This window comes from Triplophysa rosa, linkage group LG16, assembly GCF_024868665.1.
Source record: "Triplophysa rosa linkage group LG16, Trosa_1v2, whole genome shotgun sequence".
Taxonomy (NCBI): domain Eukaryota; kingdom Metazoa; phylum Chordata; class Actinopteri; order Cypriniformes; family Nemacheilidae; genus Triplophysa; species Triplophysa rosa.
The window spans coordinates 15626966-15771144 of record NC_079905.1 but is presented as its reverse complement, the minus strand read 5'-3'; the positions used below and the strand labels follow the sequence as shown (position 1 = coordinate 15771144).

Sequence of the window (144179 nt, the reverse complement as noted above, 5' to 3'; positions counted from 1 at the left end):
GCACCCCTCGCAAAAAAGGTTAAGATAGCCAAAGAGCGTTAAACCTAACAGGGGTCACACCAACCCGCCATCCGTTGGTGGGACGCCTGATGAAAACTCCCCCTGACAGCCGCATCAATAATCCAAACATCCAACGCCCTGCCTTCACTCCCGATCTGCTCAAACTCTCCCCTGCACCGCAGCCGAGGAGAGAGAGGCGAAACTACTATAAAAAATAAACAACAAATCCCAAAGGGCAGACTGCAATAAATGTCAGTCCGCATCAAGACGAGCAAGTCTGTGGAGCGAGCAATCGGCGTCGAAGCCCAGAAACGTCACGGTGGGGACAGGCTTCTCTCTCCCAGCCCTCGTCTGGGACTAACCTCAATAAGGGAAGACAGCCTGGCCGCACGTTCTTACACGGCGCCGTGTGACCCGTTCATGATCTGTTGCATGGATCGACCTATGCCAGTTCGTGAAGGATTAGTTGACTAGCCTGAATTAGCTTCACGGCACTCACAGTGCAACATGTCGGTATGAATGCAGTTGGACTCATAAACCTATCATAGTCTTGTATAGCCAGACCTTTGACAAACAGCATAAGGTCTGTCCACATTGCATCTTATTCAATTAAGAATCACAGTCTTAGACGAGGCGAGATTGTAAGATTGACCAATCCGATGTCACGGATATTCGTAGCTATTTTGAGGATGCTAATTTGTACGAATTCATTCAAGGTAACTCATACAAAAAGGTACGGTTAGTACCTAACCCCACGAAAGCAAATCATACTAAAACGTACAATATTGTATGAATTCGTACAAATTAGCCAATTTGTGAAATAGTTACGGATTGCTGTGAGATTGTGTCGGATTGACCTTTAAAGTGACTAATCTCAGTTTGTTTTGTTTGTTTAACATGTCGTTTATTGTTGGGTTTGTCAGACGTATATTAAACGTCATGAAAATAGTGACATTGCAGTCCCTGTAAACAATTCCTTGCAGTAAATAACATAGCAAGAGAGCACTTAATTTGATCAATTTTGGATTTACTTTGGAAATTCAAAGTTGTCGAAGTCTTTGTATGTTTTTTTTTTTAGTCAGACTGATAACAAACCTGTGCCTGTTGCGTATAGCCATACAGTCAGATAAGAACATGGTGAATATAAAGTGTGTTCGTGTACAGTATACATGAGACGGTCAGCGACTGGACAGTGGGCGTGCCATCTGTGACTGAGACGTCCCCCATCATGATAAATTCATTCCATTGGTGTCAGTAAAAATGAATCAGCAATGCCCTTAAGAAGTATGCCCTCCTTATCATTATGTTTGTCCATTTACTTTAATAGCTCTTTAATTTGGTAGATGCTTGGAGGAACAAGATTACAGATTGCTGTAATGATTCCACAGGCAAACATAAAACCGAAGCAGTCGAACGTAAATTGAAGCACGATGTCCCTCACCCTACAGCACTGATTCATATCTGTCACACCGGACTGTTTTGTTCCGAACGCCGTTTCAGTTATACTAATTGCAGCTCAATAGAATGAATCTTACATTATGAGGCAGAGAGAAAGAGTCAGAGTCGGGGTGTGCATGCATTGAAAACACATTTGCGGCTAATGGAAGACTAGCGGGCCCGCACGCTCTGTCGCTGAGAATGATGTCCGTTGTCATGGTAGCAACATCTCGCTTGTTTCCGTGGGAACAGCGATCCAAATCCTCCCTGACTGAATCCTGTCGATGCCCGACTTCACCGCAGGCGAGGAGAAGAGCTGGAGAGACCGACAGCGTAGAGCAAGTACAAAATGGTGAAAAGACAATGGTACCCTCCAGGTCTGCGAGTGACCTGGAAAAAGCCCGTCCTGGGTTTATACCTTTTGCTTTATTGATGCATTTTTGTGTTTCCATCCTCCGCGTACAAAGCGAGCCAAGCATCTGTAATTATGTAGACTTCTGAGCCAAATGAAATCGGAGTATCTGAATCTACGGCCTCTTTATGAGCTCACATGCATATTAACCAGGTAGCAAGCTCTCCCGCACAGGACCGGCGAGTGCCATTTTGGTTGATTCATTATATCTACAAGCTTTTATCTTACTAATCAGCCCATCACCCATTAAAATAATTAGTAGCTTCCGCAGGAGCCGGTTGAAAGTCGTGGGCCACTGATCTGCATAAAGACGGATTCAGATTAAAAGAAAAGCCCTCATTGCGCTAATTGATTAGGCAAGTTGAGAAGATTAAAAATCATGTTAAAATGATTCCAACCTTCCTGCCCTTTCGCAGAAATCCCTCAAACTGTGGTGGAGGTAACAGGTCTGAAACTCAACCGCAGCACAACAGGCCCTCTGAGACAATGCTTTGACAGACGGATTGAAATATGGATGAGTTGTGGGCTCAAGTCATTTGCACACAAAAGCACATTGTGTCCCAGTAAACTGAACATAGCATCCCAATGTCTCAGAGTCTCTCAGGCTAAGTCAATCCAATGCTTGCTTCAGACTAAAATATATCCGAATTCCATTGCTATAAATGAGTCATCATTAGAAATCAAAACTCCTTGATCTTCTGAGATGAAAGAGTACTATGATGCACTCTATTCTGTATGTTTGAGATCTTCTCTGGTCAAAAACAATACACAGCGAAACTTGTTTTATACATATTTATCTTTGTGACATCAGAGATAACCCCAACAATTACACCATCCACATTTACACATCAGCCACGCCTTTAATGTGGTCATAAACTTGGACCACTCATGTCGAGATAATAGCACTTTTTACACAGTTATCCCGGTAAATTAGTATCAATTTACCAGAATGACCTTACCAGTAAATACACAAATGTGCTCTTTATGCAGGCAACAACATTCTGTCTTTTAATTGGTAAATGGAATTCACCAAGCAGTCCCAAAATATCAGTTTTGTGATGTCATTAAGTTGAAATTTCCTTCTATACAGCTGCGCTACAGCCGGAGTTATGTTTGAAACCATAGCAGGGTGTGTATATTCCTTGGAGTTTTTATTTTCTCTTTCTTCAGTCCGATCTCAACACTTTGTGACGCATTTCAGCATAGGGTTGTTTTTTGATCAGCACTGCATCAACACAGTAGGAGTGCAGCAGTGAAAAACTGTTCATTAAATGTCCAAGAGAAGGTGTAAAATGTCTTTTTGTGGCACATAAAACCTTATAAATAATCTGATAGGAAGTAAAAATTGTGTTCATAAAAATGTTCTACACTGTAACACAACAACCCCTTTAAATGAGAGAGAGAGAGAGAGAGAGAGAGAGAGAGAGAGAGAGATGAGGCACAGGGTGTGATGAGATGAATGAGTTTATCTTGTCATTTTTCCCCGGGGAGAGAAAGGTGCCAGACACTCAAACCACTCTCTGTGTATTGGATGCTAGTGTGTGTACAGTGTGTTTCTCTGTGTATGTGTGAGGGCATGGTGAGGTCCTCTGATTGGGTGATTTGTCTGTGCGGTAGCAGACAGTGCTCACTTCATTCAGTATGGTGCAGATAGCATAAAATGGATTAGAGACTGGCTTGTTATTCTCTTTGTATGTTTTGGTCTTTCCTCAGACCTGTCTTCCCTCCGTTTCTCTTCTCTTTTCTCCCTTTCTATCTGTTTTTAACTTCTTGAAACACAATCAGTTATTCTCTGCCATTACATTGTTCCTCAGAAGCACACTGTGCTCTTGTGTGTGAGTGTGTGTGTGTGTGCAAGCCCTGATAGTCTATTACGGCTGCATTTACATCTGCAAGACTCTGCAATACATAGTTTGCTCATCTGCGATACGTCTCGGATACGTCTGCTTTCAGATGTCATATAGACTTCTAGAAGACGCCTGTAAGATGTTTATGATTTAGAATGGATGTAAAACTGCTCTTTCTAAGATATTTAGCAGATGAATTTACACAGATGTTTTCCAGATCCTTAGCAGACGTCTTACAGACGTACCTGTGCTAGATGGGAGACAACAATAATTCAGTATTGATAATTGTGTTAAAATGGTTCCTTATCAAGGATTGGAGCTACTGAATTTGTATTGTAATGAATCCTTAAAGTCACCATGAAACGGAAGTTGCGATTGACTTCTTTTCTGTATCGTGATGTATATCCGAGTTAAACGGCTTCTGAGATTAGAAAAAATGTAGGACAGGGCTTTATTTTGCCCTTCCGTTTTTAATTGGTTTGTTGTAAGTTGGGCTTGGAGGCGAAGGCTAAAAATGCCTGGCCATTGGTGAATAGTTGTTGTTGAGAGGGGAAGAGGAACTTAATGTTTTTGATTAAAGATTGCGTATCACAGACAGTTTCTGCCAATTTCATATTCATCTTGAGTGCCTATACAGTAGTATTGCATATGTCTTAACTTCGAAGAGTATTTAGTTTGATCAAATTTATAAAAGAGAGAAACAGCTGTACGATTATTTCCGGAAAAACACGAGCTGCTAGAGGTGGGACTAGTGGGGAGAGTGGGACGGAACTACAGCATGAGCAAGCAACACATCATCACATTAATAGAACAAGTATACGTACAAGTTGACCATGTAAAGCATGAGAAGCCAGCACGTTTAGCAGTGTAAAGAAGTCAGAATGCATGACATAGCATGATACCCGATCTTTAAAGAATACAAGTGCAAATGAATTAAAAAAATAATAATTGTGTGCATGGATAAATCATTAATAATAATCACTGCAACACTGTGTAAAACACTTCGATAATAATAACAAGATAATAACAGTGAAAAAAAACTGTTGTGTATTTGAAATGTGGCTTCTGAAACCATAAGCGTTCAGCGTTAGTTATATGCAGGCATTGTGGGTGAGATTCAGCTCCAGAAGTAAACATTTTCTCACATGCAAGAATACACAAATTTCACTTTGTTTCCCACCATAAGCAACAGCTTTTATCCCACCACCCCCTCTCTCGTGCACCACAGAGGGTAAATAATAGGGTGACTCAAGGGAAGCTACAGCAAACATGGTGGGCCTGAGCCTCTAAATCATGTTTATTCTCAGGTCCTGCATCTCTTGCTCTGCAGTCTTGTTCGGGAAAATGAATCCAATGATTTTTAATAGAAGATATACAGTTTTGACCAGAATTTGAATAAAGGTTTCCTCTCAGAGCGCTGCTGTTTTCAAGACTGGTACATTTGGGGAGTTTCCGAACAAAAGGGGGAAGATTTGTGTGGTAAACATTGGTCTTCAAAACTTTTGCATTTTGGTATTTCTATAGTAAATGTAGCAGTAATGTAGCTTTTGTTGCTCTACACCATTATGTGATCACAAAAACAATAGTAACTTTGGGGGGGATTCTTGCAGGACTCCTAATAAATCCAGCAAATAAATCAATAGCTCAGCTAGTGTCGTTTTTGTGATCACATAGTGGTTTAGTGGAACAAAAGCTCTTCTAGAATGTCCCTTCTCTTATTGCATTGGGAAGTCAGATTCATTTTAGTTATGCGATCAGTATGCTTCATTTTCACATACACAAAAAAGTACACAAAAAAACTTTTGGTGTACTTTTTTATGTACTTCTCAAAAATTACATATAGGTTTACCTGACTTTTACTGACAGAAAAGTCCAAGTATTTGGCGTATATTTGTACTCAGTCTTTTGATAGAATATTTAATTATACTTTTAAGTATCTCTCTAAGTATGCTATACTTGTGTTGTAGTTATTTTTACTCTTTAGATCGAGTATTACATGCTGTCTTGAAATTTATATTGCAACTATTTAATAATAGAATGTAAATAATTTATAAATAGTCAACTAAGTACGATGTTAAGTTCACTAACTTAGTTTTCTTGCAGTAGTTTACTGAGAGGGGGCTATACTTCAAAGTGAAGGACTACTGTCATAAACTAAATACAAATACGGAACTATTAAAGTGGCCGTTTCCTGTAATGCCAATTTTCAAACTTTAGTTAGTGTGTAATGTTGCTGTTAGAGCATAAACAATATCTGCATAATGATAAAGCTCAAAGTTCAATGCCAAGCGAGATATTGTCAAGGACAGAGAATGGCTGGAATCGGACTACAGCCCTATACTTCCCGGGTAAATGATGTCACTATTCCGAGTTTTTGAAAAACCTCTGCCCAAAGGAATACGCCAAAAAAGGGGCGTGGCCTCCCTTAGAGAAGAGGAAGAGCCGCTGGAGTAGTGTTTGGTTATCAGAGATTGTAAACATTTGACTGCGCTACGAGCTTAATTACTTTCACTTTCATCACAGTCCTACAGCTGGTAATAAGAATTCAGCGACACACATTCTACGATAACCAACGGTCAAATAGCAGCTACCATGACTTTAACATCGGCTGTGAAAGCTGTGAATATTGTGTGTGTGTGTGTGTGTGTGTGTGCATACCTCTAAAACACTTCTATGAAACGTCCTTTGAAGTCCTGCTTGCAAATGTCTCCTAGTCAATCTGCTTGTTTTATTATCCAACTTAGGTCCAATATAAAAAGGTAAAACGAACGCTTCTGTTATTAGTGTTAATTGATATATTAATCTGACCCAATTGGTCCGGTGTCATTTCCCTCGCCACAGCGGGGAACCAATCACGACAGACCTGGTCAGCTTTACCAATCAGAGCGTTTCGGAAGGAGGGATTTTATATAGACCGGAAGAAATCCAGTCGTTTTGTACGAAGAGGGACAGCGGTGAACAATAGACTTGTGAAATATAAAGCGTTTTTTGAAACTAGAAACATGAACATGTGAAATATAAGCTTGACCAATCAGAGCGTTTCGGATGGAGGGACTTCATAGAACCAGGAACTCAATAGTCTGTTTTCTGAGAATCAGGATGACGTTGTAAAACACAGGTGAAATATGCAATATGTAAAGCATTGTTTGAAAATCAAAACATGAACACTGTTAAGCACATCATAAACACAATAAAGACTAAAAAAATAAGACCTCTTTAAACTATCAGTATACCTACAGTAAGTGTACACTAAGTGTAAACTAGTATAAATCAGAAAGTTGGCCAGTTTAGTCCCAGGCAATATGGCAATAGTACACTTACAAATATTAGAATGGGACATTGAAATAGGTGTACTTGTTATATAAAATATGCTTAAATATACTATACCTGAACTGAAATATACTTATATGCTAATTCTTTGTAATGTTTTGAAAGCTACTCTTTCCAAGATGCTTCAGGTGTATTAAGCAGTGGTGCTTATATTGGAGATGCAGGTTCATTCCTGTCCTGCATCATGTCACAATCCCGTTCTCCCATCATTTCACCTTGCCACTTTTAGCAGAAACAACAGAGAAACCCATTGAGCTGTCCCTATTTAATTTCCTGGTATCATGCCGTTGGCCAGGCCTGTTTAGAAGCTTCAAATTCATGAGCATGACCAAAGTCATTCATTTTGTGACCAGTTGGATGCCACTGACCTCCAGTCAGCTGTTGAGAACACGATCGTCCCTCCTAAGGGCCCCGGCCCTGTTCTCTGGTCAGGGACTTTCAGCAAGAGAAGTGGCAGCTTGTGGTGTTTGATTGATAGTCGGGAGTGACAGAATGAGTGGACTTGGCTCTGTTCCTGATGATGGGGTCAGCTCAGTGATCTTCTCTCCACACACATACAGTATTCACATTCATCCAAGCTGTGACCTCATGTTTTTACGGCTGAGTTGAAGTTATTTATTACCGCGTATCTGTTAAGTGGTTAATGCTGTGTATTTCCATAATTTCTTATGGGAAAGCTGTAATGTTTCATTGCACTCGGAGGGCGTGTATTCGGGCGGTCGGTAAGCTCTTAAGCATTAGCAATTAGCTCCCTCTCTTTACTGATGTCCGATGGCCAGTTAATCTTACTGTGTTTATTCATCCAGTCTGTCCATCAACTGATTATAGACTTTACCTTTTAACTGTGCCTGGATGAGCAGATTGAGACGGATTATAGACGACAGAATTAATAGTAATTTATGAGCTGTTGCCTCACTGGCTGAAGCCTTTTAACGTAAGCTGTGTGACTCTGTGTCATTCTGCGAGTCTACCTGCGTCAGTAATACTGTGACTCTAGTAGCCGCTGACTCTACCTGCTTCAGTTATACTGTGACTCTCTTATCAGCTGTGTCAGTCGTGGTCCTTTCGTAGTAAATGAGACAGTAGTGAATAGAGTTGGACTTTTTGATCGAATTCATGTTAAAAATCAACCATTTCATTCATAGATGTAAATAACTAGATGCCGCATTAGCATCTGTTTCTATGGGCCGCTTTACGTAGATGGTCCGCCATATTGGAACGGTGCGAGCCGGTTTGTGTTGCCATGTCTGCGGCTTGCATGTTGAATATGGTTGATTTTTTTAACTGTTGCTGTGGGTTGTTTTATCCACAGGTTAGGAGTGGAAGGATTTTGTTATATAGCTGTCAATGTTAAGATGATTTTATTTATGAATGTTAAGTTCTGACTACAGACGTTAGGCTTGTGATGAATTATTTTGTTTCACAAATCTGGCAACCCTGCCAAGGCGGACGGTTAACACTCAAGAGCAAGCTGACAGTATATGATTATAAAGAATGATTTACTGTTGTGTAAATTTAAACATTATATTTGCTACACTAAAACATGACAACGATGAAAGGTTATGCCATTTTTTGGGAATTAAAATCCCTGTGGTTTTCACAAACATGGCTGCGCAGTGTTCTGGCATTCTAGCAAACTGTGAGTGACGTCAGTGGACGGTTCCAAGACGGCAGACACGTCTACGTGCCTACAGCACTTGAATGAGGCATCTAGTAATTTTAATATCTATGATTCCATTTGTAAATTTGGTTGTGCAAGCAAATCACTGGCTGTCGGGTTCAGATGCAAATTTGTGGCGTATTTGTATACAGTATTTGCTCAGTTTTTGTCACTCTTAGGGGCTCTGTCCACACTAATACGTTTTTGTTTAAAAACACATCTTTTTCTCTCCATTTTGTTCTTTCGTCCACACCGAGATGGCGTATTTGTAATAGAAAACTGAGCTTGTGGGTAAATTGGAAATTGCCATTTTTGTGTTGTAGTGTAGATTGCGTTGTAGCGGAGAGTTTTGAAAATGATGACGTATTTTTGATAGAATTAATGTCAGTTCATGCATACTTCAGATTGCATTTTACATTATAGACAGAATATTTTCTCAGATGTATTGTTCGGGAGCAGAGTGCAAAGACAATTTCACTCACTTTTGCAACTTTACACTTTTGTGTTATCTGCAGCAATACCTCCGTCCATCCAAAAAAATGCACTGCCCGTCCTCTACATTGCAGCATCATCTCAATAAAGGCTGAAAGTAAATAAATGCCTGACAGAAATGACGCATGTTAAGGCGTCTTACATTTCATGCACAGTACATGGCTTAAACATTTTCAGACATTTTAGTGTGAATGAGCAGCTTTAGGAAAACGTGTGATGAACCCATTTTCAATTTTAGATGGACTTAGTCTACAATTTTAGTGGACTTAGTCTACAGGACACCTAATGATCCAGGGGCATCATGAATAACCCTTTGTGTAGATTTAATCCTTGAAATCAAACATTTAAGTTTATTTTTAAATATCCAAAAATTTCAGTGTCCATTTTGTGATGGTTTCACCAGCAACAACATAAACGAACATTACATGCACGCTTTTTTGGCCCAAACTTAACTTCTAGTAGATATCAGCAAATAATGAATTCTTTGCGGATTATTTATGATATCAAACAAAAGTAAAAACAAGTGACAGACTGAGGGCGATCACAAACAAAGGGGTGTGTGGTGGGCTGCTCTTGCCGAAAAAGAAGAAGAAGAACCGTTAGTTGGTCAAACTTAAATGCGACTTAGTTCCACGACCCATTCAACAAATTGTTTATTTAATACAATCAATATACAATTAAATATTAATATAAATCAAATATTATATACAGTAAATTGTTATATTACTAGCCACTAGCTTGACCGATAAACAAACACAGACCGTAAGTCAACTTTGGGCCATGTGCGTGCATCCGATGAAAAGTCTTTAAAGTCAAGTGGCTTTTAAAACATGTTACTAAACTGCCACTCATGACCTGTGTTACCAGTTTAGCAACTTTGTCACCAGATTTAATGACATTTTGACCCCTTTTTACTTTTTACAATAAAGCGGCTAGCAACCAATACAGCAACGGCTTGGACAAACCTTAGCTTCTTTTATTCGTTTTTATGTGTTCACTTTAAGAAAAATATTCAAAATTTTCAGGCTGCTGGGGCAGCTTGAAGTAACAGTTTCTGAAGAAAATAAAAACATTTGCCTGTTTTTCTTGTAAGTTTTCTGGGTTTTTTTTTCTGTAATTTGATGTTTTTACAGTATTTTAAAAACACATGAAAAATCTGTGAAAACAGTAACATTCTGTAAAGTTACATTTTATTTCATTATATGTGAAAAATCTTGCGTTCAGCCCTTTTTCTGACAACAGCTGTATTGGTCATTTGGCTATATTAAAACACAGTATCTGAACACAGAGTTGGAAGGAAGCAAAACAAATGCAAAGTGGCGACACTAAACAAAATGCAAATGAGACACTATGGCCTCATGAATATGCTAATTTGTGTATGATGTCTGACTACATGTATAACCTATAGACTTTTTTCCATTTCAAATAGTTGGCAACTCTGCTTACGACCCTCTAAAAATGGTATGTAATATGCATTTGTTTGTGTGAGTTTTGTCACTGTTCATGTATGCAAGGAGGCCTTTCAATGAAAAGGCAGTTGGGAGGTGAAAGAGAGAGTCGGGGTAGAGATCGGATATTGTCAGTCATGCGAGTTGTATGTCAGACATGGTCATTCACGCTAGATTAGATGCATTACTCTCCACTGTGGATTTTCTTTGCCATGCTGATGTGCACACAGACAGACTTCTTTCCACATATTTAAATCCCCAGTCTGTATATCTGTACTCATTTCTCAGACTGGGGTGGTACCATGGTACAGTGATGATTATTTGATGATGAAATTTAATTTTATTGTAGTTGGTATTTAAAGTAATTTAAATTCATATTTTACCCCCAAATGTTTTTTTTTCTTCATTTCTTCATCCTCATGTCATTCCAAACCTGTATGACTGTCGTTCTTCTGCAGAACACAAAAGAAGATATTTTGAAGAATGTTGGTACCCAGGATATTAGGGCAATAGATTGTTTCTTTTGGCTGCTCCCGTTAGGGGTCCCCACAGCGGATCATCCGTCTCCATACCACCCTCTCCTCTACATCTGCCTCTTTCAAACCAACCACCTGCATGTCTTCCCTCACCACATCCATAAACCTTCTCCTTGGCCTTCCTCTTTTCCTCCTGCCTGGTAGCTCCATCCTCAGCATTCTTCTACTGATATACCCCATGTCCCTGCTCTGCACATGACCAAACCATCTCAATCTAGCCTCTCTCACCTTGTCTCCAAAACATCCTACATGTGCAGTCCCTCTAATAAACTCATTTTTAATCCTATCCATCCTCGTCACTCCAATGAAAATCACAGCAACTCTGCCACCTCCAGCTCTGCCTGTCTTTTGGTCAATGCCACTGTCTCTAAACCATACAACACAGCCACAGTCTTATAAACTTTCCCTTTCACTCTTGCAGATACCCATCTCTCACAAATCACTCCTGTCACTCTTCTCCTCCCATTCCATCCTGCTTTCACTCTTTTCTTAACTTCTCTAACACCCCCCCCCCCCATTACAGTTGACCCCAGGTACTTAAACTCATCCACCTTCACCACCTCTACTCCTTGCCACCGCACCACTCCACTGCCCTCCCTCTCATTTACTCACATGTTCTCTGTCTTGCTCCTACTAACCTTCATTCCCCTTCTCTCCAGTGCGTACGTGCTCATCTCAACCTGCTCCCTACTCTCGCCACAAATCACAATATCATCTGCAAACATCATAGTCCATGGAGATTCCTGTCTGACTTCATCCGTCAACCTGTCCATCACCACTGCAAATAGGAAAGGGCCCAGAACTGATCCTTAATGCAAACCCACCTCCACTTTAAACCAGTGTGTCATTCCTACTGCACACCTCAATTGTGTCACACTGTCCTCATACATATCCTGCACCACCCTCACATACTTCTCTGCCTCACCTGACTTCCTCATACAATGCCACAACTCATCTCTTGGCACCCTGTCATACGCCTTCTCTAGATCCACAAACACACAATGCAACGCCTTCTGGCCTTCTCTATACTTATCCGTGATCATTCTCAAAGCAAATATTGCATCCGTAGTGCTCTTGTTCTAATTTTTGTTTCAGTCCTCACTTTCCTCCTCTTTCCCTGCACCTCCAAAGCCATCCTACAGACCACCAGCCGATGTTGTCTAGCTACACTTTCACCTGCCAACACCTTACAGTCTCCAATTTCTTTCAGATTACATCTCCTTCATAAATTATTGTCCACCTGTGAGCACCTTCCTCCACTTTTATATGACACCCTGTGCTCTTCTTTCTTTATAAACATGTATTTACCACCGCCATTTCCATCCTTTTCGCGAATCAACCAATTATGGCAATAGATGGCTTTCCTGTGGCTCATTGGTTAGAGCATGGCGCTAGCAATGCCAAGGTCATGGGTTCAATCCCAGGGTATTGCACATAACGTTACTCAGATACAATGTAGTATAGTATATAGTATAGTATAGTATAATGCAATGTAAGTAGCTTTGGATAAAAGCGTCTGCCAAATGGATAAATGTAAAATGTAGATGAAGGCAGATATTTTTAGTTGCCCTTTAACATCTTGTTGTGTACAGTAGAACGTTCATAATGTGTCAACGTGTATAATTGGATCAGTCTTCGAGTGTTTTGGGTCGAGCGTATCTCTCAGGAGCTCACCCTGGTTGCTCCTCAGGAAAGGCAGGTCTGGTTCCTGAACACTAATAGTGAGAGCCAGCAGCCCTGAGGCATTTCCTCAGCTGTGTTGCTTGTGGATTGGGTCTTACCTCAGTTAAAGCCTGACAGCTCCTTCATCCTACACTGTAGTCAAAACCAATGAGGCATTTCACAGTCTTTACTCTCACCCTGCCTTCCTACCTCTCTATTTCTGGATGCTTGGTGTAACTTTAGCTGTTATAGAGATATTGGTTAGAGAAGACTGAGATCAGGATCAATTGGGTTCAATGGGTATCGACTCTAAAGTCAGTGTGTGGAAACTAGACAATAGGCAAACTACAGTGTGCTGTTTTCATATACTGATATGAGAACTGTCTTGCATCCAAAATAAAATGCAAAACATTAGGGATTGTTGTGTACTTACGAAACGCGAATTGACCTTTTTGTTTTTCCTTACACCCCTCCTGTGTTACTTGATTTGTACGTAATTGCCGTGAATGGTGGTTGTGCCATCCAAAGATGCAATAAAGACGGCATGCCCCTGATTAACATGTAGTCCCGTCTCTTTCACGGTATATCTTATAAAATAACAGAAATACATAAGAGGGATGTAACAATATTATCGATATTGTGTTATCGCAATAGCAACATTGTCTCAATATTATCGTGGTACATGACTGTATGAAACAATAGGTCTTCTGGGCCTAACATAGAGAACGTTTGAAAAAATAATAGATGGTCAAGGTCCATCTGGTGCAATTATTTAATTTGATAAAAGGGATTTTTAGGTCATTTGACCCATCTCATACTATAACTCATACCTCTAAGCAACAGTTATGATTAGAGAATAAAGAAAAGAGGATGCTTATGGCACGTCTCCAAGTCATCATTTGTCATGCTAAACACTGCAAGAAATACCGTACAGCGGACAACATACCGAGGTATTATCATTCAGTGAAATTTTTATATTGTTACATCCCTACAAATCATATTTTTATAGTAGATAGATGGACAAAAACAAAAGAATACAGTAAAGATGCATCAGTTATATCAAATGACAACATTTGATATTTTTGTCTCCTGTTTTCTTTTTTTGCCATTTGAAGGACCAGTGTATTGTTTTTTGGAGTATCTATTGACAGAAATGCAATATAATATACATTACTATGTCTTCAGAGGTGTATAAAGACCTTACATAATAAATAGGGGTGTAACGGTACGCGTATTTGTACCGAACCGTCATGAGCTGTCGAGGGGAAAATTTGTTCACTCCAAAGTCTAAACTCTGAGGGATGTGCCCTTCCAAGGAGTAGGGCATAGGAATGATGACTATATTTGGAATGTTGCCTGTGATGGTTCGGTACGAATACACGTACCGTTACACCCCTAATTGAATTGGATTTGAATTAATGACATTTACCGCCACCTACTGGCAGTTTTTGATTCTTCAAAGAATTTTAACGGTATTAAAATAAAATTTTAAATAATTACAATACTAATGAATTCATGATAGTTTGCCCCAAAAAGAAAATTCTGCTTATTTACATTTACTTACCTCTGTTTCTTTGGGGTAAAGGAAGATATTTCTTATGTAATAAACTCAATAAAACGGAAGGAAGGAGGCGGGAACCAGCGAACATTCAAAACATTTAATCAAAATAAATAAACAATAAATCCAACAGTAAAAAGGCCGGTAGCCCCTCACGGTCGACTGCCGGCCACACGAACATAAACACATAAACAAAACTTAGCATTTCCGGGCCAGGTCCTCTCTCGTCAGCAGTCCTGTCGCTCGTCCTCTTATGCTCCCGAGCTCCCCCGTGAGGCATGCGGGACCGGTGCGCGTACAGCTGATACTCATTATCACTCACAACACCGGCCCCGCCTTCCTGCGCCACGGCTCTCGTCCCGCCTTCCTCTCTACATCTTAATATTGGTAACCAAACTATTTTGGTCTATAATTATATACAAATAATATTTCAGCTTATAAAAAAACTAAATAATGGCCGTTTAAGCTTCTGAACATCTGAATTGTCTTATAATGGCTTTAAATGACATTTTGGCCCCAAATGTGACGTGTGATTAATTTGCGATTAATTAGATTAATTAATCGCCACATCATATAATTAATTAGATTAGACATTTTAATCGCTTCACAGCCCTAACAATAATATAACGCACTTGTCCACATCGTCGTCTGCATAAACAAAAGCTGTAGTTCTAACTCTGTCTACTACCTCCAATTTACAGTGTTTCTTTGATTTATAACACCAAGCTATTCTCTAATATGAAATTTGTGGAATAGAATCAGGCTTTGCTGTTATTGATTTTATGTGTTTCCTCTGAACAAGTGAATGCAACAAAATCTTTTGGCTTAGCTCACAAATCTTACTGAAACAGGAGAGTTATAAAATCTCTTGGTTGTTCCTGGCATTGCTAATTGTTGTTGAAAAGCAAATCACTGTTGAGAAGACCAGCATTGCTGGTCACCAATATACAGCCGCAGAAAGATGTAAGATAACTCCAGTTTCACCTTTAACGTACATGTTATGTATGATGTCAGATTGAGCCATATAGCAACTTCTGAAACTTCTTCTAAAAAGTAGACTGGTTCTATTTTTAGTCTTGAATACAGCCAACAAGAAAATACATTTATATGATAATAACATATAATATATATAAAAATAATATTTATGTTTTCAGTCTATATTTATTTCCCATAACTTTTTGAACTAGAAGAAGGATGTGAGATTTTTGGTTTTGATTTGTGTTTGAAAGAATTCAAAGCATCTATAAAAATAGACAGCTTATGCTTCTTTTGGCTTCTGTAAGAACTCGATTTAGAGAACTTGAAAAAGTTGGGTATTTATCTTCTTTTTTGTTGTTGTTAAATATAAGGGACATAAGGTGTGAGGAAAAAATCAAATGACAATTATAATTATCATTAGTCATTTGATATTTACGCATTTGACAGACGCTTTTATCCAAAGCGACTTACATTGCATTGTACTATACATTTGTATAGTAGTAATTTATCATATATTAAATCACATGTGATGTCAATATAACCCAGCACATTAAATCATTGCTAACATTTGCACATAACAGGGTTGATCACCATTACTTTATGTATTGTGGAAGTTCCAGTCCAGTGTCTGTTTCACTGTGACTGAATTTCCACAGAAACAAACCTGAGGAATGAAATAAAGTAACCCAACAGCAATGTGAAAGACTGAAAGAATGCCAAAACATGCATGAAAAAAATCAGGCTTATTCCATTATATATTTATTTTTAATATGAATATGAACTGGGTTTCGTTGCAGTGTTCAAGATCTGCAAACATTGCATCTTTTTGTTACTGTATTTTGACCAGATTATCCCGTTTGAATTTTCTGCAAATAAATGCAAATAAAAACAATTCATTTGGCATTTGGGAGAAATGCTGTAACAAGTTTACAGAATAAAATGAAAAGATTATTTTACTTAAAAACGTACCTATAAATACTAAGTTGTATAATAACTTAATAAATGAAAATACTTCTGTAGTGTTCTCTTATTTTTTCCATGGCTGTATGTACCCATTTGTGCAGGGTTCTTAACTAGCTTAACCAGCAATAGCTATACTGATCCACCATCTAGACCAGCATAAACTTATTTGGTCTTACACCGTGTCTACACCGGACGCGACCGTGGAACACTAAGGGGTTAAATAGTACCACTGCATTGCTATCGTACCGTATTAAAATTCAATTTAAGTTCACTGATGTTGTTAAGTTGATGTAAAGTTGCGCTCAACTAATCTACTTATTGCATGTACATTGAACTTAAAGGAACACTTCACCCAAAATTCAATTACTCTCCCTCAAGTTGTTCCAAATCTGTATACATTTCTTTGTTCTGATGAACACAGAGAAAGATATTTGGAAGAATGCTTATAACCAAACAGTTCTTGGCCACCATTGACTACCACAGTAGAACAAATGACAATGGTAGTCAAAAGTGCCCCAGAACTGATTGCTTTCCTACATTCTTCAAAATATCTTCTTTTGTGTTCAACTGAACAAAGACATTTACAGAGAAATGTAGTTTTTTTCTTGATAAAAAAAAATGTGATTAAGTACAATCAACACTGTAGGGCATGTCAAGAGTTTTTTTAAGATGGTGGAATATCACAAGAAATATTTTGAATTTTCATACTTAAATGAAAAGTTGTCAGGAAACTGGCAGAAGAACCCAAGCGCAGGCAGGCAGTGAAGGGGTTAACAGATATTTATTTTAAACCTAAGCGCAGGCAGGCAATGAAGGGGTTAACAGATATTTATTTTAAACAAAACAGAACAAAAAACTTCCCACGATGGGGCAAAACTGGAAAATAACAAAACAGGCTTACGACACAACGTCACAAAACAAGGCACGGAACACGAACCAAGGTACACAGGAACATGAGCACAAACGCAATGCATACACAACATAGTACACGCAATACAAGAGCACAGGACAAAGAAACAAGAGGGTATATATAGGGAAGACAAACGAGGGATAACGACATGGGGCAGGTGTGGGACATTAAACACTCAGGGAAAGATTACGAGGAAACGAGAGGAATGGGGCCAATGACAAGACACTTGAGAGAACGTATATTATTGTCAAACGGACAATAATATGTTTCTCTCCACACATAACCAAAGACTTTGCCATGGCTCTGCTACAGGACCAAGAAAAACATGACTAAGGAAGCAGAGCCATGACAAAAAGTAGTCAAAAGTTGCTAGACATGTTGAGCATTATTCACCCTCAGTGGGACATTGAAGGCATTTGTGCAGACCTCCGGCTAACAAACATGCAAATTGTGCTTCTTTACAACAGCAGCAGTTGAGGGACATAAACATCGACTTGTACAAACAAATGTAAAGTGACATCTGTCACGTCAAGCATCAACATCACTTGACAACAGCCCTTTTCGGCCCTTTACTGATTTGATGGAGCTTGTTTATGCCGGTACAGAAACCTAGATACAAGGTTAAGGAAATAGAATTTGTCTCTGCAAGCTCCTGTCTTTGACAACATCAGATGTGTCTCATGAATCGTTCAGATCCCCAAAAAATCACTCCGTGCAGAGGAGATATTTATAGATACCGTAGACTTACATAATACCTATCACTTATGCTGCTCTGAAAAACAAGAGGAAAGTGCATTTTTAGCTCTCCAGATATGAACCTGTCACAAGCAAGCTTCCATGCAAATGCATAATCGCTCGGTCACACTTTGGCGTCGCTTTGCATGCGTCACGTCCCGTGGTACCAGGATGCACACGGACAAACGCGCATACACAAACGTGCATTGTGTCAGGATGTTCCAGGATATTCGCTGACCTTCCCCACCTTCTCTCCATCAATCCCTCCTTTTTTGCTTGTCTATCCGAGAGCTCTTTGTCCCCATGAGATGGAGAGAGAGAGGCTATCTTTTAGTCTCGCTAACTATCTTTCTCTCCCTCATCCTTATTTTCTCTTTTCCTGCTGCCCTGTTTCTCTCCATTTAACTCAAGCCAAGGTTAAGTCACCGCCGGCCGCTTTCCGAGTACCGTATGCCATTTCGGGACACGCTTGTAATTTTTGTCTAATTCTAAGCTTGGGATGGGCTCTGCAGGGCGCACACGTATTTAAAGTTGTAGCCTCTCAGGATAAATTTTCTCTCCATCAGCTTGAGCTGAAAACATGCTTGCTCATGGATTGAACCGGATCTACGATTAATCCTGTTCCAAAGATGAGAAAGATCACGTAGACTGTGTGCCCAGACAGTAATCTGAGTTAGGAACCATGTAAGCAGTGAATGGAGGTCATCATGGGTCACCGCCGCACCATATCTCTAACCTCAACAAGCCATGAGCGAAGGCAAAACCAATTACAATTGACACTTTCCTGTATAATCAATGACCGCTTGTTTGCTCTCGTGATAAATGTTTGAGATATTGATGTTTAGCCATGCCAAACTATAGACATATAGAATGGATATCATGAAACCTGTCAGGATCATATTTGTGTCATCAAAATTGAAAGAAAAAAATATGTTTTTCTGTAGAAACACATTTATTGGATTTATATTAGATTTATATTATTATTTATAATTTTCACTGGATTTATACAACAGTTACAATTTGCATTACTTATTTTACATATTTATATAGCATGGCTAAATAACTTGATTAAATAAAAATATAATGTAAATAAAAACAACAATATATAAATCAATAAACAAACATATAAACAAAGCAAAATATATACAGAAACCAAACTAAATATTAATGTAGCTCTTTTTAATATGTACTGTATTTTAAATATAATAGCTTTTATAGTTTAGTTTTTAGTTTTATTATATTTCTACTAACGTTTGAAATTACCTTGTATCTTTTTTGTTATGTTTCTATGTTAATTTTAGTAAACAATTTTAACCATTTTGTTATGCTTTTGTCATTTTATTATTTATTTGTTTTCATGTTGCTATAAAATTACATTAAATTTTTGTTTTTGTTTATTGTTATATTTTTAGTGCCTTAAACTAAACAAAAAATGTAAATTGCTTTAATTTTTGCCCAATAGTTATTTTGATTAAACAGAAATGTTTTCAAAGTTTTAAAGGGATAGTTCACCCATAAATGAAAAGTCTCAATTACTCACTCTCTAGTTGTTCCAAACCTGCATAAATTTAGTTGTTTGGTTGAACACAAAGATATTTTAGTAAACTAATAGCCTTGTTAAATATTTATGTGCATTTAAAAATACTCTAAAGCTTTTTTTCAAGAAAATGTCTTAATGCAAACAATCATTATGGCTCTAATACAGGCTTCATTTTCTATGTGCAAAATTTAATTCCTAATTTTCTTTTGTTGTTTCAGGTGAAATGAGACCGTGGTGATGTGAGATTCATCTGAATAGAACAGAAACAAGGTATTACATTAACATGTGTTAGCTATTCACATTCTACTATGTTTCCCATCACATGCTTGTAGTCCTACTTTCTCATTGGTTCTCACTCGCAGACTTTATCTAGTCATTCTAACCCTTTTATACGGTTGTGTGTGTGCGTGCTTGCCAAGACTGGAATTAACCCAGGACTTTCAATCAGACTCCAATCATGCTCAGATCCTGTCTGTGGGCCATTGACCTGTATAGCAGTGGTCAGTGTGTGTGAGTGGATGTGTGTTTCTGGGTGACAGAAGGATTAGAAGGGGCTTTTCGCCTCGTCCGTTCCCTGAGGGCTGTGAGGAGTAGATAGAAATGTCACATGGCCGGGGATGTTCCAAAAACTGGCAAACATCAACTCGACAACAGAAAAGATGATTTAGTGATCAGATTACTACACGTGTACTACACATGTCAATATTTCAGTTAAAAAAAATTCTCCACGACAGCAGTGAGATTAAATGTAGAGCAAATGAACTCCTGCTTCTCAAATGTTTCTCAGAAAATCTTTCCTGAAACCAAATTTGATCTATGCTATTTACATTTATTTTATAGTGCTATAGTGCTGCTAGTGCGTTCAATGCAGTGTTTTGTTTTTCTTGTTTGATTAGGAAATATAACTATGGTTGGTCGGTCTTGCTGTGTTAAAAACTGCAATAGTATTACGCAGAGTCGTTCAGGAAAAGCCCATGGTTCTTTCACTTTTGATTTCTCCATATATCAAACAAAACAGGTAACGGTACATATCAAAACAATAATAGCAGTGGAGTATGATCCTCCCAAGATGGCGGCGCCACTGCAACATGCAACATGGGGCGTGATGTCAGCTTCACATTCTCTATACTCTTACTATATTGTCAACAGTTTTCTCCGTTTGTTGTAGTTTTATTTCCCCCAAATAACTTCATGAGAAGCATTTAACATGGAGTTAATACTTGGGATATAACTCTATAACTCTTTGAACAATCTAAATGTGTTGTAGTCTTATGTAATCCATCATCGCATTGTGTGTGTGGTTTTTTTGTGAGTTGAGCAGCTAGATCCGAAAGGTCAGCTGCATGTTTTGGGCATAAAATAGGGAAGGCATTGTGGGAGTTAACATGAGCTTTTTAAGAGAAATTGGCTTAAGCAGTTCTAGCTGAGCTACTAAATAAACTGCAGGTATGCCATTGGCTCTCTAAAATTGAATTTGCATGACCTGCTAAGAATGTGAGAAATTGCAACGTTTTCATGATAAATGCAAAGCTTCGCAAAGTATGCCGAGCTCTTGAAATAGGGCCACTTAACCTATAGATCTTCCATTCCAACCTATGTTGTTCCAATTGCTTCCATTGTTTCCCTCATCTGTAAGTTGCTTTGGATAAAACCGTCTGCTAAATGACTAAATGTAAACGTAAATGTAGAGCGCATTGAACACTAACTCAGCTTATCAGGAATCTATTACAAAACTACAGCGACACACAAGAGTGATTCTAGTGATCTCATCTGAATAATTCAGAGTCAACTCATATTACAATTATTAATAAATTACATAAGAGTTGTGAGACCTGTTTCTGGTTCTTTCATAGCACATCTAGATATAGATGAATGATCATGTGCTGTATCTTTGGTGGTGGTTGTCTGGGTGCTTGCCGGCCCCAATCAGGACAGCCAACCTCTGACCTTTTTCACACTGCATCATTCAAGGCATACAGTATGCATAGGCAACACTTGTTTAGTCATTGACCATTTAATGTGAATGTCACATGTGACTAGACCGTAAATAAGTGAATTCATGCACAGCCATAACACTACTGCGCTTTGGGTATGATGTTACAATGTCAAGTTTATTTTTAACGTAGCACTTTTTTAACAACTTGCATTGTTTTAAAGCAGCAACACAGCAAACACATTAAATAAACAGGCAATAGAAATAGATGTATTGAAAGAAGAGAAAAGTGTATACTGTACATATACTGTACATACAGCCACAGAGAAAAATTAAAGGGATAGTTCGCCCAAAAATAAAAATTCTAACATCATTTACTCTATGACATTTTTGTTGCGATATTTTTGTCCTTTTCACTGTAAAAAAAACCCCTTAATTTTACAGATTTTTTCTGTTTTTCCATGTTTAATGCCAAATGTCATGTTTTTTTTTTACAGATTTTTCATGTATTTTTCAAATACCGTCAAAAAAGTATAAAATTACAGAAAAGGCTGCAAATTTACAAGAAAAACAGGGAAACCATGTACATTTACATGGAAAACCTGGTATTTCATGATGTATTGGTGGCACCCCAGCTGCCAGAAAATGTTCTTTTTTTTACAGTGTAGTCAGGAATGTTTGACTTGTGACCCACCAAGCAAAAGTGGATGAGTTATGTTTCAAAGTTTAACACTTAAAAAAAAACTCAAGACACTTAAAAACGCAACATCAATAGTGATTTTTGCATAATGGTAATTGTGACAGCACAATAAATAATTAATCACATTGGTTTATGTGGCATGCAAAAAACAAGAACAATTTCTGTTGAACACATAGGTTTATATATTTCTCTCTCTCTCTCTCTCTCTCTCTCAAAATATGAGGACGTTTAATTAATGTATTCTGGTCATCAGCTCCACACTGTACTGTTCTATGAGAACACATTGTTTTCCTGCACAGAGTTAAACAACCTGTCAGCTTGCCAAATTTCTCTAATGAATGAGGTCAGCAAAGCATGTTGACTTATTACTGATGTAGAGATGTGGTGATTTTCAAACGGCAAGAAGCGCTGAACCGCTTATCAGCTTCATATGAGGTGTCACCAATCCTTTAACATACGCACAAACAGGCCATTGGAGTGAAGGAACAAATTGTCCGTCAATGAAGAAAGTGAATCATTAATGTTCTTCTTTTGCTTATGACGTCATCAGACCGTTGAGAAGGCTGGTGTTGTCATTAGTTGCACCAGTAGATCTAGAACACAGGTCAAAGGTCAAGGTGAGACTACTGCAATAGGACCAGAGGGCTTTTGGGCATGTTTGTCAAGTTTAAATGCTAACTCTCTCCAGTTTCAGAGCGTTACAGATACTATCATCTCACACAGACACACAATATGTCCGTTATGAAGGTTGCCATTGGGCAGTAAATGTATAAGAAATGAAGAGTAATGTCCATAATTTGGGTTTGGTCTTCAAGGTCTTTCATTGTCCTCCAGACGCCGTGCTTCATTATCCAGAACCGGGTCTGGTTTAATCCCACACATCTATCCAAAGATAAACTGCATATAGTCGGTGTCCTAGCTTAATGATAATACAAATATTGACTAGAGTCTAATAAATGCTTCTCAGTGCTAAATCAGATATTGCTTTGTGGTGAGTTAGCAACTAGCATCGGGTCAATGGGGTTTTCTGACAATGTAAATATCAGTTTATCTCTGAGGTTGTCTTTAATTACTGTGAGGATACAAAATGGACAGGGTTTATTTTTGTTTTGGGGAGAAGCTCAGCTCTCTGTGAGCTCGACTGGAATTCTAATGTCTACCCAAGTCAGAAAACAACTCCACGAAATCCTCTCCAGTACACAAAAGATGTTTTTGTTTTTCCTGCAAATTCCTAACAATGTCAATCTCACAACCCAAAACAATCAAGTGTTGCATCTAGCGCGAGAACTCGAGCTTTCCAAAAACCTTTTATAATAAGCACCTTCACATCCGGAAGAAAGCCGATGAGGTAGCTGCTGTTTCTGTGTGTGTGTGCAGATTTGCATAAAGAGATTAAAAACATCAGGAGACGTAGATAAGATCAGGAAATCTAGTTAGGTGACATGAGATGTTATTAATAAAGATTTTCCAACAGAAAGGCCATTCCTGTGGGGTCTTTTGCAATGCAAGGGTCATTTAAGTATTACTGTAAATGCTGAAGTGTTGCCAGAAATCAGGCCTATTTCTGCAAAATCCTGTTTGTTTATCGTAACAGAAACCTACTGATGTGATGTAACCAGAAGGCTTAATTTTGCATGCGTGTGCCCAAATTTAACATAGACATAGCACTACATGCATGCACGACGGGTATCATTTGACAGTAATAAAGTCTATTTTTTACAGTTTTTTAAGCGATAGTTGACCCAAAAATGAAATTCTGTCATCATTTACTGTCTTCATTTCAAACCTTTATGACTTTCTTGCTTCCTCAGAACACAAAAGTAGATATTTTGAAGAATGTTGATAACCGAACAGCACTGGCCCACATTCACTTCTATTGTATGGACACGAAACCAATGCAAGTGAATGGGAGCCACTTAACAACCTTACGTCATAAAGGTTTGAAATGACAAGAGGGTGACTAAATGATAGCAGAATTTTTATATTGGGGTGAACTATCACTTTAAATTTTATTATTAGGGTTAGATGTGCATATGATTGCCTTATCAAACACCATTTTTCAGCTTCACGTAGATTTTTTTATAAGACGCTCTATCCAAACAGAATTGCGTCCAGTTATAGGAACACTACGTGTCTCACATTGCCGTTGTGTGAAGTATATATTTTTGGGTTAGTATTAGCATTACAGCCTGAAGCAATGTTTTTACATTTAGGATAGTATCCGGAGTGACTACTTTTTATCAGTATGTGTGTTTCCCGGAACCCATGACCAATGCATTACTCTACAAATTCTACACAATGTTCATGTATTTCTATCCATGTAAACTATCCCTACTTGATATCTCAGCATTCAAGGAGTGCTTCCTGTGCTTTATTTAGCATTCTGTGTGTTAGGCCCTAAAATATAATCGCACCCAAATCCTCCAGTTCCTCCATCCGGTGCCTCTCGCCTTCCACTGCTCACCCCCGCTGCCATTTCTGTCTGTTTTTCTCGTCTTTCGAAACAAAAACACTTTGGAGGGTTATCGCGGTGTGGAGCGGATTCCTGACATTTTTCCCAGCGCTGACAGGGAAGCAGCGCTGTCCCTGTGGTCGTGCAACAAAACACTCGGGAGATGTGCGGGAGACAAGGGGAGGAATAGAGATATCTTAGACAGCATACCATACAGACTTGGCAATGAGAGTTTGATAACATTTATGCCCATTCAGCTCAACCATATGCTTCTGGGTGCTAAAACTCACCTTTCTTATATGTTTGAGGTCTGACATTTCATTCTTACGTTCATTATAAACATTTTTTCTCAAAACATTCACAGAATTATGGAGTCTGGGTATGTGAATGTGGATTCACATGACTCTGTGAGGAGGTGTTGTGTGTGACCACTAGCACTCGTGGAATGGTTGCTGTATTGTTTGGGTTGTGTCTATGGGCAGTGGTGTGTTTCAGGGTTTGCCTATGTGGTCAGTTCTCCTCACGGTCAGTCAGGCTCGAAATCACTCAGATGGACCGCTTAAAATAACAATAGGACACTTTAAAAGAATCGTTCACCCAAAGATGAAAATTCTGTTGCTATTTGGAGTGTTTACACAACAACATAGTAGTACAAACTAGTTAAAGAATGTTTTTCCTTCACATTATTTTAAAGTTATACGTATAGATGACAATGTTGTCAAAACGATCTGCATTCACAAACAGTAAAATCGCCAGTGTTAAAAAAGGTCAAATTAACACTCACGGTGTATATATAATCCACACTCTCAAAGTGTGGATTATATAAACATTGTGAGAGTTAATTTGACCTTTTTTAACACTGGCGATTTTGCTGTTCACTAAACTACTAGAAACACTGTATTATGCATGCCAGGCCAGTATTTGGCAATGTCACTTTATAAAGAAAGACTATGTGCTTGCGCATGTACAGTACAGATACCCAGGTTTTACCCGAAATCACTTTTTGTTGGTTTAAATGTGTGTTTGTATTTGCCATATGTACATAGAAAACAATAAAGCCATGCCCATAACACAATAGAAAATGTAATGGTTACAATAGGAATTGCATTGGTTTTAATAGAATGGTATTTTAATAGAATGGTATGTGATGGATTCTATTGGTGGGGTGTTATCTGGCCGATTAATCCTATTGAAATAATGCCCAAAACACACTGCAAAAAGGAATTTTGTAGTGGTTTTAATGCAAAAATGAGTTATAATGGTATTTTAATGAAAACCATAAGAATTTATGTGATGGTTTCTATAGGGTTTCTATTGTTGTTGTTTTTTCAGAAGGATTGTGTCTCCGCTGGTTGTAGTGGTTCAGTAAGTCTACACTTTGCTGGAGAAATGTTAACAAGTATGTTGAGTAGCACAAACACACAGTCCTATAGTATGTCATTGTTGTTTTGGTTATACTAGTGCAGGCCTATGACTAAACCGTAATACACATGTGAATGACATCACAGTTTTTACACAGTCACGTTTTGATACAACAAAACGTCTCAAAAGTTTGCATTTTCAGGCCCCCAAATGGCGTGGCCATCTAAATTAACTGCTGAATTGCATTACAAGTTTTCCGTTTTTAGTTGAACACAGTAATGTGTAAATGCCCCCTAACTCAATGGCCATTATTTCCATATGGCTGCTGAGCTCCAAAACGAAACTTTTGAAGCCATATGTATGTTGCAACATGTTGAGCCATTGGGGTCATTTCACTCATTTTGTCATGGTGCTTATATGGGAAATGTGGGTTTAAATCTGACCTTCGTTGTATATGTATACAACTCTTCTATATTCTGTACTTCGCCATCTTATTTACAGCATGACACCCCCAAAAACTTGTCCACACCGCACTGCAGCTCAGCATTGTTCCCCGAGGGATGATTCCTGGACAATGTTGGACTTAAACGCAGCCCAACAGGTTGGAAAAAGCTCTGAAACATTGATGAAGCACCTAAAAGCCTGAATAATTCAAAGTGATTAAAGAGCGCTGAACGCTTGCAGGGCTTTAGAGGTGCAAATCAGAACATCCAATTAGGTTACTGCCTCACAGGGCTGATAAAGCAAGGTGTGAATGAGCGGAGTTTAAGAACCAGTGTTAATTGTGAAAGGAGAACGCCCTAGATGAACTGTGACTGTGTTAACATTATGCCGCATCTAGACTGTAACTATTATGAAGGTGTTATATTGTGAGAGCGTGTAAATGTTCTCGGATTCATTCAGCACTTCTCTTGTAGTAAACCTGAATATCACGCTGGCATCTCAGTCTACAACAACTGCAGTGTAAACAACTGTGCTTTTCACTGCAGTCATTTGGCAGAGCTGACAGATGTCTGGGGGACAGAAACCATGTTTTGGCGTGTGAACACATTGTGGCAGCAGATTCTGCTGTGCTCTTAATAGCCAGGATAGTTTAGATACTGTGTGTGTGCGTGTGTTTGTTGTCTATCTTAGAACAATCATATGTGAGGTCTGATATCTCAGTCACTTGTCAAAGACCGCAGTGAGATTAAATGGAGGGTAAACAGAGACGATTGCTGCTCCTCAGATTTCCTCTTGAGAAGAAGCCCTTCAGGTGTATTTTCTACTGTCCTGTATGTCTACAATTATTCACCTTTCATTTCAAACTGAAAACTCATAGTCTGTTTTTCTTTGTGTATACAAATCTAGCTTGAGTCTTTCAAAAATAAACACACACACACATGCATATTTTCAGTGCATTTCCATTTTTCACCATTACATCATAACGTCTGCTGGCCTGGTTTAGTCAACTAAGTTCCACAAACCAACTTTCTCCATCTACTGTATGTGTTTCTTTCACGTAACTAATGTGTCCGCAAGTGTTGGATCGTGTGAGTTGTGGATACTCCCTCCTCCCGCCCTGCAGGCCTGAAGCGCAGCACCTGTTTGACATCAGCAGCTGTCATTGTTTGGCTCCCAGATGTAAGTGATACGCAAGATCACCTTCTCTGTCTCTCCGTCTATATGTCACCCCACCTCAGGTCCTGATCAGTCTCTGAGAGAAGATCAGGGGTGGGGGTAATTGAGGAAATGGAGAAAAAGAAAGAAGTTAAAGAAAGAAAGTGGGAAATTAAGGGAAAATGTGGTAAAGAATGGGGAAGGGAAGAAGTATATAAGGAAAATATGGAAAGTGAATAGAAGAAAATGGAATACAGAGGGAAAATGAGAGAAGGAAGTGCGGAAGGGTAAATGTGGGAAAGAAGGGATGAAGTAGGAAGAGAGAACAATAAGGAAGCAGGAAAAACGAAGTAGTAGTACTTAGGAAGTGAAGTGGCAAGAGAAGGGAAACATGAGAATCAAATGTGGGAAAAATGCATGGAAGGAAATCATGGAAAGGAAGCAAGGAGGGGAAATCATGTGAAGAGAGTGGGGAAGAAAATGGAAAAGTGGAATAAAGAGGGAAAACATTAAAAAGAAGTTAGGAAGGGGAAAGAGAATGGAAACATGAGAATCAAATGGGGAAGAAAAGATGTGGAAGGAAAACATGGAAAAGAAGGGAAAACATGGGAAGAGAGTGGGGAAAGGAGAGAAAACATGAAAAAGAAGTTAGGAAGTGAAGTGGCAAGAGAACGGAAACATGAGAAAAAAGATGGGAAATCAAACATGGAAGGAAAGTAAGGAAGGGTAAAGAAGGGAAAACATTAAAAAGAAGTTAGGAAGGGGAAAGAGAATGGAAACATGAGAATCAAATGGGGAAGAAAAGATGTGGAAGGAAAACATGGAAAAGAAGGGAAAACATGGGAAGAGAGTGGGGAAAGGAGAGAAAACATGAAAAAGAAGTTAGGAAGTGAAGTGGCAAGAGAACGGAAACATGAGAAAAAAGATGGGAAATCAAACATGGAAGGAAAGTAAGGAAGGGTAAAGAAGGGAAAACATTAAAAAGAAGTTAGGAAGGGGAAAGAGAATGGAAACATGAGAATCAAATGGGGAAGAAAAGATGTGGAAGGAAAACATGGAAAAGAAGGGAAAACATGGGAAGAGAGTGGGGAAATTAGAGAAAACATGAAAAAGAAGTTAGGAAGTGAAGTGGCAAGAGAACGGAAACATGAGAAAAAGATGGGAAAGAAAACATGGAAGGAAAGTAAGGAAGGGTAAATAAGGGAAAACATGCGAAGAGAGTGGGGAAGAAAAGGAAAAAAGTGGGAAAAGGAAGGAAAACATGGGAAAGAAGATAGGAAGTGAAGAAATTGTAAGAGGATGGAAAACATGAGAATCACATGAGAAAGAGAAGGGAAAGGGAGGGAAAATGTTATGAAGTAAAGACGTGGTAAGAGACGGGAAAACATGGGAAAGAAGTTAGGAAGTGGCAAGAGAAGGGAAACGTGAGAATCAAATGGGGAAGAGAAGGAAAGAAGTGGGAGAAGGAGGGAAAAGGGGTTAGGAAGTGAAGAAATGGTAAATAAAAGGCGTGGAAGAAAAACATGGAAAGGAAGTGAGGAAGGAAAAACATGGGAAAAGAGTGGGGAAGAAAAGGAAAGAAGTGGGAAAAGGAGGGAAAACATGGGAAAGATGTTAGGAAGTGAAGAATCGGTAAGAGAAGGGAAACATAAGAGTCAAATGGGAAAGAGAAGGAAAGAAGCGACGAGGAGGAAAACATTTGACAATAATGCGGAAGGGAACAGAAAACATGGGAAAGAAGTGGGGAAGGGAAGAAGGAAAGTAAGAAAGATGGCACATATGTGCATGTGTGACTGGGTGTCCTATGGCCTCCATGCTGAGTGAAAGCTGGGTCACAGCTCATGCTCCAGATGGCTAAGAGAGGGTTGTGTGTCATATGTGTGTGTTCTACCAGAGCCAAGTGCTTCAGGCTCTGGGCCTCAGGTTACATTCACAAGTCTTTGACAAGAGCTCATCACCAAAAAATGCCTCTCATCCTCTCATTCTAACACTTATTCTCTGCTCTTCTATTTTGTGTTGCTCCGTATAATCAGGCACTTTGGCAGATACGAGAAGCAAATGGAGTGTGTTGCTGAACTGTAATGAGTCTCATCATTACCTACGACTGAATGGGCGAGAGAGCTATGTACAACCTCTTATAAGCACTGCTATAAAATCAGCCCGGTACCAACGGCACGTCGCACCACATAAAGCCACGCTGCCTCTCATCGCCTCCCACGGTACGAGCGACCAACGTTTGAACTTCGCCTCTGTCGTGTCAGGCAGTCAGCAGAGGATGTTATGTCTGTGGCGGTGTTAGTGGTTCCAGACGGTGCCCGCGAGAGCACACTGGATGCAGTTTAAGTGTTTTTTCAGTAGATTGATTCTTAATGAAATCCTGTCAGACTGATATGATTATGGTACCTGAGGGTGGCAGCCGGGCAGAGATGGCTAATTAAGTATATGAGGTCTGCTCTGCAGTAGAACTAGCATGCTACGCTAACTGAGGAGAGAATACAGTCCCTGTCAGGTTATTTTAAGAGTTAGAAACCCATTTCTTAATGTTTTTCGGAAAATTGGTGGTTTGTTTTACAAGTGTGAATTACAGAATGACTTACCAGGGAAATCAAATTCTGATTTTTTTCCTTTGAGGTTGTCTATAGCCCAGTGCAGTTTGTTATTTCATCGCCTTGGAATTATAAAGTTCTATCTGAGTTTTTGCATTTCATTTGACAAGATAAAACCTTTTTGCTTTCTAAAAAAGTCCCAAAATGTACACAACGTAAAAACCATGATATCGTCGCTGTCGGGCGGAAACCTCCTATGTCCAAATTTGGTCAATTTCATATTTTTTCACAGATCGACGCTATTGGTCAGTCCCCATGTGGGTCTGTTATTTTTACAAATTATTAACCAATCTAAAGTGTTGAAAATAGCTTGAGAGCAAATCTCTTAACTCCATTGGACACTTCAACTGTCTGAGAAGTCTCGTAACTCCACCTCTTCTTCACTCCGCGGGAGCTTCTCGGCATTACGTCTCCTGATTGAAAGTTTTTTAGACAATAACGAGTGAAAATAGTTAGGTTAGATACATTTGAGTAGGCCTGTTTTGTTAAAAATCGATAGCTGTAATGCTTCGGTGCAGAAGGAAGCCTGTGAGCCACAAAGGTAAGTTTGTGAGCAGATTCGGCTAATTTCAGCCTATTAGACAGCCTAGTGAGCTCGTCGTTTTTTGTATTACATCACTTATAGTTCTTAAACCTTTAAAATAGAGTTTAGGAAGATGCATGTAACCACAGTCGTTAGCTTTGGTTAACGATTGAAGCTTTTTCTCTTGTCAAGTGGCTCAACGCGACCGCCAACTTTATTTGCGTGCAGATTAATTTCCGCCTATATTAGACAGCCTGTTTAACGTTTTATTTTGGTATTGCATCACTCATAGCTCTAACGTTTAAAATAGAGTTTAGGAAGATCTATGTAACCACAATCATTAGCTTTCATTAGCTCTTAAAGCCTCGTCTCTTGTCAAAAGGCTCAACGCGACCGCAGACTTTGATGAACACTGCTGGCAGCAGCGACGTCTGTGTCCGTACCATTCTTATCAATGACAGCGTAATCTCGTATCTCCCTGCTCCCAAGTTATAAACCTTGTATCTCCGATTAAACATGGTATTGGGGAAATGTTGTGTTAATGTTGGTACACAACAGTATATGATAGCAATATAAGGTATAATACCAACTTTAACGATACAATGTTTAATAACTCAAAAAATATGCAGTTTTTTTAAAGTCCTGAAAAATAATGGTTTTGGAGATACGAGGATTCCACCCGACAGCGACGATATAATGTAAATAAGTTATAAGCAATATAACTTATAATTCCAAGGCGACAATTTGGCGTCACTATCACAGTTAGCTAAATTTTATTAGATACAAATATTTAGAAAGAAACAACTTAAAACAACTTAGAAAAAGTAATTTAAAGCTGCAATCCATAATATTTGCCTCTGTATCGCCACCTCTGTTTAAAAATAAAATTGCAGGTTACCTCATGTAAATTTGCATGGGCTTAAAAAATTGCAAAATAGCTAAATGTTTCCAAAAAATGTTTTGTACCCAACAGCTCAACTTAAAAATCATCATATGAATAGAATTTTTGTTAGTTTCATATAATTTCACTGTTGTGAATATTACCCATTTGTTTAATGTCCTTGCTCAATAACTTATTTTTAACCCAAAAAGTTACGAACCGCAGCTGAAAACAAAACACTAACATTTGTTTGTGATATATTGAAAAGAAAACAAAATGAAAGTAGTTTCTGTGGTGTTATGTGTTTACATATATTTTAACATTTACACTATGTTAATTTATCGAAGTAATGCAGAAGAAAAGAACACGCAGAAAAGGACTTCCAGAGTTCCTGGCAAACTTTTTCCTCATCGCTCAGGACTGGATGCTTTGACGTCAGAGTGCCGCATTGCGAGCTGCAGTTTAAAGAGTGACAGATGTTAGTGTAACAAGTATCCAACCCTAAACCGAGGAAACAGGTGATGCTCGCTGGGGTGGGATCATATTTAGGATGTGTGTGCGCGGTTGTGCGTGTTGGAGGGAAGAGGGTGTAGGGCAGATGGTGTCTGAAGATATGAATTAAAATACTCAAGCGTGTTGATGATCCAGCAGATGGGGCTTTGGTTTGCGCAAACTAAAGGAGTAAAAAGACACAAACAAACAATGACAATGGACAAACAAGAGGCAGTCACTGCAGGCGCGCGTGTTTGTTGGTTTGTTACTCCAGATGCATATTAATCAGCCTTGGAGGGAAAAAGTCAAGAGTCACTTCAAAGGTCTGAGACATGATGCATTGTGGTACAGCGGAGGGGGAATGAATCTGATTAAGATTCTTTAGAAACGTGCAATTCTTCAGTCATACATGCAACAATTGCAGAACTACCAATTAAACATTTTCTGAACCACCCACCGGGACGCTAAGAAGATGTGGATGGTTGCCAGAGCGATGCAATATGAATGCACGTTGCTATGTGATATCTAGGGTATTCTGGGTGGTTGCTATTGTATTGATAGGTAGTTTCTACAGTGTTCTGGGTTGCCAAAGTACTCCAATTATATTAAGGACATAAGCTTATCTGATTTCTTATACCTTGTGGCATAGAAAAAAATAGAAGCATTTCAACAGTTCACAATGGAATATATATCAACCATGTCCAGGGCACAAACAGTACAGTAAGAGTTACGTACTGAAAAGGGTTTGGGGTTTGATGAAATCCCCGCGCTAACGTATGAGTTATTATAACAGTAATGCCCGCACGCCAGATTTGACGCGGGTGATTAGGGTCACGTCAAAATCTTGCTCCTTCACAACCCCCGGCAATCAGGCTTCCTGCCTTTTTGTGTGTATGTAACAAGATCACCCATTAAGCATATAAGCGCCTTGCGCCACTCAGCTAAGTTTCTCTGCTAGTGCTCAGTCAATACGGATTATCCCGGAGTGTTTAGACTCTCACCCTATTGTCGTCGCCCTAAAAGTCCATTTTGTATCTAAGTAAACATATTCACCCGACACACACTGACCAGCTGGCCAGATTTGAATCTGTCTGTTGTTTTCGCTCTCTCTCATGTCTTTGTTTCTCCATCGGCCTGTCTTTTATTGTAACTGTGTCCCTCTGTCTGTCCAGCTAGCGTCCATATGCCTGGAAAGATTAGCCTCTGTTGTTTCTCCAGTGCCTTGCCCCCTGTGATACAATGACTGACGATGGCATAATGTTTCGAGCACTTTTGTTCTGCCTGTTTTCTCGCTTTTGCCCTCTTTTTTCTGTCTTTTCTGTCTGAGTGTGGCATGACGCCAGGCGGGACAGCTGTGACGGAGGGTTGGATTGGCAGGACCGGCTCTGTCGGGTTAATGCCCCCTCCATCCGACCACCCGCTGCTGGCCGACCCGGCCCACCTCCTGGCAAGTTCTAGCTGTTTCTCTTTTCTTTTATGTGAGGTAAAATGTTTGAAACTGTTTCTGTTTTGGGGCATTTCATTCTAAAATGTACGCTTGCTTTATTTAATTTGTCTATATGCAATTGCAAATACAGAGTCTCATATATACTGAAAATACAATGTATTTTTACAGTTTTGTCGGGAAGTGAAATATAATGCAAATATAAACATAAACAATTAAGATATTTATTGTGTGAAAATGATCTGCAATATGTTTGTACACAAATAACACAATGCCTTAGTTGGTCCATTGTATCCACCAAACTAGTTTTTACATTTTAAAATTAAGATTGAAATATTTAATTAAAAATAATAACATTATTAATATAAATATATATATTAATACTGATAATTAATGTATTTATTTATTTAATTTAAAACAGATAAAACATATTTATGTATTATTTTTTTATAAAAACATATAAAATCTATTTATGTAATTTAAAACAGATATTTATTGTGCGAAAATGATCTGCAATATCTGTTTGTACACTAATAACACAATGCGTTTAGTTTTTCAATCTAATTGAAATTGAAATCATATTTAATGAAAGATAATAATAATTTTATGTTATTATTATTATTATTATAGTTTCACAAAAATACATTTTCTTCTTCTTTTCCTTTCGGCTGTTCCGTTCAGGGGTCGCCACAGCGAATCATCTGCCTCCATCTAGCCCTATCCCCTGCATCCTCTTCTCTCAGACCCAGGGCCGTATTAAGACCTCCATGGGCCCCGGGGGCTATGAATTACCACAGGCCCCCCATACAACGTGGAACACGTCTCTGCGCTTAAAAATGCGAGATTCAGTGCTCAGGAATGTCTTTTAAAGGCACAACGCAGAATGCGAGTGTCTCGAGAAGCACTTTTTATAACAAAACAGTTGCCGTACGAACTACATGGCAAGATAAAATAATTACGAGTTACACAAAGAGATCAACATGAGTCATGACAAAACCTTACTGCAGAAGGCGATCTGAGTTCAGGTTCATTAGCCTCAACCGAAACGGTACCTTCTTGCTCAGTCTCAATAGCTCCAGAAACAGTTAAATGCGCTTCAAAATGGCCATCTGCGTTAAAAAGCACGCAAAAAATCGACGCATATAGCCACTTCATTAAGACACTAACCTGTCAATTTGGCTTATTTATAGTGAATATATATAAAATGGAGTTTGTTTAAACACAGAAGTAGAATGCATTAAGTTAACAACCAAACTAACCTAAAATTGTCGAGCAGGATGACCCTTCATGGGCCCGGTCAACTCCGTCCTCATCAGCTTTTGTAAAATATCCTGATAACTTTGGAATTGTATTAAGTAACTCCTCCCCACTCTCACATGTTTTGGGAAAACCCGACATTTGAGCAGATTTTAGCAGTTCTTCAACTTTCCAGCATAATCATTCCCACGGTGAAGATAATGAAATGTAAATTTGACGCATAATCATTGGAAATCTGATCAGTCTGATCTTACCAATCAAATGTCTTTCATTTTTGAATGACTTGCTTATAAACCTATGGGATGATTGCCATGCTAAGGATGTCCGCATCCACCAATGACCTCCACTCTTTTCGCAGTTTGGGTTGCTCCTGGAGCCAGCACTTTTTTTCACACGACCTACTGCATCGCTGGCTGCGCGTCACAACTCAGAGACGAAGATAATTATTTTAATAAACACGTTGTTAAAAAAAATATTTGTTCGTGTAAAGGCCCCTTGCAGTGACGGGCCCTGGGCTTAAGCCCCGGTAAGCAAAAAACAAAAATAAAGGCATAAATAAATAAAACTAGGGAAAAAGTTTTAAGATGTGACCTTCGGATACCGAAAAAATATGAGTTGGTAGTAAAACATGAAAGGAACATAAAAGTGTCTGCAGTTAAAGAAACACCCATTTCTTACTTTTTACCCCCTTCCATTTTCTCCTGTATCTCATCCAACTTAACATTATTATCCTTTAAATTATTCCTTCTGCCCTCTCTCGCTGATATCCTCTGAGGCCCAGTTGAGTCTCTCTCTCTTTCTCTCATCTACTCTTGGCTTATTCATATGTATTTCTTAGCTAACTCAGGAATATCTTGCCCTCTCTCTATTTCTCTGCATCCATCATTCAAATTTCCATCTGTCTGTCCTTATGTTGCATAATCTTCAATCGCTCCCTCTCTCTTTCCCTCTCGCTTTCTTTCTCACTCGCTCTCTCTTTCCCTCTCTCTCTCTCCTGTTGTGCAGTGTACTTGACACTTTTGTCTGTGGAATGATGGATGACCTTCTTCTCTGAGCTCCAGCCACTGTAAACTAATCACTCGCTTTGCCAAAAGCGCACACAGACACACATGCATGTACATATATACTGTTCCAGTGGTTTCTGTGATATGTTTATGCGTGTTGTTGTGGTTTTAACATGAACTTCACAGATGATTTTGGCTGTTTGTGTAGTTGAGGAATGGGCGGTGATGTTGGGCGGTGTTGTGCAGAAGGGAAACTCATGCACGCAGAATAACTGTGGTCGTGTTGAGGAGACACTGGTGAAGACAGCAGCATGTTTCAGATGGTTGACTCGAGGACAATGGAAGCTGCATGTTGGCCTGTGTTTTTAACTACAGGTTCATTAAATGTCCTGCGTTGACCAGTCTGGATCGACAGCTGCACCCGGGCCCATCTGTCTGGACACACACAGAAGTCTTTCTAACACACACACGCACACACACACACACACACACACACACACACACACACACACACACGCACACACGCACACACACACACACATGCATACACTTGCATACATGGGAAGTTTTCAGTTTCATTCTCTTTATAAACAGACTGTACACACAACCCAGTCTCACGGGAATTTGTGTCATTGTCACGAACTTTGGAATCTATTCATTCGTGTTCATGGACACAAATATCCCCATTTTTTTGCGTGTCAGTGAGCACTAACTTTTTTTAATGTCACTCAGCACGACTTCCTTTTCGTGTCACTCAGCACGACTTCCAGTACACAGACTGCCTGTGTATTTACATTTATATATTTATAACCTGATATCAAAAGATGTCGTACATATTTTAGGATGTGGCTAACCAATACCTTACTTCACCCCAAATCCTAAAATCACAACCGCATAGGCTAATTTTGCTAAAAACGCGAGTTGGCAAAACAACGATAAATGGCTCCCCTAACCCCGCCCCTAAACCTAACGTCACAGGGGAAAAGTCAAATCATAACAAAACAATGAGATCGTAGGAAATAGGAATTCACACGAATGAGCCACCTTGTAAAATAGGTATGAATTCCCATCAGATCGCGTTTATACATATAAAAGATATCGCATAATAAAATACATTAGTTAAAAGTCGTGCTGACTGACACGAAAAAAAGGGGGAAATTCGTGTCAGTAAACACAAATTAATAGATTACAGTTTGTGACAATGACACGTTGGAAATCATTTTGGGGTTTTGTTTTGGACAAAACAATATCTATAAATAAAAAATCATACATGCACAGAAGCTCGTGTCTCAATGTGCCACAGAAGGCTGTTGTGTTTGAGATCTTGGGAATCATGCACAGCTGGAAAACTGTGTTTCATGCTTGCTGTTGGAACGGAGCAGATGACAAGCCGAAGAGAGCTAGAGCTCCTTTATATACTGTACTCCATCAAATTCGAATATGTCTATCTGTCTGTCTGTGTGTATATATATGTGTATAAAAGTGTGTAAGCTTTAGCCTGCTGTATTTAAGCAAGGCCAGAGGAACAGATCAGGTGAAACGTAATTCGGAAACCCAATCGTGTTTTGTTACCGAGGCAGTGAAAGAGCAAGAGACCATGTGTGTTATATTAAAACCTAGATATAAATGCTTCAATAATTCATTCATTTATTTAAGAGATATCTGTCACACATTATTTAACATCTACAGATGTGTGTGTGTGTGTGTGTGTGCGTGTGTGGGGGTGTGCGTGTGCGTGTGTGTGTGTGTGTGTGTGTGTGCGTGTGTGTTCATGTTTGTATATCCCGGTGGGGACCTAAACCTGAATACACACCAACACATGGGGACTCGTGTCACCGTGGGGACCAAAATTGAGGTCCCCAGGGGCAAAAAAGCGAATAAATTGTACAGAACAATATTTTTTTCAAATCTAAAAATGCAAAAAGTTTTCTATGATCTTTAGGTTTAGGGATAGGGTTAGGGATAGGGGATAGAATATACAGTTTGTACAGTATAAAAACATTACGCCTATGGACTGTCCCAACGGGGATAGTCAACCAAAGCCATGCGTGTGTGTGCGTGTGTGTGTGTAAGTCTGGCTATAGATGACCCTGACTATTCCCCAGCAGAGAGGGCTGAACCTGTTGTATTTTATCCTGTTTACCCTACAGGAACTGAGGACTATGTACCTCATTTATCAAACTCAGGGTCTCTGACACCGTCTCTGAATCTAATCGCGACATGCGCCCATGTGCTTGCGTCCAGACGGGAGAGACAAGGGCAGACGCAGAATTTCGTGTCGGCGTCCACAAAGCTTGTGGCTAGTCTGTCTGTGTTGTCATGTGTTATGCATAAAGGCGATACAGTTCTGCTCAGTACGTCTACATACCTCTAGTAGAATCTGCAGGGGGTGTCCAATGTCGGTCCTGGAGGGCCACTGTCCTGCAGAGTTTAGCTCCAACTTGGCTCAACACACCTGTTTGGAAGTTTCTAGTCTGCTTTGTGAGACCTTGATTAGCTGTTCAGGTGTGTTTGATTAGGGTTGAAGCTAAACTTTGCAGGACACCGGCCCTCCAGGACTGACTTTGGACACCCCTATGTGACATATTTGATATTAAGATTTACATTTATGCATTTGGCAGACGCTTTTACGACTTACCTTGCATTGTACTATACATTTGTTTTTTTAAGTATGTACAATCCCTGGGATCGAAACCATGACCTTGGCGTTGCTAGCGCCATGCTCTAACCACTGAGCCGCAGGAAATTTTAGAGAAATATTAAAGGGACAGTTCGACCGAAAGTGAAAATTCTGTCATCATTTGCTCACCCTCGAGTTGTTCCAAAATGGTCTAAATGTTAAAGGTGCAGTGAACTGGCCGTTTTTATTGTTTTATACTATTGACTGATGCCTACTTATGACGTTCGCGTGGTTTTTACATTCGAAAACATCAAAATCAATAAGTAATAGGCTATTTTCTACCCTGGTTTTGAGGCTGGCTGGAGACTTAGTTTTTGAGAGACGACATACTTTGTAGGATTTCTGTGAATTAAAATGTGCAAATCAGAAACAACGTGTAACAAATGGAGAAGAGATGGCTCTTAGAACATAAAATAGTTGGTGTATTTTAATTTTCATGTGCCCATTTATGAGAAATATGGACTGTTATATATGTGACAGATCTGAAAGCAGCACTTACCTCACTGTGGTAAATCATGCTTTAAAAGTAAAAAAAGCTTTAAAAACTTTAAAAGAGACCTCACATGGGTATTGAAACCACCAAATACTGACATCTGAGCTCTTCAAGCTTAAATGTGTATATTTTCGTGGTAAGGTTACCTTTTGCACAGAATGGCCCATTAACAGTGACGGTTCCTTCTATTCACCAGCTTTCATAGCACTTGAAATATATACTGATGTTATAGAGTGCATAAATGGGATATCTGAGGCTCTTGAATGTACCTTGAGGTGTCCTTGATGCTCTGCACGGTGTCTCGGTGATGCTGAGATTCAGATTTGCCACTGTGGACAGCTGAGGTACACAAACACCACATAAAGCTGCAAGCAGTGATTAATGTTCTAAAAAACACACCACTTTAAAAAAAACAAGGATTTGTAAACTTTAACAAAGATAAATTTCAAGATAATTTGTGCAAGATTAGTGATTATGATTAGTTAAATGATTAGTAAATGTCCGTTATGCAACGTCTTGGTGCAGACTAAGCACACTCTTTTTTAATCATAAACAACATCAAAGAGATTCTGCAAGATGTATATAACTGTATGAGCACAACTGTATATTGTGTATTTGTAAACAGACGCACACAAGAGTGTTAATATTTACTGAACAACTTTCTCATGAGACACTCCATGTGACCTTTCCGTGTACATATGATTTGTGTCTTAAAACGACCATTCTTTTCATAGGTCTATTAATAGTCGTACCCAGCAGGAAGCATTACATCGTATCACAGTTCAACTGTGATATAATGAATATTCAGAGTTCTTTTGCCCGTTTTGTTGTGGAGTTTTCGAGGGCGTTTGCGCAAGGTCACAGCTGTCCACAGGCACGCCGCAAGCTGCTTAATGGTCCAGAATAAAACCGCCTTTATTCGGTAAACCTTAATCGATAATCAAGAAACTCAATTTCCTCCGAGAGTGGTCAGCGTTAGATCGCCGCTTCACGTTAGAATGTGACAGATGAAGGTCCTTCCTTTTCCTCAGAGGGGAATGAAGATTATGGACTGGAAATATCACTGAGATTTAATTGCTGTGAAATAAATTCTGCAGCTCGCTGCAATGAATCTACCCTAGTAAAATCACCCTGTGAAGAGTCGGCTGCGCTGAAGTGTGCCATCAATTGATTTATTTCTCTCTATAGTTACTTAACGTTCAGAAGATGCCTTTTTCCTACAAAGTCATCCGCAATACCGCGATTGCATGGATCAAACATGGGTTAAGTGCCTTGCTCAAGCATATGAAAGGATTTTATTACTGTTCCCTTTCCTGTTTGGAACGTTCTTGAAACAGCTCAGTGTTGTACCTGTATTACAGCAGCAGATCTTTACTCTTTATTAGTCATCCTTACTAAGGCAGACATCAGTTTTTAAACTTTTTAAAGCCTCTAGCCATATGTATTGCAAATCCAGCATGTTCATCTCACACTGTTTGTAATATCGACAGACATGCAACCCATAAGGCCCTGTGTCCACACTGATATGTTTTTGTTGGAAAATGCATCGTTTTCTCTTGCTTTTGGCCTTCTGTGCACACCGAGACAGCGTTTTTGGCAACAAAAATTGAGCTTTTTGAAAATGCTCTCTGAAAACTCATTGCCGTGTCATAATAATACGACAGAAAGTAAAGAAAAGCACGACAGAAATGACACGGGTTGAATCATCTTGTGTTTTACTCATGCAGAGTACAGTGTACATGGATGTAAGTGTTTTCAGATGTCTGCACTTGGAAAACGCTTGAAAAGATTATACCAGATCGTGTGGCTCTTCAAATGAAAACATTTGGGAACAGTTGCCCAAGATAAAACTAAAGCTTTAAAAACATTTCTGTTAGTTAAAATCGGCTAAACTAAACAACAATTAGAAATGTTACCTCAATAAACTGAAATAAGTTTAAGTTGATACACTCAATTTATTACCGGAAAATAAATAGAAACTAAAATAATCCTGAAGCAAAATTTTATGAAACTTTTATTAGCATACAAATGAGCAAAAAAATTATAAAATGTCAAAAGCACATAAATTGCTAAAAAATAAACAAATTAACATGAAAAGTTAAACGGCAAAATATTAACAAAACTAAAAGCAAAACTATAATAATTGCGCTGCCCTAATTCATGGGACCACAAAGAACGCTTACCTAGCAACCACACAGCATTGTGATAAAAATCCCTTAGCAACCACCTTAGCAACCAATTTCGTGGCCAACGTCTCAGAACAATTTAACATTGCGATTGTACGTTTTACAGGAGCAAATACTCACATTTCTAGTTAACTCTTTTAGTTTCTCATATGCTGTCTGTATGTTACTTTTTGACGGTCGTTCAGACTGGCAGATGTGTGTGTGTTAGATGAGAGATGCTGGCAGCTGGCGATGCTGGTGTGGCTGGTCGGGGATTGTGGGTATTTGGGTATTCCCATAGGCTCCTGCAGCTGAGCCAGAAGTCATGGAGGACTTCCCCGAAGCCAGACAGAAGGCGTGCATGAGTAGATTCAGAGATGCCGGTCAATCTAAACTAGTCTGAACTGTCCACAAGTGTTTGGAATTACTATGTTCATAAAAGTATCCCGATGCCCTCAGTTTTTGTTCTTGTTCACTTGGACCAGACACATTTGCACCAAATTTCTTGTAGTCTTTTCATAGCAGACTGAAAAATGACTGCGTGTTTTAAGAACGAATTACATAAAAATATGCGTTTGTCCACAGAAGGAAGCTGTTTATTCTGCCCAGTTTCAATGACGCATTCCTGATCCTCCCAGCGGTTCACAGAGTTCATGCGTGTAATGGTATGCATGTGTATGTATATGTGCGTATGTTTATTATCTCACTGACCCTCATTCCTGTCTCATAGTTGATGGATTCTTACCTCCTAACACAGGAAGTGCTTCGAAAACCACCTCCCCCTTTCCCAGACTCCCATGCTGCCGCATTCCTGACCCTGCTCCCTCGCTTTCCTTTCTCTCTACTCACATCCGCTATATGTGCGTGTGTGTGTGTGTGTGTGTGAGAGAGAGAGAGAGCGAGAGAGAGAGAGGGAGGTTGAGGCAGGGTCAGGATGTTCTGGGTCTTTGCCCAGGTCATAGAGTTTAACTCTGTCCACACTCCACTGTTCCAATTCCAACACACACAGATGATGCTGCCGTCCGAAAATGTGGCTTCATGTTGCTTACACGGCAAAAACATCAATCATGTTCTTAATCGAAATCCTCTTTCTGTACAAGTAATACGGCAAAAAAACAAAGATATGACATGGTTCTGCACATTTCTAGGCCACAAATCAAATCAGCCGATATGTGACTGACCATGTTAACATACAAAAGAAAAGATTTCCGTGTTTGTATTGAAGCGCACGAGATGCTCCTTGGAACATTCGCAATTCATGCTGGGATATCATGGATCATCGGGTTTTGCAAAAACTTGTGGAGTTCATGGCAGTTCAAGTGCATATTGTCATTAAAGCAAAAGGGAAATTCACTGGAAAAAAATAATTTCTTACGTAGTATTTTGTCTTGTTTTGAAGTACAAATATCTAAACATTCTTAAATCAAGATAAACTAAAATAACATTTTTATTAAGCACTTAGTTCAAGTTTATTTTCCTTACACCATTGTTGGCAGATATTTTTGCTTGTTTTTTTTTTGTAAATTATGTTATCGGAATTTTTAATATCTTAGGTCACGTCACGTCTCTTGATTTTTAGTGCTAAATAATAAATAGATTTTGTGCAGTGAACACACCTAATGCTATAAAACTTGAAATTCATATCAGTTTGAACATTTTTATGTACATGCACCACTACACAAGATGAAAACACTGGTCCAGAGGCACTTCCGATTTCCTTTTATTTTTTAATCTCACATAATTAAATCTTACATATATTCGTATAACATTGTGCTTCAGCAATAAACGTTCTGTTGGTTGTATTTTGTTTAAATGTTTGTCTAGTGTTAAAAACTGAAACAGGAAGTTCTTCTAGGCCAGCGTTGAACCAACATTGAACCAGCGTTAAACCAACGTTATCCAAATTGGTCTATAGTGAGTAAACAAGTAGAGAAGCTGAAAATAGTTATCTGCATGCTTGTTCAAGTGTTTACGTTTATAACCGTTGCAATGCGTGACAATATTGGACAGTAAAACATGTTTGGTTTGAACAGGGGAATCAAAACTCAACCAGAACTAAAATCTCTCGTTTCATAATGACTCAACCGATATCTGTCCCGTCGCCTCCTAAAATGATTCATGAGCGAACCCTTCTTCATTATGTCTGTGTCAGATTTATGAATGAAAGAGTGAGACACTGAAGAGCTATTTAGGGGGGAAAGCCAGCTTCCTGTTTGGAAATGCATCACTTCCTGTTAGACTCACAGCTGGAGCCCAGGGGATACGGAGGTGATTATTCATCACAAGCAGTCGTGATGGTGCAATCCCGTTTGTTAAGCACGCAGAATGCTCAAGTGGCGGCTTCCCTGTATTTGCTCTAGCGAAAAGGTGTCAATTGAAAGCGAGTGTGAATAACTCACTATTTTTTCCATTTCCTTTATTTATTTAGTTTTGCAATATGTTGAACCTGTGCCAATTCAGAAGCGGAGGCCACCGACTGAATGAATGAATGAGTGCTCTAACAAAAGAGCTGTGGAGAGCACAGTCAGAGGAATGGATTGACATTTACTTTCAGTTCTTGTCATTCATGGTGTTCAGTAGAGCTGTATCAAAACACCATAGTACAAGGTTTAGCACTAAACACAGTGGCCCAAAGGAAAGCCCCCAGAAAAACTGAGTACTCTAGTGAGAATTAGTCAGAAGCGTGGGTGTCAATAAAATTGTGTTTATTTTGAACACATCAGAATTAGAGTTTAGAGATTTGCAATCTTTTAATGCCATTTCTATGCTAGTGTACTCCTACAGTAACTGAACAGCAGCGTACCATTGACTTGCATTGGTTTTGTGTCCATACAATAGAAGTGAATAGGTACCGCCGTTGTTTAGTTACCAATAAAACATTTCTTCTTCTGTGTTCTGCAGAATAATGAAAGTAACTCTGTATAGTATCTCTGTATACTGTGGTAGGCTATATGAGACCAGTTTGTTTTTATTGCACTTATGCTTTTTGTTGTCCTTATGTTGTTCCATTTGCTTCCATTGTTTCCCTCATCTGTAAATCGCTTTGGATAAAAGCATCTACTAAATGAGTAAATGTAAATGATGACAGAATTTTCATTTTGGGGCAAACTATCTACGATAGCTCTCACCTGAACTTCCTGTTTCAACAGGAAACGCAGTAAAGAAAACTTCTCCTCAGGTCATCACATGTGGGATTCAATAAAGCAGTAAGCTACAAAGGATTTTAACTGTAGAACTGCAACAGAGCGTTGCTATGCAACATAAATAATGATCAGCTATTGGTGCTGCACGGCGATACAAGTAATATAAATAGTAGCATAGAGTACCGGAACTATCCATTTTATACAGTTCACTAACTGTAGGTTGTTTGCAGTTGCCAAGCAACGTAGCACCTTGGCACTGTAATGTATAATGTGTGGTCGGTCGCAAGTGTGTTTTGTAGTCCATCTTCAAGCGCTGCTCGTCCAATCACAACCGAGTCTCAGTTTCAATCTTATTTTATGTCACTGACTGAAATGTTTGATGTGTCAGTGACAGGAAAAAATGTGTAAAGAAGGTCAAGGTTGATTATCAGTGTGTACGTGAGGCTAGTAAAGGTTTAATAACCATGGACGTGACATTGCACAGGCTAATGATGTGTGTGTGCATGTTCATGTTGTGTGACAAGAGTGCTTGTTTGTGCAAGACTAATGACACAGAGACACATGCCATTCATTCAGCAGGCAGTAAACACATTTTGGCTACCGTCCTTTACTTCACATCACAATGCACCAGTGCAGACAAACAAATAAAGCCAAGAGCAAGGACCAACGCTCAGACAATAGTGGTTATGATCCGTAGCTATTATCAAATCCAGTTCTGGACAATAGACTCATTCTGAATGTGTTTTTACGCTGTCTGCACTGACTAATGGAGAAAATGTGTGAAAGGGATTTAAGAATGCTTAAACATGTTTAACGGAGCACAGAGTACTATATCAAATATATATTTTAGAATAATTATGCGATTAGAAGCATTTTAAGTAGTCATAACTATGAAATGGCGAAAAATTGTTGTGCGTGTGTGTGATTACGTAGATTATGATATATTTTGAGATACAGTATTTAAAATTTCATTTATAATACTGAAATTGATGCTTTTAAATGCTCAAATTAATCATTTTATCGAAACCATGTTTTATTATCAAAAATAGTAAAAATAAAATTTCTCCATTTATGAGGAAGAATCCACTATATTTTTTATTCACCCTTTCTGGTGCATCTACGGTCGTTCAGAAAAAAAGTGTTCACCAGATGCTCTCTCAGACTATTTTTTTTATTATTTTGTCCAAATTTCAAAAGTTGGCTGTCAAAGTATTGGTTTCAACCTCTTACCGTCTTACTCTGTCAGTATTAAAGGGGTCCTATTTTGTCTATTTTTCAAAGTCTTTATTATGATGTTCTCAAACTGTGGTACGCGTACCCGTAGTGGTACTCGGAGAGACCCCTAGTGGTACGTGACACGACAGGAAATTAAAAACGATATACTGTATTCATTTTGTGTTTTAAATGCAATTTCAAATGTTATACAGTACATGATCGATAAATGGAATACATCTCATGTAGCCTATGTGCAATTTTAATATAGTTGTAAAAATTATTGTTTATTTATCATTGGTCGATGTAACTCGCGTGACAGACAGCTCAAACGCAGGACGGGATTAGACAGACGCTCGTGCGTATCTCACTCTCTCTTACGATGAGCTGCGTGTAAATTAACCTTTGTATGTATTTCTGCACTTGAACCGCAGTTTAAAGCAGTTGTTATTGCTGTAAAGCGCTCATTCAATGCGCGTCTGCCTCTCGAAAAGATTCAATCAATGAAGCGCACATAAAACGAGACAGACTTATTAAAACAGACCCTATAATCACCACCTTATAACACACCTGCCCCATTTATAATCTTTAGATATGTGTTTGTTATATACAAATATTTATATTATTTATATTTATATTTATAATCTTTCCACATTGTTTGTTTTTAATGTACTGTAGGTTTGTAGTCTTTCTGCAAGTCCCACAAAGCTAATAAATCCCCCATAAGAGTAATTTACAGAGCCCTGTTTATAGTGCACTACAGAAAAGTGTTTTGTGTACAATATTACTGCTGACTAACTTGAAAAAAAAAGAAAAAAACATGTTCTGTAGTTTGAAAACAGCTTGTAAATAAAAACGTGTTTGTATTATTAATAATACATTAGAATTGGAGGATGAAGTGTATCTAATCATGAGGCAAGTAAAGATTCACAGCTCTGCTATTAATTTGAGTGTTTATTCATGTGTTTTCGATGGCGGTATAGGTGGTACGTGGAACAACTAATTTTATTAAAGGTGGTACTTGATCTGAAAGTTTGTCCTAAACAATAGGTGTTCATGTTTTGATTTTCAAAAATGCTTTATATATTACATATTTCACCTGTGTTTAACACCGTTATCTCGATTCTCAGAAAACAGGCTGTTGAGTTCCTGGTTGTATGAAGTCCCTCCTTCCGAAACTGGCTCTGACTTGTCCCGCCCATTACCCTATCCGTGTTCCAGGAGGAAGGGTCAATGTAAACCCAGGAAAAAGTTTGTTGTAGACCCAACAGTACAATGAACAGTACAATGAACGGCATCAACGTTCATTGTACTGTAGTCTTTAGAGTGATTTCTGTTCAAGATAAGTTTGAGCGTTGCGACTTGGCAGATGTTGTTTATGCTCAAACAGCTATACGACCCGCTAACTAAATTTAAAGAAGAGTGAAAATCCATCAGACCTCCCCTTTAAAGATATCAACATAATGCTTTCACAGAATGTTATTTACTTTATGAAGAATTTTATGTAGAAAACGGTAAATCAAATAAATAAATACTTTAGCTGTGTCACATTTACTGAAAGGTTCTGTGTCTGATTTTGCTGATGTTAAAAGAGACTGTCACTGGGGTGAAAGCAGATTGTACGAAAACCTCTGAATTCATATGAATTAGCCACCTTGTAAAATATTTTAGACAAGAATTTGTTGTAATGTTAATGCACTAGCTCACCACATTTTGAATCTTTATCCCATCATCCCTTTTCTCCCTCACTTTCATGTCCTTGTTTGCCCATTTCGCGTATCACGGGCAGTTTCTGCCAATCTCATATTAATCTTGAGTGCCATGCAGTAGTATTGCATCCATCGTATCTTTGAAGAGTATTTAGTTTGATCAAATGTATAAAAGAGAGATAAAAACACAAGCTGCTAGAGGTGGGACTAGTGGGGGAGTGGGACGGAACTACAGCACGAGCAAGCAACACATCATGACATTAATCTCTTCGTGTTTTGTACATTATGCACATACACGCAGATTGCCAACAAAACACAGACGTATGACTTAGTTTGACTTACCGCGTGTGCAGTTCATGTCCAGCATCTTTTAGCACTGGGACCGCGCTTGAGCAGATAACCTTGATGGTAACCGGGTCTCGCTCGTCGGTTGGCTCGTGGGCGGGCTCTTTAGCCTTCGCCTTGCCATGCTTTTGGCAAATAAAAGGAATAGGATCCCTGTGACGACACAGGGATACAGAATTAGAAAAAACTTTCCGAAACAAGTTAGAGTGCTGGGGGGAGTGTATCAAGCACAGAAATACTACGTCATACGTCCAACTCATTTTTTAACAAGTTGACCATGTTAAACATGAGAAGCCAGCACATTTAACAGTGTAAAGAAGACAGAATGCATGACATAGTATGATACCCGTAGTGCTACACTGTAAAAAAAAATTCCGTAAAAAAAAGGAAAAAGTACTGGCAGCTTATTACACAGACTTTTTACCGTAATTAAAAACGGAAAATTTCTGTTAATTGACAGTGTGCCCACAGTAAAAAAACAAGAAACTTTCTGTGTTTTTAATGGTATAACTACTGTAAAAAACTAAACATTTTCTATTATTTAAAAGTTTTGTATATTAAGAAAACAGTTATTTTCTGTGTTTTAATGGTATACCTATAGTAGAAAAGTGGACATTTTCTGTGTTTTAATGGTATACCTACAATAAATAAACAGGGCAATTTTACTCATTTAATGGTATACCAACACTCACTGTCTTTCCCCTGTAATTAAAAAATGGAAAAATACTCTTAATGTATAGTTTACCTACAGTAAAACAAAACCCTTTTTTCTACAGTATACGTAAGTGTGAAGAAACAGTAAAGAATTGTTAGTGAACTGTGTACCTACAATGATTATATGAATTATTATTAAAAACAACAACAACTTTGTAATAAAAACAGATTCTTTAATGAATACAAATAATTTGTAATTACAAATAATCACTAAATAAGTAATAATGACTAAAATAGAAAAACATACTGTAAAATTTTACTTTAAGGTGCATGTGTAAGACAAGTGGGCAAATTACAAATACATTTCAAGAAACCAAGTTAACTCCAAGATGGCAAGAAAACTGGGAACATCTTCAACAGTCAACTTTGAGATGCAATGTAATTCCAGACCTAAACCAGGACTGAACCACTGAAAAGGCATCCAAATGAAAAGTTAAAAACACTTAACCTTCAACTACTATAGTTACAATTCCATTTTACATTGATGAACATGCAGGATATGTTGCAATATCACATCCACGTCTTTCGTCTTCTTTCTCTCCATAACTGGTATTTATATGGCTGTAAAACAAAAAGTAAACATCACTAATAATACAAACTAACATTTAACTTACAACTGTTGTGATTACTTGCATGTCAATAGTTTACCCAAAAATGAAAATTCTGTCATCATTTACTCACCTTCTTGTCATTTCAAACCTGTATGACTGACTTTCTTCCGTAGAACACAAAAGGAGATATTTTGAAGAATGCTGGTAACCGAACAGTGGCGACACCCATTCACTTGCATTGTATGAGTGGCGGCACCCATTCAAGTGAATGGGTGGTGCCGCCACTCTTCGGTGATGACAGAATTTTCATTGTTGGGTGAACTATCACTATAAGATTTTACCAAATAAAGTGTAGGTACTTTTGACAACAATACTTGGAACAATAGGTGGCAAAAGAGAAGCAGTATGATGAAAAAAATATGCTTAATTACCTTTAAATCTTCCAAGGATTCTGAAAGTCATTCAGGTCTGACAGGGATCGAAGGAGTTTAGGTGGTATGTTATACTGCTTGGCGCCCTTTTTTGCTGCAGGCTCCTGTTCTAAACACAACAAAAATGTATCACCTTACTTGGCTTGGAAAAATTTAATAAACTTTAAAATGTTAGAGATGCAGAAAGTGTGTGTGTGTGCGTTAGAGATACAGAAAGTGTGTGTGAGTGTGTTAGGGATGCAGAAAGTGTGCGTGTGTGTGTGTGTCTGGTGTCAGTAGCCATCAAGTCTTCAATGCTGATCCTGATCATGTCTTCTGTCTTTGGTAGTGGTCTCCTCTTCTCCTTTAGAAAATAACTATTAGTAAGAGAGTAGAAAGAAAAATAAGTTCTCACTCATGATATGGCAAGTAGCTGTCTAATAGACTGATTTCACTCCGCTGCCATTTTGAAATGGAAAACGAGGCAGAGTTGGGAAGAAAACCGTAAGGACAGATACACTGCAGTGGTTTGGACTAACGTTACCATCGGGTGTCTGTGACATGAATAAACAAATGATGCGTTTACTTAAAAAATACGTTACAGTAAATGTGCGCGCGAATGAAACCCGTTTATGGCAGTTTAAACAGTCACTAGTATGTGATGGTAGGCTAAGTGGTCAAGTAAAACAGTTCGTGTGACATGCATCCTATGCTTATATTGTCACATTTAAGATTTTAGGTTGGTTGTACAAACCACTTCAGTATATCGGTCTTTCCGATTTTCTTCCCACCTCTGCCTCGCTTTCGATTTCAACATGGCGGTGGCGTGAAATCAGTCTAAGCGGGATAACCGTAACCTTACTAAAGTAAGTAAACTTACCTGCGGTGGTTGTCGCACAGTGTTGGGTAAGTTACTCTGAAAAAGTAATTAATTACTAGTTACTAATTACACATTCGATAATGTAATTAGATTACTGTACAAGTTACTCTCTTCAAAAAGTATTTAATTACTTATTACTAATTACTTTCTATATCCTATATCAACCTTGATGAGTTAAGTGATTCAAGGATAGACATGAAACGGCTCTTTTAATTAATTCAAATAAATAATATAAAACTACATAAAGTATTATTATTAATTACAAATGTGAGAATTATACATTAAAGCATAGATTTTAAAGTTAGACTTTGAATTTTGATGTAAATTCCTCTTCTGCACACACACATATTACACAAAGTATTTAGTTTAATTACATCAGAAGTAACTGTAATTAAATTACAGAAAAAATAAGAGTAATCCCTTACTTTACTTTTTCAAGGGAAAAGTAATTAAATTACAGTAACTAATTACTTAGTAACTATTTACACCCAACACTGTTGTCGCATAAAAAACCCACTCGCCCCCGCTTCGCGCCGATGTCTGATCATCATCCTGTCAGGTTTTTTGTTATAACCGTCTGGATGTATATTAACCTTACATGTGTGTATATTCCCCATATAGCGTTACACAGTGTCTACTGTATAGATACATATAACGTTATATATAATATAAAATAAGTTATTAATATGCAAACAGAAACACAGACGGCCAGATGCTAAGTTTAAAATAGCGTTCATTGTAAATTCATTTGAAATACACCACGATAACTGTCAACCAAACTATACAATATCACTAACCTACCTTTGAATGCTAGCCCTTGTTAATTGTACAGTACAAAGAAAACAGTAAGTTTATATTTCCATTAAAAACATACCTTTTACACACAGAGCGGAGATGAAGTTCACCGTGTCTGTCACACAGTGCAGCGGGGGATGGGACGTTACTTCCCGCGCACCAAGCAGGTTAAAAATACTGACAAATAAACTGTAAATTAACAGATAGCATATTTACTGATGAGGAGAAGGCAAAAACAAGTAAAAACCAATAAGTATTACAAATAATCACTCATAGTTCAGTTTGTACTTGATAAAACATCGGTTCTTGTTAACAATATCCAACGAAATTCACTGTTGTACTTTACATGGACGGTTCAGTAATAATGGTAATAAAGCAGTCGTTTAATTGAAATGTCGTGTTAATATTTTATTAAGAGTACTTACCAGTGGAAAAACTTGGGTAAAATGTTGTGTTACGGCTGTGCTTATACGTCCATGACCATCAAAAGTTGTCGGAGGCGCAATCACAGTCCCATAATGCAATTCGAAAATGTATATAAACGGAAAAACACCCGTAACACGTGTTGTATGGAAAATGTCCGTTAAAATATACAGTCATTTAACTGTCAATGTACAGATTTTTTTTACAGTGTAGGGTGCATGGGTGTCAAACAGGGGCGTAGCTACATGGTGGCCATGGGTGACCACGGCTACCCCTGAATGATGGATGGCCACCTATCTGGCCACCTCTGTTGTGCGAAGCGGTTTTAGGATGTGTGTCGGAGTTTACGAAGTGCTGCGCAGTTCATTTAGTGTATGCACTGAAAGTAATGCGAGAACATTACTCTCGCGTTAATATGATGTCATACGCTGACGCACTGACGCAAACAGTCTGAATAGCTGAACAGCTATAGCTGAACAGCTGCTAACCGCTTTGTGACAGTGTACTGTCTGTGTACCATGGAAGTTCATCGCGAGCAGAAGGATCAGGTCGGTAAAATCAGTCTTGTTTTTAACTGGATTTCATTCATTAATTACATTTTCGTGAAAGTTTAAGTTGGGGTATTTAAGTTTGCAATGTTTATTTTCTATAAAAAACGCTAACTTACTGCAAATGATAGCTAGCAAATTATTTTAAAATAATGTTAGCACATGAAAGCATTGCAAATAAATTGTTTACTTTACGTTCTTTGTGTATGTTTTTGACCAGCAAACTATGTGTAATGAAGAATTGGTGTAAATTATAGTAGAAGTTAAAGAATTTCTGTCTCTAAGGATTTTTTGGTCACCCTAATAAAATCACTGGGTCTTACCTGGCCACCTCTAAAAAAATGGTTCTGGCTACACCCCGGTATCAAAATATTCCAAATCAAAAGTTACTTTTGTTCCATAGCACAATGGTTTGAGATAAACTGTGCCCTGATGTTTAATAGTTGTGATTGGAGGGTCAGATGGATGTACCTCAGTGGGCAGGCAGACGGCTAGAAAGCAAATGTTGATTTACTGTGACTTTGGCCCTAATAGTCTGTTGAGCAGGTGGTGGTGTTCCTGCTTCTAGTATTTGTGACACATATGCACACACACCAATTCTCCTTAAGAGTGTAGCATCTCTGGTTTTACTGGTGACATATGAGTCGCCCGTCCTTCCTTCTGTCTTTCCTTCCATCCTTTCTTCTTTCCATAAAGGTGTGTGTGTGTTGTTAAGTGAGTGAATGGCAGGGACAGAGAGTGATGTCGGGGATAAATCTGAGCAGATGAGACATGTTGACAAGACTATGAATCAGTGTGTGAAGTGCCCTGTGTGTGTGTGTGCTTTATGAGCGCACTTCTGAGTGTAATCTAAAGATCTGATTACTGAGAGAAAAAACCCCTCCAGCCACAGAGTGAAGGGTGCAAAGGAATCGTGTTATATCATTATCTACGTCTGCTTTCTCTGATAGCCATATTCATTCACCGCAGCCTAACCTCTCCTCAGCCAGACCTCTGTATTGTGTGTATCACAACACAAACTGGCTGGCATCCACTGCAGGTCATTTCAAAGTTCCAAAGCCATTAAAGCTGCACTATTTGATTGTTTTTATTTTGTCAGTTATGTTTCTTTGGATGATATGACAGTGGTCTTCATATGAAGGCAGCATCGTGCCGAAGTAATGCCATGTGACCAACATTACATAGTGCACCTCTAAAAGCGTAGCTCAACATTAAAGTTTACTCCACGTCAAGAGAATGCGAGAATTGTACACATAGGGTTGAGAAAATGACATCGTGACATGGACAGGAGAGAGATGGACTCAAGGCAACATGCATCATCTCTAAGTGGCATATGGGAGAGAGTGGACAGCTGTCGCAGGTCTAGAAGATACCCAGAGGCCCACTGGAGCTGAAAGGGTAAAGTTACATCAAATCACTGCTCTTCACCCATCCTACAGCACTCAATCTCAACATTTCAGAAGGAGGGGGCTTATTATTAGCATGAATGTGAATATTGCTCACACACTGAACAAACCTGAGCCCAAATATTCAACTTTGGTGTGTAAGACGTGCAACATCATTTGTGTTACAGACACGATACCTAAAAATGAACAAAGACCTCGTCAACATGCTTTTAGCATTCTAATTTTTCCTGTAACCCCATAAGCCAGAAAACACTAGCGTCCGGATAGCAGTTGTTCTCAAACTTTTTCATTGTAAGGCCCTCTGTGTACAGTAAATTTAGAATTTTAATTAAACTAAAAACATATTCAATTATACAATGCTGGAGCATCAATTCTTTTGATTGGTGGTCTTATTTTTCTGATGTTCGATTCAAGGTTATTTTAGTTTACTAAAATTAAAACTTTGAACACGTTCCTGTTCATTGAAATCAAATAAAATATTGACCTAAAAATTATTGGAAGAACTTATCTCAAGGAAAATTTGAAATGTTGCTTCAAAAATAAACTGAAGTAAGTTTAAAGCAGTAAAATTATAATAAAAAACTAAAACTAAAATCGTATATAGCAACATTAAAAATAAACCAATAAATTATAAAATGACAAAAGCATATACCAAAATTGCTAAAACTTTAACTAAAATTAAAAATATAAAAATAAAAGATAATTTAAAATATTAATAAAGCTAAAATCTAAACGATAATAACTCTGGTTCGATTGCACAAAACGTATGATAAATTTTATATGTCATAAAATGCCACGAAAACTGAAAATCCATCTTGGAAACCCAGACCCCCCCACCCCCATTTGAGAAGTACTTCTGTATAGCAATGGGCTAAAAATCACTCAAAAGACAACAGTGTTTGTTTAGTAATGCCCTGCCCAGAACAAACATTTCTATCATAAAATGTCATTGGAAAAATCCAGTTATATATTTATGTTGTTTTAGTCATAAAACTTATTTGTGGTGTTTAACTGTGCCATGTCATGCCCTTCTTGAAAATGTTGCAGGATGGAAACTGTTGACCTCAGCAGGTCACAAGACTTTCGCTCAGTTAGTGATTATTCAGTGTTTTGTGCCTGTCAAAAGTTCAGCCCGTGTGAGGGTTTGTGCATATGCATGTGTGTATTTGTGTGTGTGTGTGTGTATGCCACAGAGATGCTTTGGGGAAATGAAAGTTTAAGAAGGATAAACAGAGTCCGTGACCCTCCCCAACCCCCGAAAACCAGAGAAGGTCTGGAGACAACTGGCAAACAAGCAAAATTATAGTGGGCTTAGGGATAGCCAAGGCTGGATGGAGAGAAAAAATATAGAAGGGAAGAGAAAAGAAAATAGAGAGACAGAAAAGAAGGCAAGAGGTCAGGAGGAATGCAGGAAAGAAGGAGAAAGAAAGCCAGAGAGAGAGAGAGAGAGAGAGAGAGGAAAAGTGTCCTTTCTCATTCATGCCCAGTGAAGCTTCACCATGACAGCTGGCTTTCACACCACATGGCACCCTCGGTCCCACAGGAAGTGGATGTGTTTGAATACAATCCCATTTTTTCTTCTCATCCTACTTTTTCCTCCTCCAGAAAGCCTGAAATCACATCAGCTTGAACGCGCATTCCACATTTTGTGTCATATTACCAAACAAATTTCATTTTTTCCAGGCTAATCGTACCTCATGTGGGTCAGTACGTTTTATGTTGTTGGATTTTTTTTCTGCAATAATGGTTATATAATTCCCCTCAGTCCAGGAGATTTATTATTTATATTTAGCCATCAGATGCCTAACGTCTGCGGACTTTGTAGCCACAGGGCAGAACACCAGGGGATTTTGATCAAGCTGGTCATTTATGTATTCAGAAAGGACCCTTCTTCTGTTGTGAATATTTGCGTAATCCCAGTCAGACCTACTTGTTGGGCATGACTGGTATTATTTAAAGCGCCCATTTTGGCAGTACCAGTCTCTAGGTGGATTACAGCAGGCAATGCTGTACCAACTTGGCTAAGAGAGAAACGCAAGCTTTATTCTTCTATTTGTTCAAAGCAAAGAGTCTTAAGATGATGTTGTGCCATTTAAGAGCTTCAGAGATTGTAGCGAACAGATTTATGTGATGCCAATACACATCAATTCCTTTATCATTTATTCACCCTCATGTCATTTCAAATCTGCACCAGTTTCTTTCTTCTGCACAACACAAAAAATATTTTTTTAAAGAATGTTGGAAACCACATAACACTGGACCCCATTGACATTGTATGGACACAAAACCACCGTGGCATTTTTCAGAATATCTTTTTTTGTGTTCTGCAGCAGAAATAAAAACATGTTTGGACAGGCATAAAGAGTAAAAAAATGCAAGAATTTTCATTTTTCTTTGACTTCTGCTGTGGGTTTTTATTATGTTTCAACTTTCTGATTGATTTCTGACTTCTACTCTATGTATGGAACATGCCGCTGCTGTCCTTCTGAAACCTTGTATCTCCATATTTAGTGAGTTTTATTTTTTTGCCATAAATCATTATTATTAGTCACCATTTATTTTTGTCACTGGGTTTTGCAAATATCTAACCAATGAAAAGTATTAAAAAGTGCTTGTCAACTTTGACAACACAGTATTTAAGCATTTCCTGAAAAGTGAGGCTTGGGAAGGACAGCTTTGATATTTTTTTTGTTCTCAAAACATGATCTACATTTTTATATGTGTGTATAACAATGCATTTACAGTATTATATACAGTATAGTAACAGTGATCTGTCCACCAGCCGTTTAATAAATGGGTCTTTTCCACTTACTAATGAAGGCGGGTCTCAGCGGTTAGCAACTTGCTGTCTAAATGACTCGTCTGGCAGTTCTGCGGATCTGGGAGAACAGAGTCCCCTGCCAGTTACCCTTTAAACTTGACGGGACAGAGACATCAATTGATTTGGCATTGAAAGCCCGGCGTTCTGCCTCTTTTCCATACATTCCTCAGAGGAGAGAAGTGAAAGATGGGGCGGGGGGAGGGATGGTCCGACGGAGACAAAAGCAGTGGCTGCTCTATCTTAAGGCCAAACTTTTGGTTGATTTAAAAGAGGAAGAGAAACTTTTTGTAAAACTTGACATCTGTTGTTAACAGAAATAGAAACATGAACTGACAGTAAAAGCAACTGAGTAAAAAGCAGTTTTTGAATTTATATAAAACATGCAGTTTTCCTGTAGCTCAATTGCATTAGCAATGTAAAGCTCATGGGTTTGATCCCCAGGGACCACACAGACTGATGAAAAAAGATTGAGTATAGATTGAATGCACTGTAAGTCATGTGTCAAATGCATAAATGTTAAAAATACATGCAGTTCAATTGAGTTCACTTGAGTGTAGTTTTAGCTGATTGTGATATAAATACACCTTCTGGAGATCTCTACTTCATCTGACAGGTCTCTATAAAGATTCTTCTACTTATAGATTTCTCGCTCCATTAAAGCAGTTGAACATAGATTTAGTAAAGAACTAGAAAATAAAAAGAATTGGTGAGTTTGTAATGGATGAGTTCAGCGCTGATTCTTTATCTCTTGAAGGCTCCAGCATCACTGCCATTTTCCACACAGGAAGATCTCAGCTCTGTCCTCCCACACGTCCTGCCAAGTATCTCTTTAGAAACGCTGGGAAGATGACAGACCTCCTGCAGTCACACTGTCATGTCCTCCTACTTCACCTCTCAATCACGCTTGAGGTCACTTTCTGTCTTTTCACTGTCACGTGGCCCACAGCTTTCACTGTTTTCCTTGTTTAAGGCTATAATACACTACAAGACTTTTGCTCAGATTTTGCCCAGATTTTCAGTCTGGACTTGTTGCAGAACGTCTGTGCCAGTCTGCAGATTTGATCAGTTAGTGTGTTTCTGTCTGAAACTTTCAAAAAGTCTGCAAGTGTATGATGTCTAGTTTTAAAAAAGTACACTTGTAGTGTATACCAGCCATTACTGTATTTCTTTGTCTTTGAGGGTGTGTTCAGACAGCGATTTACTAAAAATCTGCATTTTCTTCATTTGCATTCTTGAAAGGTTTTACATACAAATGACAACATTGTGAAAACGATCCATGTTCATGCAGATCCCCAAAAACGACTGTATTGTGCAAGTCAGGCCAGTAGTTGGTGATGTCACTTTGTTAAGAAGCACATGGGCACATCCAGGTTTAACCCAAGAGTGCTTTTTAATACCCTTTGTTGGTGTATATGTGTGTTTAGAGTCCTGCAAATGTAAATAATGTGTCCCCACTGGCAGGGCTGGACTGGGAAGAAAAATCGGCCATGGCATTTTTAGGCCTCCACTGAATCTGTCGATGGGGGTTGGTGGGTGCATGCATACGCATTTATAATACGTCCGTCTAAGCGGCCAACGCCTCTGTTAAGGGCCCCATACGTTAGCGGCAAACGCGTCCGTTACGGCCCCGTACGTTAGCGGCCCACCGGGAAAACCCCCGGTACACCAGATGGCCAGTCCGCCCCTGCCCACTGGTCATAGTGGTGGAAAACCCTGTTGAAAAATAACAGCATATGCTGGTTAGGTATGTTTTGAAGCATGGCAGCTGGTTTGAACTGGTCATGTGCTGGTCCCAAGCAGCTAGCTCCGAGCTCAGGACTAGCTCATAACCAGCTCAAACCAGCTACCATGCTTCAAAACATTACCAGCAGATGCTGTTTTGTTCAACAGGGAAATGTTAATAAGTATGTTGAGTATCACAAACACACAGTCCTATATAGGCCGCCATTGTTGTTTTGAGTATGCCCACACATACCTATAGACTGAACATGTGTTTTTCTGGTTTACACAGAAACGATGATGGTATAGTTTTCATAAACTTGCACTTTCAAGTTTGCATTTGCAGTTAGCATTTTCTGGTCCCAAAACAATTTGTTACGTAAACAAACATACAAAATGCATATCGACTTTTTGCTTTTTAGTCCAAAATATTTTCATGTAAAGATGCTTTGATTATCTTTGTGTCATTGCAGCTGTTTATCAGCTTTGCGCTGATTGTTTAAACAGCGATTAGCTTGACTCTTCCGTTTGTCTTGTCTGGCTTTTCCACCCAGTGGAACCTTTCTGAGGCCCAGTTCTATAGACACACACACAACATATTCCTGTATGGCAGTGGTTCTCAACTTGTTTTGGTTCAAGATTTTACATTGGGTGACCCACCACAGAACTAATATTGTTTATTGATAGAGCATAAATAAAAATGTCGTTGAAATGTATTTGTAACGAGCTCTCCACCGCTGCCAGCCACTCCCCCCGCATCAGCGCCTTCTCTCAGCCCGTTCCCTCTCACCGGACTTTTGATTTCACGGACTACACTCCCCAGGATCCTTTGCACCCATTCAGGCCATGATTACACCCGCACCTGATTCACATTCCCTTGGAGTCGATATATACCCTGTGTTTGTTCTCATTCGTTGTCAGGTCTAGTTGCCTAGTAGTCTGTTGTTACTAAGCGCATGTTTCTAGTACCGACCCTTATTACCTGTGGATGTTTATTGACCCGTGCATGTATGCTTACCTTAGCTTGTGTGGCATCGTTCATCTGCATTGTGTGGTGACGGTATTCATGTTACCAAGAACAGCAAAGACCCCGCAATACAGTTTTAGATAAAATGAAAAGTGAGAATTCCAATAAATAAAAAATAATTTAAGATGCTTGAGAGAAATGAATATCTTGAACCAGGATATACAAATATTTCAATATTCTTTTAACATGTGATGATGATTGAAAGTAAAACAAAGAATTGAGCATCACATGTTTATAAAACAAATAAATATACAGTCTTGGAAAACATTAAGAGACCATTCCAAATTTTTATTTAATCAGCATTTCTAGATGTTTTGTGGTCATTCCAGTCCCGTGTCTGTTGAATTGTGAGCATAAAGTCATCCAACAGCAATGTGAAAGACTGACAGCATGACAAGACACATCATAAAAATCAAGGTTATATAATTAAAAGGCATTTTTGAACTTTTCCTAAATACATGTAGAAATATTATTGTTGTATTGTTTAAAAGTGAATATGAACTTGTTTTCTTTGCAGTATTTGAGGTGTTAAAGAATACAGAGGATCTTTTCTGATATTTTCACCTGTTTCTCCAGTTTTCACTTTCTGCGATTAAATGCAAATAGAAATAAGATTTTGGGGAGAATTTATGTTAGTAGTTCACAGAATGAAACAAATATGTTCATTTAACCTAAACAAATACAAACGAATTTTGAAAGGGTCCCTTTATTTTTTCTGCAGCTGTATATATTGTTTACAATTTTTTTTTTTACAAATGATTACAGGTTAAATCACAAAAACAAACACACATCCACGTCCAAGTATAACAACTGGATAACCTAAATAACACCCATTGAGAACATCACACATATTGCATACCACATCCGCAAACATCTTGCGACTTATCACCTCACCAAATGGACGTAGCAGCCCATGCTAGTTAATTGACCAATTGTAAATTGTGATGTCGGCTTTTGTGACCATCTATGACGTCACTCTCCACAAAACTGAAAATAGCTGCCATTTCCCTCTGACCCACAGAAGCACAGACCGTGGACCCGCCCCGAACCGACGCACCGCGAGCCGAGATGATGAAAACCGTCTCGCACAACACGATTCTCCCCTCGGCCCCCCAAAGTTCAATCCATTACAGCCATTCGATTCGTGAGCCCCTTATGGAATCCATGGTGGTTGCCATGGCATCCGCGCATAGCAACCAGTGCAGTTGCTGTTGCCTACAGTTACCTTTTGTGACTGGTTCTGGGGGAAGGGGTGGGGTGACTGTGACTCGGAAGGGTTCAAAGCTCTAGATTATGGGATAGGATAGATGAAAATGGGTCACGGTAACAATAGGAGCATACAAATGACTGACAGCTGTTTTTAAGCTTGTCTGTGTGTCATGCAAATAATGGTGGGGGATTTGGGGGCTGGCAAATGAACCACCCCTGGTCTCATCTCCTCCATATTGTGTGGGCAGGAAGCTGACTATGATTTCGAGTCTGAATGGGTGCAGTCAGATGAACGGAATGTGGTCGATGTGAATGGCAGCCGTTCTGGGAAGGCACACACCAGTTGACTCTACAGTCTCTGGACCCCCATCACGCCTTTCTGCGAATGAATCAAAGCGAGACCCTGTTCTGGGAGTTTACTGTAAATAACCAATCACTTAGCTAATCTACGGGGACCTATCGGAGACAGAGCAGCGGAGACCTGCTGGTGTCATGTTTAATTCATAAGAAGAGTTATTATTTTAAGACGCATGTAAAACGACAGTAGTCATAGTCTGAATGTGCAAACATACTCCTTATATATAAACACGTACAGTAGTGGTCAGTAGTGATGTCCAGGAGGCATATTTGTACAATATGCTGTTAAAGCTCCCTCAGGTTCGATTAAACCATTAAAATATGAGTTGTATGGTACAAAATACTAAACCTTTATGGTCTTCATTGGGCACTATTACTTGGCAAAACAGCAAACTACAGCATATCAGGGAATATGGGTTTTATTTTAATATGCAAACATTTTTTGCCAAGTCTCTTTAAAGGGATAGTTCAGCCAAAAAGGACAATTCTGTCGTCGTCGCCAAACACTCCCGTTGACTTGCATTTATAAATGTGTTAATTAATGATTAATAAGTCATTTACAAATGCATTATAAAGCAGTTATAACTGCATAAATAAAAAGGGGGATTCTGACGAAATACCTGCCAAATAGTGAGCCATTTATAACTCACATGTTATAAATGCTTAATAAATGTATTTATTCAGTATTTATTTGACTCGAAAGCAGATTCATTATTATCTTGATGTTGCAAAATAGGCTGTTAGACGGGAGATTGTAGGGTGTTATGTTGGTTTTTGTCATTATTGTATATTTCATATCTTATGTCACTTTTCAAACCATTTTGCTTACCTGATCCGATTCCGAATGTCTTAGGGTGCCCTGCAGAATGCCTTCAGATCGTCATGCTTATCCAAAGCAGTTTTTTCTTGCTGACCAAGATAAATTCAACAAACTTTTGATCACTTTTTAACACTAAATGCACAAAGGTTGTTTTATTAATGATTCAATTACTTCCAATAGTTAATCAAAACCAGAAAACATTTATTTATTATTTATTGTAGAATGCTTGCTCACAAGGCTACATCTCTGATGTGAATCATTATTGACAGCCCATGAAAGTGCACTTTAAAGAAAAGTGGATGCCTGTGAAGTATTCATTCACAATGAAAATTCACAAAAAAAATTAAGAGTTAAATAATAATAATAAATGTTAGCAAACCATGAAAGTGTGCCTTAATATAGGAGATTCATGTGAACCATTTATGAAATATACAATAATAAGAAAACCCAACATAACACCCTACAGTCTCCAGTCTGACAGCTTATTTTTCAAATTAATAATGAATAAATACATTTATTAAGCATTTATTACATGTGAGTTAAACGGCTCACTATTTGGCAGGTATTTCGTTAGAATCCTTTTTATTTATATAAAGCTCACAAATAATGCAACATGGGCACAGATCTCTTAAAACGTAGATGCGGAGGCTTGGTGGCGGTGACGTCGATATCGAGCGACCTTAAATGTAGTCTGTTTATAGCATCGTGTTAGCTTTTTACTTCTGCCGATTGTATTTCGGCTTCAAAATTAACAAGCTTTGCGTTAACTTGTAAATATTATCTTGATAGGCAAAACGTGTAAACATCATAAACCTTTGTTGATCACGGAGCTTATTTTTTGCGATCTTCCAAAAGTCTATGGGAAAAATGCATAGGGTTTCGGTCGAGGCACTTATAAAGTGCCTACAAAATACGTCATCTCTGATCCTCTCCATTGTGCAAATTACTTGGTCATTTAGACACCGTATTCATTTCATGCTTTTCTGAACCACACAACTCCACAAATATTATTGCTTCCTCTCCAGCGCACACACAGGAAACACACTCCTCAGTACATGTGCACTTTCTGTCACACTAAGAGACAGGCGCACATACGTGAATATTTCAGATTGTTCACATCGCTTTGCATGTACACCCCAACCCTCGTCCTAACAAAGCATGATGATAGAGCGCTCTGTTCTATGTGTCTAAATGTGCCGTTGTAAATCTACATTCATGTGTGTGTTGTGCAGTCTTACATTAAAATATCTTGACTCGGAAACCGAACCACAAAAAGGAAAAACATCATTTTGCTTAGCGCATTAGCTTAACTAAAAGTCTAACGATGTTAAGAGGTGGGATGATAAAAGATTGCTTTACAGTCATGCCGTGCGTGTACGTTCATGTGTGCGTACGTGTGTAGTTACGATCCTCGGTAAGTGCGTGATGCAAGCTGATGAAAAAGTGAGCGCACTTGGAGAACTAGTAATGACTGGAGACTCTCTTAAACCTCTCAGGCCGGAGATGGAGCGCCCTTAGCCAATCAGACACCTCGTTCCCTGTGATGTCACCACAGATCTGTCACACTTGAAGAAAGCATTCGAGCACTTCTCGTGTAACTGCTTTCGACAATATTTTATTCATCTCCTCGAGAATCAGTGCGGGGGGTTCGAGGGAGAATTTTCCATGACATCGCTCCACATGGATACCAGCGGCTCTTGATTCATAGTCCTGCCACGTTTGCTTACACAGTTATTACAGCCGTAGAGAGTTTAATGGCGATGTGAGTAAACACAAATGACACTGATATTATCTGATCAATGGCTGACGTTCAAGCATTCTTTCTCGCTGGGATGTTGCTTTTGTGAATATTCTGCGTCATGGTCCTCAGTCAGTCCAACACCGGATCTCTGCTTGTTATGGGAGCGCAGCCGCTCTCGCCGCCTCTGTCTTTCCGCTCGCACACTGTTACCCAACCCCCATTTTGTGACCGCCATGGGTCACTTCCTCTTCCTGAGCCAGAGAGGTCGAAGGTCATACTGAATCCACCCCTGTAAGTGTCAGAGCAAAAACACACAAGACCACATCTGCGTGTGTGCATGTGTGTGTGTACATGTACAGTATTTTGTCATTAGATGACCAAAAATCTAAATAAATAAAAACAGATGTGCGTACATAAACAATTTCATTCAAAAAGCCTATTAGGTTAAAAATGATGAAATTTCACATAATGATGTTCTATAGCTTAAGTGGAACATGTAGTCAACGTGCTGAACTTCACCTGTGGTTGTTTTGTCAGGACATCTGTGTGACCTTGAAGGGAACTGACATAACATCCATCGGTTGGTTAAAAAAACAAAGTCAAGTCTGTTTAGCATCACTGCATATGGGTAGCATAAATGTGTCCTTTGGTGTGACATAGCAAAATGTAGAAATCAAACTGTTAATATTAGATTGTTTTAAATTATTTATTTTTATATTTATCATATAAAATTAGTATAAGAGAGATTTATCTTCATTGTTAGTTTTTTCTACATTTTTGCTGTCACGCCACAGGACAAATTTGCATGTTATTCTGTCAACTACCCATATACCAGTAGATTTGATATCTTGTTAATGCAATGACGTACACACCGTTTAACATGTAAATTAAAGGGATAGTTCACCTAAAAATACAAATTCTGTCATTATTTATTCACCCTCATGTCGTTTAGAACCTGTTTATGGTTCTTTCTTCTGTGGAAGACAAAAGAAGATGTTTTAAGAAATGTCTCAGTGGTTTTGTGTGCATACTATGGAAGTCAATGGGGGCCAGCGTTGTTCGGTTACCAACGTTCTGTAGAAGAAAGAAAGTCATACAGGTTTGAAATGACGTAAAGGTGAGTAAATTGTGAAAGGATTTTAATTTGGGGGTAAATGTGAAGTGTTTTAATGTTAATGTTAAAATGTTAGTTTAGTATAGCAGCATTAGATCTTACTATATTGTGAGAAGTCACACCGAAGAATAAATGTGTTCCTGAATAAGGAACATAGAACCAGATTTGTACTTTACAGAGCAGTTCTGATTTTCTATTTATGTCCAGATTTCAAAAATGAATGTGGAACTCTCAAAATACATTGTTATACATTTGAAACAGACAGGAGCGGGTGTACTTCTGAATTCTTCTGTCGGTCTTCAGTGATGTCTGTATTGGTCTCAGGTCTGAAAACTACAGACAGATAGATGTGTGTGTGTGTGTGTGTGTGTGTGTGTGTGTGTGTGTGTGCGTGCGTGCGTGTGTGTGTGTAAATTAGTGAAGTCAGAGATAACTCTCTCTTACTGTTCCTATCACATCCCAGGATGTGTTTAAGACTCATGCCTCACGGGCACTGCTAATGAACAGATACCCACTTCTGTTCTAGACGTTTTTTCACCCACAGTATGGATGTAAGGTCAATTTATTTACATTCTCTTTTAAGGACTCAATTAAAACATTGTGCATTTTTCGTACCTGTGTAATCTCTATTGACAAATGACATTTGTAAAAGGATGTATGCAGGCATTATGCAGCACAGCTATAAACCATGATTTGCTAATGGCTCATTGGTCGCGAGTGTTTTTAGGGGGAGTGGTGGTGTTATTCCAGGGAGGATTTGATTGGACAAAAATCTGTGTAGTAAAGGATGAGTCATTCAACAAATACTGACTCACCGTCTCTCTTTTTATTTGCATAGTTTTCATTGTGGATGCACAGGTGCATGCAAATACTGCGTTCTAGTCAGATGTGACGTAATGAAGAAATCGTTCGTGATGAGACTGCGTCCAGATAAAGTCAATTAAAAGCTGCATTTATTGCACTTTAATCAGGTAACGAAAAAGACTTTGTGCCGCAGTTTCATTTATAGTTTTCTCAGGGAATGTGCTTTTGGGAAATGTAGTCCAAATGTCAGCTGTAACCTCCCCTCCCCACATCAAAATGCCAGCCCCATTTTCAAACATCCTAATCACCCTGTCTTACAGTCCTCCACAAGATTTAAAGGCTCTACGACCTGCATTTCACCCGGCAGCCCCGTCCCAAAATTCTCTCTGCACAGCAAGCGGGAAAGCAGGACTCTGCTAATACTACACAGGCTCAAGTGACCTCTGTGAGCCGTCCTAATCCAGATGAACACTGTCTAGACTGTTCATTACATTCTAATCACGGCCGCTACAAGTGCCAGTCCACCCAGAGGAGCGCTGCCTGCAGGGGAGGATCCGAGATGACGGGGTGGGATCGTTGTGCATGTAAATATGGCAGCGTTAAAACGCGCACCACACAAATGTGAGCTTCGAAGATGGACGGAGAAATTTGAATGCACGTCACAGACGACTGGAATAACATGAGTAACAGGGTTGAACAGGGAAATGGAGTTGCGTTGAAAATGTGGGACACCAGATAAATATTGTGTTTCGGTATTAAAATGGTGTAAAATAGAAATAATAGTACGAATCAATTGAATATATCATGTTATACATTTGACGTTGTTGAGAAAAGGGTGGCATGCGATGTGATTAAAGCGACAGTTCACCCAAAAATGAAAATTCTGTCATAATTGAATCACCTTCAAGTCGTTCCAAACATGTATGATGTTTGTTTCTTCCGCAGAACACAAAAGAAGATATTTTGAAGAATGTTGGTAACAAAACAACATTGGCCCTCGTTGACTTCCATCATATGGACACAAAACCACCTAGACATTTCTCAAAATATCTTCTTTTGTGTTCCACAGAAAAAAAGACTCCACAGGTTTTAAACCATGCAAGAGGGAGTCATTTATTTCTTAATTTTTGGAGAACCATCCCTTTAAATGCTACATTTAAAGTCTTCTTTTGTTTGTAATTCTTGGAAGTTTTGAGACACCAGATAGTACAACATGTGTGGAATGTGCCAGATTTTGTACGTTTTTAATATTGAAAATGGTTTTTAGAGACCCCTGCATAATTTATCGAGGCATAATTGTGTAGCGGTTGGAAAAATGATTTATGGCATAGCCCTATTTCCAAATGATGCCGTCAAAACCGACAGTCAAATTCAAAACAAAGGAGAATATAGAATAGATTCATATCAGAATAATGTGGCATAAGCATTTATTATAAACAAACAAATTCACACTAATAGACAACGCAGTTTTCTGTTAATCCCTAATATAGATTGCTATAAAAAAGAAGCACACAGGAAGTGTCTCATTGACGTGAGCACAGTATATACCACCTCCTGGTGTAAACCAGCTCCTGCCGCGTGTGTGTGGTTGAAATATGTATGCAGTAGGCAGATGGGAGAATGATTTTTGCCACCCCCTCCCCTTTCTCCCTAGTGTATCATAGTCTTTTCCTCTCTCTCTCTTTGGCTACACTGTCCTAATCTAACGTTTTCCTGTCTGTGTCAGTGTCAGCTGTCACTTTACGCCAAATTTTTGAGGATTAATCTCATTAAACCTAAAAATAAAGAATTCTAGGATTTCAGATATGTAATTCAAAGAGACATTTGGACGTAGGTTAAAGAAATATAGAAGAGTCTGCAGTATTTTTAGGTCACTAATCAAATAAACAAATTGATCAAAATGAATAGTTGCAGCTTGGACGTTCCACATTTGAAGCTGCTGTAAAATGATTATAATGTGTATGACCAGACTTGTCATATTAAAGTGATGGTTCACCCAGAAATGAAAAATCCCTCATCATGTATTCATCCACATTACAAACCTGTATGACTTTCTTTTCTCTTCAGAACACAAAAGAAGATATTTTAAAGAAACAACACTGGTCCCCATACATGTCCATTGTATGAATACAAACCACTGAGACATTTCTCAAATTATCTTATTTTTCACAAAAGAAAGAGTCATATGCAGATTTTGAACAACATCATGGTGAATAAATTATGATTTTTTTGTGCTTTAATATACACAATTGTACACTGGTTTATATATGCAACATAGCTCTGGATTCATAGTTCAGCATACTAGTAAGCAGAGCAACCTTTAGCAGAGAGAGAGAGAGGAGCACTTTATCATATCCGTCTCCACACGAATGACCTGCTATCAGCCTCCCGTGGCTTTGATTTAGGGGCAATACTTTACTTTAGCTAATGTGGCCGTAAGGCAGCCATCTTTCCACATCCTCCCTTTCATTTACCACAAGTTGCCTGTCAGTCATCACGGTGCTGATGAGATCTGACCACCCACCGCCGGCCTCTCAAGAATCCAACATCCCCCCATCGTCTGGTCATTCATTGGTTTGTTTTTGATGCATTTGCTTTGAGTTTGTCTGTGTTTGATTGAAAATAGAGGATCCTTAGCATTTTACTTAATTGAGTTTTGTCCACCTGGTTTGACCTGAGTATTATAATGGCCGTCTTACGCATGAACCAAAAGTCACTTTAAAGATGGGGTAACACACGCAGTTTCTGCCAATCTCATATTAATCTTGAGTACTTATACAGTAGTATTGTATACGTCATATCTTCGAAGAGGATTTAGTTTGATCAAATTTATAAAAGATAGATACAGCTGTAAGATTATTTCCGGAAAAAGACGAGCTGCTGAAGGCAGGCAGGGGGACAGGACTATACAGCACGAGCACACAATACATCACCGCATTAATCCCTTTGTGTTTTTTACATTATGCACATACACGCCGATTGCCAACAAAACACAGACACACAACATAGTTTGACTTACCGCGTGCAGTTCATGTCCGGCATCTTTTAGCGCTGGGACCATCGATCGATCAGTTTCAAACGATCTCCAAATCCAGCGTTATATCCACCATTTATATAACATCCATCACTGAAATGCAGTGAACAAACAAACACACAACTTCTCTCACTATTGCAAGAGTAACGAGCTGCAGCTGCATGCCCACAGCGCAGCCAATCTTGACGCAGCGCAGCCAATCTTGATAAGCGGGTCTTCCTATCGCTTGTCGGTTGCCGTGTGGGCGGGCTATTTCTTTCGCCTTATCCTGGGCATGCTTTTTTCGGGAGAATTCCCCAATAAAAGGAATAGGATCCCTGTTACGAAACAGGGATCCAGACCTATAAAACACTTTCAGAAACAAGTTGGAGTCCTGGGGGAGTGTATCAAGCACAGAAATACTACGTCATACGTCCAACTCGGTTTTTAACAAGTTGACCATGTTTAGCATGAGAAGCCAGCACGTTTAACAGTGTAAAGAAGTCCGAATAAATAGCATGTGACCCGATCTTTAAATAAGCTTGTTGGTTAAATGCCTTTAATGTTTTTCATTTGTGTGTGGAATGTTTGCGGAGAGTCCTGTCGGAGATTTGATTGGTCCCGGGGGCAGTAATTATGGCTGTCATGGGGTTTCTGATAGGGTAAATACAAGTCTATTGATTCTGTGTGATTTGCATCACAAAGACCAATAAGGTGCCTAATTGGTGCTTGATAGCAAACACATGGCTGAGAAAAGCTCTTCATGGCATTGGCCTGTTTATTTATTTCTATTTCTTTATTGCAGTGACACTACCTCAAGCCCAGGCCCAGTCACTTAATGCAAATAGCCCATCTGCTGCAAAATAAAGCAACTTGCAGTAGTACTCAGATGGAATCGTCTGACTTTTTACATTATAGACCACTTCTCAAGAACTTCCTGTTTTAGTTTTTTAACACATACCCAAACGTGTGAACAGAATACAACCAACAGAACATTTATAACCAAATCACAACGTTAATCAAACACCTTTGCCATTTCATTTTATATGTAAGATTAAAAAAGTAAGAAAACAGTAATAATTTTAAATAAATAAAAACTGAAACCGGAAGTGCTTCTGGACAAGTGATTACATCTTGTGAAATGGTCTATACATACACCTTTCATTTTTTGAAAAATCTTTGGAATTCGGTTTTTAAAAAGGTAACACGATTGCAAATAAAAATTACAAATAACTACAAATAAAATCTAAAATATTAAACTTTTCTTGAAGGTTTACAGTAAGAAATTAAATTAAGTAAATTAAATCAAGTAACTTGTTTGGTCAACGTTAAATTGTATTACATTTTAGGTTCACTAGGTTATTCTGAGATTAGTCTCCATTATTATTTCATCTCATTCTATTGAACTTTTTCCCTAAAAAAGAAAATGTGAAATTGTCAAGACCACATATTTATATTTTGTTAAGAAAATTATACATTTTATTGTTAATGCAATAATACATTAAAGCAAAATGAAACATTCTTATAAATGTAACATATATTAATGAAACTTTCCATCGTTTTTTTTTCAACACAGTATCAATATAACTTAAAATGAACTTAGCCAGAGCATTCGCCTTTCCTTAATTCTTGTGGTAAATGAATTTGAAACGATTCAGTGCTGTCTCAGGTAATCAGTGATGTTTCCTTAACTTCTCAGTGGTTTCATTTTAAACATCTTAAATATCAAGTAGGCTAAAAGTATATAAAGTTCATGCTCTCTTGCTCATTAAAATCCATCTCAGCAAACTGTTGTGTGCACACATGTCAATGACAAGCTCCTTTTTTTTTTTAAAACAACGAAGTACATTTGTTTTCCATTATTACAATATCATTTGTGCTTAAATATATACGATTGTAAACTCATTTCAATTCATTAGAGACATTATTTTACCGTGTTGACAGCACCCTGGCAACCACATAGCAATGGCGTAAGAAACAGTCAGAACAGCTTACCAACCTCATAACATCTCCCTGGCACCCATCCTCAACACCTTCGCATCATGGCGGCCAGGTTTTGAAGGTATGCACAAATCGCCTTGTCGCAATATGCACAGTTACAGTAGAAGGTGACCGTTCATATAGATATGAGGATTTCTGTAAAATTTCAAAGCAATTTTTGAAGCTACAGGTTGCCATGTTTACCACAATTTGTCAGCATGTTTGCGTTCATGTAGTACAGAGAATTGAATTAAATATCTAACCACAGACATGCTAAGTGTTGTTTCTAGCCTCTGCTCACCCTGCTGTGATATCAATGACACACTGTGACAGAGGGGAAGTGATGTCCACTTTTCCTGTGCTTGACCCTGTGCTGAGTAACACTTTGATGGGAACCAATTACCCACAGACAGCACCTGTCAACACACGGGGAGACCGGACACACAAAAGGCACATATTCTTAAACCCCACACAGCACACCAGTCACCTTCTTCTCTTTAGTTTAAGGGTCACTAGTTTGAATCAAAACATGCTTATGTCTACTTCAATCTTCCTGCAATGTCAAGTCTTTCAGGAAATGTAAAAACAAATGAGCTCCAGCACATTTCCTGTATAGCGTGATGTAGAGAAAGACAGAAGAGCAGGTCTACAGTCAGATCGTGGGAGTAGAAGGGCTTTTTTGGAGTATGTTTACAAGTGCTTTGTGGTCCAAAAAGTCCTTTTATTCCGAGTTCATGCCTTGACCTTCATTTTCACCAGCGGCTGTGTAATCTTGTTCATTATTTAAACTTTCTTCTCTGCACCCCTGGTGACCACACAATCGCTCTATTAATAGTTTGCATTCATTACGTTCTTTTAGATAATGCTCTACAATCATCATTTTCAATCTGTTCTGGAAAATTGCCGGTGGATGGTAAAAGCCCGGAGAAGTTTACTGCTCTTTTATATCTCAGGAGGACAAGTGGAGTTCTCAGACATGTTTCAATTTGATATCAGTGTGTCCCTTTTTTTCTTCAAATCAATTCAATACTTCTCTGAAAATTTATAAGAGGAACCTAGAAAAACTAGGAAAATAGAGAGTTAAACTAGAGATGCACCGTTACTAAATTTCTCCAGCGATACCGATAGTCGATTATTCAACGTGATATACCAATTCTGAGATAAAATTTCTTATCTTTCTGAATGTTATTAATTCATATAATGACTATTAATATTGAACATGGTATGCTGATTTTCTATATACAGAGCACAAATTCTTTGTATTTTCATGTCCTCTTTTGATTGACAGGATATATTGGCTCCTTATCATCGGCTGTTTTTTAAACTAAACTAAGTTAAACAATTGGTTTAACTTAGAGATCCACCGATATATTGGCCAATAATCGGTATCGGCCGCTAAAAGCAAATTTCCACACTATCGGCTGATATCAAATATAGATTATTGCCCGATATATGGTTGGATCGCCGAGTTAAACAAATAGAGAGAAATCTTGGAGAACTTTGATAAGACATTTTTGAGCTGCATGTAACATTGTTGACATCTTTGAGATTTTGGGGGTCTTTGTCTCGTGAGAAAAGTCTGAGAAGCAAAAACCTCCATTTGTCATTACAATGAGATCTTATCAGGACTTTTCAGCTCTATGTGAGGACTGAAAATGCATTTTTATCGCTATTTATTTATGACGCTTTCTTAAAAATGCACCACCAATGAGTTGCTTCGTGGCCTACTTTATGACATTGTGTATTTGCATGTTTGTGTTGTATGAAGAATCCTCACACACTTAGCATGCAGAACTGCAACGACAGCATAGAAGCTTAAAGAATTCAAGCTACACTGTTAGAAGACCCAAGAGAAAGACCAGGCAGAAGCTCCGTGCCTTTACATTTACAAAAGAGAGAGAGAGATAAAGAGAGAGAGAGCTGCCTACTACAGCAGAGCAGAGCAGAGCCGCCATTTGCACAGAATTAGGTCAACCTCCGCTCCTTCCTATCTCTCTCTCTCTCTCTCTCTCTCTCTCTCTCTCTCTCTCTCTCTCTCGTCTCTCTCTCTCTCTCTCTCTCTCTCTCTCTCTCTCTCTCTCTCTCTCTCTCTCTCTCTCTCTCTCTCTCTCTCTCTCTCTCTCTCCCTCCCTCTCCCTTCGTCTCATCTCCTCAGCCACCCGATTATAAATTCTCTTTCACATCATAAGAGCAGCTGGCAGTGGAGTAGGAGAGCGAGAGCAGCAGAATGGAGCCCCTTAGGTCTCTCTACCTTACACTGGTGTCTTTAAGACGGAAGGAGAGAGTTGTAGTGCCTTGATCCCTGCCCAACAACATCAGCACAGTGGACAAAGAACAAAACACAGGTGCATGCTGGAGAAAAGAAAAATAGATTTTAAAAGATGAAACTGGTTGCTAGGGCATAGGCATATGGTTACTAGGGTGTTGCTGTATGGCTGTTCATTACACCAAGAACTCGCTCTGTGAAATTCTACCTTTGACACATGTTCCTGCGAGAGCGTTGCACAAACATGATCAAATGAATGGCAAAATGCATCTGCCAAATGCATACATGTAAATGACACATGCCGTTCCTTCAAAGTCAATGGGATTATCCAGCAGGTAAAATTTGTTTTTCCATTTGCTTAGAAAACGAATTAAATACCTCGTGTCAATAGCAGTAGGAGTTACATGAAGTGTTGAAATTCTGTCATCATACTTTGTTCTGATGAACACAGAGAAAGATATTTGGAAGAATGCTTATAACCAGACAGATTTTGGCCCCCGTTGACTCCCATAGTAGGAAAACATACAATGAGTCCAAAGTGCCCCAGAACTGTTTGCTGTCCTTGTGTGTTCAACAGAAGCAAAAAAAATGATAAAGTATTTTTTCCTACTATGGGAGTCAATTTTCATTTTTGGGTGAAATATCCCTTTAAGGGATGTTTTTTTCGCCCAATAGGATGCGTTAGGAATTTGATACTGCAAAAAAGCCCAAATGTTTGTCTTATTTTAAGACACAAGATTTGAATTTAATTCTGCGTGTTTTTGTTTTTCATTTAAGATCTGGCAACACTAGTTACATGTGGAAGTTTAATATTTAAGGTTCAGGGTTTGTTCAGTGGTGCCTTTGCCAGCACCATTGTCGAGTGAACAGACTGACTGTGTTACACTGTGAGAACAGCTTGAAACGTACAAATCTGTTACAGTTATGTCACTGTTTTGTGCTGGTTTAATACTTTGTTTCTAGTTTATGAAGTCCAGCCTGAACTGTGTATTCTCAACACAATCTCACTGCAATTCCTAACTATTTTACAAGGTGAATAATTTGTACCTTCTCCTTAATTCTAATCCTTCAGTGATGTAAGGTTTAAGGTGGGCTTTCTTTCTTTCTTTTGATGTAACAATCATCTTTTGAATGATTCACATTATACGAACTTGTTTGCACTTCATTTTTTCATTTTTTGTTAGCCTCTTGTGATACAAGTAGCTCAATTCCCATACAAAAATCTTATATACGGACAAATGTGCAAAACATCTTTAGTTCAGAATCTTAGGAAACAGAAATAAATGGGAATATACTGGAAAATATAATGCAATATATTATATAATATAATAATACATTTCCATATATTGGATCCAAGTGATAATATTCTTCGATATATTAAACGTGGTCATTTCTTATATATTATTCAATATATTGTAATATTATAGTATAGTAACAACATATTATTCTGTATTTTTTCAAATGTATATTGAATTATTTAATATAATATTCACAGTTAACATGTAATAAATACATTTTCTTTGCATGAGAGTACGTATAACTTTAATGCGCACACAGCACTTACTAGCACAATCAAGGATACAGTCTTATAGTTACATTAATGTTCACTGTACTGCGAAAATTTTAATAATACAATGTATTCTAATTTCATATATTCAGTTTTCTACATCTATTATTTTTTTCTCTTTTGTTGTTCTGTCTATAGATAGTTTCAAAGCAACAACATAAACAAACGCTACTGCGCATGCGCACGTTGGTGGACTGCCCTTAACTTCCGGTACACGTTCACAAATAATAGAGTGCCTGTAGGGTCCATGTACTTGGCGGCCAACGGATTTTACTTTTTAAATTAGAACATCAAAATCGGGAATCCAGATGTTTTCCGGGTTTTGCGTTGATTATAGAAAACGGGAAACGAAAAAAACCCGTTGTCCGTTTTTTTTTCAAATGTGTTTATAAGTGGAAATCGGGAATTAAAATACACGTGTGAAAATCCTATGTCTCTATTTTCTGCCCGGAAGCGGAAGCTATCAAGGTGGGCGGGGCATGTGGACATCTTAAATTATAACCTTTCACTGTCAAACTCTATTTGCATCATGAGAAAAGGCATGACATGACCCATGACATCTTACAGAGTCTTTGATTTAAAACTTAAGTGAAGGTTGATGTAGCTGCATGTCTAAGTTCAGAGATGGTCCTGAACCATTTACATTTATTTACATTTATGCATTTGGCAGACGCTTTTATCCAAAGCGACTTACATTACCATGAACCATGGACTTATATTTGTTGTGGGTATGATTCTCATGTGAACAGCAGTGCATTGTAAAAGCCAATCCTACTGTGAATATAGTTGCACTGTTTATGTCAGTTGCCAATACAAATGGCCTTATACATTTTTGACTTGGAAAGTGTGCATTTGTTGACATATAGATATGCGTCTAAGTGCTCTGTGCTTCTTTGTATTTGGCCATAGATGCATATAAATGCAGTTCATGCTGTATTAACAAAATAGCTCATAATATAATTCACAGCTCTATAATATGTATACCACTATCACATTGCAGTGTAATTCACAGTTCTGTAGTTTTAATGCCTAACATTTCTTGGATAAAACCAAAAAAACATGGTTACTGTAGTAATCATGGTTTTGCCCCAACTAATCAATCCACCAAAAAACCATGGTTACTACACTTGTACCACAAAAAAAACATGTTTAATTTTCGTAAGGGAATGACTACTGGATCACTCAAGCTTTAACATGGGGTGGCCTTTGTGTTCGTGTTGTAACCTTTCCTTTTTTCTGTAATAAAACCTGCATATTCGTGCAACCACATGTTCCAAAGACATCAACAGAACGGTTAATCATACTACTCGATAGCTTCCGCTTCGGGGTCACTACAAACAAACTGCACAAATAGAGACATAGGATTTTCACACGTGTATTTTAATTCCCGATTACCATTTATAAACACATTTGAAAAAATTGGACAACGGGTTTTTTTTTCGTTTCCCATTTTCTATAATCAACGCAAAAAAGAAAAAAAGCTTGATTCATCCGTTGGCCGCTAAGTACACGGACCCTGTAGATTTCTCATAACAAGCAAAAGAATCTGAAGAACCGTCACTTGGCCAAACTTGCCTCTCCAATATTTTGTTATTTAGACTGCGATACCAAGCGCAACCACTAGATGGTCCCATACGGTTTCTTTAAATGCGACACGCATTCAACAATTGTTTATTTCATAAAATTAACATACAACAAAATTCAACAAATCGTTTATTTAATACAATTACTTTGCAATAAAGCAATAATATAAATTTATATTAACACAAATGAAATAAAATGTAAGTAGTTATATTATTAGACACAAACCAGACCGATAAACAAACACAGACTGGAAGTTCACTGCAGTCCAGGGAGTATGATGAAATGGTCTATAGGCATATGCATAGCTGCTTTGCAAACATGCAAAGCTGTGAAAAGCGCTACATAAATGATTTTTTATTGAATTGAATATATGGCCGTATAGCAAATTTCTGTATGGGTTGGTTGAGCATTGCCTTAGTAGTGCAAAGGTTATGGGTTCAATTCCCAGGGAACACAGAAAAAACCCTGTATATCTTCAATGAATTGAATAAAAAGCAATGCTTTGAATAAAAGTGTCTGCTAAATGCATAAAATGTGAAATAAAAGCATGATCAAGTATAAATCATTAATGTCAAATTCAGATGTAATATGCTTTCAAATGTGTCCGTCTCCGCTCATTAACATTTACTAGAATGTCACGCTGTAACACATCAACTTTATAAAGACTGTCTTCGCAAAAGAGTATCTAACGCCTGAGGCTCCTTTAAATATCTACTGTAAACCCGATTTACGAGAAGACTGAAACCTACTGTATTTCCAGCAAGCGTTGAAGCTTGAGACTGTGGGGTATTTAAACAAGGGAATCATGGGAGAAAGACTTCAGCGAATAAAGAGGCCGTGCTGATCATTAGAGTATAAGATGGCGCCGTGTCTGAGAGGCATGTATGATTTATGAGAGCTGGCACAGCTGAGTGCAGTCTTGGGTGATCTGTCATCTCTGTCCGCCGTTTTTCGGCTCTCTTTCTTTCTTGCTGTCTTTCCACTGTACAGGAAAGCTGGGCTGAAGCACGGGGTTAAAACGGTGTTTATGGCGGGTCAGCCGCTGAGACAAAGACCCTGAGAGTCTGTTATGCTGATGCAGTCTGGTGCGTGATCGACATCAAAAGGTCATTTTAATCTGTGATATGGAGGTGTCGTTCACTCTTTATTCGTCTGTCTTTATCTCAAGGGACTGTTGTGTCACTGGCTGTTGTGGGTATCTCTTCACTGTTAGGAGACAGGGTGAGGGAAAAGAAAGTATAGTGCCTTATCTGTGCCATATTGCTGTGGCTGTTCCGTGGATCAAATCTACCTTACGTAACACACGTGCGATTGCACATGACTGCAAACTAGATTTGTGCATTTTCTGCAGAAAATGTGAGGGCGACTGCCAGTGCAAAAGCTCAACTGTGCCAGGATGTTGCTATGCGGTTGTCAAGGTGCTCTGCGTGGTTGCTAGGGTGCTCTGCGTGGTTGCTTTCTGGAAAAGTCAAAAGACCTCATATTCTCTCTCTCTGTGATATTCTCTTGCCTCCGTGGTTTAGATCCATCCAAAAACGTTTTATTTTTTGATCGATTTGCATCAACTATGCAAAAATGATCCAATCACTGGCCTTCAAGAGACACAAGTGTAACTATAGCACATATTGTGCTTTTTTACAGGAAAGTGTTACAAAATGACAAATAACAATAACAAGCTCTTAGCCAGCACTGCTAAAGATAGCTCCACCTGTTTTAGTCTGTTTGCTGTGAAAGAGAGCCTCACCTGGCCGTTAAATCTTAAAGGGATACTTCACCCAAAAATGAAAATTCTGTCTTCATTTTCTCACCTTCGAGTTGTTTCAAATCTGTATAACTTTCTTTGTTCCGATGGAACAAAAAGATGGAAAGATGTTTGGAAGAATGCTTATAACCAGACAGATTTTGCCCCCCATTGACTGCCATAGTAGGAATAAATACTTCTGTTGAACACAAAAGACATTTTGAAAAAGTAGGACAGCAAACAGTTCTGGGGCACTTCGGACTACCATTTCCTACTATGGGAGTCAATGGGGGGCAAAATCTGTCTGGTTATAAGCATTCTTCCAAATATCTTTCTCTGTGTTCATCAGAACTCAAAGGTGAGTAAATGATGACAGAATTTTCATTTTTGGGTGAAGTATCCCTTTAAATTTTCTGTTCGCTGGAGATTCCGGCTAGATACGTTTGGAGTAGTGTGGCGGGAATGTGGGACCAGCTAAGCATTCCAGATAAAAATGTACGCCTACTCAGCCCACGCTGTTTTGAGATCATAACGCTGCTGCTAATGTAGGTCAGATCTGTCCGTTCGTACTCCGGAGAGGATTTTGTATAGATTTAGAAGCTAACTGTATATTAGGTCTACCACCACTGTGAGGCTTATTTATGGAGGGAATCGCTATCTATCTATCTATCTATCTATCTATCTATCTATCTATCTATCTATCTATCTATCTATCTATCTATCTATCCGTCTATCTGTCTATCCATCTATCCATCTATCACCAAATCCTGCACAACACAAAAGAAGATATTTTGAGTAGAAATGTATTTGTTGTTTCAACTTAAATATCAATATAATGTGAGATATTTCAACATGAAAATATTAGTTGTCACGTGAATTTGATGGCAAATTGTTACGTTAACTAATATTTTTAAGTTTAAAACTTGTAAGGCAGCCGGGTAGCTTCATTTTTTAAGTTAAAACAACAAATCATGTTTACAGTATAACCTAACAACATTCCCCCCATCAACCTACCCCACATCCCCACCATAGCCGTCCCCCCCCTTGACTTCCATAGTATGGACTCAAAACCACTGGGACATTTCTCATAATATCTTATTTTGTATTCCACAGAAGAAAGATTCATATGCAGGTTTTGAGGGTGACTAAATGATGACAGAATTCTTATTTTGAATTATTTGCTCATATGTATTCATAGCTTTAGGGGATTATACAATTTTAAAATGTCCCTTACATTTTCTCTTTAGCAAAGATCCATTTACTGAGGTTAAACATGATAGGAAGTCTTTTGAAGGTGACATGGTGGTCCAGTAGGGGGTGTGTGAATCAGTCTTGCCCCCCAGCAGCTCAGCTTTCTCTGGTTGCTCAGCATTTACTAGCTGCTCCATCTCTGATTGGCCGACATATTGATGACTGATAAGCATTTACTGACTTGACAGTCTCTGATTGGGCAGTTCAGCCGCGTCTGGGTTTTCCCATTGTAACTCAGACAGTGGGTACGTCAGTATGGCAGGCACATTCGGCTGGTGGCATTTAGCGCCGGCTCATCGCTGATGGCTAAATAATCGAGTAGAAAGAGGAACAAGGAATTTATTCATTTCCAACCATGTTAATTCTGCGGTCTCTAAAATTCAACCAGATTTTTTCCACTTAACAAACATGTTCCTCTTTAACTACTGTTTAATCTATCTGTGTGTGTGTGTGTGTGTGTGTGTGTGTGTGTGTGTGTGTGTGTGTGTGTGTGTGTGTGTGTGTGTGTGTGTGTGTGTGTGTGTGTGTGTGTGTGTGTGTGTGTGTGTGTGTGTGTGTGCGTGTGCGTGTCTGCAACACCCAAACCCCGATCCCAGCTGTCGGCTTGTTACCCGAGCCCTGCCCCCAGTCCCCATGTCTCGCACACACTCACTTACCCCTCCTATTGTTCCTGTTGAACACAGGGAGCAGTGTTATTGACTCAGCACACACACTGACTATTGCCCGACCCAGCCTCAATACAACCATCACAACACACTCCCCCCCTTCCCCCAGCACACACACCCCACCCCACCAACTGGCACATGAGGGGGATGGCCACACATGCCCAAGGCTGAGACCGGAGTGAGAAGTCGAGAGGAGATATCAAGGACAGAATTGAGCATTTGGTATTACCAGACATCCAGATAATAGCGGATTGACAGTCAGATGAGTAAATAGCCTATATCACTGTCGGCGAATGAGACGATGACAGCGAGAGATATAGGAACAGGAGGGAGAAGTGATGAGGTATCGAGAAAGTGAGAGAGGAGCGAGGAGAGAAAGGCGGGTCTGTGAGCGCTGACACTGATTAGTCTGTGGGTGAAGGGACTCTAATGGCCGCGCTGTGAGCGGGGGATCGTGACTAATGAGAAGTCCAACAAAGCCCCCTGCGTCTCTCTAATGGACACCACCCCACAATGGAAACGCCACCCCTCACCACTGGGCAGGCGAGACGACTGAGGTTGTGAGGTAGTGAAAAAACAATAAAAGAATTGAAATCTGACAACATTGTAAATCACGCCTCATTAACATGCATGATAATTTGATAAAGATCAGTTACATCGCTTTATTTTCACTTTATTATGATTATTTCACAAGGATTTTAAATGAAATCAGTTTCAGCTTGAGGCCTGTTCAACAAGTTACGAATAGAGACGAAGAGACGATCCTCTTCATTCATTTGTTCCTCGAAGACAACTATAATAAAAAAAGTAATTTAAATAATAATTACATTAAATTCAGAGCAGCATCTCCGATCTCAACAATGTTGCCCACGTTGACCGGATTTGCCAATAAACAAGATGACTAAACATTTTTCATCCGAGATCATTTTGTGCACATTTACAGCTCCGTAATGTTACTGTATGTCAACAATCATCCCATTTGTTCCTGTTTGTCCTAAGGCATCGCAGGAGCAACATCTGAGACCAATTTCGCACTTAAATGAAACATGCGAGAGCTCCATTATGCCTGGTGAAATGATATGTTCTCCTGAGTGCCATTTTCTCCTCCCTTGGAATGCCTGGCATTCCAAGAAAATTCCCGAAATTCCCCTGGCTCCTTCAAAGGGTCTACTCTACGTTTTGAACGCACTTTCGAGTGTTTACATACCAACACTGCATGCCGTGTCCTGTGGATTTTCCCATAAACCGCCGATGTTCGAGTGGGCGGGCTTTATTGACATTACAGTTACAGTACCGCTGATACCGAAATCTCACACAAGATTACAAAATAAGCAACACAAAAGCAGTATTGATCGAGCAGTCCACAAAGATTCTCTCAAATGGACTGACAAATACAAACACAGATCTTGAAATCTACTGCTAGAGAAACAGCACAAAGAGAGCTTGTGAATAGCTAACTATGCAAATAGTTAATAGAGCCATTTAGTCGTTCACATCCCTTTGTTGGGCTGCTGAATGGGTAACGGTCTCCACCATTTATTTATGGCTGTAGGACTGAAGGAATTCATGAGCTTTTAAAAATCTTATCAGCCAATGGAAAGTAAACGTCGGTCTACTTTAAATTGTATAGTGTGCAAATGAGTCAAGACCAAATGCCCGTTCCCGTTTAACAGAGACGAATATAGTGGCTCACTGCGTAGCTTTACTCTTTGATCTCCAAGCTGTGTGAGCAGAGCATGATTTTCTGCATGATTTTACAGCAACTTAGTGAATTATTGACACCCCTAATGAAATAAAACCGCCACGGTTTCTTTGCTTCATGCAGAGTTTCACATCCTTCAGTCTGAGCTGAAGCTTCTCCCCAGCCTCCATTTTGTCCCATTTGACCAGCCTAAACACAATTCACAGACATCATTAGAAGCATCCTTTCTGAGTATATCTAACATCAGGCAATTTCATCTGAGAAGCAAAGGATTGTGGGGTCGCCAAAAAAAAGATGAGCTCGCTGTCGCTTTCCCGCTTTGGCCTGTCAGCGCATCTCGCTCACTTCAAAGACGGCAACTTCACAAAGCCCGGCTTGTTTAAGGCTCGCTCCGAACGCGGAGAGCTGAACCGCTCTACCATCTCTGGCCCACTCTCCGTCCCATAAAGAGACTTTTAATGACCGTCTCACAAAGCGCACTCTTGTACCAGCTCTGCCCGCTCATTGTCATTGAAAGGGGCTTGAACGTTTCATTAAATCTATAAGCTTTGGTAAACAGTCATTTAGACTGAGCTGTTGTCTATTTAGGGGACTATACTGACTATAAGTCAATGACCTTTGCTTTTTGAGAGGGTCCTTATTAGAGCGCTGGCAAGTGTGGATCGTCCAAAAACAGCCTAGTTTGTGGACGATAACAGTTCAAACCTGTGCTAATGACATTAGGGCTGGTGGCGTGCGGTCTCGCACCCCTGTGTAGAGTCGGGTTATCCCGGCCAGATTTTGGAGGCAGCGGGCATGCGGTCACTTTGAAGCAGCATTTGCATCCGCAAATACAGCAGGGCTGCAACTATTATGAAAAAAGCGAGTCCCCAACAGAGTCACTTCCTCAGATCCTCCATGTAACTTCCTCCTTTGCACAGACTATTTTGGTGGCGGCATTGCACCGATTGCACCAATTGTTCGGTGACTGCAGCACGTACGGAAGGAGGAAAACATCCCAAAGACATTTCAGGCTTATTTACATCTTCTGGCTCGCCTCAAGATGAGGGTTGTTCTCCCTCGAATTTCTTTTGGGCGGTGACCTACTTTATCAGCCATTTACATTGAGAAAGAGAGAAAACCTTTGACATAGTTTTCATCTTGCTCAAAAGAGCATATCATGGCTTTCTCTCGCCCTTTCAGCTGTTCTGATGCACCTCGCGGAACGCAGTAAAAGAACAAGAGGAAGCATTGATGCCACTCGCCTTAGAAACTGATTGCTGCTGAACTTCATAACAGAGAAAAAACGGGGCTGATTGTGAAAAGGGAGATTGAGAAAGGGAGGGAGATATCGCTTTTCACTAGAATAGTACTACGGTGTTGTAATACTAAAATCAGCACTGACTTAAAGGGATAGTTCACCCAAAAATGAACATTCTTACATTCGCCCTAATGCCGTTCCAAACCTGTTCTTATGCAGAACACAAAAGAAGATATTTTGAAGAACATTGGTGATTGAACAGTGCTGGCACCCATTCACTTCTATGGGCACAAAACCAGTGCATGTGAACGGGTGCCGACGGTTGACGACATTCTTCAAAATATCTTCTTTTGGGATCTGCAGAAGAAATAGTCACGCAGGTTTGAAATTACAAGAGGGTGAGTAAATGACATTTTCATTTTGGGGTCAATTGACCTCAATCTGACATTACCTGCAAAATAATGCCTGACAGCTCAAATTATAAATCAATATTTACCGTTATTATATTTAAAGCTTACCGTTGTGGTTAGGTAAGGTTGCAGTTTTGAACGCGCATTTTTAAACTGAATTTACTTGCTTAATAGCTGACGTTTATTTATTTTCAGCTATGATTCACGTGTATCACATTTGTAAATAAAAAAATATTTCAAACAAATGAGGAAAATAAAGTTGCTGGAGGAACTGTGTAGCTCAGACACCCTGTTAGCGGAACAAGCCGAGCGAGAGGAAAATAAGAAAAAAACGACCTAATAAAACAGCAAGAGATACAAGCAAGCAAGATGCAATTAAAGGAATGAAACTCTGAAAACAGATTTAAAACCAGAATAGTGGAGGAATCCAGATGGTGCTATTAAAGATGGGAAGATAATGCTGCGAAGACCGAGAGAGACACAGAAAAGAAGGTATTTTTCATTAGTGCCTCATTATTGCTTTTGGAAAAAGAGACCATGTTCTTCACCCCAAAACAAGCACACTCTCTACTTCCCTTTCTGTCTCTCACACGCACACATTCACAAGGGAGGTACAGCCTACTGCTCCGTCCGCTCACCATTAATTAGATTTAGCCTCTGTCTAGCAAAAATCGAGCTTATCTCTGCCTCCAGAAAGTCCTCAGTCCAGTAGCCAAAGCACACAGCTGTAAAGCCACGGCTTCATCATTTACACGCCTGCCTTGTCTCTGCATCACCCCTCCATTTTGTCTCCCTCTCTGTGTTGCGTTTGGAGAAGAAAGCCTGTGTGTTTCGCATGCGCTCCCTCGACAGCCGTACCATGCCAAAACGTTGCTTTTCTCTCATAAATAGCTCAGTCTTCTCTTTACGCTATCTTAATCATCATGCATTTAATGGGCCGTTATTACGGACAGGCAAACTAAGCGACAGCTGGGTGTGAATGTGTGTGTGTGTAGTGGGGGGTTCAGTAGGGCAGAGTAGGCCCACTGGCACTACAGCTGTATTACTGGGTCAGTGTGCCATCACTGTTCAGCCTCGCTCTCCCGCTCGCTCACACACTTTCGTGTCGGACGTCACCCGTATTGCCAAACTGGGCGGTCAAATCCAGTGTGCTGTGGTCAATAGGAATACACTCCTCTTTACTATCCATTAAGCTGTCTGTAACCTCTAGCGTTTAACCTCGAGGTTACAGAGGATTGTCATTCTTGTTTTGATTTTCGCATGCGACTTATAGAGAAGTGAATTGGGAAATCTTTATAAATGACATACATTCATTTGTAAGTAGCATGTTTACTAATACAGGTGTTAACACGCCTACAAACACTCTCACAAACTGGTTTACACGAAGAACCGCAGAATGGTGAAGTGCGTTTTTGGCATGTGAACGTGTCACTGACCTTGTTGCTATGACAACAGCTGTACACGGGTTTGTTTGTGTGGAATGCAAATAGTGAAAACGCTGCGCAATTTAAGCTTGAAAAAACAGGTCGATGTGTTTAGAAGTCATCAGCTTTGTGTGGCAAAATACTGTAAAAAAAATCCCGTAAAAGAAACAGAAATTTACAGGGAACATATTTATTTTACGCAATATTTCTGGCGCCTCAGCTTTTTCCTGTAAGATGACACTTTTCCCCTGTCTTTTTCTGTAATTTGATTGTCAAGAATACATGAACAATCTGTCAAAATAAAAAACAAGAAAAACACATTTTTGGACATTATACATGAAAAATCTGTAAAATTACTTTTGTTACAGTGTGGATACTTTTCTAAGTATTATGAAATACATCATTTTTAATAACAACAAACATTTTTATGATAACAAAATTTTGTTTTTCAGGTTTTACTATTTATAATAAAATTTTATACTGTGAACTACTGACTATATTTCCCCTAAATTCAAATTTTTTTTATCTGCATAAAATTGAAACAGGACAAACTGGTTGCTAGGGTAGTCAAAAGTGCCCATCCCCCAAGCCTCTATGATATTCTGGTACACATTTGTGGCTCAGGTTCCCCTTGCAATATGAGAAATAGGCGATCATACAAACGTGTTTACTGAATGTAGATCTGTTTTCTATGACGGCTCATTCACTTTCTCATATGTGTGTGGGAGGGGGAGCTCTACTCCACGCAGAAAAATAAAAAATACTCCTTTTATACATGTGAGTAAATTCAGCCCACACGTTTCTGTCTTCCTCTTGCAGATCCAACGCAAGACAAACAGGAAAATGGGAGAAGAGAAACGGAAAACAAAGCCAATCAAAAGAGAGACAGACCGAGAAGATTATGTTTTGAAAAATAATAATATAGCAGGGGATTTGAAAGCTGGCCGCCCTGTGCATCCATTCACTGTCCGTCAAAATGGCAGAGGTTTAGACACGCTGGCTGGCCCGCATGTTATCTCCTGACTCACCTGCGTCTGCATTGTGTTTGTGTATCAATCTCTAGCTCTGGGCTATTCGTGGCACCGTCTGTACACGGGGAGAATGAAAGGTATCTCTCACTAAAAATACAGTGGTGGGTGAAACCAGGTGTGAGGTTTCTGCCAAAAAGTTGCATGTTTTCTCAATGCACAGACCTGAGCAGTTTCAGCAGTCAACTAATTCAATTCATAGCTTGTGGTAAACAAAACGTTTTACTCATTTGCAGCCTGACAGAAGCACCACAGTCTTTCTGATAAGATGGCATGAGGCGGGTTGTTAGTGGTCAGGAGAATGTGATGTAGGTGGTAGGTAATAACATTTAAATGATAAATCCTGAGTGTTTTAAACATCTGGTTTATTGAGTATGGTACGGTCAGCTCTTGCGGAATGGCGAAGTTAACACCGTTGAATGATCAACAGTCACCTCCAATGCAATATAGGAGCTTCCGCTCAATGACTAGCGCGGTACTTACTGAGGCAGAAATGCCCGTGTACATTCTCTGTTTAATGGTTAATTGGCATATTCGCTGGAATTTGCCTTCTGGAAATTCCCAGATACTGCTGATGCAGATCGACGTGAGGAGGTTACACAAAAAGGGAAAGCAGAAATTGACACGGGCGAAAAAGCGAAAGTGAAAGCCACACGATGTTGTAAGCGTGAACTCATCGGAGGGATTCCCAGTGGGTCACGGAAAGCACCTTGAGATTTCGCCACGTGTTGGGTAGTTTGCAAACATAGGTTGGGCGTCTTAACAGTGGCAATACCAAAGTTTGTGTGGGGACTGCAGGTGTTTTCCAAACTTAATATAGGAATGCTGTGATAGGAAACGTGTTCATTTATTATGAAGGGAAGTAGGGGATTGTACAGAATAGGGGAATTTACTGTATGTGGATGAGAAATTCTGGCTTACAGGAATAGTTCGCACAGCAATGAAAAGTCATTATTTAAAAACAAGCTGTCATCATTTATTCACCCTCGTGTTGTTCAGATATGACTTACTTTTCTTATGTGGGACATAAAAGGAAGATATTTTGAGAAAGGTTTTGTGTCCATACAATGGAAGTCAATGTTGTTTGGTTACCAACGTTCTTCAAAATACCTTCTATTGTGTCTTACAGAAAAAAGAGTCATACAGGTCTGGAATGACATGAGGGTATATAAATGATGAATAATAACTTATTTGATTTTTGGATGACCTTAAAAATTTATAACTTTGTTCCAAGTCCATATGACTGTGATGTTTTGAAGAATGTTACAACATATTTCAAGTCTTCTTTATGTCTGAATGACTAAAACTGAAATGAATTTAACAATCCAGCCCCCTGCCATAGCTCTCAAACATCAAACCTTCACGGACCAAGAACGTAGCTATCACAGTTTACTTGATAGAGCGACTTTCCTTCCGAAACCTCAGATGTTCAAATTTGCTGTTTTTCAGCATGGAAAACACTGTTGATGATTGAATACTTGACTTGACAAGCACTTTTTATTGGTTGGATATTTGCAAACACAGTGACAAACATAAAGAGTGACCAATAATAATGATTTATAGCAAGAAATAAAAATCAGGAAATATGGAGGCCAGCAGCGATATGCTTTTAGCACATAGTGAAGATCTGAGGAGAATCACGTAGAGCTTTGTTTCCTCGCTGGATACTTCATTATTATGACACGTCGGTCGGGTCTGATGCGAAACATCTAAGAAAACGTCCCAAAGCCGAGCGACCTTTTGACCTCTTGACCCCCAGCAGCTCCACACCAAAGCTCACAGCTAAAGTCAAGATTGTTTTCTTTCCTTCATCTTCGGCCGACTCGAACATCTGTCTTTTAAAAAGCTATGCCATATGTTCCTATTGTCTCAGAAGCTTCTAATCTCTTCTTACTGATCGATGATGGCAGGCAGATTAAAGCTAAAGATGTTTTGGATAATAGGAGAGTGACTTTAATGGACTGATGTCACCGCTTGTGTGGAAACTCACAAAAGCACTATTGAAACGTAATGGCTCGGCTTCTTTTGTGATGTAGAAGTTTTCCTGTCTGGTAGAAGTTAATCAGAGCTTTGGGTGTAATAAGGGACGTTTGTGTAAAGTTGACAATGTGTGAAACTGTATGGAGTGAGTAATTTGTGATACATCGATTTATTAAGAAATACAATGTTACATCTCTGTCTTTCACTCTCTCTCTCTTTCCCTCCCATCACCCCGGCTTGTGATGCTCATCAGTTGCTATCCTGAATGGAGAACAATAGAGCCTTTTGAGGATATAAATCTCACTCTGTGTTCAGGCATGAAATCTGGGCAACCAAACAAAAAGGGCCATTGACTGTCGTGAAGAGAAAAACCAGAAAGAGATAAAATGGCCCACGTTAAATATTCCAGAAAGCAGTCCCAAGGCTACATCTTAGAGAGCGAGAGGTATGCTATTAAGCATCAGAAATAGACAGAGTTTGGAGTGGGTCACGTACCTCCCCTCGCTGCCCTGCCCTGCCCTGCCCCTGCCCCTGCCCCGCCCCTGCCCTCTCGCTTCAATCGGGGGCGAAGTTTGCTCAGAGGACATTAGAGCAACAACATGTGCTGACTTCTTTCCCAGACAGCTGAGTTTAAAAGTTTAAAAGTGCGCTTTGTCTCGAAGCTCTCGCACCCCGAGGAGACTTCGATTGTGCTCTGCTGAGTCACGGAGTTCCTCTGGTGGTCTTGTGCAAATTAACATAACCTATGTAATTATCGTCATCCAAACCGATCACAAGCTGGAGCTCACATGGTCTTGAGAGTGTGCTGTTGTTTAGCCGAAGTCTCCTGTGGGACATACATAGACATACTTTCAGTTATCTGCTCATCCAACCCGGTCTCATGAATTGCGTATAAATAACACGCTGTTGCATTATCGAGTAATACGTACGCCAAAGTTAGATTTTGCGTGCATATGATACGCCAATGTTTGCGTGCACCTCGCTGGAGAGCAGCCATTTTGAAACGTACATGAAGAGAAAACACTGAAATAATTAAAATAATACTGTTAGGTTTAGGGTTTGGGTAGAGGTTATAATATGCACGCACGCTAACATTAGGTTTAGGGTTTGGGTTAGGGGACAGGTTAACAAGACAAATTGCTGGTTAATATGCACGCGCGCTAAATTGGCGTATCATATGCATGCAAAAATAGGCGTATCATATGCACGCAAAATCTAACTTTGGCGTATGTATTTCACGACAGTGGAGGGAATGAATCTCTCCACATGCACTACAAGATCCTATGGAGATCTTGGGTGTCCTTAAGCTTTAAAAGAGAAATGGACAGTAGGGATGACTGACATTTTGTAAATAATAGATTTGCAACATGTGAACATTATAGTAATTACCCATTAATGTGTTTTTATTGGCCATTACCTTTCCGGGTTATTACTGTAGATGTGATCATTGTCTTGTGACTTTAGCATATGAGAATGTTAATGGGTAGTTGCCAAATAAACCGTGTCCTAAAATCAGCAAAAAATGTAAAACAAAATGAATAATGAAGATCTCTCTTATGCTCTCTGTTATGTTATAAATATACATATTAAAAATTGATTTGTTGTTTTAACTTAAAAAAATTAAGTTACCAAGCTGCCTTAAAATTTTGCGGTAATTCAATGTAAAAATATCAGTTATTACGTGAATTTGATGCAAAAGTGTTATGTTATCTAATATTTTGAAGTTGAATTAACCATTTTTTTAAAGGCAGCTGGGTAACTTATTTTTTTAACAAATCATTTTCACAGTGTAATATAAAATAATATATAGTTTTTGATTTACACTTTAGTACAAAAACGCTGCTTTATTTATATGAATAATTTCAAACACTCTATTTCTATTAAAATGTTCCTATCAAAATATTGTAGGTATATTAAAATTATATATATATTAGTGCTATCACAATATTGGCTTTTCACTGGTTATCATGCTTAAAGGAATTCACGATGTCAATATTATCACTGTATATATTGAAACACTTATACATGTCATAATAAATAATGTCACCAGTCAAATTCTCTATTTTTGTTTATTTTCTGTTTCGGCCTAATGAATCACACTAAAAATATGAGTTTTAAGAGGCTGAGAGAGAGTTTGTAACCATTGTGACTCTTAACGCAAAACTTTAAATGTTTGCCGAATTATTTACTTTATTAATATTCATATATACTGTATGTGTAGTATTAACACAATGTTGTAAATAGTTGTTTTTAATATATTGGTTATTGAAAATACTGGTATGTTGTGACACCCCTAATCCACATACTTTTTAATGTTATACACTTAAAAAAAATCTGGGTAATTTTTCAACCCTGCATTGGGTCAAAAAGGGATGAACCCAACCATTGGGTTGTAAATGAACCTTGCTGGGTTGTTTAAAACAAAAATGCTGGGTTGTTTTAACCCATTGTTGGGTCAAAAATAACCCAGCATTTTTTAAGAGTGTAGGTACATTTTGGTGTTATTATTACTTGATGTTATATTAAATATTATTGTTTATCGTGTTCATTTAGTTTATTGTGTTCATAGATGCGAAAACATGGCTTAGTTACTTGAAAACATTTTCGTACTGTTTTATAGTTCTTTACGTTTTGTTAAACATACTTGGGATCTGTGTTTATTTACTTGGGTCAGCCATTTATGAAACAAATGTATTTGCCTATATAAATGTAAATGGCTCATATTAAAGTTGAAAAAATATTGAGATGATTAGCCATTTATCACCCAGAAATAACAGAAGCGCATATCAGCTCACCAAGAAGCAGGGGATCAGGGAAACTCAGAGGAATGTGAACTCTGCTCACTTGACCTCTAGGTCACGATGGGAACCACTGAACTTACCAGCAAACTCTTTGGTTTGGTTGAGACCGAATCTATCAGACTTGAATGTGTCATTTATTCTCTCCTTGGCAAATTTCCCCAAGCCCCTGCATTGGACTGAGCAAAGGCTCCATGTAGTTTCAGTTCAGTCCACAGTGCTCTAGGGCAACCAACCCCCACATTCACACCATCACCGTCCTCCTCTTTCACTCCCTGCTGTGGTCAAAACAGTCCCAGAGCAGAAGAGTCACTGATAGCCAGTTCTCACCTGCCCTGCCCGGTCTGATGTCCCTATCATTGGCATATCAACACCCCATTGACATTCATGTGCGAGATGTTGCTCCTACAGGAGCTTTCTGAAACACCAGACCCAAAGAAGGCTCTCTACTAGATTAAAGGTGTGAAATGCAGGCCTTGCTCAGGAGGATGGCGGCCATTTACTCATCCCTCCAACTTTCGTGACAATAAAGGCCTTTCAGACAGCTGATGAGAAACGGAGAAAGCTAAAGTCTGACGCATAACCGGCGAGATGATGTGTCCTGACCCACCATCAAGAAAATGAACCCCATCATAAAAGCTCGGGGCACAAGACTCCCTCCTCCTCTCCACTCCATCACACCCAACCCCCAACTCTCTCCCTAGAGTAAAAGAGGAGACTGTTTCAATATATGAGCTTATTCATTACATTCTCTCATCTGACACACATAAAACGCATTCTGCCCCGATCCACGAGGTTCAGGGAATTCTGGGAAAGACGCAGATGCGGTGAAAAATTCTTCACGAGCGCTTGCGTGCCTCAAATTCCTGCGCTAATAGTTTAGACTATAGGTCATTTGACAAAACAGAGGGGTTTGAGACAGGGAGAAGATAGTGATGTGGAGCAAGATTGATTTGATGAGGAAGATTTTTGCCTGTGAGCAACCTGTGAGCAACAGCCCCCTTAAAACAAATGTAAATGCACATAATTGTAGAAAATCTAATCGAACGAATTGTGATTCAACTTTTAAAGAGGAGACAATGCTGTTTGTATCTTTTGTCAAATTTAATGGTATTTTGATGCTAATTCATTTAGTAATATTTTAAATACTAAAACTATATGAATCTGACATTTATTGTAATCGTTTTTTGACATCTTTTGTGTGATAAAAAGTTTGGTTCCCCTTGATGATGTCATTTGGGAAGCAAAACTAGTTGAGAACTAATATAAAACATGCATTTACCTTTCATTGCAAATTGGAATAAACTCATGTGCGACTATGTGTATTGTGTTAAAAATGGTCAATATATATACATAATCAATTATATACAAACATTGACAAAAAAATGTACATTGCAAACATTTTGTGAATGATAAAGCGTTACACATGCAACCACTATTCCCTTAAACAGTTTAATCATCAGCAGCATCATCATAAAGTGAATATTATGTAATGTTAGCAGAACCATTACACGTTTGTGTTGTCTTATACTAAATGGATAAATACATTCAACCACAAAGCACATTAACCTCTGACAAGTCCTAAATGCTTTAGTTCTACTGTTCGGCTTTATGGGTTTCATTAAAGTGGAGCCCCGTTGCGCTCACCATCCACAGAGTTCAACAAGTCACCGTTGGTTCCCTTTTCAGTTTGATGCCATTTTCTTTAGGTCTCATGCGAAACACAAGAGGTGGGACACGGATGCCCAGAAGTGGGCGGCACCGTGTATGCGATTGGTTTGAGTGGTCGAGACACGCCCGTGGGCGGGGCCTTGGGTTATCTTGAAGCGCTGTAGAACTAGAACTGGTAGCCTAGTAGTAGGTTGCCCTCGACGCACACGGGTGGAAGACAAGAGTGGACCATCTCAAGTCTTTCCTTATACAGGAAAAAAAAGAGAGAAAAACAACAACTTCATTGGCACCTTTGGATGCACGCGACGTCCGTCTGTCTGGATTAATACTTTTTCCACCTGCCCGAAATTTGAGTTCTTTTTCGTTCACTTTCAAACCAAACCGAGCATAATGGGATCCCAGGCATCAAAGGGAGGAGTGGCTGTGGAGGGGAAAGCCGCCGTTGCTGACCCGGCTGCCGTCAAGACAAATGGACAGGTAAGGCAAAACACGAAATCCATCTCGCCATCTGCGACACACCCACATCTGACCAACAAGTGCTTCTCCTCAGCGAGACTCGCGACACCAGCGCGAGCGATTCTAGCATCACTGCGAGTGGAATGAAAAATGGGAAAAAAGGTTTTAATAGTTAAAGTTACTTCATTTCTCAGTGAATATTCGTTTCGTCTCATGTGGCACGCGGGGAAATTTCACCATTTCGTTTATCACGGAAAATCTCGCGCGTGTGTTTTTGGCCAGATTTTGTGCCCGACTATGAATATTCGTGTTTTCTTATATGGCCACTGTTGTATTTTGTGTCAATTTTGAGGCTGTCGCTGTTGTTGCCATGCGAGCTCCATTAATGCCAGTGTAGGAGGATGCTGCACGTATTCACTATGCATGAGTTAACAGCAGGGGGTCGCGATCGATCAGCAAAATTGACTAAATTCGGGCATTGGGAGTTGGTCTTGTGCTTATTTTTTATTCAGGTTGTTACGAGTGATTTGGATTTTGTTTCAGAGTATATTTCTGACGGACGCGTTTAAAGTCTAGACAGCGAGAGTCCACATTAGATGAATCTTTGTTGGTTTCACGCGACTAAAACATTTTTTATCAATGAGTGTACTTACATTTTACGTTGCTTTTTTAGAAAGCCCATTTGGATTTTTACAATCGTCGATGGTTAATTGTGAATCAAGCTGGATGAATTTCTCCATCGTGCTTCGATCGGTCTCGGTCTTTGTTTGAAAGCTGCCGTCTCGTTTGCATTGTGAGATTTCTGTGTGACTCGAGCGCCCTCGCTCGGAGTTGTGACGTACTGCAAGGCGTCACCTCACAGACATGCATTATTATTTACGAGATGGGTCACCGTTGTGTTCGTCGACGATTGAAGGGATGCCCTGAAACATATGTTTATATATAGTCGGCAGTTACACAGTACGATGACGTAACTCTTCATTCATATAGGGGTAGGTTCACCGGAATAATTTTTCTCCCGATTTTCTTTTCTCAGGAGAACGGCCACGTTAAGACCAACGGTGACGTCTCTGCCAAGGCAGATGGGGACGCAGCCGCCACCAACGGATCCGCAGAGGCGGCCAAAGAATCTGAGGCTGGGGCTGGCGACGCCATCGAGCCCGCTCCAGCAACCGAGGGCGAGGCCGCCAAACCAGAGGGCGAGGCCACCAAGGAGACCCCCAAGAAGAAGAAGAAGAAGTTCTCCCTGAAGAACTCCTTCAAATTCAAGGGCATCTCGCTGAAGAAGAACAAGAAGAGCACTGAGGTGAAAGAAGAAGAAGAAGCCGCCGCCGCTGCCGCCACCCCGGCCGCCGAAGAGAAGCCCGAGGAGAACGGGGCGGCCACCGAGGAGAAGGAGGAGGAGCAGCCCAAGGCCGAGGAGACACCCGCCCCCGCCGAGACCCCCAAGGCCGAGGAACCTGCAGCCAAACCGGAGGAGCCTGCTGCTGCTGCTGCTGCTGCTCCTCCTAAAGAGGAGGCTGCCGAACCTGCCGCAGAGCCCACAAAACCAACAGAGGAGACCAACTCCACACCTGCACCATCTGAACAGAAGGAGTGATTGTACTTCACAAAGGACTTTGTGAACTGTTTTTCCAAGAAAAAAAATATATATTTATATATATGTGTATATGTATACATATGTATATATACATGGATATATGTATATGTATATATACACATGTATGTGAAAAAAAAGACTCCTCGTGCCACTTTCTTCAAGATTAATAAAAAACGACAGACTAGATTCACTAGTTCACTTCCCTGATAATGGCTCAAAGATCTGGAATGCCAAGCGCAGGCCTACACCTCTTGGAAACGGGATGTCAACGCAAGAGCGGGTTGAGAGTTTGAGGATGGATAAATGTGAAGCATCTTTCAAAGCCACTGTCGAATTGATGCGATTATACCGATGAATTGTGCAAGATAAACATCACCACATATAATGACTGTTAAAAAAAAGGAAATCGAAAAAGACTTGCCAACTTTCTACATTCCTATATTTTAACCCAAATTTAAGTATTTTGTGGTGTATAGAGAACCATTTTAAATATCCAGAAGGCTTTGTCTCGTTTGTTTGAAAACGCATTTTAATTTTCATCTTGGCTTTAAGAGAAAAAAACAAAATAAAAACACATTTGAGCTTGCTATGTTCACATTTGAAGTTTTAAAAGAAGCAGAGTTGTTATGTGTTAAATGTGAGCCTTGATCTGCTTTTTGGTCTCTGTAAATACATTTGACCAATTTTGTTCTTTATTTTGCTAATGTTTAAAGATGTTACTGGTTTTATTGTAAAGTTGATAATGGTAAATAAATGTTGGTTACCTACATATGGCGAGTTTGCATTTTTTTCTTCTTCACCATGAGTTTTCAGTAATGGCCTTACAAAATGCTTTTTTAACCATTTGTGACCCTGGATCACAAAACCAGTCTTAAGTAGCACGGGAACATTTTTAGTAAAAGACAAAAATACATTGTGTGGGTCAAAAGTATCGATTTTTCTTTTATGTCTAAAATCATTAGGATATTAAGTAAAGATCATGTTCCATGAAGCTATTTTGTAAATTTCCTACCTTAAATATATAAAAACTTTATTTTTGTGAGTGGATGGTCTGCCACAGTGCCCCTGATTAACAACTTCAAAGGCGATTTTCTCAATATTTTGATTTTTTTGCGCTCTCAGATTCCAGAGTTTTAAACGGTTGTATCTCAGCCAGATATTGTCCTATTCTAACAACTCATATATCTATAGAAAGTTTATTTATTCAGCTTTCAGATTATGTAAAAATCTCAATTTCGAAAAATTGACCCATAAAACTGGTTTTGTTGTCCGGGGTCACATTTTAACTATATAGGTTTTGTCGAAACAAACTTGTAACACATTAACTTAATCAGGCATGAAACATGAATTTTACTTGGGCAAATATAAATTCTTATATTCACAATAACACATGAAACAACATGACAACGCACACTGGAACTTATCACTAATGTAGGCTATAAAGCTTATATTCACACACCAATGCCTTGTCCTAATAGCATCTTAAAAGTCTGGAACGTAATAAATGTCATGTTGATGTTTAGTTTCTATATGAACAGATTTGTGTGCTTGCCAGATTCATAAAACATAAATCTATCCAATAATCAATAGTATTCTGTATTGGTAACATTCATGTTTCATTCACAGTTCATTAAACCTTACTCGATTTGGTCTTGCAGAATGAAATAATTTAGTAATTAAAACGTTATAATACGTTATTTCAACCAGTCGAATGAATTAAACAATAGGTTTTCTAATACGTTTTATGTGGGAGGATTTCTGTAAAGTACAATCCAATAGATGTAATCTTTATATAGACCTCAGATGAGTGACCCTATAAGAAAACTGACACACATTAATGGATTAAATGCTTACTCTGCTGTTTTGCATGTATGAATAGCTATTTTTGTTTTTAGACGACGATACCGTTGCATTTTATCGTCTGTCTCTTGATGGTAATGGTAGCAGATTTATCTCAAGGGAATTGCAGATGAAATGTTAACATAGGGCGCCATCTGGTGTTGTTTATGGGCATTACAGTTGTCTGGTTTACATGTTTCACCAAATAGCAAACCTATGGACAAAGTCGCTCTAGGTTGGGCTGTTTTCTTTGTTACCCTGAAATGTTTTTCAGCCTTATTTGTGGAAGTTAATTCAAAAGCACCATCCCTTTGATGGCATTCAATACACTATAGGGCCTACATTTCGATGCATGTGGGTAGTCTTGTGGTGTGACGTAGCAAAATCTAGAAAACAATCTGGTAATATTACTATTATATTGTTAATATTTATATTTATCATACAAAATAGCTTAAGAGAGGTTTTTCTTCATTGTTAGTTTTTTCAAAGTCGTTGCCGTCACACCATAGGACAAATTTGCATGTAAGTCTATCAACTACCCATTTGCACTTATTTGGATATTGAATGTATAACCCACATTCTTTCCTTCTTTTTTCATCTGTTAGACATGATCTGGTTTCTTTTGTTTATAGGTGTGTGCGTAATCTGGCAGAATTCAATTTAATAGAATTAGATGAAATAAGTGGAGACAAAATTCATTTGCTTAAAACAATGACTTTGATTGAACCTTCACAGATGCATGCCATGGATATCTACTGTACACATACGTTTTTGTTATCACTTATTTTCTTCTAAAAATCTAAATGCAAATTTTGTATACATAGATTAAATCCGTTAATTCATGACCTATGCACTTGTAGTACAATGCTCTGCCAACTAAGCTACAAGCACACAAGAATAACCTGGTGCCTGTAACTACAGACAGGGAAAATATAAAAAATATACTTCTATATCATTTCTTAAACCAGTGACATGTTCAGGTCTGGACTTTATGCATTGACTACCAGAACTGCCCCAGAACTGTTTGTTTTCCTAAATTCTTCAAATTCAACAGAACAAAAAAGATACAATATTTTTTTCGTACTATGGTAGTGGATGATGTCCCAGAACTGAAAATTGCTAACATTCTTACAAATATATTTCTTTGTGTTCAACAGAACCAAGACATTTATACATGTTTGAAACAACCTGAGGGCGAGTAAATGATGACAGAATTTTCATTTTTGGGTGAAATGTCCCTTTAAGTTTGGGCTGCGTAATGTCTGTTTATGTTGTTATTGCTGAAACAATCTATAGACCACCTCACAAGATGTAAACACTGGTCCATAAGCACTTGCAGTTTTATTTTATTTATTTGTATATCTTACATATATTATTAAATCTTAAAGATATTTGTTTAACAAACAACGACGTGTTTGAATCTTTCGAGGGGGTATTTATTCAGTCAGTTGGGTATGTAGTCTAGCTGTATAGTTACCTCCAGTATTACTTTTAGAGCGTTCTGGGGAGATGATTTGTGGTTAATCGGTATGGATTTCTTAACGTTTGATATCTAAATGAATACATTTGACATCAAGTATGTTCAAGTTCATTTGATTAAGGTAAACAGAGAAATAAGATGTCCACAGACAAACCAAAACCGATTGCCATGACTAAAGGACAACCATTTACTAACTTTCAGACATTTAAACAGCTGTGGCGTAAAGGCAACTCACGTAAATACGTAGTAATTAAGACACCAACAGAAACGATTGGTCGAGGCACCTAACAGTCACGCCCTCCATGCAGAAATCTGAATGATGATTGGCTCAAAGCTGCGCGAGACAAGTTGCTATTGAAGTTCGTCAATGCGCAGAAACCCCGGCAGGCGCAGGCTGTAATTGGAGGGTAAAATGGCGCTGAGTGGTCAAGGAACAAAGAAGAAAGTTTGCTACTATTACGATGGTAAGAATAGCATTTTAAGTGATTTATTGTCGAGTTTTGATTGACAGAGCAACAAAGTACAGCGCCGATTTGTAATGCATGTTGCACAATCTTCAAGTTCAGTTGAAATGTTTGCGAGTTGTTAGCCGGGTTTAGCACAGCGCTAATGCTAGCTTAGCATGCTAGTTGCTCTTTATCCTGCCGTGCTGAAAACCGGCGTTAGCAATGAAACCACCACGCGGGGCACAAATTAATTTATTTTTTACGCACATCGGCTGTTCTTCCGTCTAATTTCTGTTTGCAGTGCGAAGCAAAATCTTCTTAACCGAACTGAGCTTCTGCAGTTATTAGTCTGTTGCTAGCAGCATTATCTGAGCGTGCGTGAATGATGCTCAGGTTTACGGTGTGAGCCTCTTTGTCTTCCAAACATCATGCTTTGGTTTACGATAAAATGACTAAAGTTTGCAGCACATCGTTTTTGTATGCCTGTTGTAGAAAAGCCCCAGATATTAACACCCAGTAGTTCGTGGCCGTCGCATTTACTCGGAAGTTATTTTGCTTGGTTTAACCGAAGCGTTCCATGTAAAAAATACGTCATTGTTTGTCTATTGGTACGAATGAGCAGTTTGATAATACTGCTTTTTATTTTTTCAGGTGATGTTGGGAATTACTACTATGGTCAGGGTCATCCCATGAAACCCCACCGAATCCGCATGACCCACAACCTTCTTCTCAACTATGGCCTCTACAGGAAGATGGAAATTTATGTAAGGGAAACATTTACTCGGTCTTGTATGTACATATTGTCATTTTTCTTCGGCTAAACTGATGTATTTTTGTGCGTCTATTCAGAGGCCTCATAAGGCCAGTGCAGAGGAGATGACCAAGTATCACAGTGATGACTATATCAAGTTCCTGCGCTCCATCCGCCCAGATAACATGTCTGAGTACAGCAAGCAGATGCAGAGATGTGAGTTTCCTCCACATCTGTGGTTTTATTCAAGATTATTCAAGATTTAAGGACGACGCAACAAAACGTCTTGCAAGTCCTTTTTGTAAAATGTTTAAATGGCTAGTTCCCCCTTAAATTACGTGAATTAAACAATTTACTCGCCTGCATGTCATTCCAAACTTGTATGGATTCACACCTCTAAGGTATTTTGAGAAATGTCCATACTATGCAAGTCAATTGGCCTCCATTGTGTGGACACAAAGCCATATTAACATTTCTCAATACATCATCTCAATGAGTTATATAGTGTTTGAATGTGCTTATTTTACGCATGTACAGTAATAAAATATTGTCTGTGCAGTTAATGTAGGAGAGGATTGTCCCGTCTTTGATGGCTTATTTGAGTTTTGTCAGCTCTCGACGGGCGGCTCTGTTGGTAAGTGTTCTTGAAAACCAAGTATGTATATGCACACTTGGGCACGGCTAAACACGTTTTTAACACTTATGAATTTTTTTCAGCTGGGGCTGTGAAACTAAACAAACAGCAGACAGACATTGCCATTAACTGGGCAGGAGGGCTTCATCACGCAAAGAAATCTGAGGCTTCTGGTTTCTGCTACGTCAACGATATTGTACTGGCCATCCTGGAACTGCTCAAGTATGTTGTTTATTAAAAATATGTAAGATAGCAGTGCTCCAAATAACAAAGCTGTGCAAGTAACCGCAGGTGTTGATCATAACATTAACTACAGACATGTTCCAAATCACACTCAATGTAGTTTCTCCTATTTTCATTTCAAACACTACAAACATGTTTTATTTCATTTGTGCTGTTTTTCTTGCTAAACTACATTTAGTATGCTGTTTTAATGCATTGCACATTGAATGTGGTTTCATTTAGTCAAATCATTTTGTTGGGGCCTTTTGTATATAGACATTGCACCCAAGTTTTATGCCTAGATTAGATGTTGATTTTATGATCTAAAATTCCTTCCACATTTTGATGTATTGGTTTTTTTTATGTGTCTAGATACCATCAGAGAGTACTTTACATTGACATTGACATTCATCATGGAGATGGAGTTGAGGAAGCCTTCTACACAACAGACCGTGTCATGACTGTGTCCTTCCACAAGTATGGAGAGTATTTTCCTGGTACAGGAGATCTCCGAGTAAGTATATTTAATTCCATTCATTCTGCCACTATCAAACAAGTTCTGAGTGTTTCCAACAAAGTAGGATTAAATTTTTTTTTCATGCAGGATATTGGTGCGGGAAAAGGAAAATACTACGCTGTGAACTATCCACTCAGGGATGGAATAGATGATGAGTCTTATGAAGCCATATTCAAACCTGTAAGTCTTTTTTTCAATGTGTAACATGAAAAGAAAAATGCGTCATCATTTGACTGAAGCTCTGAAATGTTTCTTTCTGAATGTGCTGCAGATCATGGCCAAAGTGATGGAGATGTACCAGCCCAGTGCTGTGGTTCTTCAGTGTGGTGCTGATTCTCTGTCTGGAGACAGACTGGGCTGCTTCAACCTCACCATCAAAGGTACGACACGCAATCCTAATTTCTGACCATCAGCATTTTATCTGGTCTGAAAACACAGTTTCATAAATTACAGATATATCATTTAAGTGCTAATGTGTGTAACTGTACTTTTGTGATGTTCAGGTCATGCCAAGTGTGTGGAGTACATCAAGAGCTTTAACCTGCCGCTGCTCATGCTGGGTGGTGGAGGCTATACCATCAGAAACGTGGCACGCTGCTGGACCTACGAGACCGCTGTAGCATTGGACTCAACCATTCCAAACGGTTAGTCATTCTCACCTGCGGTTCTGTAGTATCTCTCACACAGCACATTCCTTTAACGGTGGCTGTAATTTAACTGGCATTCTTCTTATTTCAGAGCTCCCATACAATGACTACTTTGAGTATTTCGGACCTGATTTCAAACTCCACATCAGTCCATCCAACATGACCAATCAGAACACAAATGACTATCTGGAGAAGATCAAGTAAGTGGAACGAATAGCTTCACACACTTTACTTTTGATCAAACTAAATTGAACAATTGTTAAGGTAGATGGCTTGAGACTGACTTGTTAAATCTCACTCTTATTTAAAAAATGACAAACATTTAAGTTTATAATGGAAGCGAGGCTAGTTTTTAATGTAAAAATACACCTAGTTTTAAAAGTTCAGTGGTGGCCAAACGTGATGTCTGGAGGGCAAATTTGTTCAATATTTGCTTTTAATGCCCTATCAGGTTGAATTAAACCATTAAAATATGAGATGTATGGTATAAAATGGACAACTATAAACTTAAAGTATTTATTGGGCAAAAAGGCAGCTTATCAAGGAGTATGAGATTTTATTAAAAAAAAAATTGTATACTTGTGAGACAGATAAACCCTCATCAATATATGCTTTATTGTTATTAGTAACTTGATCTTTTTTGTAGTAGTATTTTGCAGACATGCTTCTAGGCCTTGACTCAAATTGATCAAAATACATTTTTGCTGCAAAATGAGCAGATGTGACATCTTTGAGATTTCTAAGTTTGTGGCTGTCTTGGTCCTGTACAGACAGCGTCTGTTTGAGAATCTGCGAATGTTGCCTCATGCCCCGGGGGTTCAGATGCAGGCAATCCCAGAGGATGCTGTTCAGGAGGACAGCGGAGATGAGGAGGATGATGCTGACAAACGCATATCCAGTAAGTGCTACCTTAATTCTCTTACCTCTCTTCACATTTTCACAAGCACTAAAATACTTTTTGAAACCTAGTCATCATCTTCTGTTTGGCTGGCAGAAATCAAGTCGAAGTTCATTTAGTTTAATTCAATGTTTTTGTCAACAGTCCGTGCACATGACAAGCGGATAGCATGTGACGAGGAGTTCTCGGACTCTGAGGATGAAGGGCAGGGTGGCCGAAGAAATGCAGCCAATTACAAGAAACCCAAGCGGGTGAAGACTGAAGAAGAAAAGGATGTAGAGGAGAAGAAAGGTGAGCCAACAGGTACAGCCCATTTCTTTTATTTGAAGAATTTGATTAGGCAAAGTGGCCTTTTTATATAAAATATTTTTTTCTTATAAAAATTACTGCCCTGCAGCCATTTAAATCATGATTACCGTAAAGTGACTGACTACTTCAATTGAGTATTTAATACATGTGGACTATTTACGATTGGAATACTTATTAAAGGGTCAGATAACAGTTGATAACATAAAATCAACAGTTGATAACATAAAATCTATGAGATTATACAGTACGAATAGTAAAACTAGATTTCTTCCTTGCTAACAGACGTTAAGGAAGAAGAAAAAGCTCCAGAAGAGAAAATGGACACAAAAGGGTAAATGTTTTTCTCAACCCACAGTGTAAAACCTTTCACCTCTTCCTTTTTTTGATAGCATTTCATGTGATGTGTTGGCATTTATTGGATTTTATCTTTTCCAAATGCAGGCCAAAAGAAGAATTAAAAGCTGTCTGAACAAGGATGCTCAGTTGTCACAACTGCATGCACTTGTCCTACACCCTCATCCTTTCACACCTGCATATATATACACACGCACACACACACACACACACACACACACGTTAGATGTTAGCTCCTGAGCTACACACACTGTAAATTATTTTGTAAGACTCATTTTACTATTTGTAATGAAGCGGTATAAAGGTTTTTACATTACAAGTGTGAAGTGAACGATGTACCTGTTTTCTTTTAGTGCTTTGAAACCATGTACTTTTCCCCCAACTTAAAAAAAAAAAAAAACTGTTTGTTTACTGAAAATAGCACCTCAAGCAGGACCACAGATGGCACAAATCTTTTCTCCTACAGGTTGTTTTAAATCATGGACTCAACACTTATTGGTTGCCCTTACTTGGATTAGATTTCTGTGGATGCTTTTGTCTGGCGTCCTTTACCTCGTTTTTAAGCGATGTTTGTTTTTATTAAGGTGACTGTATTGTCGACTCTAATGAACTTCCACGTGTCTGGTGGGCATGGAAAAGGTTTGTTTGCTGTATTGCTAGCGGGTTAGTCACGTGACTGGCCAAATTTAGCCGTTTGGAGTTCCAGAGTTAAGTGATTGTGAATCTTCCTTATTACAATGACTTTGGTAAATAAAGGAGATAACCTCAGATTTTTTTTGTGGGTTTTGTTATTTATGGGTCTAATGTTTATCTTTTTACAGGCAAGTTTTTTTAACGGGATAGTTCACCCAAAAATGACAATTTTTTTTCATTTACTCCCCTCCAGACATGTTTTTTTGTTATTCTATAATGTCAAGCTCAGATGTTTAGTTTGTTTTTCCTTTTTAATGGCAATATTTCACTGAAGGTGGAAGATGTTTTGAAGAATGTCAGTAACAGATCAGATCTGCTCGGTTACTGACATTCTTCCAAAGATCTTCCTTTGTGTTTAGTAGGACAAAGAAATGATTACGTGTGTGGAACTGTCTGGAGGAGAATAAATTACAGAATTTTCAATGTGTAAATGAAGAGTTCACATGCAACAGCTCCATACTGTCCGATTTTCTACAAAATTAGCATTTTAATCAGGCTCCTGTTTAGGTAAAAAAAAATTACCTTTAATGGAAACATTTCAGTGAAATGTTGCCATTAAAGGTAAAATAAACTAAACATCAAGCTTGACATATTTTAGAATAACAAAGACACAAACTCATCAAATGTAGTTAAAGGCTGTTCACTGAAAAGAAATGTCACTTATTTCAAACCTGCATTACTTTCTTCTGCAAAACAAGATTTTATTAAAGAATGTTGGTAACTGGCACCCATTCACTGGCATTTGTTTTGTCCATACAATAGAAGGGAATAGGTGCTGTCACCGTGTGGTAACTTTAAAATATCTTGTTCTGCAGAAAAGTCTTGCAGGTTTGAAATGACAAGAGGGTGAGTAAAATATCTGTCCTGTAAACAGTGCTGTTCAATTTGGTCTGCTACCAACAAAGATGGAAACACCTGCAAACAAAGGAAAATGCAGCAGTCCATTTATTCCGAAACCCAGTTTATTGAGAACATTAAATATACATAGCATTAAAGATCTTAAATGCAGTCTGTGTTCTGTCCTCATACTCTGATGTCAGCTGTTCCTGGGCAGGTCAGATGGTGTGAAAAATGTGGGTTTACCTGAGGTTATTACGCCTCAAGTTCAAAGTCAAAATAATGAGGATCAAAGTAATGAATTCTGACATAACCATCCTCTCCTCCACTGCTGTAACTGTGAATGAGAAAAAACCGGAAACATTAATTTTACAATACTGTTAACATTGATAATGTCGCTCAACAGATTTAAGATTCTCACCTCTTTCCATCTGGGTGGAAGGACACACAGTTAATGGGGCCGAAATGTCCCTTCACACGTCCAAACTCTTCTTCATAAGCTGCATGGAAAAACCTAGAAGTGTTAAGAACATCATCAGCCATGGATCAAGATAACAGTATCGACAGTACTATAAACATTTGACTTGCACACATCAGTGAGACACCATATTTGTAAATAAACTACGAGAACACAAAGTTTTACAACCAATAATAACTTCAATTATAACTATAACGGTGCTTTCCAGCAATGCAAAACATTTTTTTGTTAACAGCAAGCAGTGACAACAGGAAATGATTAAATTAAGGAGTATAAAAACACAAATGTAAATAAATTCTTATGTTGTAGCATATGTAATGCATATATGCACAGTAGACAGACATATGTGTAAACAAACTTTTATTCTGGATGCAGTTAATCGTTCCATAAGCCTAAATAATACCATGAAATGTGGTTACGTACAGTAGCGTTACCAACTGAGGAAAAAAATAGAAGGGTCTATAAGATTGTAGTAGAACTGTCAAAGTAATATAAAAAGTATAAAGTCTTGACCCTAATGTCAGCAATCTTCCAATACACGACTTGTGTTAACAAGTCCAACTCTTTAATAACTAAACTTATTTAGTAAATGTACTAAGATTAATAAATTGTTCAATGGTTCACAACTATAATATAAGTGAATAGTTCATAAAAATATTTCAACGTCATTTATCCAGGCCTGGAAATAAAATCACAATTTAATATATTGTATAACTATTACTTTGTTCTGCCAAATACAAAAGAAGATATTTGGAAGAATGTTGGCAACTTTCAAGTTCTGGTACATCATTGACTACCATAGTTAAATGGTAGTCAGAGGTGCCCTAGAACAGTTTGCTTTCCTAAATTCTTCAAAATGTCTCATTTTGTGTTCAACAGAACAAAAAATTATGCAATAATTTTCCTACTATGGTAGTGAACAATGTTCCAGAACTGAAAATGACTCATTCTTCCAAATATCTTCCTTTGTATTTAACAGAAGAAAGAACTTTATAAAGGTTTGGAACAACTTGAGGTTGTGTCAATGGTGACCAAATTTTCATTGTAGGGTGAACTATTCCTTTAAATTACTTTAGCCCCAAAACAGCAACAAGCTTTATAAAGAGAATATTCAAGTACAAGACTTCATTGTAGATTATTTAAGCACGGACACTATAAACACTAACCTGGCCTCGAATTTGCCGATCCTCGTAGAGGTGGTTGTGACTTCCATGGCTTCCTGACCACCTCCCATAACCACCTGAACAAAACAGATAGACAAGAACAACACATGTTAACGTGAAAGCAGACAGAACGACAGAAAATAAACAGAAGCAACAAAAACACCGACACTTACATGATCCATAATAGGCGAGATAGATGATGAATTTACAGGCCGCTCTGTCTTGAAGGTTTTGATGTGCTCAAGTGTCGCGGAGTCAAACAGCTGTGTATCGAAAATAACTTGTATAGATCAATCTAAAGCATGATTTATAATCTCCACAAGACAGCCATTTAAACACAAACCTTAGCAGTACAATCTTTGGAGGCACTGATGACCATTGTGAGATCCACAGATGACTGTATGTCATTGATCTGTTTGGTGTGTTCCTTTGCAGTCTTCAGAATCTCCCCTGACTGAAGCGCACACATATATTTTGACAACCAATTTCTTAATGTATCACCGCACGTAAAGGTCCGAGACACAAACCTTAGCGCTGAACTGTTTGATTTCTCCACTTTCGTGGCCGGCGATCACAAACTCTCCCAGTGGACCCCACACTGCACTCGTGATCTTGGACTCGCTACAGGGTACGGACAGATACGGGTTATTGTCCTCTGCAGGAGAAAACCAAAATCATAATCATGCGATTCATAATATGAAAATAATAGGATATTATGAAATCATAAAACCAACCAATTTGTTGGGGGTCTCGCAGGTCAAAGTAGTTGAGAAAGCACTGGTAACCCATCTGTTTGTCTGTGGAAAACATGATGATGTTTCCACTGAAGTCAAAGCCGCATGTTCTCACCGCTGAGCTGGTCTCCAGCAGAGCTAACTGCTTTCCTGAGGAAGTCATCACACAGATGTCATTCAAGAAGGATTCTATTTAATACTGAAATCTTTTTAAATCATAAAAAGTTACACACAAATGAAAAGGAACTTATTACAAAAAAATTATAAATGAATTGATTAAAAAAAGATAAATTCATTTATTTGAAAAACAAATGTAGGAAAAAATGAATTTTTTCTATGCCAACCTGTCTCACAGTCCCATAGTCTGCAGCTGTTATCGGCGGATCCAGTCAATACGTTCTTGGTGTCCCCTTTGAAATATGTTAAGATAAAGCTTTTTTTAAGCAAATGATTAAATAAGTCAAATAAAAAAAGGGTAGGGTACAACACAGACAGTTTTTAAAAAAGACTTCCAGCATTGCTTTGTTAAACCAGACCCTTCAAAATGAAGATCATGTAGAAAGGATACAGTCAACATCCACACACCAAACGGCACCTGTGTGTCCATTATAGGTGCCTAGTCTTTCTCCATTGACAGAGTACCAAACATTGGTAACCTACAATGACATACACGTGTTAATGACAATTCTAAAACAGACAAGAGAAATCAAGTTTTGTAGCGTTTTTAATGAGTTTATATCACTTACTGTATCTTTGGCTACTGAGAACAATAAGTCCCCCTCTCTGTTGTATTTGATCTGAGTGATGGACCTCTCGTGGCCCTGTAGAAGAATGGGTTTCTAGAGAAAAACCAAAGCTGATGTCATGGTTGGTGTAATATTAAATAATAACACAGTTACACAAAAAGAAAACAATCGCATTGCGCTTTTAAGCAAGACATGACGCACAACAATACAGCAGCAATCCAATAGCTACACATAGTTTATAAATACACATGAGCATTATTTAACGTTAATTTATTTTCATAAAACACAGTATTTGCACCAGTATTCACATCACATATTGTCATTGCACAGGCGGTAGCAATAAATTAATGATTAAACAAAAACAGGCCTGGGCAAATTATCAAAGTTACGTGTAATTTAATAACGTTTTGAGTGTTCTTTCATTCATGTGTTTTCAATAGTTCATCTGTCCGTGCAAATTTAACGTTAAGCAATTGTTAGTTAGCATATTGGCTAACTCTCCAAACGCCCCACGTGTCTACATTTAAACTACTGCAACAATACGTACACGTATACTTACCATAATCGACGTGTTCGTGTAGCCAGAATTATACCGAAATTATATTTTAATCCGTTGTAAAAACTGCAATACGCGGTACGCGTGCTGAACAGCGCCCGGCTAGAAACGGAAGAGAATCCTGCAACTTCCTGTACGGCAGAAAACGGGTCCGGCGAGAAAAACTATTCAAACGTTCCACTAATATTTCATAGATGCTTTTGTTTACAAAAATACAATGATCGAATACTATGTATAATTAGTTTTATATTGTTATTTTAGTGAGCAACGTTAAATCGAGTATTAATTAATGCTATGAACAGCAAACTTTTATAAATAAAAATAAAAGTGTTGGACAAAAATAATACAAGCACATTGTTGCAGAGGTTAATTATTATTTGTGTAGGCCTCTAAACAAATTCGTAGTTAAGGTTGCATGCCGAATCAAGGCTCTTAAGATTTTCAAAAGGGATCCTGGCTGTTTTTTCTCTCTTTATTTTTTGCAACTGTCTCTGCTCCAAAATCTGAAGCATCTGAAAGATGTTCTGATAAATGTACAATACAGACTATTCAAAAGTTATGAATGTATTTGAAGACTTGAAGCTAAAGGCAACACCTTATATAATTAAGATATATCACCTATTTTGCATCTTGTTTATTTACTCAATAACTATTACTCAAAAGTCACTGACTGCAGCTGTAATGTCTCTGAGACTGGTTATTCCCAAGGATTTTTCGCCATTTATTCATCATTGGAGTTTTGGTTCCTTGTCACCTACTTCTGCAAATTCCATTTACTTTTATTAGGATGGTCACTCTTTACACTTATTTTCCTCGTTAGCGATTATTCATGTAAAGCTGCTTTGAAACAATGCAACATTGTAAAAAGCTCTATATAAATAAAATTGAATATATCTAATAAAGGAGCGTTAATGGCCTAAATCACATAAAATGTGTAATAATATTTTAGATGTACACCTTGTTATAAAACATCTTGTAAATCCATAAATCAACATATGGTAGACATCAAAACAAGCACAACACATTTTTATTTTCCTTTTATTTTAATATGCATATAAATGTATACAGGTTGTGGTGAAAAAAAACAAAGTCAACAAAAGTCTTTGGTACCTTTCATATAATGGGAGAGTCATTTTTAGTGATACAAAGATATTTGTGGAAAAAAATTACAAATCAAATCTGTGAATCTCAGAAATATTCAACATAATGGGTCAATTACATGGGTCATGAACATGGATGTACAGTAATTTATGGCGAACACCATATTCTATATCCTCAGGTATTGAAAGGGTACAAAAGCGGTGAAATTGCAAAGTATATTGTCATTTTGCTGAAAAAATTACTTGATTCGAACAATAAAGAATGAAGTAAAATCCACAAGATCAGAAATGTACAGACATCAATGAACCGTAAGTCACTTTGTTGGGATCGGTAGATTCATTTCTCAGCACATGTCAGTACTATGTTTCCATGTTAAACAGAGATGACGTGAACAGAGCTAGAATTGCATAGTGTCTTCAAATCTTCCTGTGTAATCTGAACCAACTAGTCTTTAGATGTATTAACTTACATTTTGACATCAAATAATGCAAACAACCAAGTGATCATTATCTTTTTAAATAACCAAAACAAATAATATCAAAATAATCCACACAACTCAAAATTCCTCAGTGGTCATGATCTCATTTAAGTGCATATTATTAATTAGATGTTGATAGAATGGGTTAAAGGAATGTATCTGCAATACTTATTATATTACCTGATAGAAGAAACACAAAAACAACCTTACGTTTTTTGCAATCTTTAAACGCCACTAGAATTACGCTAGAATATATATGCGTGACAACTTCTAAAAGAAGAAGCTTTAAGTCAACAAAATGTTAACTCTGAGCAGTGAAGATGAAAATATATTCATACATTCTTCTTCTGGTTCAAATGTTATGCAAGATTTAACCAAAGAAAATGTCGGTGAATGAAAACACAGATTTTAACTTAAGGCGATAATAAAATAAAATATTGCAAGTCATAAACAAATGCTGTATATGGCAAAGCTTTTTCTTTTATTAATATTCAGCCATGTGTCTGTCAAGATCCGTTTCTCAGCCAATCCCAAAAAAGAAGGCTAACAATCACACCTAGTAGCATTTAGTGGACAAACACAGCAACACAGTAGCAACATTCCATGCCCCTAGTAACACAAACAAGAAACTCAAGAATCTCTGTGGGAGCAGGGTGGAGAAGTCACATAAAAACCAAAGAGTAAAAACGCAGCATAGGAATCATGTAGAAGGCACAATCTTCCCTGACACCATGAAAACCCCCAGGAACCGTGGGAGGAGACGTAGTCAACACCTCACAGACTGCCGAAGATGATGGGAAGGATTGAGTGTGTCCTCAATCCTGGGCTGAGCAAACCTCTCTGTGACTTTCAACCTCCAGATCTGGAGCACAGTGGCATGCCTGACTACAAGCGGTTTGTGGAGTCTCTGCTTCTGAGCTGCTCTGATGGACAGGACTGCCCTCCTTTGAGTCAACAGCCTCTTGTTGTGACCCCGCCTCTGTTTCTGGCCTGCTCTCTGGGGTTGTAGTCCCCTCCGGGACACCCTGAACTTTCTTACTCAGCTCATTGCGCTCTATTTGTAAGGCCCGACAGAGCTTTTCCAACCGCTGCACTTTCACCTGCAGGCTTTCAAACTCCTTATCTCGTAGTGTTTTCTAAAGCAGGCACAAGGAGAGACGATGTAAAACGTTAAGCTATCAGACAGAAGCATAACAGAAAGCTAATCGGCTTAAAAATGTGAACATTTAAAGCTGGTACAATAAAAATAAAAGTGAGTACAATTAAAGCTAAGGGCTAAAATACAATAATCACCTCTTCTGCCATCTCCAGCAGTGCTTTGTTACTGCTCTCCCATCGTGATCTGTACATTGTTGTTTCCTTCTCCAGCTTCTTAATCTTCTTCGTCATCTATAAAACAACAAATGAAAAAACTGAGTTCAGTCTATACTTTATTTTTATTGACATTAATTAGTGTCTATGCGCAAAGTCTGACTATTTACTAAACATTACTTTACCTTTTCCATCTCCTGTTTGAATGTCGTGAACACTTCGTTGCTTTTGGAAAGCGTGTTTTGAAACTCTTCAAATTTCTCTGTATACAGAGATAGCTGGAAAAGATGAAATAAAGACAGCTTAGATTTATTTGACCTTTGATGTGTACAAGGCAAATCACACCTGCACTAAGGTAACAATTACATTTTCTTAAATGTGTAATTTTTATTTATTGACAGAAACGCAATATAATATACATAACTATGTCTTCAGAGGGCCCTGCAAAATGAAGCGTTATGTTATAGACTGCGGGTCCCCTTGCATTGGATTTGCTACGTTGTTTCTACAGTAGCCCTAAATTGACCAACTGCTATATACTAAATAAGTCTTCTCCTTCGGCAAAGAAGCGAAAACGTGAGGACATTTTAGTCCTTTGTCAGCCACAGTAGTGCTTCAAAAAGGAGGGGCAAATGTTGGAGTGAGCCGTTGGTTGCAATTCACAACCTCACCGCTAGATGCCGCTAAATTCCATAAACTGGACCTTTAAGTATTCTCACCTGTTGTTTCAGATGAACTTCTTGCTGTTTCATGAGCTCACACATTCTATGAGACTCAGCAGCCTCTTTCAGGAGCTGGAAGAGAAAAGAAAATCTTAATTAGCAATTGAAACCTCCTTTCAACGAGTTGAACCAACTTATCTGCATGGATTCACAGTATATATATATATCATATACAGTACATCCATCCACTCAGAATGACCAGAATTTCTGAATTCAGCTGATCACAAACAAAATAACGATCTGAAAACTCACAAAGTCTTTCTCCTTCTGGTGGCGTTCCTCCGAGTCTTTGAGCAGAGCTTGCGCCTGGTGAAGCTTTGCATCCACCAGCTGCTGCTGCAGGTCCTTGTGTTTGAACACTTTGTCAATATGCTGGGAGAAAAGAAACGGGTTTAATTCCAGCTTTAACTCTCATCTTCAGTTCTCTTATCCTCTGACCTCTCACCTCCTCTCTGAGCTCATACTGTTCAATCAGCTTCTTCAGCTTGTCAGCCAGCTCCATGTTCTCCTGTCTCAGGTTGGCATTCCGTTCATTGTGCTGCTCCATCTGGGCCTGGATGTCATTCAGTGTCACCTGGAAGTGTGACGTCACTTCCTTCCTTTTCTCTTCCTCTAGTCGGGCACGTTGCACACCGTCCTCCTGCCAGGCAGAACAAACAAGTGTTACAAAACAAGTGTACTGAGGGTCTGAAGACCTACACATTTGAATGCCTTTTAAGAGGGTTTCACAAAACGTTACACACTGAATTCATAAAAGCCCGAGTGAGATTACTGCACCTTAAGTGTGCGGTTGTGTCTCTGCAGCTCTCGGCAGAGGCTCTCCAGCTTGCTGCGGGCCAGGATGGCCCTGCTGTGTTCATTTCGTAAGTAGTCCTTCTCCTGAATGAGCTGCGTCTGCTTTTTCTGCAGGACTTTCATCTGTTTCTGAGCGTTGCGATGCTCCTCTAGCTAAAGCAAATGAAACAGAAGCATTAGTACAATTTGAAGAGCTGAAATTCAATAAAATAAAATACAACAGCTGATACAACAACAATGAAATCTTGTGATTCTCTATTCCAATTTTGATTCATAGACTAATAATAAAACGGGCAACTGACTTCATAGCACAAACAAATTTATAAAGTATTAAGGCTGACTTTGTTTTCAAACATATGGAGGCCCATAAAAGCCATAAATTATGAAAAAAATTATTGTAGCACAGCAATTACTTAACATATAATTTACAGCGTGTACCGTGTGTAGTGTACAACACTACTTTACTGTCGACATGAGGATTACGGATTTATATTTATGAACAAGTGAAATATAGTGTTTTTGGCACCATGCTTTGAAAGATGTCGATTATGTCAAAACTGGAAGACTTTTAATGTGGGAATTTCCTGCCAAAGTGTTTGCCAAATTCTGTGGGATAAATCAGCAGTACATTCACTTCAAGCACTAAGCAAAACCATAATAGAAAAATGTACCGAATAAAACTATTTTGAAATAAAAACATGCACTTGCATTGTGCAGTTGGCTATATGTCAGCTCTAATATAGTTTGTGTGTCCTATCCTTTAATAACAGCCTTGTCTATTACTGCAAGAATGGGCCAAGTTGGCCAACACGTTCAACTAGCCAATATGTGAAGTCAACATGTTCCTTTTATACACAAAAGTTTTGCCATTTGTTGATCGAACCCTATTGAACCTTTACATTTATTCCATATAAAGACTGCCAGCTGCTATATCCAACATTGTAACCGCTTTGCTCAATGTCTCTTTTTTGAGCGTTCTAGCACTAGTGTTTATACAACCCATAATGACAGATTTGTGTTCATATAATAATGTCTTACCAGCTCAGCATACTTCTTGCAGAGACCAGCTAGTTTCTCTTCTGGCGTGCTGAGAGTGTTAAGGGTCTGCATTAGGAGAGTTATTTCCTTGCCTACAATACAAAAGTAAAACATTTCAGGCTAAGATATATTACGATATCAGATCCACAGATTTCACGTGATGTACCTAGGGGCTGTGACGGTGGCAGTTTTTTACCACCGCGGTGGTAATGGACAAATCAACCGTGGTGGTGCAGTGGTTGGGAAATATATATTATTTATATAAATATTATTTATATTATAAAATTTGCGTGTAGCAACCACATGACGAGTGGAAAAGAAGTACAGACCTTATTTAAATACTTGAAATTGAAATATGATATCTGAAATAAATGAGGATGAAACATCCGTCCATGTTTAATGCGCTCAAACCCGAAGACTCGGGAGGTGAACTAATCAATTCTCTTTCCGGCTCTGACTGCATTGGTTTAGCTTACTTTGTTGTCACGTGATGAATGAACGACTCAAACCCGAAGACTCGAGAGGTGAACTAATCAATTCTCTTTCTGGCTCTGACTTCATTGGTTTAGCTTACGAAGCTGTCACGTTTTGAATGAACGAGTCAAACCCGAGGACTTGTCAGATAAGAGGTGAGGTGAGCTAATCATAGACTAAAGACCCAGGTAAACAATGAATTAATCTTTTCTGTTTCTTATAGCATTATAGCTTTGTATTGTTTGTAATGTGATCAACGTTTGCATAAGTAGTAGATGTGTTAGGAAGGTAACATGTAACATTTTAATTATATTTTGCTACAATGAACGAAATGAACGATATGACTCGAAAAAAAGATTCGTTCATTTTGCTGAACGAGACTCAAAGGTCCGAGTCAGTAAAATGATCCGAACTTCCCATCACTAAAATGCAGCAAGGAGTGAAGTGTTGACGGCAAAATTAAAAAATACCTTTAAGTCATTACATAGAAAATAGAATATATATGATGACCTCTGGTGGTTGTGTTAAGGTATTAACGTTAAAACACAACACATCATTCTAGCCAGAATAAATTAAATAAATAATAGAAAATAGATGAAACTGGCTTTTACTTGACTTAATTTTATTCCATTACGAACATCATTTTCATCTTGTGTTTATTATGGGAAATAAGATGCAGTTGTTTATATGTAGAAAGCACACTGACCCAGTCCTTTTACTTTCTTCTTCTCCTGAACCTTTTTCTGGTCTTTATCCACACATCCATTAACATTCAGTTTGCTCTCCTCTTGCTTGCCATTCTCCCTTTCAGACAATCCATTAACATCAACACCGTCAGGTTGACCATTAGTCACCGCTGTGTCCTCACTGGCACCATCCTCATGGCAGTAAGTGCTGAGGATGTCCTCCAGCTGTCTGCTCAGTTCCTCCGCCATGTCGCAGGAGGCAGAAGGTGCTCCAGCCTCCTTTACTAAACATGAGACAGAATTAAACTTATTAGTGCCAGACATGTGAGAAAAAACACACTAAGATAGTACGTTCAGACCCACTATCATTTTCATACAAATCTGCCAGTTTCCTTGTTTGTTGACTTACAGCTTTCACCTGTTTGGATGCTGTCTGGCTGTGGTTCAGATTCTTTGCTCTTGGTCACATCAGGAGCAGCTGTGTTCTCCTCAGTATCATCTGCACTGCTGTCAGCTACTGGATCCTCCATCTCTCTCCTCTGCATTGCTGATCTGTAAATACAAACGGAGTCACCTCTGAACACAAGTAAATGCTTTTCAAACATGCGTTTTCACTTAATAACAGCTTACCATTTCCCCTTAAAAACGTACACAGCACATTTTAATTGTGTATTGCATATGAGATCAAACAAGCAAGCCAGAAAGTAATTTACTTAAAAGTTCATTACACGTCAAAATATAGGCGATAAGCACATAACCTATTTAGGAAGTAAACGATTGCCAACCAGTGATTATAACGGCTTCTAGAAACTCCAGTCAGCTATGCACCTGCTTTAACAACTGACAAGCATACAAAAACAGAGACAACAAGTTACTTTAACGAACTTTGCAAACAAATAAACAAAATAAAGCTAAATTAAGAGCTGTCGTTGTATCTCGCTCGACCAGATTAGCAGTCAATGCTAACCAGACGCACAGCAAGCGTCTACGGGCGATGCGCAGTGTTGCAGGTTCACATAACGTTCACGAGAGATGTTGTGATATAAGGTAATAGTATTTCAATAATACCAGTATCTCAGTTTGGTCCAAGAAAGCACTTCAAGTGTTTGTGAGCACTCTTTTCCCTTCCAACTGCTGTTTCCAACAGATCCCGGAAACGCCTGATAACACTCGCAGATGATTGGTCGAGTCGTGTCGAACTTCCGGTGTGTGACGCGAGTGGTGGGAAAACACCCGCCAAAGCAAAAGACTTCGATCTTTAATGTTGCATGTATTTAAATTGATTTCTTATATGTAATTATCTGGTTTGTGATTGGTATTCGTGCCGCCATTTTTACTTTTCAGAATAATTAATATAACATATAAAAATATAAACGTTACTGAAAACAAAAAAATCAAACCCTTTCAAAAAGTTAGGGCTGGGGAGTAACGAAATACATGTAACTTAGTTACGTATTTAAAATACAAAATTTGAGTAACTGCATTTCATTACAGTTACTTTTTAAATGGTGGTAATCAAATTACAGTTACATCCGAAAAGTATTTTAGATTACCAAAGTGATTACTTGGAATTTCATTGGCATTTATCTTATTTAAACTTTATATCAACTGTAACGGGCAATGAATGTAAACAGCAATCAGTGATTCTCTGACTCTGACATTCTGCAAAAGCATCCCAAACTACAGTTCTGCTCATTTTCATGCCCCTCGCAGAATATGCAAAATTGGAATAATTTTAAAGAGCTGGTTTCATGAATCTCATAAAATTGCCGGCATTGCAGTGTGTAACGTAGCTTTCCTTCAATTTTAACGATCTGCAAAGTTGTTAAGCCAAAAAGTCCATGATAAATTGGCTTCCAAAGTAAGGAGTCGACTCCGAACCGCCCAAACAAATCGTTAGGCTTCTGAATCTTTTCAAGTGGTGCGAGTGTAACGTCTATACGTCACAGTGTAACGCATCAGCACAATCCCCGCCTTCCCGCGAAACAGGAACACTCTGACCTGCCCACTAGCACTTCAGGTAGTGTTGCGTATACAACATGTCGAGGAGACGCTGTGTTTTGTGCTGTGAACGCAAATGTACTTTGTTTTCGCTGCCAAAGGATGACGATGTGAAGGATCGGTGGTTAAATTGTATTTTTTCCACGATACCACTGCAGTACAATTCCAACCTTGTGTTATGTGCTCGTCATTTTACCGACGACTGCTTCTCAAATTTTGGCGAGTTCAACGCGGGATTTGCCAGCCGCTTGACCCTGAAAGATAAGTCAATACCAACTTTATTTGGACTAACAAGCGTCTCAGAACCACAAGCTGTAAGTACGTTATGTGTACATGTTAAATTGAGGGCTTACAATAAGTAATTGTGCTAATCCGTGTTGTATATGTAGTACAGCTGTAGGTTTCCAGGTAAACAGCGTGTAACAGTGTTACAGTTTTAATAATCCAACTCTTACCTAATAATGTGGCGGTTATTGTAGACTGTTGTCGTTCTACATGTCGTAGTATTGTACAAACTGTATCCCTTTATCGTTTAGTCACGGTAGCACTTTGCTAACGTGTCTCACATTTTGGTTTTGTCAAGTGTGCAAAGTTTAGCTGTGGTCACGATTCACTTGAATAAGTGTCAAACAAAACGGTTTGCTTGTCATTATTTTAAAAACGGACTGCAGCACTATATAGTTTTATTATGGAAAGGAAGCTCTCGCTAACTTGCTCAGTTACTCCTCTCTGTATAATCAAAGTAATGATCAACTTTTGGATAGAGCCGTTGTTGTTCTTCGACATCGATGACGAAAAAGGTCAATAGAAAACAATAGTCTGAATGGTTTATGAAGATAGATGGAGTACTTGCGATTATTAAAAACCACATGTTATATTATGTTTAGTTACTTTGTGGTTGTTACATGTTTTACATTGTCCCTTTATTTTAGAGTACATCGCAACAAAGCAAGTCCTCAAGTACAGGCACATCTGTGGAGGTGGAATGTCAGACTGACACTCCACAAACTGTGTCAGTGGCAACACAAACTGTTATGTTGCCCAGTATTTCTGTCGGAACTCAGCTTTCCATGTCTACACTAAGAGACACACACAGTAGGAGGAAAGGTTTGTTAAATAGATTAATAATCTAGTTTTATGTTCACTCTTAATAAATATAAAAACTTATCAAGTATTAACTGTATATTTAATGTTTTCTGTTTACAGGTTCACAAGTAACTGTAAACTGTGCAAGTGTAGGAACAATAACCACTGCAATTTGCTATGACGTGCCGTTTTCATCAACACCTATAAAGGCTCCTGGTTATAGACCAACCAAAAGACTTCGCCTTGATCTGGTGGAGGAGGAGGAGGAAGGGTGTACCAGAGAACCTGACGACTCAATTTACAATCCAGGCGACTCTACAGTTTCAGAGATATCTGAAATATCGTAAGTAAAACAAATATGCTTTGTTTTATATGAGTTTAAAATGTTTTTGTAAAGATTGAAGATGTTCTTTTTTATGACAGGTTAATTCAAAGCAACTTATATGGAGATAAAAAATACATTGTTTTTGAAACCTGTCTGCACGAGCTGTTTTCCACCTGTCCAATATGCATGTCGAAATCTGATGTGAAGGTACACCGGATGGGTACATACGTGGCGTTCAACCAGCTTTGCCACAAGTGCAGTTACAACAGGCATTGGCAGAGCCAACCCATTGTCAGTAGCACGCCTGTGGGAAACCTTCTGTTATCTGCAGCCACATATTTATCAGGAGGATCATTCTTGCAAGTACAAAAGGTATGTATGAAAGTTATAAAAAAGTCAATCATCATTATTTCTATATTTATCTAAATTTCATACTTTATCTTTTACAGATTTTCAAGGCAATGCAGATGCAAATGTTTACATATGGGACATTCCGAAGACATTGTAGGAACTATGTAGAGCCCGCCATAGTACACAAATGGAAAAAAACCCAAAAAGATATTTTCCAGAAGTTCAAACAGTCTGGAAAGATTGCCCTTGCCGGAGATATGCGTGCAGACTCACCAGGTAATCTTTTTTCACATGACTGGGAAATTCATTTTGTGAATTGATTGTGAACACATAATGGTCTTATAAGTTATTTGTAGGACATTCTGCCAAATATGGATCATACACAGTCATGCATACAGAAAGCAACATTATTGTGGACATGCAGCTTGTTCAGGTATGTTACTCTTTATAAAATAAGTCATTAGTTCCTGTTCATAAGTGTTGATATATTTTGGTCTCTAAAAATATAAGTTGCTATTTTGCATATATAGAGTAATGAAGTTGGTGGAAGCTACAACATGGAGAAAGAAGGCCTAAAAAGATGTCTGGATCGTCTGGAGTCTGAGGGTTTAACAGTGGACTACATTGTGACTGACCGTCACCAACAGATCCAGAAATACTTGAGGGAACGCAAAATAACGCAGTTCTACGATGTGTGGCATTTCGAAAAAGGTGATTGTTATTCCTTCTGAATGAAATTATGTTGTTGTTATTAAGACATGTTTATTTGTTTTATGACTAACCACTTAACTTCTGTTATTCAGGACTGTATAAGAAGTTAGACAAACTGTCAAAAAACAAGGACTGCGAGGTATTGGGGAAGTGGATTCGTAGCATAAGGAACCACGTTTACTGGAGCGCCACTTCATCAAAATCTGGAACAGAGAAGGTGGCTAAGTGGACATCGCTTATTAATCACATTCAGAATGTTCATGTACACAAAAATCCCATCTTCCCAAAATGTGCACATCCAGATCTTGAATCCAAGGACAGAAAGAAATGGTTTCAATCAGGTATTTTTACACATCAATTGTATTTTATAAAAAATGAGTAATGTATTTTAATGCCACTACTCCTCAAGTAATACTTTTTGAATGCATTCAGTAGTATACCTATTGAAGAATGTATTTTACAATACTTCAATTTCATGACAACACAGGGTCACTGGCCATCCACAAGGTAGAGAAAATACTCCGCAACAAAAGGGTTCTTAAAGATGTTGAGAAGCTGAGTCATCACTATCAAACGTCGTCATTGGAGGCTTTTCACAGCCTGATGTTGAGGTTCACGCCGAAAAACGTTGTGTTCCCTTTCATGGGAATGTTGTGCCGGTAATAATCAGTAATACACAAATATTTTAAAAGCAACCGAACCTATTATGCAACTTCAAATTTGTGAGCCTATATGTTCTTGCAGACAGTACCTGGCAGTATTCCATCATAACGAGAACGCTAATCGAAAACAAGCTACAACTTCTACTGGGAAGGCTGTCTACAGAGTAGTGTTTCCCAGGTCCAAAAGAGGTAAAAGCACTGCAAGGCCAGTAAAAACAGATGCTACATTCAGTAAGTTATAATAGTTTTATCTCTTTATTATGAAACTGTGTCATTAACACAATATATTTAAACGGATATAAATAAAAAATTAAACTCTCATGTTTTGTTTTTCAGAATATGTAGAAGACCTGCTGAGGCTCATCTTTGAGGAGGTGGTTGTAGACCCCAGTCCCTTTGTTGAGGAGTTAAAAGCAATCCCCATTCCCATGTCCATTGCTTCTCAATTTGAGAGACCATCTAGGGAGGAAACAATTGCCCGCCATGTCTCCCGATTTAGTCGAGAGGCGGTCGAAAGCCCACATACTGGCCAGCCAGATCAGGACACTCCAAGCGTATCCGGGCTACAACACATGAAGGAATGACTACCATCACATGCCGACCTAAGTAGCCCCAACACCAGCTAACAAAGCTGCGATAAGCCACATGACGGAACTGCCTATAACACATGGAAGACAGAATGTTAGACACACATGTATATTATAATATCATATTTGCATACTGTTGTACAGTGAAATACTGATTGTTTACATAAAGTATTTTTTACATATGTCACGAGTCATTCTATTTGTCCAAAGTATTACATTGTTTTTAAATTTATATTAAGTAAAACAAACTTACTTCTCTCTTGTCCTGCGCTGTAATGGACCATAGTCACTTCTATATATGTTATGAATGTTCTGCAAGGTATATGGATTAAGACAGTTGGCTTCAAAGCCTGGATGTTGTGTCATGAATATTGGAGGCACGGGAATTTCTTTAATTCCTTTTACAACCTATTAAGGAAAAAGATTTATTAAATGATGATGATAATAATACATATTATGGTATCAAAATATTTTTGGGAAATACTACATAAAACTTGCTATTCTAAATACTGTGAAGTGAAATTAACATAAACCGTCAAACAAATACAGGAAGTTATTACTCTAACTTACCTGTCATACTTCTTGACAGCACAGGTTTTCAGCCTCACTGCGCATTTTAACGCAGTTACCACACGTGCACCTCAAATAAGTACAAAATGCAATTACATTGATGTCACATCACGTCATTCACAACAAAGTTTAACTTACCACTGCGAAACGTCTTGATCAAGTGGTGCTAGTGATGGAGTTTCAGGTTGATCAACTGCATCGGTATCATCCTCGGACTCGGGCTCGAATTGATATGGTAATACTGATGCCATGTATACACTTACAGCGTCTTTGTTTACAAAAACCTTCCTGATATAAGAACTGTGGTAATGGGCGTTTCGTTTCTGACACCCAGCGTATGAAGAAAGACCAATCACAACTGATTGGGCCAGTTGGCCAATCGGAGCACACTGGACTCGCTGTAGGGAGGAGCTTAGAGAAGCGGAACATTTGAACAGCTTCAGAGGAATCGTTTTGGGATCTTTGAGAAATGGATAGATACTAAATGCTTATTTTAAGAAAATAGCACCTTTTTTTAACCTTTGATACATTTGAACATGTTGTTGGGGACTCTAATACAACATTAGGACACTTAAAAAAAACGTTAAACCTGCTCTTTAAAAATATTAGTGAAGATGGGTGACAGCTGCTCCGCACAGACTTTCAGGCTGGAGATAATAAGATCATATTATGATCTTATTATATTCCTTTCCCTCCCGAAGAGACAGAAAACGTACAGAAGAAAGCTCGTAAACCATACATTTTTCAATCTTTTTATTTGTATCTGGACAAAAAATTCGTCAACATTTGTTCAGAATTGTTAATGTATATGTTTGTGTGACATGTTCCGTTTGTATGTCCATCACCATTCATATCGTCGGTAAGGTAAAGTCAAGTCAGTCACAGTATAAGTTGGGCGATTGTAGGTAGAGGCGGAAAAAAGATTTAAATATAAATACATTTACAAGGAACAAAATTACCAAACCAGGATACAATATCCACCTGGGCAAGTAATGTATGAAAAGTACTCAACAAACATGTAGCCTTGTAAACAGGTGAGTCAGCATTACTAGACACAGCCAATCATTACGCATTGGCTTTAGATTTGGAAGAGACAAAAAGTCTCAAGAATTCAACATCTACAAGATCTAGGACGGAAGACCATAAAGACCCAATTCAACTTGTTTGTGGCCTTTTTGTAAATATGTCGTGTTCTGCACTTCTCAGAAGTTATTTTCAATGAGTAAAGAACAGTGCTAGGACTGCCACTTTAAATTGTGCCAATGTAGCAATGTAATCCATCAATTTCTAGTTTAAATGTAAGTCACAGAGGTACACAGATTGTATGACACCCAGATTTGTGTCAAAGTTGGCTTTGAGAGCAAAAGGTCTGCAAAAAGGCCTGAACAGATTCGATTGTTGTTGTGCTACGTTTATACACAGAGGGGAGCCAGACTTGGAACACAGCATAGCTGGGTCTACATGGTGAGCTAGACCGCTCATAAAGGGGAGCGTAAAGATCCACATACACAAAAACTATGGAGCTCTTCCTTCAATCATATGCATCCTCAGTTCCTCTGTACCAACAGAACTATTTTCAAAAGAGAACATATGTTAAGCAAGCGGTACACACGGAAACAACATTTCAATGTTGCATTGGACTTGTTAAAAGTATGAATTAGTCCAGCACAATAAATGAGGCATTGTTATCATCATACCTTTATCTTGACTTTACCAATTTGGTGTACAAATAGCAGACCGTCGTTACATCTTTAGTGAAACTGTGGCATACAACGTAACCTCTAATTTATAAGACAAGAAACCAGAGCAGCAATATTTGCACAAAACATGTGCACATTCAAGTAAATAAAAAAAGAAAAAAATCAAAGACAGATCGATACGCATCAGCCTCTTGTCTTTGTTGGTCTGATTGGCACTTTTGTGAATAGGAGTGCATTTCCGTTAAGAGTTAATTTCTTTGCTTTTGAACTTGATATGAACCCACCCAGTGGTCTTGTAGACCACTATATAGATTTTTTAGTTTTTAGAGCATAGTTCTGTTTCTCCTCAGTCTTATTTTTCCTGTTTCTCTGGTGTGAGCAAAGCCGGACTGTGGCATCCTTGTTCTGAGATGGATTTCCTGTAAACGCAACGAACGTCATCTAGTAAATCACAGAACTTGGGCATGAACAGAAACAGAACCCTGTATAGAGAACATCTTGATACTGCTGTTAAAGTACACATCAGATCGTGGAGAGGTATTTTCAAAACGCTTACAATTTCGAAAAGGTTCTCGAAGTACTGATGAGGAACCACATTTTACAAAGAAAAAAAATACTTCTAGTACAAAGACCTGCACCAAAACCAGAAACTCACTCCTCTGAAGAACATGTGCCGGCTGCCAGAACAGCGTTTTCTACACATCCTCACGCATCACCCGTCAGTAATAGTCTCACTATGTTCTCGGGGATGCAGGCCCCTCCCATTTTAAATAAGCCCCACCCACTTACTCAGAGAAGCACCTTTCAGTCGGTGTATTGTGGAGGAAGAGGGAAAATGACTCCATAATTCCATTTGAAGTTTACTCACAGTTTAAAATTTCCTCAGAGACTACAAGTTTTATATGGAGAGGGAGGTTAATATTTAAACTTCTCTCACCCTCTTTTTAAAACTCAGTCATTATTCAGTCCCGCATCAAGCCTTTCCTCAGGGAAATTAATCCAGACATTTTAACTTTTAAATTTAGGCTTTTAGTGCATGAACTCAAAGTGCCAAAAGGTAGAACAAGCTAACATGAACATTTCGGTGTATGAAAGTTGCAAATGTAAGAAGATTACGAAAGTCATTTTGCTCTTGCCGTTATGCTCTGTACGTGTACATGTTCATGAAGTGTATGCTGGTTTTGTGTGTACAACGTGTGTGCAAATATAACTTTTATATATAATTTTGTTGCCCATATAATTTCTTATTATTTAAATATGTATTCCTTGCCATACCTACAGCACCTGCAAAACGACAGAATCCAGAACTACTTGACTAAATGGTTAATGGCAAATGAGATCCAGCTTACTGTTGAATTTGAGCAAAAGATATGGCAAGGGACACCAACAGAACACCATGCAAAACCCTAACATGCACATACCGAGGGCTGAACAACCAGCTGACACTACCAGAACCCCCCACCGATAGCAATGTGCTCCAACAAATGACGATAATGAGAGAAAAAAGTCCAAGAGCAGAATTAAGACCATCGTGTGCAGCTCTCGGCCCTCAGATATGTGCTTATTTCCCCAGATCGCATTTCAAAATTAAAGCCTTTAGATCAAAAGAATACTTATTTATAACACTGCACACCACGAACATTCTACAACTAGATATTTCACCTCTGCTGGTAGAAAACCGGGCATTATCTTCACTACATAGGGATTAATTCACCCAAATTAATTCATTAGTTAAAGGGATTGTTCACCCAAAAATAAAAATTCTGTCACCCTTTTGTTATTCAAAACCTGTATGATTTTTTCTCTCCCATGGAACACAAAAGAAGACACTGTCTCAAAAATGGTTTGGTGTCCATACAATGGAAGTCAATTGCGTAGAGTGTCTTTCTTCAAAATATCTTTTTGTGTTCTGCAGAAGAAACTCATACAAGTTTGGAATGACATGAGGGTGAATGTTAAAATAAATTTAATTTTTGGGTGAACTATCCCTTTAAATCACCGCACCAAACGTTGAGCCTTAATGTTAGGACATTACTGTACTAAACACCTGGATTATTTCAACAACCCACCACCACGTCAAAAAGATTCCCTACATGGTCTGAAATTATTTTGTCAATGAATACAAATAAGCGAAATGAAACCGCATGAGAAAACCTTTGAAGAGTCCGACTCCTCAACCAAAAACAACAACAACCGTAGAGTTTCGTCCATAAAGCATAAGCATGTATATCAAACAAAACCAGGCCTGTTTAATCACCAAGATATGAATAGTGAACAAAAAGAATGAATTCTACAACTCAAAACTGATGAAACCAGAATCAAATGAACCAAACCAGGATCAAAGGATCAAAAGAACAAATGATTTTCAGATTTTGATTGGATGACTAAACAACTGTCTTATCTTTCAGAAAAACCGAAGCATACTTCTCCTAAAAATAAAAGACACAGCGCCGCGTATTCTACCTGAGGGGATGGTTATTTAGCTGCATCATTGAGTTGGGAAAGAAAAAGGAAAATAAAATCCAGCTCATGAAGCTGGGTGTGAGGAGGCAGTTCCTCTGCGTGAAACACCTCAGTGTACATAAATCAGTCTGCGTCGCGATTTCATTAGCTTGGATGTCAACCGTTGCGCCATGCGTTTCAGGACCGATACGGAGTGCAGGGAAAGGTCAGGGGGTGGTTTGGAGGAGTCTGATGGGGGGTTATAGCTGGAAGCCCTCCATGGGAGCTTCCTGCTGTGGAAACAGGAACTGCTGTTGGTTCTCGTCCACCTGTGGAGCCAGATTGACATCTTCCTCCTCGACTCCAAAATAGTGCTCAATGAGGTCGAAGGCTTTCTGGTAAATCTCCTGATTCTCGTGACTCTGTAAGAACTCAATTTTGTCCAACCCTGGCAGATGAGAGGTCACAAAAAGAGATTATTAGGTACCTTAAATGACTTTATTACTGTCACGTTATGAATAGAATTAAAGGGAGAGTTCACCCAAATATGAAAAAATCTTTCATTATTTACTCACACTCAAGTTGTTACAAACCTTTATAAATTTCTTTCTTTGTTTGAAAACTAAAAAAAGACATCTGAAAGAATGTTAGGAACTAAGATTTCTGGGGCACCATTGACTACCATTGCATAGTCAATATTATTACCAAACTACCATTGTATGCAATATTATTGTATTTTTTTGTTTTGTTCTGTTGCACATAAAAGATATTTTGAAGAATTTAGCAAAAGAAACAGTTCTGGGTCAACTTTGACAACCATAAAAAAGTTTCTACTATGGTAGTCAATGGTGCCCCAGTAATCTCAACAAAGAAATGTATTCAGGTTTGGAACAACTTGACAGAATTTTCATTTTTGGATGAACTATCCCTTTAACATTGGCTTGTCAAACTGTTCATATGAATGAGTCTACGAAAAACCGATGTATTTGGATGATAATGTTACCGTAGGCCTCCTCGATGAGACTGCAGTACGGGTTGAGGCCGCTGCCGTTCTGTTTGGCCTCCTGTTCGCCCAGTCTGAGGATGTTCTCCAGACCATTCAGAGACACCAGCACGATTTTAGAGTCCATGACCGTCAGGAGATCACAAAGAGGCTTAATGCAGCCCAAATTTACCAGATACCTACAGAGAAAAGACAGACAACGTTTTTGAGACAAATACTTGATCATGTGACAATAACTCTAGAATAGCATTAAAATTATGTTTTGACAAGGCTGATGGTGCAAAAACACATACCGCCCTAAGCCCTTAAAGGAATACTTCACCTAAAAATGACAATAATGTCATCATTTATTCACCCTCTTGGCATTTTAAACATGTGTGACTTTCTTTCTTATGCAAAACACAAATAAAGAGATTTTGAAGATTGTTGGTAACCAAAAAAAACGTTGGTCCCCCTTGACTTCTATTGTATGGACACACATAACCAATGCAAGTCAATGGGGACCAACAGTTTTCTGTTACCAACATTTTACAAATTATCTTATTTTGTGTTCAGCAGAAGAAAGCAAGCAGGTTTAAGATAACATGAGGACGTGTAAATAATGACCGAATGTTTTCATTTTTGGGTGGACTATTACTTTAACTATCTGTGAAACTGCAAAGCTCCACACAGCCAAACCAAACAGCTGGATCGATGCCTGGACCAAAGAACGTCGTCCAATTGGCTGGTTTTCACCAAGAACTGTTCCCTATTAAATCTCACTGAAATGGCAAGCGGTAATGTAAATAATAAGTGCTCTTGTTGAAGTAATCAGTCAGTACATTTCACAAGCTGATTGGTGTAATGAAGCACCGCATTGGCACCGGTGGCGGAAGAATGCTATTAGTGCACTTCTGGTCAAAACTGAAGCTGTAATAAACACTGAGCACGCTGCTGCTTTCAGACTAAGCGACGTCATAAGACAGCATGGAGACATTTCTGAGAAAGCTGGACCGCACTGTAATTCAATCTAGATAAACAGCAGAAGTGGGCCGGGGAGAACAAGGCTGCATCGCTAAGATTAGCACTTATGGCGAGCCAAAAGCAATTTGAGAAGACCCAACGGCGATTATGGTAACGCTTTAAATAAGCTCTCATGACAAACTTATATGACAGTGCTACCTGGAGACAATTTATAGACTTGACTAAACTGAATTATACAGTATCTCAATGAGAGTGTAGTCTGTTCCTACGTCAACATCCAAAAGTGAAAATTCTTTCATCATTTACTCACACTCTTGTTATTCCAAACTTGTATGAACTTCTTTCTTCTGAAGAACACAAAAGAAGATCTTTTGAAGAAGGTTGGTGCCCCAACGACATTAGCCCCCATTGACTTCTATTGTACAGACATGAAACCACTCAGACATATCTCAAAATATCTTCTTTTGTGCTCCACTGAAGAAAGACTAATATAAAGAATTGGATTTTTTGTGAACTATTCCTTTGAGATATTAAGATGATTTCCCACCATATGACCCCCTACACCGCACACCAGAAGCTCACCTGATCTGCTCGGGCGTGCCACCTGACGTGGCATTAGTGATCGCCCACGCTGCCTCCTTCCTGGTGCGGAACTCTGCTTTCTGTAGGATCTCTATCAGTACAGGGAAGATGTTTGCATCTATTACCGCCTAAAGGGAGAGAAAAAAAACAGAAGATGAAATCCAAAAATAACCTCCCCGCCCCCCCCCCGTACACAATTGTCAGTTTAAGGGTGCAACCGTGACCCTGCCGTGCATGACAAACAAGCCGAAACCTGCCATGGATGGCAGATGTGGAGTGCAAGTCGGGGCGCACCTGAATCTGGCCTCGGTTTCCTGCTGTGATGTTGGAGATGGTCCAGCAGGCCTCTTTTCTGATGGACTCCTTGGCACTGCTGAGCAGGTGAAGCAGGCAAGGGAGAGCCGAGCAGTTCAACACCACCTGCGGTGAGGGCGGAGAGACAGAGAGCGTGAGGGAGATCATCCGTCTCCCGAGCCTAAAGCTGGAGATAATGAAACATGAAGACCAACAGAAAAACACACACCTGGGTCTGAATATCATCTCCTGTCACAATGTTTCCAACAGCCCTCAGAGCGGGAGAGGCCACCTTGTAATCTGAGTGCCTGAGAGAACAAATAGAAGTCATCAGCTAACACTACAAGATCAACATATACAACCACAAACAAGGTTAGAGAGTGTACAGATATAGAAGATCAAAATAAGCACAATTGCAGTACTGGTTTTGCAAATTGCAATCTCTGATTTTCATAGGCTGACTCACATAAGTAGTTCCACCAGCCTCCTGCAAACTCCTGAATCAATAACTGCCTGGATTTTTTCATTAGGTCCATCTGAGAGATAGGACAAAGCCCAACAAGCATCAGCCAGCAGGTCTGGGTCGCTGCTGAACAACAGACGGGACAGCACAGGCAAGCACGGGGACACCTACAGGTGCAAAAGATAATAAACAATTTGTTTTAATACGAGTTAACAACAGGTTAAGTGAAAGGGTGTCATTTCACTTAATGCAATGAATGTGTGCTGCTATTGTGGTACACGGATGCCTGAGACCTAAATTAGATACGTTTAAACAGGCATAATCAGACTGCATCTGAACATTACGACTGAGAAAACTTCAGCTGCATTCGCGTGTTGTCAAGGGATAGAGAAGAAACCCAGGCGAACAGAGACCTTCTCAAAGTCTGGAGCTGGACTCTTGCCTCTGCAGAGGTTGGACAATGCCCACACAGCATTCCTAGTCATTGTGAGACGAGTGGATCTGGTCAGCAGCCTGAGGAAAACAAAAAGAAGTATTTTTAAGAAAACATATCTATCATTGCACTGAATGTTAACATTCTTTGCAGTGTTAAACAAAAAATGACAGAATACCTCATTCTGATTGGTTAATGGTGACATTGCATGCGTGAATAAAGACAAATTAACTGTACAAGTCAACCTACTTCTTACATGGCTGTGCTGTGACTCATACTTTTCTAGACAACGTACAAACAACACCTTTTTATCACATTACCCTTATTTTAAAGGGATACTCCACCCAAAAGTGAAACATCTGTCATGAATTACTCCTTACCCCATATAAATTTCTTTGTTTAGTTGAACACAAAGAAAGATATTTGGAAGAATGTTAGCAACTTACATTTCTACATTAGTACGAAGGAACAGCATTGACTACAATAGTAGAGAAAATTGGTGGTCAAAGGTAGCCCAGAACTGTTTACTTTCCTAAATTCTTCAAAAAATCAAATTTTGTGTTCTACGGAACAAAAAAGACACAATAATTTTTCCTACTATGGTAGTCAATAAGCCGGTTTCCATCATTCTGGTTTTATTCGCATTTTGAAGTTTCTCATCAGAAACGAGTGATGGAAATGCTAAATTTAGAATTAAAAACCCTCAACTCGAAAAAAAGTTTTTAAGCTCGCTTGAGGTGGTTTTTCATTTTTGCGAAAAAGGTGTTCATGCGAATAATGGGAGATGGAAACGCATTTGCCCAATAAATTCCTCCAAAAAGTCACGTTTCTACACTATGAGATGGCATAACCTGACTAACCAGAGTACTAAACTTGTTACACGGCATCAGAAATGTTGTTATGGTCATTCTTAAATGCCTGAGCAAAGTCGTCAAAGTATTTCTGTAATTGCCACTTAGAACTGTCACGTCTGTGTTCCCCAAACAGCAGGCATCCACAAAAGCACCGCATTTATTGTGTTTCGCAATCGTCTGCTTGCGCAAATATTATTATATATGAAAATGATTATATTCAGTGGCTTCTCTTACTTATTTATTTATATATTTAGTGGCAGTTTATTAGGCAGCGACGATTAACTAGTTGGATGGAAATGGTGCTATTCGCAAATGTTTTATGCGATATTCCAATTTTGAGCATTAGCTAAATTTGCAACATTGGATGGAAACCCGGGTATTAAGTGTTTAATCATCCTGCGCAAGATTATCTAGCAATAATGACAGTAAATGCATATGATCTTTTACTACTTGCTATGTCAGAGTAAATGAGTACTCACATTAGCAGAGGTGGAAGGATATTACAGTTTAACACATAATCTCTGCACACAGCACTGTCTCCGGCAATGTTTCCTAAAGCCCAAACAGCCTGTGGCACAAAGAGAGATGCAATAGGTCAGTACATGTACTCACTGGGAACAAACTATAAATATTATAGAAATAACTAGGGCTGCACAAAATGTGACGTGCGATAACTTGCTAAATAATGCAACATGTGATATGCAAAATGAGTTTGTAAAATCCATTTCGTTCATATTAAAGTAATTCTAAAACCTGAAAATTAAATATACCATAAATGTACAATACACCAACATACATTACATATCCTTTCTTTATAAAGAAAGCATCATTACAACGTCTACAACTGAATAGCCATGTTTTACTGATGCAATACATAAAAACAAATCTGACAATGTTATTGCAAACCATCATAATATGCATAATGTGATTTTGTTATTTTTTTCAACTTCATAATTCTTTCATGTTTGTACCTGTTCCTGAACATCTTCAAACTCAGAGTCGAGGAGCTCGATAAACACGGGTACAGCACCGGCCTCGATAACGAACTTTGTCTGCTGAGATGTTCCGGATGCGATGTTGGTCAGTGCCCAAGCAGCCTCGAACTGAGGAGATACGCACTTTCAATGATCTTTGTTCTCTTCAATACCTCCAAAACGTACATCTAATGAGTTTGTGTATGAGCTTGTGCATACAAAACCAGCCGCCAAGATGCTAGAGTATTTTGGGTGGTTGCTAGGGTGTTCGTTACTAGGTTGTTGCCCAGTGAATATTTTGGGTTTACACTTCAGGTTAGGGGTTTGTTCTTAGCAAATATTACTATTTAATTTGATGCAACGGTGTTGAAAACTGCAATAAAATCTCACCTGTAATGTGCAATTGGTACTTTTCTGAAGGAACTCGACAAATCTGTTCACAACACCTGGTGTGCCGATCACTTCATCAATAGGTGGATTAGGTTCTGCCCAACACAAGGATGAAGTTAAAACTCAAAATTCAAGGACCTGGAACAGTGTTGAGGTGCAGACACGCGTTTGCCACAGATACCTTTCGAAAGCAGTTTTCTGAACCTTTGTGTTGTGACCAGCTGCATTTCAGGATCTTCTGAGAAAAGCATTTCAACCATATCCCTTGTAATTACTCCATCCTACAAACACACAAGAACACAGTTTGCAAACTTGGTCTGAATCAATGACCTTCATTTGTTTCAAGTCAGGATTTGCACCTCTTAGAGCTCCAAATCAATAAGTACTTACAGAATTAAAGAGTCATTATGCACTACTAACAACAGTCCCAGAGTTACCGCAGTCTGTGACTGATGCAATGAGAGAAAGCAAACTATGCCATTGGTTTGAACTTACTCCAGCTGTGGTGGAAGTGACATCGGAGTCCATGAGAGGACTGTCAATCATTCCCCCTTCTTCACCAAGTAGCTCCACGTTTCTCCTCTTAAATAGCTGCCAAAAGAGTTTGAGAATGAAATCAATGGTGCAAGTTAAAGCATTTTTTATCTGGCTTTCCCTAACAGAACAGGACCAACAAGACTTTTGATCATTTTCACAAAACTTTGATGGCCCCCAGAATATTTTCTTCTCTGAATATATAATAAAAACCATAGCTTCTGCTTTGAAGAAATCTCTTCATTTGTTCTGGACCTTGTCCAGATTGAATACAGAATAATGATTAAAATATACCGAGATTTATAACGAGTTTGTTTTTGGACGCATGTAAAAATGTTGCTTTTTTAAATGTAACTTCATTTTTAATTTTTATGTTTTAAATTAATGCTCTGATATTTGATTCAATTCTTTTTCTCTATACTTTATTATGTCTCTCGTTTCAAACATATATAGTACAAGTATACAAAAAAAGTTTCTTTAAAGACATAATATTTTTCCCAATAGTTCCAATTATTTCCTTCTACTTTGTTTTACATCTATATTTATATATATTATTTTGTCTTGTGATAATCCCCTTCACCCAGAAAAGGAAAAAAAACAACAACATTAGAACCACTACATTCATAAGCACCTTTCAGCATAAAAAACATTCTCATGTTTGTATCACACTCTTATAATGGCACTCGTTTCTTATCCCGATTATTAACAATATTTAAAGAAAAGGATTTTCTTTAGATATTTGATTAAATTCCATTCAAAAGTTTTTTTATTGAACGCATTGTACAATGTTGCATTTATTAAATGCATTAAAGAGTACATAACTAGGGATTTTTAAAGTCCTGCTTTGGTTTATGGAGTGTCCAACAACAAGTTTATGTACATAGAAAATGTAAAAACACTTATTTCATAATAATAGGCAGTTATTCTTATCTTACTTCTTGACTGACTCTCAAATGATACGTTCCGCGATTCATCTGTCTAATCCCCTCCTTTCCTCTAGCCTAGTCTGACGTGATTGGTCAGATGGTCTAGTCTGCTGTGATTGGTCTACCGCAAATGAGGCTCACGAGCTACAGTGTTTGGGGGAGAAGAGTGAAGTTTTCGCGGGCAGTACTAGCAAAACGTAGGAGGGGACTTTATGTAGTGAGGTACATCCACGGCGGTTCACGAATCGGACTAGGGACGACTCATTTGCGTGATTCAGAGTCAACTCCCTTTTTTCCAAGCCTATAACTTTCTTATTCATTCACCTTCGGATTTAAAACTTGGCAGACAGCTTACTTTCAAACACGGCAACATTACACACCGCATGAAATGTCATTCTCATGATCATGTTATGTACTCTTTAATGAATTAAATGAAAAAAAGATCACAAAAAAATATAATTCTTAAATTTACAGAAAACAATACAATACGTGGTGTAGTTGCAAAAAAACTGAACCTTTCCTGAGACTACAGAACAAGTAGCCTGGGAATATAACAGATGGAAGGCATATTGATGGCAGAGAATGAACTTTATATAGCGAGCGATGAGGGTGAATACATAAAATTGTTTTGAATCCTCATCCTCACATCTTGTCCTCACATTCTTTCCTCGTATCCTAGGGGGTGGCGCTAAGATACGAGGAAAGAAAATGAGGATGCACAAATAAGAATACCCTGGGGTGCTTCTCAATTCTTATATGACAGGGAAGTGTTGTGTCACCATAAACAACGGAAATCTTGTCAATGTCTGAAAAGAGTTAAATGCCACACATGGTGTAACTGACAACAGTTAACACAGATGGAAAGAAAATGACTGAAATAAGGTAATTTTGATTTCATTTTGAAATAAAAAAGCCCATCACATAGCAAATGAACAAGTGTAAGTAAATGCAAATGTAAAAGCAAATGTAAAGTCACCTGTTGCTCTCGTTTCTGTTTCCTCAACTGAATCCCTTCCTCCTCTCTCCTCCGACGCATCTCCTCCAGGTTGAGTGCTTTGTTCTTGTAGCGGTTCATCCTGAAATTATCCTTCGCAGGACTCGCTGAGGGCTCTGCTGAGCAGGACAAACCAGAAACTGGTCAAATATCAATTGCGTGTAAAACGTTTAATAATTTTTCACTTCAAAACCATACTATATTTCTGTTAGTCGTGTAGCTGAAATAGCAAGCAAAGCTTGTCTTCATACTTCAGGCCATGTATATTCAGTGCATTGTGTAAGAATGCAACTTAGGATGCAGAGTTACTGTGATACAGCCAATAAAAATAAGGGATGCACGATAAATCATCGGCAATATCGGTATCGGCCGATAAATGGTCATTTTAATGTTATCGGTATCGGCCGATAATAAAATTTAGGCCGATATATTATAGCCATAAATCATAAATCATTTCCTGGTGTAAAGTACATGTCATGTCCTTGGTACATGATTTTCAGGGGAAAAATCTAATGTTTACCTTGTTTTCTGCAGTAAATGTTTTCAAATAAAAGCAGTTGTCCACGTTTTGCATTTTGTTTCAGTCTTAGGGAATTTTAAATTGATATTTAGATGCTGTATATCGGCCAATATATCGGTTATTGGCTTCCAATGTTAAAGAATGATCAGTTATCGGCCAAAATTTACATATCGGTGCATCTCTAATAAAAATGATAAAGTACATTTCTCAGTCAATGATCTACTAATAAGTAGGGATGCACAGATACCATTTTTAAAGTACGAGTACTGATATTTTTTTTCTGGTACTCGCCGATATCTATAACCGATGCCTGTATAATGTACAATTATGTTAATAAACCAGTATCTTACTGGTACATTTTCTTTTTTCTTTTGTTTTTAGGTCTACTTAAATTTAAGTACTATTTTTTAATTAAGTTCTATTTTTTAATGATAAGTAGCACAATTTTACTAACACATTTACTTCAGTTTACTAAAGTAAACAATATACTCCGCAAATGGTGTTTGTTTATGTGTTCGTGTCCTCGTGCAGTGAAACGCTGGCGCTGAAAGCTCCACAAGCACAATGCGTTCAGTACACGCAACCGCACCACTCTTTCACACACGGTAACGCAAAACAAGCAGAATACATATTTAAACAGTATCTGAATATTTCGTTAGCTGTTACGTTAGCAGTTCAGTGCCAATTTCTTGTTAGGAAATTTAATTTCCTAATTTCAGTGCTAATTTCTTGGTAGGATTACATTTGCCAGATTCCGTGCCATTCCGTGTTGCACAGCAAATTCTGTTTTCTTGCCTGGATTCCATCTGCGTTTTCCGCATTGCGGAAATCATAGGGCTCTATGTATGTCACGTGAGGTATCGGTGTGTCATTACGAGTACGAGTACATGAGCTTGGTATTGGGTCGGTATCGGGCCGATACCGATATCGGTGCATCCCTACTAATAAGTGCAAGACCTGCACAACCTGTCTGGTGTGGACAAAGAATATATGTTTGCTCCGTGCCATATGCAAGAGCAGACATAGCGCCAATGAACAAGAGGAAAACGAATTTTGACGCACGTAGCCTATTTCACCCTCCTACCCTTCAAAACAAAACAATGAACGGAGGAGAAATTGTTTGAGCAATCTCAGCAGCTATCTTCATGTTCATTACTCACTCCGTTCTGTTTGTGCTGAGCACGGGGCACTTGGACCGAGCCATCGGGAGTTAGTTAGCAAAACCACTTTTATTGAGGGCGTCTAAACACTGTTTGCATGAGCAAGCAGCGAAAGTGGCCTGTCTCAGCATTTGCACGGCTTGGGTGTAGAGGAGACTACAAACGATGACTGGCTAGATCTACCTAATGCACAGCAGGGCGCAAACACACCTCGGAGCACAACTGCTGATCTTGGATCAGCTCTCATTTCGGCTGTATAATCTTATTCTTAAGAAGCTAAAAGAAAAGAAATAATCCCAAATCAGCATTGGCACCATGCGAAGGTGCCTCCATGACCTTTAATCTGTAAAGATCTGCAGTTTTGGAGAAAAACACTTTTTGGAAGTTCGAGATTTACGGCTGCTGATAACTAATCGGTTTGTCTTTATGTTTCATATGCATAGCTTTCAATGTACAGTAGTTGCACATCAAAAGCAATAAGGTCACAATACCACCAAAACATCATGGCGGTAATGATTTTAAACATATGTACCCGGTTTCACAGACAAGGTTTAAGGCTAGTCCCAGACTAAAATGAATGCTTGAGCAGTCTTAACTGAAAATAACACACCTTAAAACATCTTCAAATATGTCAGCGCCATTGTATTGTCTCAAGATGCACACCAGTAATGTTTTTAACTAGTGCATTTTTATAAAAGTAACTTAAATATCCTAATTTAACTAAGGGTTAGTCCTGGCTTAAGCTGAGCCCCGTCTGTGAAACCGTGCCAAAATGTATAATTCAGTAACAAAAAAGTATAATAATAAATACAGCTGTGTTCTATATCTTGCACAAAGAATAATTTTAACATAGGAATTAATTATTTTTGTATTTTATAGCATTTTCTGCTGAAAATCTCACTTCCGCAACACATCCAGCTATTTCTGGGCGCATGATATGTTGTAATTTAAATAGAGTAAAATTAAAACTTTCTGAAAAAAAGCCAGATTTTTTACTAGATATTCTCAAATCATATTGGCTTCTCTTTTTTTAGCAAAACATGATATGGTATTGACATTTTTAGGCTGTTACGGTAATGAAATTTTGAAGGTCTTGTTTCATAAAAATTGTTAAAAATAGCTTTAAAGCCACAATATGGAATATTTAGACCGGTAGATGGCACACTTTCGTAACAGCAACAAAAGGCGAAGCTAAATGACGTTATGTAGGAGAGTGGAATTATGGGACATGCCGTTTTCACCATCCAGAGGCGTATGGAGATCGCCCATCATGTTCACGGACGAGGGAATTAATTTATTTTATGTCATCGTAATGAATTAGCTTGCTACGTTGATACGTAATGCTACGTTAGCCCGCGACTGATATTGGACTTTGTCAATTGAATTGGTAGCGTAATGCTACACAGTTTTACACGTTTAAAACTTTCCAAGTAAATTGGAACGAACCCACAGTATTTACAAGTAACGTTATTGGCTACATATTTTTGTGCGACATATATTGTATTTCATAGGGTAACTGCATTCATAACTATTCAAATAATAATTAATAAAAAAAGTGCTTAGCTGTCTATTTAAAACACATGCGAGAGCAGAGTCTCTGTTGAGTCCAAGTTGGTCGCGAAGCTTTCTCCATTTAGAAAACGGTTTTATTAATATTAAAAACTATATTAATCCTTGTTTTATTTCTTCGTTTGTCCATAAGCCTGCTTGCCTCATTTGGCCTACGTTTACACTTTTTTGAGTTTCCTTTACTCGCCAAAGAGTAATCGTTATCCATAATAACAGAACAACAGATGCTGTGTCCCAGATGCTGTATAACCACTTCCTCATTTGCGTGTTGCCGTAGTTTCTACAACCGGAAACTGAGGGTAGTGCGGAGCACTGGATATTAAGTCACTGATATGCGACAAATACAAGGGAGACAAGGGACGGGCCATTGTTTTAAATAGGAATTTCTCTGGATTTGCACATTCTTGGGAACATTTGGGATAATGTAAGTACACAACTGCATGAAATATATCACACTGTGCAAGTGATTTTTGGATATTTCATAACAAAATTCTTCCATATTGTTGCTTTAAATATGTCAGACCTTTTAAAGAGTACATTCCTCAATATTTTTAAGGGCTTATTTTGGTTTATGGAGTGTCCGACAACAAGTTTATGTACATACATGATGTAAAAATACTATTATTTCGTAATAATAAGCAGTTTTTATTACCTTACTTGACTGACTCTCAAATGATTCGTTCCGCGATTCATCTGTGTAATCTCCGCCTTTCCGCCAGCGTAGTCTGATCTGATTGGTCAGATAGTGTAGTCTGCTGTGATTGGTCAGATGGTCTAGTCTGCTGTGATTGGTCAAATGGTCTAGTCTGCTGTGATTGGTCAAACGCGTTCAGCATGTGTCGCAAATGGACCGCCTATCATTACTGCTGTATTACGGTTTGCAGGTGGTTGGATATTAACAGTGTATAGAGAGAGATGGCGTCGATTTTACCTTACCAGTTCGAGCCCGAGTCTGACGAATCATTCTTTAATCCTTATACAGATGCCAGTAAGAAAAAGGACTGTTTTAGACACTTATCTTGTAACAGTTAGTTATCACGGCATACAGTGTACGGTGTTCGTATCTTCAGATGTTATTATAACTATAGTACACCACGCAGTTCTTGAAATAAAGACTTTGTGAGTTAATATGGTTGAACACTTACATTTGCGCAACGAGCTTATAGCTAACGTTAGGTAAACAAACAGTAACAACCCCAAAAATAACGGCAACGTTAGCTAAACACAGACATGAGATAACGTCACACAAATTTAATTTTAAGTAAAGACAAAAATAAAGAGTCACACTTACAGGTTGTGATTCGGTGGAGCTTACAGGTCCAAATAAAGTTGGTATTGCAACATCTTTTAAGGAAAGACGTTTAATGTATCCTGCAGTAAAGGCGCCAAGATTGATGAAGCAATCTTCGGTAAAATGACGCGCGCAAAGTAAAACGTTCGGTTTATACTCCTTTGGTGTCGTTTGAAAAATAAATAGTAACCATTTTTTCCTCAGAAGTTCTTCCTTTGGTAGTGAAAATAAGACTGACTTAGTTTCACTACATAGAACACAGCTTCTCTTAGACATGATGCACACGTCATGAACTAGCTAGTACAGTGTTTGGGGAGGAGAGAGTTAAGTTTTCGCAGTCAGTCCTAGGCGGGGATTATTTCTAGTGACGTAGATACATTGTGGTTAAAGATTCGACTTGGCAGATTGCTTACATTCAAACACGGCAAAATTAAACACTTCATGAAATGTATTTTTTATGATCTCGAGGAATGTACTCTTTAAAAAAAAGAAAAAATCATGCTTGACATCTTGGATTTTGGTGAGAATGCATCAGTTCTAAAGAGAAAAGACATCAAAATGACTCGGTTTTACAAATTTAGATTGGATGCCAAGCAAGCTGTAGCTCTACACCAGTTCAAGTGCTCCATTACTGACATAGTTCCCCATCACATGGGTCTCACAAATAGCAGCGTGGGCTGTGCCCGCTGCACAAACTATTTTAAAGAACCGTGTTTGCTATGGCTTAAAGACACAGCATTTGGCACAAACAGCGGAGGTCGTTCTGTAACCTGCTTTGAACTTGACAATGAGTTTTAATGGAATTTAAATCTGTAACTTTTTTGGTAAAAAAATCAGGTGGTGAGCAAGTACACAAAATCAGTGTTCGAAACGGTATCCTTATCTTACTCTAATTAACAACGGTAATCTTATAATAAAGACATATTAATATTATAATTTGAGTTGACAGGTTGGATTTTGCAGGACTTTCAATTTGGCTTCAACACACACTTGAGATAAATATACATGCTTATAACTGAGATTGCAATAGAAAGGTAAACGTTATGGCTTGCCGCAGTATAAAAAAGTCCAAGGACAACATGAGCAGTTTGAGCAATCTGAGAACAAACTGAGCAGATGGAATTAAAGCTTTCAATCGATGACTTCAGTATCAAAAGAAAGATGAGAAAATGCCATTTTACAGGAAAATCTGTGAAAGTGAGGTCTAAACTGACCACTGGCTGCCAGGAAGCTAAGGTCAGCATACTCACATTGCAAACTAAAATGCCAATGTGTGTGGAAAACCTCCCAACTAGAAGCTAAAACGCTGCCAGATCTCGTATGAATTTCAATTGTGATGATTCTTCGAAATAGTATAAGACAGGAAGAGCCAGAGCAGCATCAGCTAGACATCTGAGCTCACCATCATTCCTGTCCCATCCTCTTCCTCCCTTCAAACCATCCCAATTCAGTATCATTTAAACCTGGTGTAACATGTAACAGGGCATGTTTTATTACACATTAAAACAGTTTAGAACAATTACAGAGGGCACATTTCCAACTTTTAAACTAAACTTCAATAATTATATAATTTAACGATTAAAATAAAAAACAGCTATTTGCGTCGACAAAGTTAACTACACCAGTGGTTCTCAAACTGTGGGCCCCAAGATGGATCCAGGGAGGCCACATATTTTGTGAGATTTACGAAATTTAGAAATGCATCATACATTTTATGCAATCAAACATCAGAAGAATAAGCCCACAAACCAAAAGAATTGATATCTGAGCATTATATAACAGAATTTGTATTAAATAAAAAACATATTCAAATTTTCTAATTCTAATCTTCTAATCAAATTCTAATTATAAGTCTTTATTTGGGGGCCCGCAAAGCGATACACCCTACACAAAGGGGACCTTACAACGAAAAAGTTTGAGAACCACTGAACTAGACTATGATGCTCAAAAACGCTGTCTAGATAGTCAGCTCACTAGGTCTCCGTGTGTAACGTATGGGCATTTCCTGATAAGCGCCAGTGTTGACTCAAACATGGTACGGTTTCATAACCACTGACTGCAACATGACCAAGCGTTAACAACGGAGTAACGCCTCAAACACACCTTCAATCTTCGACAAACCCTAATTAACCAAACAGAAACTTGTTAAGACTGTTAAAAGTTCAAATATTTGCTATCAGGTTCATTGGAAAGCATATAACGCCAGCAAATCCGTATGCTAAGCTAACTGGCCCTTTACACTCATAATTTAACGTAACTGACATGATGTAGCTCATCTCGTTTTTGCCTACAGATCCGCTTCCCAAAAGACACGAATAACAGAACGAACGCGACAAAAATCAGCACAGGTTGGATACTTACCCATCGTGATTTCTTTACTGATATACGCACTGGTAATACCAAAGCTGAAATCTCAACGCTCTTGCCTCTCCGAGAATTTGCTCCTCACAAACAATATGTCGGCGAGCTACGGCGAGACAAAGGAGACAAACCTAATGACAGCGTTTCTAATTTGTGTCCTATGACACGAGCGAGCGCAGTCAGCCAACTTAAACGAACCGTCTCGGCAACTGTCTGTGTGGAACAAGGTAATTAAAGTTTACTCAAATTAAAACTTTGAAAACATTTCTGTTCATTGAAGTCAAATAAAATATTGGCCTAAAAATTAAGGAAAAACCCCAAACTAAATGAAAAATTTAAATGTTGCCTCAGAAATAAGCTGAAAAAAGTTTAAAGCTCTAAAATTAGAATAATAAACAAAAAAATAAAACTAAAATAAAAATGTATTAATATCATATAGCAAGATATTTGTTATCAAAATGACAAACGCATAGGCCTAGCAAAATTGCTAAATTTGTTTTTGCTAAAAATGGCTAATAATAGTATTAAAATACATAAATAAATACAAAAGTTACGAAATATAAATACTAAACTATTGATCGTTTCATTTAAGGCAGATTTTTGCTTCACATCATGAATAATGCAATAATATAATACTTTCTTTCATTCTTTTATTCTTTCAATGTGAAGGCATTGAAAATATAAATATTTATATTTTATGCCCTAAATGTGGCAATATGTGGAGCTTGGGATGGATTGTCTTTGCAGTCTTGTGGCTCCATCAATGCGCTCCGGTCGGTAGTGATGTTACGTTCTGAGCCGAGGCTTCGGAGCGTTTGTCGAGAAATCCTTTAGACCAGTGACGTCATAGATGACGTCTGAAGCCTATCTTCCGCCTGAGTGGTTCAGTAAGCGGTTCGAATCTTGCCGCGACATTTTGACAGCTACAGTAGTACCACAAGCACATTCTCTGCCCAGTTAAACCCAGACACTTTCCAGTTTTAGAATAATAATATTGCCCCTTCTGCCTATTATGACCAAATAATTGATTTTACACACATTTTATGGCCCCATTAATTTCAAGCCAATAAGTTAATTACACAGTTATGTTATACAATAATTATATGATATACCACCAGAAAATACACATTATATTCATATAAATAGATTAGTCTATGTGAAAATTGATTTTTTTCTTCACCGTTATTTCTTAGCCTTAACTGACGCAAAATACAGTGTATCACAGACCACATCTGTAATGTATCTGCTTGTTTTACACTCTTTGGCCACCAGATGGTATTGTGAGCCACTGAAGCCTCGAGAAATGAACACTTTTGTGAACCACTTGGCTAAAAAGCTTCAAAGCTTCACGAGGCTTCATCTCGCCACCACTATTGCACACAACTCACCGTGGTCTCCGCCATGCTTGTCGTCAATAACTCCGCCCTCACTTCAGTGCTTGCCCACAAGTTTGAAACATTATTTCTAACACCATCAACAAGAACACACAAGCTAATACAATAAAACACATTCATTATACAATAATTCTACACAAGATTGATGTTTTAAATGGCTTTTTGTACTATACCTTAATGTATTATTATTACTTACACATGTAAGACCTGAAAAGTAGCCTTATTTAAGAATATGACGTTTTCGCGTGTAACGATAGCAAATCACACTCCAAGACTCTAGGTGGCGCGACTTCGCGTAAGAACGCAAGCTCCGCCCCTCCTGTCTGTGGCTGCTGTTCAGAATCTGTTGCTGCGGTTCCGATCGATAAATTACAGTACAGCTCCTGACGGCACTGCATTCAATGAACACTTGGTGGCAACGTTGGATTAACTCAGTGAGCCCCAAAGGAGACTCAGGCCATGAGATTTGATCAGCCGATGATACTGACACCCCGTGGCTTCGTAAACTATGGCCATGTGAAATAATGAAATGCATAAGGTCTTTAGCTATGCAACATTACCAGTACTGCTGACGTCAGTTTTGGGTTACAGCTATTCTTAAGGACCACCATACCCACTCAAGTTTAAAAGAATGGGAAACTAATACAGGGTCATTTATCAGTGCCAGGTTTCAAAAGGTACACCGTGACCCAAAGAAAGAAATTCCAGTATCTGGCTTAAGCAATATGTTTCACAGCTCTGCAACAGCGGCCACAAAATCCTTATTGTTTACAGAAAATACATTTCTGGGGCCCTTTCAATGGCAGTACTATAAATAGGAAGTCATTATAAAAGATCTTATCAGCTATCTCTCTTGTGTTCTAATAAAACGAGCATTACTGCCCTTACAGTATTTGTTCCCATATCCATTATACCAAGGGAAAACTTTAATATTTTCAAATATATTATTTACATATTTTAACCTGGCAGTAGTCTATTCTTCTAATCAATAATAAGTCCTAGTGGCTACAGTCTTACACACAAGTATTTACACTTGACAGTACCGAAGTTGCTTCAAGCGTTAGGGAACCAACTAGTAATTAAGATTAAAGAAAGATTAACATCCCTTTAGACCGCATTTAATTATACCATGCCGGCTGTTGTCATTTTCTATTGTATACGCATCTTTGCTGATGAAAAGCAACCTCATAGACCACACAGATAGCTTGTTAATGTTGCCTAATCAAGCCTTCAATGCATCATTTGCAAAATAACAAGATAACCATCGAAAACACTTTGGAAGGAACGTCAGTGAACGCGCCTCCTAATTTGCTGATTCAATTATACAGCATATGCTAATGACCAAGAATGAGGGTTGACTGCTTGTCAAACACACATCTATATCTGGATCCCCTGCAAGCAGAGCTTTGGGTGTTACTAATAAAAAGAGATCTAGATAGGAGAAGAGGGAGGTGCAGCTACTGAAGAGAGTTGTGTAGGCACGGAGAAAGTGATACGTCTTATTAATAAACCATAAAATTAAATTCACACTGTTCCTCATCCTCCACCTCCCTCTTTATCTGGCTCTCTTCATGTGGAGCCAGCAAGGTGTCTCGAGAGATAGTAGACTGTAAGCCTATATAGTTGTGAAACTGCAGAGAGAGGGAGTCCAGCTGTGTGCGATGTGACAAAGGGATCGTGCCAGTTTTGCTAGTTATAAGCGGCACAACCACCAGGCCTGATATGACATGAGCTGTCATTTTGAGTGACAGTCTTTGATACTGTAGTGTGTTTTCAGCTGAACTCCATACTCCAAATATAACTTTTCCAATATCTATTGCCACTCCAAAGTTTGGAGTGTTTTTAAGGGATTATATAAAATCATTTGCAGGAAAACATTCAAATTGCGCATTAATTCTCTTTCTGAGAAAAGAAGCATTGATTTTCGCTTGGTGACTTTCTGATTTTATTGCCTGTGATTTAAATGCACGGCGGAAGAAAACGTTCTCCTCGGGCTACGACATGAAGCAGGCATCTGTCTGACCTGGTGAGCATTGACGTAAATGGCGTGTTATGAAGTAAGATTGGAAAACACACTGAGAAACACTTAGCTATGTTAACCGATCAATGCGCAACGATTCTTGTACACACATAAGTGATAAACGCAAACGTAACATCACAGTAAAACAAAAATATTCAATAGACCGTTTCATCGGACGCGCGCCTGGACTGCCGTTAACTTCCGGTCTGTGTTTATCGCTCTGGCTAGTGTCTAACAATATAACTATTTATATTTTATTTAAATTGTGTTAATATTAATTTATATTGTTATTTTATTGTATAATAATTGTATTAAATAAATGATTTGTTGAATTTTGGTGTGTGTTAATATTATTAATAAACAATTTGTTGAATGCGTTAAAAGAAACCGTATGGTACATTGACATCTAGTGGTTGAGCTTGGTATTGCAGTCTAGATTAAAAATATTGGAGAGGCAAGTTTAGCCAAGTAATTGTTCTTCTCAGCTTCTTTTGCTTGTTATCAGAAATAATCTAAAGGTCGGCCTACTCTATTATTTGCGAATGTGTATCGGAAGTTGAGAGCAGTCCACGAAGTAACGTTTGTTTATGTTGTTGCTTTGAAACATCTATAAACGGTAGTTACTTCGGCCCACAAAAAAAAACCTGTGCATATCTATTAAATTGTTACAACGCCCTCCAGATAACACTGGCTATTCATAAAGGGGGAAATAAACACCAAGAAACGTAAACAAAGGATTTCAAGGACAACCAAAAAAAAACTACTGAAAGAATGCGGCAAGCAGATATTAGAAGATCGGCTTTAGGCAATGATCATGCTAATTTGTTATGAGTTCATGAGAAAATCTTTGTCTAAGACCACTCGAGTCAAACACAAAGAAAGGGAGTAGTGTTTGTAGATAAGAGGCGGCGTGCTGGGCTATAGCCGCGGCCCCTGAAGGTGATCTCATTATTAGAGAGAGCTGCACTAGTCAGCTGGCCATGCTCATAAATCCTCGTAGTTATCCTGGATCAGTGGACATGAGAGACCAAGCGGCCTGGGGCCAACATCTCCTTCTCGCTCACTAAATCAGCCTTGCCCAAGACCAAACCCTGGTCCTGCCTGATCTTGAAAACCATAGAGACAGTCCAGCCCTAATAAATCCATACTGAGAATCTCTTGTCACAAGTTGCAGGGACTGTTCAACGTTATGAATCTTCAAACATAATACTCGGTGAGCCGCGGGATCAATAGGACGTGGTGTTCTGATGTCATAAACAAACCTTTGGGGAGCACTAGTGTGTATGTTTAAGTGTTTTGTATAGTTTAACAGAAAAGCAATACATTGCAACTAGCCACATGCTTGTCCATAGTTAGGACAACAAACATGTTGAAGATGGGAAACAAGCTTTCCCATATTTCTTGTTTTTAATATCAAAGGCTGTACATCAAGATGCCAAGCATTTTTTCAGAAGTATGGTGTTTATTTATTAATGTTAATAAATAAAATAAATAAATACGCAAAAATGGGGTGTCACAATATACCGATATTTGCAATAATTGTGATATTAATATCTGTGATATTATAGTGTTGTAAATAATAATATTGTAAGCTCTGAATTCCACCTTAAAAGTGACAATGGTTACAAACCCTCTCTCTCTATCTCTCTCTGCTTCCCCACACTCCTATTTTGAGTAGAGAAAACACAAAATAAAGACAAAAAAGATGAATTTCACTAATTGAATGATTTATTTATAAAAACCACCAGATACCGCAATAATATCGTTACCGCAAATTTTTTTGGCCATGATAATCGCATAGTGCTCTGATATTGTGACATTTTTTTAAAGACTTGTTTACGACACAATTCTGAGTCCTCAAAAACAGTAAAAACACTTTCTTTCTATA

The 144179-nt window shown here is 38.6% G+C and overlaps 6 protein-coding genes across 11 annotated transcripts; 3 read left to right on the top strand and 3 right to left on the bottom strand.

Annotated features, from left to right (window-relative positions):
- Positions 1–32792: 32792 nt before the first annotated feature.
- Positions 32793–102087, top strand: hdac1 (histone deacetylase 1). 3 transcript variants are annotated; one of them, XM_057354018.1, is made up of 14 exons: positions 32793–33502; positions 97639–97751; positions 97837–97954; positions 98298–98372; positions 98456–98594; positions 98967–99108; positions 99199–99291; positions 99383–99491; positions 99615–99755; positions 99850–99958; positions 100529–100656; positions 100801–100959; positions 101248–101296; positions 101407–102087. In XM_057354018.1, the coding sequence occupies exons 2-14, from the start codon at positions 97677–97679 to the stop codon at positions 101432–101434; spliced, it is 1365 nt and encodes a 454-aa protein (XP_057210001.1). In that variant the 5' UTR covers positions 32793–33502; positions 97639–97676; the 3' UTR covers positions 101435–102087. The 3 variants fall into 3 exon arrangements, with proteins under 3 accessions (XP_057210001.1, XP_057210000.1, XP_057209999.1); XM_057354017.1 differs by lacking the exon at positions 32793–33502 and adding an exon at positions 96878–97005 and having other exon boundaries at positions 100801–100947; XM_057354016.1 differs by lacking the exon at positions 32793–33502 and adding an exon at positions 96878–97005.
- Positions 91339–93991, top strand: marcksl1b (MARCKS-like 1b). Its single transcript, XM_057354019.1, has 2 exons — positions 91339–91643; positions 92659–93991. The coding sequence occupies exons 1-2, from the start codon at positions 91557–91559 to the stop codon at positions 93220–93222; spliced, it is 651 nt and encodes a 216-aa protein (XP_057210002.1). The 5' UTR covers positions 91339–91556; the 3' UTR covers positions 93223–93991.
- An 871-nt stretch (positions 102088–102958) lies between the features above and the next one.
- Positions 102959–106662, bottom strand: eif3i (eukaryotic translation initiation factor 3, subunit I). The gene is made up of 11 exons (XM_057354982.1): positions 106530–106662; positions 105971–106063; positions 105793–105880; positions 105569–105634; positions 105225–105374; positions 105018–105145; positions 104834–104944; positions 104664–104753; positions 104494–104567; positions 103271–103363; positions 102959–103186 (listed from the first exon to the last, which is right to left on the bottom strand). The coding sequence occupies exons 1-11, from the start codon at positions 106530–106532 to the stop codon at positions 103105–103107; spliced, it is 978 nt and encodes a 325-aa protein (XP_057210965.1). The 5' UTR covers positions 106533–106662; the 3' UTR covers positions 102959–103104.
- An 894-nt stretch (positions 106663–107556) lies between these two features.
- Positions 107557–114315, bottom strand: txlna (taxilin alpha). 3 transcript variants are annotated; one of them, XM_057354626.1, is made up of 12 exons: positions 114200–114305; positions 113917–113971; positions 113541–113683; positions 113152–113415; positions 111972–112063; positions 110916–111086; positions 110584–110778; positions 110391–110510; positions 110136–110210; positions 109602–109694; positions 109399–109494; positions 107557–109241 (listed from the first exon to the last, which is right to left on the bottom strand). In XM_057354626.1, exons 3-12 carry the CDS (start codon positions 113674–113676, stop codon positions 108921–108923), a joined length of 1563 nt encoding a protein of 520 aa, XP_057210609.1. In that variant the 5' UTR covers positions 113677–113683; positions 113917–113971; positions 114200–114305; the 3' UTR covers positions 107557–108920. The 3 variants fall into 3 exon arrangements, with proteins under 3 accessions (XP_057210609.1, XP_057210611.1, XP_057210610.1); XM_057354628.1 differs by having other exon boundaries at positions 113550–113683; XM_057354627.1 differs by lacking the exon at positions 113917–113971 and having other exon boundaries at positions 114200–114315.
- A 3740-nt stretch (positions 114316–118055) lies between these two features.
- On the top strand, positions 118056–118919 carry LOC130566949 (uncharacterized). Its single transcript, XM_057354783.1, has 3 exons — positions 118056–118264; positions 118350–118498; positions 118604–118919. The coding sequence occupies exons 1-3, from the start codon at positions 118056–118058 to the stop codon at positions 118849–118851; spliced, it is 606 nt and encodes a 201-aa protein (XP_057210766.1). The 3' UTR covers positions 118852–118919.
- Positions 118920–120160: 1241 nt separating this feature from the next.
- kpna6 (karyopherin alpha 6 (importin alpha 7)) lies at positions 120161–138991 on the bottom strand. Of its 2 annotated transcripts, none has more exons than XM_057354632.1 (14): positions 138878–138991; positions 131959–132092; positions 130018–130113; positions 129704–129803; positions 129523–129617; positions 129130–129261; positions 128638–128726; positions 127285–127384; positions 126875–127038; positions 126638–126716; positions 126409–126534; positions 126115–126242; positions 124570–124748; positions 120161–124014 (listed from the first exon to the last, which is right to left on the bottom strand). In XM_057354632.1, the coding sequence occupies exons 1-14, from the start codon at positions 138879–138881 to the stop codon at positions 123827–123829; spliced, it is 1614 nt and encodes a 537-aa protein (XP_057210615.1). In that variant the 5' UTR covers positions 138882–138991; the 3' UTR covers positions 120161–123826. The 2 variants fall into 2 exon arrangements, with proteins under 2 accessions (XP_057210615.1, XP_057210613.1); XM_057354630.1 differs by having other exon boundaries at positions 131959–132095; positions 138878–138983.
- Between the last annotated feature and the right edge of the window lie 5188 nt (positions 138992–144179).

Excerpts from the sequence above, each read along its gene's own strand:
- marcksl1b (XM_057354019.1), top strand. The coding sequence starts at position 91,557 with ATGGGATCCCAGGCATCAAAGGGAGGAGTGGCTGTGGAGGGGAAAGCC. Across the intron at positions 91,644-92,658 it reads CCGTCAAGACAAATGGACAG|GAGAACGGCCACGTTAAGAC; the intron begins GTAAGGCAAAAC and ends TTCTTTTCTCAG.
- hdac1 (XM_057354016.1), top strand. The coding sequence starts at position 96,954 with ATGGCGCTGAGTGGTCAAGGAACAAAGAAGAAAGTTTGCTACTATTAC. Across the intron at positions 97,955-98,297 it reads CAGCAAGCAGATGCAGAGAT|TTAATGTAGGAGAGGATTGT; the intron begins GTGAGTTTCCTC and ends TTGTCTGTGCAG. Across the intron at positions 98,595-98,966 it reads GCCATCCTGGAACTGCTCAA|ATACCATCAGAGAGTACTTT; the intron begins GTATGTTGTTTA and ends TTATGTGTCTAG.
- eif3i (XM_057354982.1), bottom strand. Across the intron at positions 105,375-105,568 it reads ACTATGGGACTGTGAGACAG|GAAAGCAGTTAGCTCTGCTG; the intron begins GTTGGCATAGAA and ends TGACTTCCTCAG. Across the intron at positions 105,146-105,224 it reads GCGAGACCCCCAACAAATTG|AGGACAATAACCCGTATCTG; the intron begins GTTGGTTTTATG and ends TTTCTCCTGCAG.
- txlna (XM_057354627.1), bottom strand. The coding sequence starts at position 113,676 with ATGCAGAGGAGAGAGATGGAGGATCCAGTAGCTGACAGCAGTGCAGAT. Across the intron at positions 113,416-113,540 it reads CATCCAAACAGGTGAAAGCT|TAAAGGAGGCTGGAGCACCT; the intron begins GTAAGTCAACAA and ends TCTCATGTTTAG. Across the intron at positions 109,695-110,135 it reads AAGTTCATCTGAAACAACAG|CTATCTCTGTATACAGAGAA; the intron begins GTGAGAATACTT and ends CATCTTTTCCAG.
- LOC130566949 (XM_057354783.1), top strand. The coding sequence starts at position 118,056 with ATGTATTTTACAATACTTCAATTTCATGACAACACAGGGTCACTGGCC. Across the intron at positions 118,265-118,349 it reads TTCATGGGAATGTTGTGCCG|ACAGTACCTGGCAGTATTCC; the intron begins GTAATAATCAGT and ends ATGTTCTTGCAG. Across the intron at positions 118,499-118,603 it reads AAAAACAGATGCTACATTCA|AATATGTAGAAGACCTGCTG; the intron begins GTAAGTTATAAT and ends TTTGTTTTTCAG.
- kpna6 (XM_057354630.1), bottom strand. Across the intron at positions 129,804-130,017 it reads TCACTTCCACCACAGCTGGA|GATGGAGTAATTACAAGGGA; the intron begins GTAAGTTCAAAC and ends GTGTGTTTGTAG. Across the intron at positions 129,618-129,703 it reads CAGAAAACTGCTTTCGAAAG|AACCTAATCCACCTATTGAT; the intron begins GTATCTGTGGCA and ends TGTGTTGGGCAG.